Source organism: Elephas maximus, chromosome 13, assembly GCF_024166365.1.
Source record: "Elephas maximus indicus isolate mEleMax1 chromosome 13, mEleMax1 primary haplotype, whole genome shotgun sequence".
Lineage (NCBI taxonomy): Eukaryota > Metazoa > Chordata > Mammalia > Proboscidea > Elephantidae > Elephas > Elephas maximus.
Genome location: NC_064831.1, coordinates 69,687,422 through 69,831,600, shown reverse-complemented (window position 1 = coordinate 69,831,600; position 144,179 = coordinate 69,687,422). Strand labels below are relative to the sequence as shown.

The following is a 144,179-nucleotide window of genomic DNA, read 5'->3' as shown; positions in this document are numbered from 1 at the left end:
TGCTAATTCACTGTTTGAAGCTTCCAATGTGCCCTGCGGAAGCCGTCATTATTACCCAATCACCGCGATGCTTCGAATCACGTGGTTTTGTTTATACGCGCTACAAGCCCGCCCTGTTGTTTTCCTTGCTGCGGGTGTTTTTATAGTCACTGATTTTGTCACATTTTCTGGTGTTTTGGCTACAATATTGCTGTAGTTAGTATTTGTGAAACTATATCAGTAACTTTTTAAGAGTGAACTAGTCATTAAAGGAAAAGAGGAGTGAATTACGATTTACCGGTAACATTAGTACGAGAAAGATTACTAAGAATTCCCTATGGTCTGGTATGGAAATAGGTCCATGGGGGGAGGTATTACGGATCGAATTATGTCCCCCCGAAATGTGCATCAACTTGGTTAGGCCATGATTGCCAGTATTGTGTGGTTGTCCATTTTGTGATCTGATGTGATGATCCTATTTGTTGTTAATCTTAGCCTCTATGATGTTAATGAAGCAGGATTAGACACGGTTATGTTAATGGGACAGGACTCAATCTACAGGATTAGGCTATATCTTGAGTCAACCTCTTTTGAGATATAAAATAGAAGAGAAGGACCTCATCATCACCAAGCAAGAAGAGCCAGGGGCAGAGAACATCCTTTGGACTCGAGGTCCATGCGCTGAGAAGCTCCTAGATCAGGAGACGATTGATAAAAAGGCCCTTCCCCCAGAGCTGGCAGGGAAAGAAAGCCTTCCTCAGGAGCTGGTGCCCTGAATTCAGACTTCTCGCCTCCTAGACTGTGAGAGAATACACTTCTGTTTGTTAAAGCCATCTTCTTGTGGAATTTCTGTTTTAGCAGCGCTAGATAACTAACACAGGGGGTAACACCATGAGTTACTACACAGGGCAGCACCAACCCTAGTGATGCCATTGTTAGCCCCTCCAATGATTCTGTGATCCGTTTTTAGTACTGAATAAATACCTCTTTGTTTAAACTCACTGGGGTGGCTTCTGTGTTCTGCAGCCAAGCACTTGACCAATATCCATGCCTGGTAGGAATGTATCTGCCTGCATCTGGGTTGTTCCTGGAACTCCCAGGCCTTCATAGAAGTGAGCTCTGAGCACTAGGTTGTGCTGCTGCTCTAGCTGAGTGAGTGTTCTCACTCGGAAAGAGAAACCAGGCCCTCTGGAAGTTAGGCAGCTTCTGGTTGAGCAGGTAGCTACTGTTCCTAAATATCTGTGGTGCTCCTGGAAAGAAAGAAGAGAGCTGTACCTTGAGCACCTCTTTCAATCACTGTGACCAGGGGGCTGCATTCTATATAGCAGCAGTCCTTCAGTCCCACGGTTGGGTATGGAGAAAGAGAGAGAGACAGTGTGTGTGTGTGCTAATACTAAAGGACAAATTCTTTGGGTCCTTAAACTAAACACTGGTCCCCTGGGTCATGTAAAGTAACTACTGGACCTTGTTGAGAAACCCAGAGTTGAGGATAACTCTTGGTTTCTGTCTCTGAAACGGCCTGTGTTGCAGCACCACCTGAAATTTGACCTGCAGCAGTCTCCTGGCCTGGAGAAGAAGGGATGTGGAAAATATGGCTCTTAGCCCAGACAGCCCTGAGTTTCTACTGTGTAACCAACTCTACACTTACCACAGAAGCAGGCCTTGGCTTCTGGCCCATCTTCTCTTCCCAGGGATCTAAGATGCTGGCAGAGGTGTAAAAGTCTTTGTTAGTAGGTTTCTCCCAGCCTTGGGATCCATGCCACAAGAGGTCTTGGACCAGAGACCTGTAGCCTCAGCTTACTTTTGCTTCACCTGATCCCAGAAGAACCGAAGGTTCTAGAGGGGAGAAGGAATTGCAGGCTAACAAGATATGAATGTCTGACTTTTATTTATTTTTTTATCTTTGATGCTCCTTGAGAGTCATTTGACCCCTTTTCGGGGATAGGGCAACTTTTCTAGGACTGAATAAAACACTTCCCCTCCAAGGAAGAAATACAAATCAGGTGATCGTGTGTTTTGTTTTTAATTGGCCCTTTTCCTTCCCCCCACCATCCTACTCCCTGTCACCTCAAGAATGAGAAACTAATGTTTCTGTTCCTAGAGAATTGGGTTGAATTTTCTTTTAAGTCAATTTTATTAAGGTAAAGTTTGCGTACACACACACACACACACTTAAAATGCATCCATTTTAAATATACAGTTTGATGAGGTTATTTTCATTTCACTGAGTTTTTTTAAGTGTAAATACCCACGTAACTACCAGCACAATCAAGGTATGGAGTATTTCCATCACCTCAGAAAGCTATCGTGTCCTCCTTTGCAGTCAATTCCTGTCTTCCCCCAGCCCCAGGCAACCGCTGGCTTGCTTTCTCTGCCATTACAAGATTAGTTTTACCCATTCAAAAATTTCATATAAACAGAATCATACAGTATGTCCTTTTTTGTGTCTGGCTTCTTTTGCTTAGCATAATGGTTTAAAATTTTATGTGCTGTGTGTGTTGGTAGTCCCTTCCTTTTCATTGCTGATTAAGATTCCATTGTATGGGTATACCATTTTTGTTTACCCATTCCCTTGTTGATGGACATTTGGGTTATTTCTAGTTTGGGGCTCTTATGAGCAAAGCTGCTATGAATATTTGCGTATGCTTCTTTGTGCGGGCATATTTTTATTTCTTTTAGATAAACTACACAATGGTAGAATTGCAAGGTTGTATGATAAGTTTGGACCCCTGGTGGCATAGTGCTTGAGAGCTTGCCTGCTAACCAAAAAGTCAGCAGTTTGAATCCACCAGCCATTCCTTGGGAACCCTACAGGGCAGTGCTACTCTATCCTATAGGGTCACAATGAGTTGGAATTGAATTGACGGTAACGGGTTTGGATTTTCTTGTTATGATAAGTTTAAAAGGAGCCCTGGTAGTGCAGTGGTTAAGTGTTCGGCTACTAACCAAAAGGTTGGCAGTTCGAGCCCACCTGTTATTCCCCAGGAGAAAGATGTGGCAGTCTGCTACAGTGAAGATTACAGCCTTGGAAACCCTAAGGGGCAGTTCTACTCTGTCCTATAGGGTTGCTATGAGTCAGAATCGACTTGACAGTGGGTTTGGTTTTTGTTATTTTTATAATTTTTATTGTGCTTTAAGTGAAAGTTTACAAATCAAGTTTGTCTCTCACATAAAAACTTATATACACCTTGTTACATACTCCCAATTACTCTGCCCCTAATGCGAGCCCGCTCTCTCCCTCCACTCTCTATTTTCGTGTCCATTTCCCCAGCTTCTAACCCCCTCTACCCTCTCATCTACTCTCCAGGCAGGAGATGCCTACATAGTCTCAAGTGTCCACCTGATCCAAGAAGCTCACTCCTCACCAGCATCCCTCTCCAACCCATTGTTCAGTCCAATCCCTGTCTGAAGATTTGGCTTTGGGAATGGTTCCTGTCCTGGGCCAGCAGAAGGTCTGGGGGCCATGACCTTTGGGGTCTCTCTAGTCTCAGTCAGGCCATTAAGTCTGGTCTTTTTATGAGCATATGGGGTCTGTATCCCACTGTTCTCCTGCTCCCTCAGGGGCTCTCTGTTGTGTTCCCTGTTAGGGCAGTCATTGGTTGTGGCCAGGCACCATCTAGTTCTTCTGGTCTCAGGATGATGTAGTCCCTGGTTCATATGGCCCTTTCTGTCTCTTGGGCCCGTAATTACCTTGTGTCCTTGGTGTTCTTCATTCTCCTTTGATCCAGGTGGGCTGAGACCAATTGGTGCATCTTAGATGGCTGCTTGCTAGTGTTTGAGACCCCAGATGCCACTCTTCAAAGTGGGATGCAGAATGTTTTCATAATAGATTTTATTATGCCAATTGACTTAGATATCCCCTGAAATCATGGTCCCCAGAGTTTGGTTTTTATGATAAGTTTATGCTTAACTTGATAAGAAATGGCCAACTATTTTCCAAAGTGATCTTACTATTTTATACCCCCACCAGCAGTGTATGGAAGTTCTAGTTCTTCGACGTCCTCTTCACACTTGATATTGTCAGTCTTTTTTATTTCAGCCATTCTAGGGAGTATGTAGTAGTATGTCAATCTGGTTTCAATTTGCATTTCCATGGTGACTAAAGACGTAAAACTTCTGTTCATACGCTTATTAGACATTTATATACTGGTACCTATTGTAAAATGGCTAGACAAACCTTTTTGACCATTTAAAAAAATTGGATTATTTGTCTTGTTATTGTATTGTCAGAGTTCTTTATATATTCTGAATATAAGTCCTCTGTCAGATACATGTATTGCATTTTTTTTTTTTTTTTTTGCCTTCCCGTCTGTGGCTTGTCTTTTCATTTTCTAACGATGTCCTTTGAAAAGGAGATTTTAATTTTGATGAAATTCAATTTATCAATTTTTTTCTTTTGTGGTTTGTTTGATGGGCTATTTTGTGTGTGTGTGTGTGTGTGTGTGTGTGTGTGTGTGTGTGTGTATGAAGTGATCAGGCTCTTCCTAATAGGAACTCCAGGGCGATGGTAAGATAAAATGAGAGAAAAGGACATTTGGCCTGGATAGGAACTTGGAAGGAGCCCTGGTAGTGAAATGGTTAAAGATTCAGCTGCAAACCAAAAGATTGGTGGCTTGAACCCATCAGCAGTTCTGCAGTAGAAAACTCCTAGCTATCTCTTTCTATAAAGATTATAGCCTGGGAAACCCTAAGGGGCAGTTCTATTATGTCAGATAGGGTCCCTATGAGTTGAAATGGACTCAATGGCACACAACAACAACAGGAACTTAGAGGAGCCTAGGAAGGAAGGAAAAATCGAGAAGGAGGTTTCAAATGCCAGGAACTTTAACCAGGAAAGTGGAAAAGTGGAAACAATAATATTAGTAAAAAAACAGAAACTAAAAAGAAACAAACAAAAAACACAGTTGCCATTGAGTTGATTCCAATTCATGGTGACCCCACGTGTGTCAGAGCAGAACTGTGCTCCACAGGGTTTCCAAGGGCTGATTTTTCAGACGTGGATCACCAAGCCTTTCTTCCAAGAAGCCTCTGGGTGGGCTCAAGCCTTCAACTTTTCAGGTACCAGCCTAGCAGTATTGCGTGCTTACTATATGTCAGGCTCTGTTGTAGAATCTCCACTTACACAATTTTCACAACAACCTTGTGGAACAGGTGCTATTGTTTAGCCCTGCTTTAATGATGAGGAAACCCTGGTGGGTAGTGGTTAAGAGCTACAGCTGTTAACCAAAAGGTCAGCAATTCGAATCTACCAGGTGCTCCTTGGAAACCCTATGGGGCAGTTCTACGCTGTTCTACAGGGCCGCTATGAGTTGGAATCAACTCAACGGGCAACAGGTTTGATTTTTGGTTTTTTACTGGTAAGGAGACTGAGTCACAGGGAGATTAAATAACTTGCCTAAAGTCATATAACTAGTAAGTGGAAGAGCCAGGATTTGAACCCATGAAGTATACCTCATGGCTTTTAACCACTACACCATGCCTAAGTAGGGCTCCTGGCTGGTAAGTACCTGGTGAATAGGCTTAAAAAAACCAGCCTCAGGAGCTCTGCTTGAGAAGTCAAGAATCATGATCCACTGGTGCCCTCACCAGAGGACCACCCAGGCTACATATTAATGAGTTACTCAGTTGTCACCTAAGGGGGAACTAACGTGAATTTCTGGTACCACCAGATTCAAACCAATATTTCGTGGCACACGGAAATACACAGCTCATGCCCAAAACAGGCTAGGGTGTTGGAAGACAGCTAGACCTGCTACTTGACCACTGCCCCTGCCCCCTACTCCCCGCCCCCGCGAGTGTTCTCATGGGGTTTTACCTTTAACTTCCCACTTTCTGAAGTTTATTTCCATCCCTGCCTGGGACTTCCCGCAGTCCTGGACACTGATCTCTGTATCTGCTGTCTCCTAGCTTTACCTCTAGCCTGTCTGTATCATTTTGGTCCTTTGCCCCTGTTTGTTCCCCAGCTCTGCGGGACTTATTCCAGAAGCTCACAACCCACTGCTCAACCTCACAGGCTGAGGGCTGGGAGAAGCCAGGGAATACGGGGCTGGTTCTGGGCTTCCATTCCATTTTTGCAGTTCGGGTTGCCAGCTACTCTTCACAAAGATGTGAAAAATTATACACAGTGAGCAGACTTCAAAAAAAGCATTCGAAGAGACAAAACTTTTTTTATTTCACTTTTTTAAGTCATGAGAAAAACCTATACATTTGAGATCATTATTCCTTCAGAGAATCAGGATAGTGCCTGGCTTCTTTGGAATAGAAAGAATAGCTGTGTATAAACATTTACAGATAAATAGTTGACAAAAAACAGAGGAGAGACTAGAGAATGGGAACAGAAAAATTATTAAGTATAATTAAAATACTTCTCTCTTGAAAAGTCTGAGGTAAACAAGACTTCAGGAGGTTCAGAGCCAGCAGATAATTGGATATAATGTAGCTTGAGGGCTCAAAGGAGAGAGATGAGTTATTGGTAATTATAAATGACTGAGTTTCAGCTTGGCCACTTACATCTTGTTCTCTTCAAAGTCATGCAAAATGTATCAGTGCATCAAATTAGGAAGGCTCAGCTTTTGACCTATAGTTACAATCACCTCAGTTTTCTTGTGACTGAATATGGAACAATTAATTCCAACTAGAAGGAGCAGGTCAAAAAGGTCAAGAACCTGCAATTAGATGTGTCCATTGGGTGCCTGGCTGTGGAAACCAGGGAGGGTGTTGCTAAGCAGTGGGCACGGTTCTAGGTGAATGATTGACACCTGGGAACAATGGTAGAGCATGATTGGGGGGGGACACATCCCCCTACAATAACATGCCTCTCTCCCAACATTTTGACTTCATTTACTGATGTCATGCCAATATCCTGACTTTGCAGAGCTGGGAAGGAATGTATTGGCAAAAAAAAAAAAAAAAAATTGGACAAAATATGATGGTATGTGCAGCTGGTGAAACAAATCAGAATTTTATAGTAAAATTCTGTTTTCGCTTTCATTCTATCAGGTCAAAGACTAAAAGCAAAGACAAACTCAGTCCTCCCTGGTGAGAGGCACACAGGAATGGGAAGGCAGGAGCTGGCAGTATCCGGAGACCAGGAAGGATTCACAGGCTCTAGAAGGGCTGGGGGCCAGGCAGGTTAGCAGGACAGAGACCCAGGCAAAGAGTTTAGGTCCCTATGACACAGGGACTCTAGGATAGAGAATCAGCAGCCAGACTGCCTTGGAGCTGAAGCCCCTTCCTTAATGATCCCAGGGCTCCCTAAGTCTCCCCTGTCTTAGAACCTGGCAAAGGGAATAACATGCAGATGGGAGTCAGGGGGCCACAGCAGTGGGGGACAGGGAGTCAGAAGCCTGGCAGGTGCTGACATGATCAAGGACGAGTGGTCAGCTGACTTCCTACTCACTGGTGTGCACTCTTCTTCATTAGCTCACTTTCCAACTCATTTGAAGGGTGTTTGCTTATATTTGGTGCTCTTACTCACCTAATGATGGTGAGAAGAGGGTTTCCAAGAAATTCCGCTAATCCAAGAACTTTGTGCGGAGGAGTTGAGATGAAAGGGCGTGGCTGGGGAGAGGGCTTGAGGAAACCTATCTGGACTATAGCAGGCCTCTGTAATGTAAGGCTCCTCTATTATTCCTTTGACACCATAATCCACAAGGGTTGTCTATGGAAAATCTCTGGGAACAGTTTGAGCTTTTTGTATTTAGTAGCAGCTGGGACCCAACCTACCTGTGAGATCACCTCATCCAACTAATTACCATAATTGCTGAATCCATTTGCTGACCTTGGTCTAGCCTCAGTAATGGTGATGAATGGAGGCATGGAGCCAGTCAGTCAGCAGTATTTAAGGAACATTTACCAGGCATAGGAGTACCTGGGTGGTACAAATAGTTAATTTGGCTGCTAACCAAAATGTTGGAGGTTTGAGTCCATTCAGAGGTGCCTTGGAAGAAAAGCATGGCAATCTATTTCCAAACATCCCAGCCATTGGAAACCTTATGGAGTACAGTTCTACTCTGACACACATGGGGTTGTCATGAGTTGGAACTGAATTGACAGCAACTGGTAATTTGTATCAGGCATAGAGTGCTATCTAGGTTGCTGTGGGCAGGGCTGGATTATCCAATAAGCAAGGTATGCATAGACCCAACTGTGCCTTCCCACCAATCTGCAGTTCACAATTTCACCTGTCCCCCACTATGTCAAAGATGTAGTGAAACCCATGTGAACTTGCTCACCACAGATTAGCACATAAATAAAATTAACCCTGTGCGTACCTTGCTCCGTGCAAGCTGGTGCATACTGTGCTTGCCGGGTCATCTGTCCCTGGCTGTGGGGGATGGCAAAGAAGCCAAAGATTTGGTAGCGGATTTTCTTTCAGAGCCTTCTAATCTGAGTTGGAAAGGAAGCATCACACAGACTGGGGGAGTCTGCTGTTGGGAAAATGCCTGGTGTGTACTATCATTTAGTTCCACCTCTGGAATAAAGTGGCACACCCTTACAATAGTTATTAAAAAAAAAAAAAAAAAAAGCCCTAAAAAATACAGGAAAAAAATAATAAAAGGAGAGGCTCCCCCATCGACGAGGTGGAACTTTATGCAAAACATCAAAGAACTTCCTTCCACTAGCAGACACAGTGCCCTCTTGGCTGGGCACCCAGGTGTGGGGTACAACTTTCACAGTCATATGTGGTGGTTCTATTTATAGTGCTGCATAATCTGGCCCCAAATTATCATTCTGGCCTCCTCTCCCACTTCTCTCTTCTTTGTTGTGGGGCCAGGAGACAACCCTCCATGCCTCCACCATGCCATTAACTCAGCGTTCTAGGTCCGTAAAACCCCTGCTTCTCTTCTCTACCTGGTGAAGTTAGTTCCATGTATTCTTTTTTGTTCAGTAATTTTTAAGCCTCTTTTTTTTTTTCTTCTTAATATTGTGAAATATAACACTGACTCAGAAAAGTGTGTACAACATAAATTCACAGCTCCATGAATTCTTATAAAGCAACAATCCAGGTAACCCAACACTCAGGTCAAGAAGTAGAACTCTCCTAGCACCCAACACTGGCCTCTTCCCCTTCCACTCCTCCCGCCCCTCCTCAGGCCTTTTCTAGTTACAATCCTCTCTCTCCACCATTCTGACTTCTATGGGAACCACTTCCCTGCTTGTCTTTTTCTTTTTACCATATAGTAATGCAACCCTAAACTTTATGGTTTAGTTTTTAAACCATATGTAAATGGAATCATGTAGTACGTAGTCTTGTTTCTAACTCCTTTGGCTCGCTTTATATTTTTGAGATTTATCAGGTGGTTGTGTGTTGCTGTGGTTAGGTTACTTACAATGTTGTATAGGTTTCCATTGTATAAATACACCACAAATTAACCATTCTACCGTGGATGGGCATTTGGATTCTTTCTAGTTATTTTGATTATGAATAATGCTGCTCTGAACATTCTTTTGCGTATGTCCTGCTCTATGTGTACATGTATTTCCGCTGGCTACCAACCTAGGAGTGGGATTTCTGGGTCTTAGAACATGTATGTTGTCAACTTTAATACATACCGCAAACCAATTATTGTACCAGAAGGTTTCTATTTCCAGTCAATTACAACCCCCTCCCTAAGACAACCAGTATTCTAACTTTTATTTATATGTTTTTCCTCCTATTATTAGACATTTCAGGTGTTTCAGTCTTTGGCTATTATGAATAAGTTGCTATGAGGACTCTTACAATGTCTTTTGGTGGATACAGCACAGATTTCTCTTGGTCATGTATCTATGAATGGGGTTGCCCAGGTCATGGTGTTGACATATGTGTAAAACATTCTAAACCTACTACTACCTTCAAGTCGGTTTTGACTCATAGCAGCCCCTATAAGACAAAGTAGAACTGCCCCCATAGGGTTTCCAAGGCTGTAATTTTTACGAAAGCCTTCTGCAACATCTTTCTCCAGCAGAGTGGCTGGTGGGTTGACCTGTGTATAGATACTGCCAAATCTTTTCCAAAGTGATTATACCAATTTACACTCCCAAAAGCAATGCAAGAGAGTTCCAGTTGCTCCAAATCCTCATCAACAATTAGTAGTGTTAAACTGTAAATTTTAGCTGTTCTATTGGATGTGTATCATTTTGTAGTTGAATTCACATCCCTAATGAGTAATGATGTGGTGTACCTTTTTATGTGTTTATTATATCTTTTTTAAAATGAAGTTCCTGATCAAGTCTTTTGCCTATTTAAAAAAAAAAAGTGGTTTGAATTTTTTATTAATCTGTGGAAGTTCTTTACATATCATAGTTATGAGTCCTTCGTGGAATACATGTTTTACAAATACCTTTTCCCAGTCCATGGCTTGCCTTATTACTCTTAAATAAGGTCTTTTAACAGGGGGTCCCTGGGTGGCACAAATGGTTAAGCACTCCAGTACTGAAAGATTGGCAGTTCAAAAACCACCCAGAGTCTTCCAACTCATGTTATATAGCTCTCCATTTATTTAAGTTTTCCTTAATTCCTCTGAATAATATTTAGTTTTCTACAGAAAGATTTTCTACAAAAAGGTTTTCTACATCTTTTCTTAGACTATTGCTATATACTTGATATTTTTGATGCTATCGTAATGGTATTTTTTTTTTAAACCCTCTTACTATGGAAAATATTCAAATGTATACAAAATAAACAGAAAAGTTTAATGAACCCTATATACCTATCATCCAGCTTTAACAACACCCAACATTCTGCCATTCTTGTTTCATCTAAACCTTCCCCCCCACTTCCATTCAATTATTATTTGCTTACATTTCTTTTTTCTTGAGTAAAATTTAGATACACTGAAATGCACAAATCTTGACTACACAAATTTTACAAATGAATCTCCTTGTTTAAAGGAAAGCCATGTAAGATATAGAACATCCCTATCATCTTAGAAAGTTCCCTCATGCCTCCCTTTCAATCTCTCCTGACCCCAAAGTAACCACTGTTCTCATTTCCTTTTCACCTTAGTTTTCCTATTCTAGTTGTCGTTAGGTGCTGTTGAGTTGGTTCCCACTCATAGCGACCCTATGCACAACAGAACGAAACACCACCAGGTCCTGCGCCAACCTTACAATCATTGTTATGCTATTCTAGAGCTATGTTATGTTATCCTATTCTAGATATCCATATAAATGGAATCATACTGCATGCATTCTTTTGTGTCCAGGTTCTTTCTCTTAGCAAATGCCTGTTAGATTCATCCACGTTGTTGCATGTTTGAGTAATTCATTCCTTTTTTATTGCTGAGTAGTATTATATCGTATGGATATACCACATTTTTGTTTATACATTCTTCTGTTGATGGATATTTGGGTCATTTCCAGATTTTGTCTATAATGAAATAAAATTGCTGTAAACATTTGTGTACAAGTCTTTTTGTGTGTATGTATATATATATGTTTTCATTTTTCCTCTGTAAATGCCTAGAGGTGGAATTGTTGGATCAAAAAGGAGAGTATATTTTTCCCTAGGATTTTATTATGAAAAAATTCTAACATGCACAAAATCAAACACATTTTATAGTGAATGAAAACTTGTATACCTAGTAACCAGATTCTACCATTAACATTTTACTCTACTGGTTTCATCAGGTATTTATCCATTTTTTCATCGCTCTATCCATTGATTGGAAACACTGGCGGCATAGGGGTGAAGTGCTACAGCTGCTAACCAAAAGGTCAGCAGTTCGAATCTACCAGGTGCTCCTTGGAAACTCTATGGGGGCAGTTCTACTCTGTCCTATAGGGTCTCTATGAGTCATAATCGACTCTGTGGCAGTAGGTTTGGTTTTTGGTACGCATTGACTGGAGCTCTGGTGGCACAGTGGGTAAGATCTATGGCTCCTAACCAAAAGGTCAGCAGCTCGAATCCACCAGCCTCTCCTTGGAAACTCTATGGGGCAGTTCTACTCTGCCCTATAGGATTGCTATGAGTTGGGATCCACTCAACAGGTCAGGTCAATCCATTGATTAAGGAGCTCTGGTGGCACACAAAGGAGCCCTGGTGGTGTAGCGGTTAAGCGCTTGGCTGCTAACCGAAAAGTTGGAGGTTTGAACCTACCAGCTGCTCCATGGGAGAAGGATGTGGCAGTCTGCTTCCGTAAATATTTACAGCTTTGGAAACCCTATGGGGCAGTTCTACTCTGCCCTATAGAGTCACTATGAGTCAGAAATGATTCAATGGCAATGGTTGGTAGCTTGAACCCACCCAGCATCTCATCAGGAGAAAAGACCTGGCGATCTGCCCCCATAAAGATTACAGCCTAGGAAACCCTATGGGGAAGTTCTACTCTGTCATATTGGGCCACTATGAGTCAAAAATTGACTGGACCGTACCTAATAACAACAAACAATATCTGTTGATTAATCCATTTTATTTTGGTGAAGTGTAAATTTCAGACATTTGTACACTCCTTTAGAGTTCTTTTTAGAGTTCAGCATGCATATTAGGAACTAAATTTATTTCCTTATAGTTTTTTCTTTTGATAAAAATTTACAGTCAATTAAATGCACAAGTCTTAAATGTACATTTGCTCAATTTTGACTAGTGCATATGTAAACTCAAACTTGCATCAAGATATAAAATATTGCTATCATCCCAGAATATTCTTTTATATCCTTCACAGTCAATTCCCACTTTCTCCCCTGAGAGATAAAATAACTCTTTGAATTTTTTTTTCCCAACCAGAGATTAGTTTTACCTTTTCTAGAATGTCATATAAATGGAATTAAACAGTATTTACTTTTTTGGTAAGGCGTCTTTCACTCAGCACAATGTTTTTGGCATCCATCCATCTTGCTTTCTGCATCAGTAGTTTATTCTTTTTATTACTGAGTAGTATTACTTTTTTTTTTATTACATTGTATGTGTATATTCCAGTTTGTTTACCTGGCATCCTACTGATGACATCTGAGTTGAAAAGGGTGCTAACAAAAATTTTCACAAGATTTTGTATAAACATATATTTTTCATTTTTCTTGGGTAAATACCTAGCAATGGAATTGTGAGTCATATGGTAAAGTGTACTTTTAACTTTAGAAGAAAATGCCAAACTGTTTTCCAGAGTGGCTGGATCACTTTACGTTCCTACCAGCAAAGGATGAAAATTCCAGTTGCTCCACGTCCCCATCAATATTTGGTAAATGTTATTTTCTTAAACAAATAAAAAAGGAATGAACTACTCAAACATGCAACAACATGGATGAATCTAACAGGCATTTGCTTATTGCTGGATATGAAAATACAGCAGTTTTTTGTACATTGACCTAGTATTCTTACAGTGACCTCATTATATTTGCTTATTAATCCCGATAAATTACCTATTGATTCTTGTGCATTTCGATGTACATATTATCATTCTTGAATGATGACAGCTTTTTTTGTTTCCAATAGTTGTGTCATTTATTTATTTTTTCTTAACTTATTACACTGGCTAGGCTTTATATCAGCCAGTTCCTTTCAGGGAAAGGAATTTTTGCCAGGTGGTTTAAATGAGGAGACTTTAATGAAGGGACTGCTTTCAGAGATATAAAGCTAAAAACCAGCTGAGTTGAGTCTGACTCACGGCGATCTCATGTGTGTCAGAGCGGAAATGTGCTTCATAGGGTTTTTAATGGCTGATTTTTCAGAAGTAGACAGCCAAGTCTTTCTTCCAGTGGGCCACTAGGTGGACTTGAACCACCAACCTTTTGGTTAGCAGCCTAGCACTTAACAATTTACACCACCCAGGGGCTCCTACAGAGATATGGATGGCATTAAAGGAACAAATAAGTGATGGTAGAGCCATCAGTGACTAGAAACAGCAGGAAGCTTTTACCGTGTTCGGGCTGAAGAGCACCCAGTGAGAGCTGGGGTTAGGGAGCAGGAGTCACCCTTTGACAGTGGTAGTCCTGGACGATGGTTGCTACAGCCCGAAAAGCAGGGCTGGGGTAGGGAGGCAACAGCCCAGCCTATCTCTCCTACCTCTGATCTCCACTGGTTGAACCCAACTGGAAGCCAGTTGGCAAGAGAGCACCAGCAATGCAGTTCACCAGGGTCAGCTCCTGGTGTCCCGAGCAGGGCAAAGAAGGGCAGAGGATGAAGCTGGGGTGTGTGCTGAATGGAAAATAGCCAGCAGACCCCTGATACAATGCTGAGTAGAAGTAACGACGACAGGCACTCTCATTTTTCAAAGGGAAAGCTTTCAACATTTCATCATTAAAGTACGATGTCTGCTGCAGCTTTTTTCTGTAGATACCCTTTATTAAATTAAGGAAGTTCTTTTCCATTATTAATTTAAATTTTTCATCCAAGATGGGTATTGCATTTTATCTAATGTTCTGTACTTACTGACCAAAAAAACCCCAAGCCCATGGGTATGGAGTCATTTCCTACTCATAGCGACCCTATAGGACAGAGTAGAACTGCTCCATAGGGTCTCCTAGGCTGTAATCTTTATGAAAGCAAATTTGCCAAATCATTCTCCTGCAGAGTGGCTGGTGGGTTCAAACTGCTGACTTTCTGGTTAGCAGCCAAGAGCTTAACCATTATGCCACCAGGGGCCCATACATTTATTGAGATGATCCTACAATTTTCCTTATTATGTTAACGTGGCAAATTATACTGAATGATTTTAAAACATCAAACCAACTCTGAATTTCTGGAATAAACCTAACTTCATCACGGTGTGTACATCAAAATTACTCACGGCTTCTCAGTTGTCCCTTCCAGAAGTCAGTAAATGCCTCCATGGGAGAAATGGCTCAAACAATAGACTCAACTTTCTGCATTTTCTTCCTCTCTTGTATTTCGGCCCAGTAATATTTACAGCCTCATTACCTCTCTACTGTCCTCAAGCAGGTGTTCTAGTTGTCCTCAACACGAGGGCTGTTCTAAATCACTTAGTCCACCATCACTGAAAGTAGAAACTCGACTCCTACATATTCTTCAAAGTCCAGCTCAAATGCCACCTCCTCTTTGAAATCCTTCCCTACCTCACAGTCTGTATAATTATCCCTTTCCATACCTGCCTCCTTAGCTCGATTTTAAGATTCTTGATGGGAGAGGCACATCGTGGCTATCTTTGTGGTTATAGAGTCTGTCATTATATGGTATGGGGTCAATGAATGTCTGGCAAACCTAATGACTAAATCCTTTAAGAGAAACATAAAATCACAGAACTGGAAAAGCTCTTGAAGTCACTATGTCTTGTAGTGAGCTTTGTTGTTGTTGTTGTTTTGTTTTTTAAAAGCAATAGAACTCTTCTTTCAAATGAAATCTTATGCAGAACACACTGTACAAAATTCAGAAAAGTGGAGGTTCTCTAATGGAGTTGTGGGTGTTGGGGAAAATAGAGCCCCAGTCCTTCAGTCCTCCATCTATCCCTCATGGGAGTCCCTGAGGCACTTCTCTAGAAACCTAACCCAAAACCAAATCCATTGCTGTCGAGTCGATTCTGACTCATAGCAACCCTATAGGACAGAGTAGAACTGCCCCCATAGGGTTTCCAAGGCTGTAATCCTTATGCAAGCAGACTGCCATATCTTTCTCCTGAGGAGCAGCTGGTGGGTTTGAACCACTGACCTTTTGGTTAGTAATCAAGTGCTTAACCACTGTGCCACCAGGGGAGTGGTATAGAAAACTAGTGCCCTGCAAATCAGTTTCAGTTCTTCTTTTGCTTGGCACCCAAGATGTCTTCATACCCTGGGAAAAGTCACCACAGTGGGAGATTAGGAGTTGTGGAACCGGAGATGGGAAAGAAAGACCACCAGCACAGTGCTTCATATCTTGGCTCATTCACAGGCAGGTCATTTTTAGGTAAGAGTACACATGAAACTGAGGATCTAGAAACTGGTTTCCTTAGAACACTGTGCCTGGCTACTCTTTGGAAAGTACTCCTCAGAAGTACACATTCCACATGTGCCTGACTTTTATTCCTATCTCTTTGGCCCTCTTTTTGGGTATCATACAGGAGCTCTACTTCTAGAAGCTCACTAGCAATGTCAGGGTTTCCCCTGGGTACTGCCCTTTGCTTTTTTTTTTTTAATTAACTTTTATTGAGCTTCAAGTGAACGTTTACAAATCAAGTCAGACTGTCACATATAAGTTTATATACATCTTACTCTGTACACCCACTTGCTGTCCCCCTAATGAGTCAGCCCTTCCAGTCTCTCCTTTCGTGACATTTTTGCCAGCTTCCAACTCTCTCTATCCTCCCATCCCCCCTCCAGACAGGAGATGCCAACACAGTCTCAAGTGTCCGCCTGATATAATTAGCTCACTCTTCATCAGCATCTCTCTCCTATCCACTGTCCAGTCCCTTTCATGTCTGATAAGTTGTCTTCAGGAATGGTTCCTGTCCTGTGCCAACAGAAGGTTTGGGGACCATGACCACCGGGATTCCTCTAGTCTCAACCCGACCATTAAGTATGGTCTTTTTATGAGAATTTGGGGTCTGCATCCCACTGATCTCCTGCTCCCTCAGGGGTTCTCTGTCATGCTCCCTGTCAGGGCAGTCATCGATTGTGGCCGGGCACCAACTAGTTTTTCTGGTCTCAGGATGATGTAGGTCTCTGGTTCATGTGGCCCTTTCTGTTTCTTGGGCTCATAGTTGTCGTGTGACCTTGGTGTTCTTCATTCTCCTTTGCTCCAGGTGGGTTGAGACCAATTGATGCATCTTAGATGGCCGCCTGTTAGCATTTAAGACCCCAGACGCCACATTTCAAAGTGGGATGCAGAATGTTTTCATAATAGAATTATTTTGCCAATTGACTTAGAAGTCCCCTTAAACCATGGTCCCCAAACCCCCGCCCTTGCTCCGCTGACCTTTGAAGCATTCATTTTATCCCGGAAACTTCTTTGCTTTTGGTCCAGTCCAATTGAGCTGACCTTCCATGTATTGAGTGTTGTCCTTCTCTTCACCTAAAGCAGTTCTTATCTACTAATTCATCAGTAAAAAACCCTCTCCCTCCCTCCCTCCCTCCCTCCCCCCTCATAACCACAAAAGTATGTGTTCTTCTCAGTTTATACTATTTCTCAAGATCTTATAATAGTGGTCTTATACAATATTTGTCCTTTTGCCTCTGACTAATTTCGCTCAGCATAATGCCTTCCAGGTTCCTCCATGTTATGAAATGTTTCACAGATTCGTCACTGTTCTTTATCGACGCGTAGTATTCCATTGTGTGAATATACCACAATTTATTTACCCATTCATCCGTTGATGGACACCTTGGTTGCTTCCAGCTTTTTGCTATTGTAAGCAGAGCTGCAATAAACATGGGTGTGCATATATCTGTTTGTGTGAAGGCTCTTGTTTCTCTAGGGTATATTCCGAGGAGTGGGATTTCTGGGTTGTATGGTAGTTCTATTTCTAACTGTTTAAGATAACGCCAGATAGATTTCCAAAGTGGTTGTACCATTTTACATTCCCACCAGCAGTGTATAAGAGTTCCAATCTCTCCGCAGCCTCTCCAACATTTATTATTTTGTGTTTTTTGGATTAATGCCAGCCATGTTGGAGTGAGATGGAATCTCATCGTGGTTTTAATTTGCATTTCTCTAATGGCTAATGATCGAGAGCATTTTCTCATGTATCTGTTACCTGCCTGAATATCTTCTTTGGTGAAGTGTGTGTTCATATCCTTTGCCCACTTCTTGATTGGGTTGTTTGTCTTTTTATGGTTGAGTTTTGACAGAATCATATAGATTTTAGAGATCAGGCGCTGGTTGGAAATGTCATAGCTGAAAATTCTTTCCTAGTCTGTAGGTGGTCTTTTTACTCTTCTGGTGAAGTCTTTAGATGAGCATAGGTGTTTGATTTTTAGGAGCTCCCAGTTATCTGGTTTCTCTTCGTCGTTTTTGGTAATGTTTTGTATTCTGTTTATGCCTTGTATTAGGGCTCCTAAGGTTGTCCCTATTTTTTCTTCCATGATCTTTATTGTTTTAGTCTTTATGTTTAGGTCTTTGATCCACTTGGAGTTAGTTTTTGTGCATGGTGTGAGGTATGGGTCCTGTTTCATTTTTTTGCAAATGGATATCCAGTTATGCCAGCACCATTTGTTAAAAAGACTATCTTTTCCCCAATTAACTGACACTGGGCCTTTGTCAAATATCAGCTGCTCATATGTGGATGGATTTATATCTGGGTTCTCAATTCTGTTCCTGCCCTTTGCTTTTTTGTAGCCCATGTTACCCCACCTACTTGGGTAATCTCAACCTCTTCCAAGACTTCAGAACTATAAATACATAATGACTCCTAACCTCTACCTGAAACACCCCTCTTAAGCTCCAGACCCACTGTAGCCTCCTGTGAACGTTCCGTAGGTACCCCAAACTCAGCCTGTCCTAAGCTGATCTCATCTTCTCCACCAAACATGCCCTTCCTAGATTTCTTAACCTTAGTGAGGGTATCCCTTACTTGACTCTTCCTATTTCCTTATTCTCGTATCATTGGTCACTTGGTCATTGGTTTTGATTTCCTAGTGACGCTCAGATGCATCTTTTCCTCTCCATTCTCATTATCTCCACTTTAATTTGGGACCCGAGCATGTCTCCCCTAGTTACAAAAGCGTTACAAAATTTCAAAAGCATCCTAACCAGGCTCCATCATTTCTGGCTCTCTTCCACCCAGACTCTCCTCTGTTTTTGGGACGTTTCTTATAAAATGCAAATCTGACTCGGTGCCCATTACCTACAGGATAAGGTCTACTCTCCCTAGTATGGCTCAAAGACCCTTTATGGCCTAGACTTTCTTCCTCTGGTTGTTGATTGGAGTCTGGAAATATTAAATCCTTTGCAGTTCTCCCACCTTCTGTTCTCTTTCCACCCCTCTCCCTCTGCCTCTATCATCCATCCACATCTCCTTCTCGGCCTGGCAGACTCCCATGCATGCTAAAGCTTCCGCTCCACTGTAATCTCATCTGGGAAGCCTTCCAACTCACCCCGTGTTCCCCTTTATCAGAGCACTTGGCACGTGGGATTCTGATCCTCAGTGCCTCTGGTTGTCTCCCTCACTAGGTTCTGAGTGACTAAAGAGCCACATCTTTCCTCCCAAATCCCCAGTGCATAGCAAAGAGCTGTCATAGACAAGGTCCTCCTTAAAATACGAAGGAAGTGTGTGGCAGGCACAGCAGACCCAGCCACCCAGATTTGCAGGTGTTTCCCCATAAGGAGTTGCTATTGCCACTTACCAGAGACTTCTGGTTTTCTCATTCCAGGCTGAGCCTTTGGTAATGGTGGCTATAGCCATTTCCAGCCCCATATTAAGCACAGAAAGAGACAAGGGAGCTCAGACTCTGCAGGGGTTCAGTTTCTCTGCTGCAGTCCCATGTGAAAACACGAGATGGCGCCCTGCGGAGGCCTATTGGTAGCCTCTTTTTCCTGCCCAGGCCACCAACAGCCAAACCAAACCCTCCCCTCCCCCCGGTTGCCGTGGAGTGGATTCCGACTCACAGCTCCCGTATAGGACAGAGTAGGACTGCTCCATAGGGTTTCCAAAGAGTGGCTGGTGGATTCAAACTGCCAACCATTTTGATTAGCAGCCAAGGTCTTAACTGCTCCACCAGGGCTGCCCACCAACAGCAGGGGCCACCAAAATCCAGAGTCACTGACAGGATTGATATTCAATTTGTTTGTTATAATGAATAGAACTAACGAATGTTTGCATTTACTCATTGACATCCGTAGGTGAATTTAAGAAAAAATTTTAAGCAACGTTTTTATCTTTATGTTATAGAATCACACAGCCCTGGTTTTTAATTTGGACTCTCCTACTTATTAGCTGTTACTTGTTGAGTTCTGGGCCTTGGATTTCTCTTCTGTGAAACAGAATTAGTAATACCTCTTACGAAGTTTAAATGAAATAAAATTTAGTAGGTTCTCGGCAGAATGCCTGGCACATACTAGATGTTCAATAATTTTTTTTTTCCTTTTAAAAGTCATTATATCACCTTATGTACCTCCTAGACCCTCTGTTTTGTTTTAAAACAGCTTCTATATGTCTAATTGCTCCTTATTCTTGCCTAGAACTCCTTGAGGGCAGGACTTGTCTGAATTTTCCCCATCTTCAGCACCCAGCTCAGAGCTAAGTCCATAGCAAACATTCAATAAATATTCAGTAAAAGGATGATAGTTTTTTAATAGCATTCCTCCCTTCTCCTCCCTTAATATCCTTTTCCTGGGCAAGATAAAATGCTGAGCTATTCAGGTCTAAGTTCTTGGCTATTTTTGCTTAAAACACACAATGAGAGAAATACAGCAAAACCTGAACTGGTACGTTTGCTGCAAGTGACCCCAAAGCCCGTCTGCGTCCGCGCAACACCTACATCTCAAGGGTGCGAAAAGAGCCAGGCAGCCTGTCCGGAGTCGGGGGGTTAGAAAGGCGATCCTTCTGGGGCAGACTTGTCTTACCCTTCAGGCAGACATTTGATCACCTTTGTGGGCAAGAGACCTGGGCTTGGCTGGCCAGGAGGGTGAAGAGCAGAAAGGGTGAGTGGGCTGGCATCACCTCCTTTCAGTTTGGGCTCCCCTCTGTTATCCTGCCAGCCCCTCTATTCCTGTGGGAGGAGGCCCAGGTATCTCCCCTGAGAACATTCTCCCTGGCCTGGGGTGAGCTGTACCTTCATGTGGAGGTGCCAGCCCATCCAGATTTGAAATGGGGAGCAGCCTCAAGTTCCCTCTGGTTGAGGGAAGAACTGACTGAGCACATGACTCTGTGCTACAAACAGTTCACCAGTGAGTGGCAATCGAGATGTGAAGAGCTGCTTTGTGTAGAGGCGCTGAGGTCTTCAGACCTCTGCTTGGAGCCCTGGCACTTCCTCAATATGCCCAAAGTGCTACAGAACACAGTCCACATAATGAAACAAGGAGAAATATCCTCTGACAATTAATTCGTCTGTACCTGGAACAGCAGAGTCCCTGGGTGGTACAAATTGTTAAGCACCCGTCTGTTAACCGGAAGGTTGATTGTTCAAACCAACTCAAAGGCACCTTGCCAGGAAAGGCCTGACGACTGCTTCTGAAAGTTCACAGACATGAAAACTCTATGGAGTGCAGTTCTACTTTGACACAAGTGGGGTCGCCATGAGTCAGAATTGAGTCAATGGCAACTGGTACCTGGAGTAGGTACCTAATGGGGGCTCAGCGGTAGAGCAGCCCCAGGGGGAGGCCTTCTTACAACCCCCAGCTTGGCCAATATTTTCTGTCTTCCCCTGTCTGACTTTTGTTTCTTTCTTCCTTTCTTGTTTTTACGTATGTGATAGTTCAAATGACTGAGAAATGGGAAGTGGGAGTAGGAGATTCTGGAAACCACCCCCATACTTTTCTGATGCTGAAGTTTTATGGCTGCTGACAACCGTTGCTGGGGATAGGGGTGGAATTACCAAAAGTGATAAAGGGAGGGAGTTTCCTTTGGAAGGCACCTTTCATTACACAGGAGGGATAACCCCCACCCCTAGGGTATAAGAAAATAAAGGTCTTAAAGACACTCAAATTCAATGGCACTTCTACTCTTTAAAAACTTCTTTACTGTGGAAAATTTTAAACATACGCGAAAGAGTATTAATGGGGACCCCCATAGGTTTTCACACAGCTGCAAAAATTTCCAACATTTTCACATCCTACTTCATCTCTCCCCCAACTTTTTACTTTACTTTTGCTAAAGCAGAAGCAACTCTTATTTTAGGAGTCTACAAAGCACTTTAAAAAATCTAAGATGGAGCTGGCAGAGAATTTGGAAATGTGCTGGTCTAACTTTTCTAGAGAGAAACTGAGGCCCGGAGAAGAAGCTGGGCATAGGAAGTCTGAGGCTGAGCCTGGACTAGAAACCAGGCCTTTGGACTTCCCGAGCCTAGGGCCCTTCCTGCTCCAGGTAAGGAGCAGCCACTGCATGTTGCAGCAAAATCTACTGTGAAGGAGGGAAAGTGTTAGGAGAACGCTGAAAGACTCATAAATCATGAGAGGATAATGAAGCAGTTTACACTGTACAGAGCTTTAGAGTTTGTAAAACATCATCGTTTTGATTAGTACATTTGATCCCGCAACATCTATGAATGATACGTGCCATAGAAGGGGAAAAAGAGATTCAGGAAGGTAAAAGGATTTAAGTCGGTGCAGGGCCAGGCTAGCACCCAGGTCTCAGAACCCCTGTCCCAGCCCAGGGCCTTTCCCTCTGCTAGGCTGCATCCCTGCAGGAAGGTGGGGTGCTTCAGAGCTCTGCCCCATGCTCTCTGGGACCTGGTGGACTTGGGAACTCAGGTATCCCTTGCACTTTTGCCCTGAGAGGTAAAATCAAAGTGGGTGTGAAGGGAGGAAATCTGGCCTCTTTATGAGATCCAGACATTGCTGAGATGCATTGTGGGTTCTGGTTTAAGACAGGCAGCAGGGAATTCCTGAAACTCAGGGATACTTTCCGTAGTACTAGTGGCTGAAGGTGATAGAGGCAGAGGGAGGGCATGGAGTATTCCAGCAGCCTTTGGGGATGGAGGGCTATGGCATGACCTGGAGCGAATTTTTCCCTCACGGCCCAGACGGGCAGCATTGTGGGGCAGGGCAGAGATAGCACCTTAGCGTTTCAGGCAGTGTGAGGGCAGCTTCTGAGGGCTGTGGCGAACAAGTCAACTTTGCCCACGCTGTCCTGCAGAGTACTATATTCACATGTGCTCTAAGTCCCAAATACCGAACTTTCAAAGGGTCTTGGGACATACAGAAGTTATGGTCAGCAGAGGAGAGGCTGCTGCTTCCCTCCAGTGCCCTTAGGTAGTGGAGTGTTGGGGCAGTGGAGGAGGCCTCTCTGACTGAGGGTTTACTGTGGGCCAAAGTCCTGTGCTAAGTATGGATAGAGATAGATAAGAAGGTTCCCCAATGGTGCAAATGGTTTGTGCTCAACTGCTAACCTAAAGATTGGTAGTTCAAACCTACCTGGTGGTACCATGGAAGAAAGGCCTGGCAATTTGCTCCCATAAGGACTGTGGCCAAGAAAATCTATGGAGGAGTTCTATTCTGTAACACATGGGGTCACCATGAGTCAGAATTGAATGGGCAGCAACAGGTTTGGCTCCTGGTTTTTATATTTTATAGATACAGATAGATAGACAGACAGACAGACTATATATATTTTGCTGAGTGGTGCAAGTGGTTAACATTCTTGGCTGCTAACCAAAAGGTTGGAGGTTCCAGTCCACCCTGAGATGCCTCAGAAGAAAGGCCTGGTGATCTGCTTCCAAAAAATCAGCAATCGAAAACCCTGTGAGCACAGTTGTACTCTGACACACATGAGGTTGCCATGAGTCAGAATTGACTTGACAGCAACTGGTCTATGTATATGTGTACATACACACATAAAAAAAATTTTTTTTTTTATATATATATATATGTGTATATATATATGTTGTTTTTGTCGTTAGATGCAGTTGAGTCGGCTCCAACTCATAGTGACCCTCTGTACTACAGAACAAAATGCTGCCTGGTCTGGCGCCATACTCACAATAGTTGTCTTGCTTGAACCAATTATTGCAGCCACTGTGTCAATCCATTTTGCTGAGGGTCTTCCTCTTTTTCACTGACCTTGTACTTTACCAAGTGTGATGTCCTTCTCCAGGGACTGATCCCTCCTAATAACAGGTCCAAACTATGTAAGACATAGACTCCTCATCCTCACTTCTAAGGAGCATTCCGGTTGTACTTCTTCCGAGACAGATTTGTTCTTTCTTCTGGCAGTCCATGGTATATTCAATATTCTTCGCCAACACCACAATTCGAAGGCGTCAGCTCTTCTTCGGTCTTCCGTATTCATTGTCCAGCTTTCGCGTGCATCTGAGGCGATTGAAAACACCATGGCTTGGGTCAGGCAAACCTTAGTCCTCAAGGTGACATCTTTGCTTTTCAACACTTTAAAGAGGTCTTTCGCAGCAGATTTGCCCAATGCAATATGTCTTTTGGTTTCTTGACTGCTGCTTCCATGGGTGTTGATTGTGAATCCAAATAAAATGAAACCCTTGACAAACTCAATCTTTTCTCCATTTATCGTGATGTTGCTTATTGGTCCCGTTGTGAGGGTTTTTGTTTTCTTTATGTTGAGGTGTAATCCATACTGAAGTGTGTGGTCTTTGATCTTCATCAGTAAAGTGCTTCAAGTCCTCTTCACTTTCAACAAGCAAGGTTGCGTCATCTCCATAATGCAGGTTGTTAATGAGTTTTCCTCCAATCCTGATGCCCTGCTCTTCTTCATATAGTTCAGCTTCTCAGATTATTTGCTCAGCATACAGATTGAATAGGTAGGGTGAAAGGGTACAACCCTGATGCACACTTTTCCTGATTTTAAAACACGCAGTATCCCCCTGTTCTGTTCGAACAACTGCCTCTTGATCTAAGTAAAGATTCCTCAGGAGCACAATTAAGTGTTCTGGAATTCCCATTCTTTGCAATGTTATCCATAATTTGTTATGATCTACACAGTCGAATGCCTTTGCATAGTCAATAAAACACAGTTAAACATCTTTCTGGTGTTCTCTGCTTTCAGCCAGGATCCATCTGACATCAGCAATGATATCCCTGGTTCCACGTCCTCTTCTGAATCAGGCCTGAATTTTTGGTAGTTCCTTGTTGAATACTGCCGCAGCCACTTTTGAATGATCTTCAGCAAAATTTTACTTGTGTGTGACACTAATGATATTGTTTGATAATTTCTGCATGCAGTTGGATCACCTTTCTTGGGAATAGGCATAAATATGGATCACTTCAAGCCAGTTGGGCAGGAAGCTGTCTTCCAAATCTCCTGGCATAGAAGAGTGAGCGCTTCCAGCACTGCATTGGTTTGTTAGTTGAAACATCGCAACTGATATTCCATCAATTCCTGGAGCCTTGTTTATTGACAATGCCTTCAGTGCAGCTTGGACTTCTTCCTTTGGTACCATCGATTCCTGATCATATGCTACCTCCTGAAATGGCTGAACGTCAATCAACTTTTTTTGGTATAATAACTGTGAATTCTTTCAATCTTCTTTTGATGCTTCCTGCATTGTTTAAAATTTCCCCATGGAATCCTACACTATTGCAACCTGAGGCTTGAATTTTTTCTTCAGTTCTTTCAGCTTGAGAAATGCCAAGCATGTTCATCCCTTTCGGTTTTCTATCTCCAGCTCTTTGTACGTGTTCATTATAATACTTTACTTTGCCTTCTCAAGCCACCCTTTGAAATCTTCTTTCAGTTCTTTTACTTCACTGTTTCTTCTTTTTGCTTTAGCACATGACATTTGAGAGCAAGTTTCAGAGTCTCTTCTGACATCTATTTTGGTCTTTTCTTTCTTTCTTGTCTTTTTAATGACCTCTTGCTTTCTTCACGGATGATGCCTTTGATGTCATTCCACAACTCACTTGGTGTTCGGTCATCAGTATTCAATGCACCAAATTCGGGGAATTCTCTGCTGCCTGTCCTGAACCAGAACCCGCGATGCGTCTCAGCAATGTCTGGATCTCATAAAGAGCCCAGATGTTCTCCCCTTACAAAGCCACTTTGGTTTTACCTTTCAGGGCATCTGTGGAAAGAGAGGATGGAAAAGCTCAATATCATCAGTCAGAACAAAACCAGGGGCTGACTGTGGAACAGACTGTCAACTGCTCATATGCAAGTTCAAGTTGAAACTGAAGAAAATTAGAACAAGTCGACAAGAGCCAAAGTACAACCTTGAGTATATCCCACCTGAATTTAGAGACCATCTTAAGAATAGATGTAGTCGATTTGATTCCTGTGTATTCCATCTGCCGAGGTCCACGTGTATAGTTGCCGTTTATGCTGGTGAAAAAAGGTATTTGCAATGAAGAAGTCGTTGGTCTTGCAAAGTTCTATCATGTGATCTTGGCATTGTTTCTATCACCAAGGTCACATTTTCCAACTACCGATCCTTCTGTTTCCAACTTTCTCATTCCAATCACTAGTAGTTATCAATGCATCCTGATTGCGTGTTCGATCGATTTCAGACTATAGAAGCTGGTGAAAATCTTCAGTTTCTTCATCCATGGCCTTAGTGGTTGGTGCATAAAATTGAATAATAGTCGCATTAACTGGTCGTCCTTGTAAGTGTATGGATATTACCCTATCACTGACAGCACTGTACTTAAGGTTAGATTTTGAAATATTCTTTTTGATGATAAATGCCACATCAGCAAATGAAGATCCTGAAAGCTTGACTCCATCCATATCATTAAGGTGGACTCTATTTTGAGGAGGCAGCTCTTCCCCATTCGTATTTTGAGTGTCTTCCAACCTAGGGGGCTCATCTTCTGGCACTATATTAGACAATGTTCCTCTGCTATTCATAAGGTTTTCACTCACTAATTCTTTTCAGAAGTAGACTGCTGAGTCCTTCTTCCTAGTCTGTCTTATTCTGGAAGCTCCGTTGAAACCTGTTCAGCATCATAGTAACACACAAGCCTCCACTGACAGAAGGCTGAGAATGAGGTTCATTGACTAGAGAGAGTATATATTAAACTGTGACAGTACATACAATATACATTTGTGTGTGAAGTGCCAGTTTGTTTGCTTTTTTATATGAACCACTGAATAAGTAGGCTTTAAAGTCTGTTTTAAAGTAACAAGGCTGATCTCTTCAAAATTCTACATGGATCAATCTGCCTAGTAGTAACCAAATATTTAATCCTTCTGACTCCAACTACTAACTGTGAGTTTCCCCTCTTACATGCAAGACTGCTGACAGGATAGCTGCAGAAAAGTCATGAACAGCTAACCTGCTTGCAAAAGCCAAATACTGCCAGCACTTCCCAGGTTTTCACAAAAATTTCACTTTTGCCTTAGGTATACCATTAGCAATATTATACGGGATTTATTTTAAGGTAGTTGCAAAGATGCCGATAATGGGCATTTTTCCTATTTACAGTCAGTTCTTGGAATAGCTTTAGTACATTGAAAGTAGCTGGTTTTTGCGTGTGTGTGAGAGGAGGGAACTCAGCAAAACAAAAGCACGTCTTCAGGTCATTCACAAGGTAAAAGAATTATCTGTTGGACTTGACATCATTCCCATACTCTCTTACTTTCCTACTTCCTTTTCAAAAAAGTTAGTCTTCCCTTCCAAAGAAATATTCTTCATAAAGTCAAATGGATTTCCTACCATGAAAATCTTGCTGAAACCTAGTTGCAATACAAGTCTGTGTGCCAAAAATTTCAGGTGTTGTTGTTGTTAGTTGTCGTGGTGGAGCTGATTCGACTCGTGGTGATCCCACGTGCACAGAGTAGAACAGCTCCATAGAGTTTTCAAGGCAGTGACCTTTCGGAAACAGATCGCTGAGGTGCCTCTGGGTAGGTTTGAGCCGCTAATTTTCAGGCTAGAAGTTGAGAGCTTAACTGTTTACACCACCCAAGGATGATATAAATTCAGTGTAATGCCTCGTTAACAAGCGATTCATTCCAATAAACCTGAAAACAAGGCCTCAGGTTTTCCTGTCCTAATAACACTGATAATTATTTCTTTTATTTTTTACTCTGAAAGTCCATATAACACATGTTTAAATATTAGACAGGCAAAGTTAGTGCAAACCTCCTCTCTGCTAGCAAGTTAATTGGAAAATGGGATTCCAGGCCTTAATCCTTGTTTCTTGAGGCAAAGTATCTTTACAAAATCATCAGAAAAGAAGGTGTTCTCCACTGCCTCAAGGCTATAACCTGTTTTCCAAGAGTAGCTTCTTTGTTCCCAGTCAGGCCTCATCAGCCTTCTTCTTTACATCAGGCATCATTTCAAGGGCATCAGAAAGAAAGCTCTCTTTGGAATCGTTAATGTAAGTGTCAATAAAGAGTCAACATTTCAGAATGCAAGCTTTTCCTGTCACCTTGAAGTGACAAGAAACATCATGCTTCTGCAATCTGTACTTTTTGATTAAATCACCCGCCAAGTTTTCATGACCAGCCCATCACTTAGAGCAAAGAAAGCCAGACCCTATGATTTAAAACAAACGAACAAAACTCTTTCCTCAGGCTTCAGGGCTTCCAGTGCAGAATGTCCTTGGAGAGACCTACCTCCTCGACTGTCCTATAAGCTTTCTTCTTGCACATCTGCCAAATATCATGGTATTATAGGAAAGATGGCACACAGGCATGATTTTCTTTCAGTCATGGTTCATCCTCCACACGGTGGCAGGTACTTTTGTTTTAATGGGCTCAGAAAACTCCTGGAAGATCTTCTTATTGCTCTTACTGGTGAGGAACTGGCAACGTGTTCTCCTTATCTGCCAAGCTGAGCCTCTTCAATGGGGAAAGGGGACCAACTATTGCTGGTGGTCAGGTGACGGTATCTAGAGAGTGATGCCAGGAGGCATGGAGGAGGGGATGTGTGTACAAAGTGAATGGAAAGAATGGGTTGTTCTGGGAAGAGTAAACTCTAAGGCAAGAATAGAAGCAGAAAATCAGTTGGGAGGCCATTGCATTTTCCAGGCAAGAGATGATGGTGGTTTAAACTAGATTGGTAGCAACAGAATTAGTTGGATTTGGGATATATTTTAAAGATAGAGCTGTTAGAATACACTGATAGATTGCATATGGAGTGTGAGATAAAAAGAGAAGTCAAGAATGGCTCCAAGGGTTTTGGGCTAGGTGGATGGTGATGCCGTTCGCTGAGATGAGGAACACTGTGGCAGAAATAGGATAGGGGGCAGGTGAGAAATCAAAAGTTTAGTTTTGACGTATTAAGTTTGAGATATCAATTAGATGTTTAAGTGGAGAGGTTAGGTAGACATTCAGGTATACAAGTCTAGAGGTCAGAGGGAAGGCACGCTGGACATATAAATTCTAAAAGGCCTAGAATTCTGAATAAGACCACAACAATCCACACCTGCCATACCTATATTGGTCTGAGCCAAGAGAGAATCCAAAAGTTTCTTCCCTGCTCTTTTCCTCCACACATTGCCATTGGCCATAGTTAAGAAGGCCATGCCTGCACAAGAACAATTTGCTGGAATGGTGGGGAAAAGAGCTAAATGGAGTGGGCTCAAGAGAAAATGGGATGAGAGGAAACGGAGAAAGAAAGTACAGATAACTCTTTTAAGGAGCATTGCTATAAAGGGCAGTAGAAAAATATGATGGCAGCTGTAGGGAAAAGGGATTCAAGACGGTTTTTTTTTTTTTTCATTTAAGATGAGTAGAATTTCAAAATGTTTATCTTGCTAATGGGAATGATCCAGCAGTGAAGGAAAAATAGTTGATCTAGGAGATTGTGCAGATAATTGCAGGGCAAGTCCTGGATGAGAAGGGTTGGGATCCAATGCCTTCATTGTGGGGAGGAGAGAGAGTTGCTACCCAGACCATATTGAATTAAGCCCCCTGGAAAGTGCAGTTCTATTAACCAGAAGAAGAGAGAAGGGGTGCTGGGAAGGGAGAAACCCCTGATGCTTACTACACCTCTAACTTATTACAGAAACTGCTCTATTCTACTACGAACAGTGTTTTTCTCCTCAGGAATGTTTTATTCTTACTTTTAAGAATTTTCTCAGTGGAGTCTAAGCTTGTTCTTCTCCATGTAGACTATATTAGGGAAATGTATTTATTTGAAGTCCTTTAGTCACAACTTTAACTCTGACAATAAGAAGAATTTATTGGAAGGACTTTAAGATGTTACAGGTACCTAAACTATAAAAAAATGGGAAGGAACAATCAGAACTGGAGACTTGAAGGCTAGGATGAGTTCCCTGTCCCCGTCTGTCATCTCCTCTCATTCCTGCAAAAGGGCTTTATTCACTTTACCAACTTCCTTCACATAGTGAGAAACAGTCATTAAAGCTACTGGGTCATACAGCCCATAACTTGTGTACTAGAGAGGGCTGTTATCCTTGCTTTGTTATAAAATAAACAAAAAACTTGCAGAAGGGCCCTGACTGCCTCTGATAGGGTCACATACCTACCCCTGAGTTGATCAACTGGCCAGGGGTTACAGTGTTTTGTAAAAAGCTGGCACTTCCACTTTGAACCATGTGATTGGAGTTGGTGAGTGGAAAAGTTTCTCAGAAAAAAGGAAGTGCTATTTCTAAAAGAAGGGAAGGGTGCAGGGCAGATAAAACAGTAGATTTCCTATAATAACCAGGTCAGGAAAGATCCATGTTTTTCTTTACCAAGGGAGGGACTGCCTTGGTATGTGGTGTAATAGTTTGGATTATTCAGCAGTTGTTCACTTCCCTTCTCCTCTCACTAGAGGGTTGGTCACACAACTTGCTTTGTCCAAGGGGGGTGTTAAGAGATGTGACTCAAGCGGAGGCTTGAAATGAGCTTTGAGGTTGGGTTTGCCCTCTTGTGCTTCTGTCATTTCCATGAGAAAAATACACCCCAGGAAGCCCTCTAGTCTCAGAAGAATGAGAGACATGTGGAGCAGAGCCAAATGAGCTGACCCACTGCAGTGCGATGAATTGCTTTTGTAGGACTTTCTAGCCATGGTCTTGTAACTCCCACCAAATGATTCAGTGGGACCATGGTAATAAGGTATATGGAATCCTAACGAGGGCATTGAGCCATCCCAGAGGCGGGAAGGGAAGGATCTCATCACCACCAATGAAGAAAAGCAAGGAGTGAAGCGTTGTCCTCTGGATCCCTGCGCTCAGAAGCTCCTGGAACTGAGAGAGGGGGAGAGAGAGAGAGAGGGAGAAAGGGAGGGAGAGAGAGAGAGAGAGAAAGAGGGTGGGAGGGAGGGAGAGAGAGAGGGAGGGAGAAAGAGAGGGAGGGAGGGAGGGAGGGAGGGAGAGAGAGCGACAGCACAGGGCAGGGGTGGAGGGGCCAGAGAGATGTGTAGGTGCAAGCACGAGCACGGCCGAGAAGAGGCTGTCCTGATGGAAGAAGTGTATCCAGCGCATTCCGCAATCTGAATTGTAACCTGTTACTTCACCTGTAAACCTTGTAATCGTGAGTATTGTCTGCGAGTTCCGTGTGGCCCTTGAGACAAATTATGGAACCCGGTAGAGAGTGCCACAGGAGGGATGGTTTGTGTCAGAATTGGTAAAGATGGTGGAGAGAGGAGGCATGTCTGACCTCCACCTCATAGGAATCAGCCTTGGGCTGTTGATCTTGAATCTCCTTCCCCCTCGTGAAGCTAGAGGAGGTCAGATGCCGCCTCCACGCCATTTTTACAACCACAGACCAGGAGCTTGAGGCAGAGTTGCCCCAGTTGGATGTGCAAGCTTGTAGGCATGATACTGAATGATTTTTGTGATATGGTACTGAGTTTGGGGGAAGCACTGTTGTAGTAATAGTCAATGGATACAGCTAGTAATAGAAATCGTAGTCCTCATTGTCAGTCTGAAGGCTTCAAGTCAGAGTTTGGAAAAATCAGGCAATTCCTTGCATTCTGCGCTTTACACTGACTTCTCCTGAGAAGGCCTCACCTTTACAAACTCTTTAAGGCTTGAATAATGGCAATGCTTGTAGGATAAAGGTCATCTTTCTACTCTCTCCTCAATGCTACTTCTGAGCCCTTGAGCCACTCCTATTTTCCACCAAATCCGGTCAAGTCTGTCCTGTAAGGGTCTCTATAGGCTTTCTGCTCCTCTTTAATTATTGCTGTTATCCTGGCTCAGGTCTTACCTCTCACCTAAATTACCTCAAGAGATTCCTAGTACTCAGAACATATAAAGAACTCTTCAGCTCAATAATAAGACAGACGACTCATTTTTTTTTTTTAATGGGCATAAGATTTAAATATACACTTCACAAAAAGAAGATTTGCAAATGTACAATAAGCACAGAAAACATTCAACATTATTAGCCATCATGAAGATGCAAATTAGAACCACAGGAAGAAAAAAAAAAAAGAAACTCATTGCCTTGAGTGATTGTGACTCATAGCGACCCTATAGGACAGAGTAGAACTGCCCCATGGGGTCTCCAAGGTGGAATTTGAACTGCTGACCTTTATGGTTAGCAGCCGTAACTCTTAACCACTGCTCTACCAGGGCTCCACAATGAAATACCACTAAACACCTACTATAATGGCTAAAATTAAAAGATTTGATAATACCAAATGTCAGCAAGGATGTGAAGCAGAACTCTTATATGTTGTGATGAGAGTGCCAAATACAGTAACTTTGTACAGTAACTTTGGAAAAAAGTTTGGCAGTTTCTAATAACGTTAAGCTCACCCTTACAAAAACCAAACTAAGACAAAATAAGCCACTTACCACATGATCCAGCAATTCCACCCCTAGATATTTACCCAAGAGAAATGGAAATATATATCCATGCAAATATTTGGACAGCAACTTTGAAAAACCGTTTGGCAGTTTCTTGTAAAGTTAAACACACACTAAACCACAAAACCCAGCAATCTCAGTCCTAGGTATTTACCTAGAAGAACTGAATACTTATGTTTATAAAAAAAAAAAAAAACTGTATGCAAATGTTTATAGCAGCTTTATTCATCATGCCAAAAACTGTAAACAATCCAAATGTCCATCAACAGAAGAATGGATAAACGAATTATGGTATGTCCATGCAATGGAATATTACTCAGCAATAAAAAGGAATGAACCACTGGTATACTCAACAACGTAGCGTAATCTCAAAATCATTGTGCTAAGTAAAAGAAGCTAGATACAAGAGGGCACATACTAGTTGCTTTCATTTTAATGGAACCCTAGGGTAAAAAAATCTAACCTATTGTGATGACAAGCAGATCAATGGCCCATAGCGAGAGGGTAGTATGTGATGGACTGCAAAGGGACATGAGGAAACGTCTGGGGGTGGTGGAAATGTTTTATATTTTGATAGGGATGCTTACATGGGTGTTTGTATTTGTCAAAACTCCCCAAAGTGTACATTTAAATTAGGTGGATTTTATATTTGTAAATTACACCTCAATAAAGTTGATTTATTAGAAAAGGCTCTGTTATTCCTGACTCCAGTCTCCCTAAGAGTCAATCCATTAGATGTTGTACTGTCCAAATAAAAAACAAACAAAAATTCCAAAATACCAGCTGCCATCAAATCAGTTCCGACTGATGCGCGACCCTGTGTGTGTCAAAGTAGAACGGCATTCCATCAGGTATTTAATGGCTGGTTTTTCAGAAGCAGATTGCCAGGTCTTTCTTCCAAGGTACCTCTGGGTGGGTTTGAACTGCCAGTCTTTTACTTAGTTGCTGAGCCCTTAACCATCTGCACCACCCAGGAACTTCTTACTGTCTGAATAACCTTCCTAAAATGCAGATCTGACCATGTTACTCTCCTGCTTAGAACTCTTCACCCAAACCAAAACCAAGGTCGAGTTGATTCTGACTCACAGTGACCCTATACCCACTGCCGTCGAGTCGATGCGGACTCATAGTGACTCTACAGGAAAGAGTAGAACTGCCCCATAGGGTCTCCAAGGAGCGCCAGGTGGATTTGAACTGCTGACCTTCTGGTTAGCAGCCGTAGCTCTTAGCCACTACACCACCAGGGTTTCCAGAGTAAAACTGCCCCATAGGGTTTCCAAGGAGCGCTGGTGGATTCAAACTGCTGACCTTTTGGTCTTAGAACCCCTCACAGGCTCCTCATATTTTACGGAGTCCATTCTGAACTCCTAGCTCAGTACACCAGACTGCTACAACCTGAAGTCAGCCACCCTCTCCCAACTCATCCACAGCCCTTGATTCTACACCTGAGCCTCATCAGGAACATGCTTCTTGATTCACCCCTGTGTACACTGACCAGTGCTATGCTTTTTGCCTGGTGATATCCTATTGGTCTCATAAGAGACCGATGTCATCTCAAATGTCACCCTCCTCTGGGGAGGCCGCCTTTCTCCTCCAGGCTGGCTTGGCCACACCCTTCTTGGAACCTTCATGTCATTTTTTGTTGTGGCACTTAACATTCTGAAGTTGAACCCCATACCACTGTGAGCACTGTCTTAACAAAACAGAACCCTCATATATATATCCCTGAAGCCCAGCACAGGGCCTGACAAGTGGTAGGAGCTCAGTAAAGATTACAGAACAATCGTCTGAGTGAGTGGGTGCATGAGTGAGTGAATTCGGCTCTCTATACTTTGCTCATCAGTGTATTTTGAGGCCTTGGCTCTCACTAAGAATTGCCCTCGAGGGGCCCGGTTTCACTTACCATCACCAAGGTCTTCTGTTTCCTTGGTATGTGTTGAATCTTTGCCATTCTTTTTAGGGCAGTGGAAAGTCCAAGGCTGTCTACCCAAACCACTTAAATGTCCTATCCAAATAACCTTTCCTCTGGTACTCCCCCCGAAATGTCATTTGGGGAAAGGAAATAAAATTTTGCTTTTGCTTTGCTGAACTTACCAGAGACACTGAGAAAGTTTCAGCTATTTCAGCATTAGTGTGAATATGAAGCAGGCCATTTGTAAAGTACTCAACATTATGGGCAATTCTAAGAATAGAATCCAGTCAACATCTATCAGTGGCTTTCATGTGCCAGATACTGTGCTGGGTCTTCTGAAGGAATCAAAGACAAGTAAGACAATCCTTGTCCTAGGGGAGCTGCCAGTCTAGAGACTAGCGAAGGGTACAAGGAGCACACCAATAACTGCTGCATAGGATACACCAGAGATCTTCTATTACATAAGCAAAAATTTCCATGGGAACTTTTTCCTGGCTAGTTTGAGTTAGGGAAGGCTTCATTTGACAGGGCTTTGAAGATGGGGGAGGAGTTAGAGATGCAGGAATGAAAGAGAAAAGGCATTCCGGTTAGAGGTGACAGGAAGTACAATGTTCCGGAGCCAGGAAAGCACCAGGAAACGTCAGGGCAGGGCAGGCAGCGCAAGGGTCTAGAGTGGGGAGCTTAGATTGAGTAGGCAGGCTGAGAGCATGAAGGGCCTTTTAGGAGTTTGGGCTCCTCTATGGTCGACCTTACGGGATCCTGAGCTGGTTAGTGGGATGATCAAAAACCAAAACCAAACCAGTTGCCCCTGAGTCGATTTCAACTTGTGGTGACCCCATGTGTATTAGAGTAGTGCTGTGCTCTGTAGGGTTTTCAACGGCTGATTTTTCAGAGGTGGATTGACAGGACTTTCTTCCAAGGCAACTCTGGGGGGGGGGACTCAAACCTCCAACTCTTCGGTTAGCAGCTGAGTGTGTTAATAGTTTGTACCACCCAGGGACTCTGTGGGATGACCAATGGGTATTCAAAGGGTATTCAAGTAAGATTCAGAGAGAGTAAAAGGGGCTGGGTTGAGCACATATCTGCACATCCAGGAGAAGATGAAGAAAGACAAATTATTGATGTTTATGTATTATACTCAGATATTTTAATTCATGTGGGATCATCCATATTTTAACCTTCTTCCTGGCTTCCTTTCCCTTGGCTTTCTTCCTGCCCTCCTCTATCTTCTTCTTCATTTTATTTGTAGCCCCTACAACCTTAGTTAAAACATTCCACCCAACTAGCCAGGTTTATTGCCACATCTCTCCTCTCTCTGCCTCTCACACTCCTTCGTTCTCAACTAGTGGCTCTCTCCAGTCGATCTTCAGCCTCACTCTCAAATATGACAGAAAACTTAGAGAAAATCCTACTAGCTTGTTTTGATCATAAGATCTCCCAGAAATCAGTCTTCTCAGGTAGAAACCAAAATCCCACCAGGAGCCTCATTACACTGGGCCTCTGGTTTTCTTGATGGGGAATGAACTTGCCACCACAGTGTTTTCCGATTGTCAAGGCTTGGCCCCATGGGAACAAGAGAGATAACAGGGGGAAGGACATGCAGGTGGTTTCTTGTGGTTATTTCCCCCGTCTCCTTTGTGTTACTATTGATGACCATTACTGTCTACAGAGGCCTTTGAATAGGAAAGTAATCATGACACGCTTTGAGAAGACGAAAACCAAGTGTGGGAATTCCCCTGAGTCACCACCTCTAAAGCAGCCAAAAGCCCAGCATTGCCCTTTCAGGTTCCGCCTTTGGGGAAAAAGGAAGTTGGCCTTAGTTGCCTCCCCTCAGGTCACGCAGCCAGGACCCAGGTCCTGGGGCTTGGATTCCCCTGGCTACTCAACAGCCATGATGGCTTCAGAGTTCTTCCCTTCTATCTCCCATCAAAAGTTATACCTTCTGTCAGCCATTGTTCTCTGCTCACTGATCAGAGCAGGAAGCGGACTAATAACATAATGGGATCCCTGCAATCAGGAGGGAGAGAAAATGAGACCTCCTCCTAGGCAAACTTGCCTCGACCTACTTAGAAGACTTCTGTCTTGAGAGGGCTGTAATCCAGAGGATTCTTAGCCCCATAGCAACCTGGTGGGAGCAGGGCTGGATAGGCAGCCTTTGGTGTATCCCCTGGATCGCCCAAAGGTTAGAGTTGCCTCCCTGCTTTACCAATCCCCAAAATTGTATGAGGTGAAATCGATTAAATTGTACACAATTGTGTCTGTAAGTGTCCTTGTATGTGAGCTGCACATTGTGGCAATTTTAAAACATGGCTACAAATTCTGTGATACTCTTCCTTATGGAGAGAGGCGTTCTATGCTCCCTCCCCCTGAATTTGGTGGGCTTGGAGGTCCAGTAATTAAGAGCCCAGTTGCTATCCAAAAGGTCACCAGTTCAAACCCACCAGCCACTCCTTGGAAACTCTATGGGGCAGTTCTACTCTGTCCTACAGAGTTACTATGAGTCGGAATTGACTCGATGGCAACGGGTTAGGGTTTGGTTTTGGTGGTTACTTCTGCCAATACAGTAGGGTGGAAATGATGCTCTGTGACTTCTGAGACTGGATCATAACTGACCATTCAGCTTCTACATTTTGTACTGAAACATTTGCTCTTGGAGGCGTGAGCCACCATAGGAGAAGTTCGACCACCCTAGAGTCTGCCCTGCTGGAAGACCACAAGGAAAGGGTCTGAGATACATGAAGAGAGAAGCATAGCCAATCCCCAGTTTTGCTAGCCACAGCTTTTTGACCCATTCCTGTTAAACCCCAAACATTATGGAGCAGAGATGGGTTTTCCCTACTGAAGCCTTCCCAAATTTCAGGTTCATGAGCAAAATATGTTATTATTGTTTTGAGCCACTAAGTTTTTGGGGGTAGCCTGTTATATAGCAAGAGATAACTGGAACGTACATGTATAAATGTGACAATTATTGTAAGCACAATGAATATACATGAGATTGTACTTCACGTATACATATATGATAATTGCAGTAATGCAGCCCGAAAAGCACTTTACAAATAAAAGAAGTTGCTAATTAATTATTAGAATAATTTGTACTCCTCTTAGGGTTATTCTCATGACAAACAAAGTAGTTCCCTTGGTCCTAGCCAGGACTCCATACTTCTTCAGTAGAAAGGTCTAGACCAAATGAGCATAGGAAAACCTTGGCCAGGCCACAGGGGCATGTGATAATCAACACACTCCTTCCCCTCTTCTTCCCCCTCCGCCACTAGCCCAACATAGATCAGTGTCACACATGTGGATTTCCCAGAACCTCACAATTGTTCTGTGGCCTGAAAACCTGGCTCTGTGGCCTTAGCATGGTCCCATGAACGGCCCCCATATTTGAAGTTACTACAGCAACCAGGCCTCCTGTAATTACTCCCTTCTCCACTTTCTTTGACTGCCTATTATATGGCATAGTTGAAATCTTTGAGGGCAAGTATTTTTATCTCCAGCACCTAACACAGTGCCTGGTACATAGTAGCAGCTTAGTGTATGCTCTTGAAATATTTGAATATATATATGGTTTCCAGACTCCACCCCTTCTGGTTCACTCTTACAGTGTACTCAGGTGGATTTATAATTTTATACAAAATCCCAGATGTGGAAAGAGTACCTCGGAGGATAGGGAACCATGAGTTGGTCCTTATGGGCCTGTATACTAGACCCCTGTGAATGCAGACTCAGGTTGTAACAGCATTGAAAAAGGACGCCTCCCTATGTGTTCATACTTAGTTCATGACTAATAACTTGCCTCTGACCCATACTTCCCTCCACCCACTCCACCCAACTCTACCCCAGCCTTTTTGCACTTCACATACAAAGAAATATATCTTCTTCTTCTTTTTTTTTTGGTGGGGCGGTAAAGAACTTTTTGTCCTTCTCTCTCCCACAATATTTAAGAAGTTTCAAGGCAACACATTTTTGGATCCAGAAGGTCAGGAATATAAAGCTCTAAATGTAGTTGGCCCCAGTTGTGGTATAAGTACACTTCATTTGTTCAACAAAGATTGACTACCACCCTTTCCTGGGTCTGGTTTCGGCCCTGGGGAGACAGGAAGAAAAGATAGACCCTGTCTTCAGAATGCTGAACTGCAACTCTGAAGCCACACGCAGGATTGTAGTGTGGTGGGAGAACTCACTCTTCCCATTCTTTTGCTGGTTCTTACAATGTGCAAAGATGATTTGAGGAGAGAAAGCAGCCTGCTCTTGGCTTTGTGCCTCTGTGCTTCTGTGGGCCTATGGGCATAGTCTAAGAAGGCACAGGCTAACTTTCCAAGGGGAAGTCCTGGAGAAGTGGCTTCGCCAACTATCCATATGCTCCTCTGTTTTACACAGGTCTCATGTCAATATGGTACTCCAAGAAGAAAATGCCAAGAGGGTATTAGATGCCCGAGGGATTCATTGGGGTAGATGTCTGTAAGGGAAAAAGGGAAGGGAGCTGGAGGAAGCTGGGAGAGCTGTCAGACAACAGACCTTCACAGGCCTGATTTCCATGAAGAAGAGAGGGTAGGAAGAGTCTTAGACTGTAGTGCAGTCTAAGAAAGTTCATCAAAGCTGATGGGGGAGTCATTGAGCCAAAGCCACTCATCAAAGGAGGGTGACTTACAGGAATGGGCCATCTTAGTATTCTTGTTAGGCTCAGTTGGTGGCTGAGAACAGCCTGTGGGAAGCATGGCCTCAGTGCAAACTCCTGGTAGATTCAGAGCATAGCAGTGGGGCCTTAGTCAATTACACTTCTGCAGTAGGAGGTCTGAGAGGCACATTTTCATGGCCACCACAAGTCCCTATTAACCAGGACTTTAAGCAGCACCTTTTCCTTCCTCCTTCAACCCTATAGTGATAGTTCAAAAATACAAGTTATATATAACTTTTTTTTCTGTTTCAGCTGTTCATAGACACTGATGCAAAGAGTCAAATTCACTGCATGCATACATGGAAAAAAAAAGTGAATTCAATTTCTCCAGAGACCGTGAATTGTCTCCTCTTCATCCCACCCACTACTCTTGCCTACTAGCAATATTGGTTCATCAGTCAATGGAAAGAGGCAGCTAGTAGACAGGGACATAGTTCTTCACCTTTCCCAAGTATTTGGTAACTACCTTAATTGCCATGTACTCTGATGAGGAGACTTGAAATCTTCTTCCAAATCCACAATGCTCCTTTGATCCAGGAATTTCACCAATATCATTAATATCACACACAAGTAAAATTTTGCTGAAGATAATTCAAAGGCAATTGTAGTACATTGACAGGGAACTGGTAGAAATTAAGAAGAGCACGTGGAACAATGGATATTATTGCTGGTGTCAGATGGATCTTGGCCAAAAGCAGAGAATACCAGAAAGATGTTTACCTGCGTTTTATTGCCTATGCAAAGGCATTCAACTTTGTGGATCATAAGAAATTATGGATAATATTGTGAAGAATGGGAATTCCAGAACACTTAATTGTGCTCATGAGGAACCTGTACATAGACTAAGAAGCAGTCATTTGAACAGAACAAGGGGATACTGCCTGCTTTAAAATCAGGAAAGGTGTGTATCAGTGTTGTATCCTTTCACCATACTTATTCAGTCAATATGCTGAACACAGTCTAAGGAGCTGGACCATATGAAGAAGAATGTGGCATCAGGACTGGAGGAAGGTTCATTGACAACCTGTGATACGCAGATGACACAGCTTTGTTTGTTGAAAGCGAAGAGGACTTGAAGCACTTACACTTCAACATAAAGAAAACAAAAACCGTCATGACTGCACCAAAAAGCAACATCACAATAAATGGAGAAAACATTGAAGTTGTCAAGAATTTCATTTTACTTGGATCCACAATCAATACCCACGGAAGCAGCAGTCAAGAAATCAAAGGACATATTGGATTGGGCAAATCTGCTGCAGAAGACCTCTTTAAAATGTTGAAGAGCAAAGATGTCACTTTGAGGACTAAGGTGCATCTGACCCAAGCCATGCTGTTTTGAGTCACCTCATACGCATGGGAAAGCTGGTCAATGAATAAGGAAGACCAAAGAAGAACTGGTGCCTTTGAATTATGGTGTTGGTGAAGAATATTGAATAACCACGGGCTGCCAGAAGAATGAACAAATCTGTCTTGGAAGAAGTACAGTCAGAATACTCCTTAGAAGCTAGGATGGCAAGACTTCATCTCACATACTTTGGATATGTTATCAGGCGGGACCAGTCCCTGGAGAAGGACATCATGCTTGGAGGAGGGTCATAGAAAGAGTAGGAAGACCCTCAACCAAATGGATTGGCACAGTGGGTGCAACGATGAGCTCAAGCATAGCAATGACTGTGAGGATGGTGCAGGACTAGGTAGCGCTTGGTTCTGCTGTGCATAGAGTTGCTATGAGTTGGAACAGACTCCATGTCAACTAACAATGACCACAACAACAACAATTTCACCATCTCAGCCAACTGTTTCACAGAATTGCTACCAACGCTGAAAGATTGCGTTTTACTTTAAATTGTGCATCTATGAAGTTATGTTATTAGTGGATAAAGAGATGACTCAGAAGCCAAATTTCTCATCAATTTGTAAAAGAACAATGGGTAACTAGTGTTGATTAAGTGCCTATTTCGTGCCAGGCATGGTGGTGAGTACTTTGCATAGATCATTTCTTTTAACTTCATATCAACCCTCATTTTTTGCCTCATTTTATGCATTAAGCACAAACCCATTTTACAAATTAAGCACAGTGAGCAAGGGGAGAGGGATTTGCCTAGGGCTGAGTCCAGGTCTTCGGACTCCAAGTCTGGTGTTCCTTCTGGCCCCATGTTTTCTGACCCATACATTGACTTAAGAACATTAACTAAGGGTTCTGGCTTGAAGCAGAACTTTGTTTTCTATCTACCAAAAGTTCTGGAGTAAATGAGAGGTATTATGGATTGAATTGTGTCCCCCCAAAAATATGTGTTGTAAATCCTAACCTCTATGCCCATGGTTATAATCCCATTTGGGAATGGGTTGTCTTTGTTATGTTAATGAGACAGAATTAGTGTAGGTTTTTTTTTTTTTTTTTTAATATCTTGAGTCAGTCTCTTTTGAGATGTAAAAGAGATTAAACAAGTAAGAGAGCAGAGGAAAGATGGGATAAGATAGAGGCCAAGATGCATGGAAATTTCCAAGGAACCAGGAAGCAGAAGCTGAAGGGACAAGGACCTTCCTCCAGAGCCAAGAGAGAGAAAGACTTCCTCTAGATCCGGCACTCTGAATTCTAACTTCTAGCTTCCTCAACTGTGAGGAAATAAATTTCTGTTTGTTAAGGCCACTGCGATATTTCATAGCAGTACTAGCTATCTAAGAGGTGAAAACCGAAGGGAATATTTCTTTTCCTCTCCCCATATCACTCTGACTGAAGTACCAAAGCACCAAGGCTGATAGTGCCAGAGCAATTCTGAGAGGTCCTTGTTCCCTGTTCCTGGGTGGTTCTCTGGTCTCCATTCCAAATGGCCGTAGGCAGTTTTCATTGATATTTTTTAGCCACTGGGCAGCATTTAAGATTTTACTGTTGAATAAACTACTTAGAGAATGAGGAAGTGGCATCTCTCTTTGAAACTTTTTGCCTTTTAAACTTTCTCTTTCACATATAGCCTACGCAAGTGAAGTCATTAAGAGGAAGGATACTGTAAAGTGAGACAAACAGAAATTCCACCAGCCTCCAGATATCGTTATGTGTCATAACTCTGCCAAGGTCTGTGAGCTTTAGCTTTAGATTGGCTCAGCAGCTTCCAGGGGAACCAGCTCAAGGCTTTGCTCTGCACCAGGCTGAAGATGACTGACTGTGAGTTTGGATACATTTACAAGCTGGTCCAGGACTATCTGAAGTACGTCCTGCAGATACCACAACCTGCAGCTGGTTCAAGCAAAACGTCCAGAGTGTTACAAAATGTGGCTTTCTCAGTTCAAAAAGAAGTTGAAAAGAATTTGAAACCCTGCTTGGACAATTTTGTTGTCATCTCCATCGATACCGCCCAAACAATATTCAAGCAAGTGATGGAAAAGGAATTTGAAGATGGCATCATTAACTGGGGAAGAATTGTGACCATATTTGCATTTGGAGGTATTCTCATCAAGAAACTTCTAAGGGAGCGAATTGCCCCAGATGTGGATACTTACAAGAAGATTTCTTCTTTCGTTGCTGAGTTCATAGTGGATAACACAGCAGAGTGGATAAGGCAAAACGGAGGCTGGGTATGTGTGATGAAAATATTTTTCATTATTCTTTACTGTGAAATAGGAATTGACAGATTCCTTACTAATTAAAAAAAAAAATCTACCTAAGGATTCTATTTTCCTTGGGTGGTGGTTTATTTTAAATTTCTTTTTTTAGTTTTTAAAATAAAAATGACTTTCTGGTTCATTTTCATTTCGATGAATCCTAGAAGATTATAGCTGAAAAACCCTTGTGTTTTCAGTTTTCATTCCTAACAGTGACAGTACAGAATAGCACAGTGCAGTCCCAGTAATGAGGTTGGGGGCTAATAAAGCACCTTTCTAATGCATCTTCTGAACAGCAAAGGTATTCTAATCTAGGACTTAGCTTTTACTAAGTTTGTCATGGGAGTCCCTGGGTGGTGCAAACAGTCAAAGTGCTTGGGTGCTAACTGAAAGTTTAGATGTTCGAGTCTACCCACAGGCACCTCAGAAGAGAGGCCTGGTGGTCTACTTCCAAAAAAATCAGTCATGGAAAACCCTCTAGGGCACAGTTCTACTCTGACACATGTGTGCTTGTCATGAGTTGGGGGTGACTCAGTGGAGACTTTTTTTTAAAGGTTGTCATGACAGCATAGGATTAAAACAAAACTGTTACATTTATTTTTTGTTGCAAAATACCGGTGGAAATTTTTGCAAATTCGTTACTTACAAATGGATTTTTTCTTTTTTTCTGTTTTTTAATACAGCAAATTCTGGGCTGTTAAAGTTTATTGACAAAAATAACGCACAGTACCCTGCTGTGACTTAGTAGCCAAAACAATCTTTATTCGAGGATTTTCAAATAAAGAATTTCAAATAAAAATTTACTTTATTATCTGCTAATATTACTGAGTGCCTCAAAAAGCCAAGACCATATGGGGCCCTATATTGGAACTCGTGTTGATAAGTTGGTAAGAATGCACCTTCAGGTGTAGCTTTCCTTTATGTTCCAATACACTTAATACTTAATTTTTTAAAAATAATTTTTAATTAGGTAAGTTATGCATGAATATATTTGCTTTAGAAAAAAAGCTAAAACTTCACAGACAAGCACTTATACCCTCTCTTCAACCTCCAATACTGCAAAACATGCCTCTTGAATATATATATATATATATTTTTTGCCTGTAAAACAAGCCTATTGAATATATCCACAACAAATAGTCCTTTTTTGTAAACATTTTTGTATGTATAAATAAAGAGTACCCAAAAAAACCAAACCCAGCACCGTCGAGTCTATTCCGACTCATAGCGACCCTATTAACCTGGTACTTATTCTGAAACTCACTTTTTCTACTCGAGCATATTTAAAACAGTGTTTTTAAAAATGCTATATGTATTCTGTTGCATGTAAATGCCATTGACTGGCCATTTCTACATAATGGCAATTTAATTTCCAGTTTGCTATCACAAACAACACTTCACTGAATAACTTTATATATGTCTTCCCTGTACACATGTGTTTCTCTAGGGTGGATAGTGGGATAGAGAATTGCTGGGACATGGTGTATGTACATTTTATTAGTTTCCCTAGATCCTTGCTCTCCAACAGGTCCCTGGGTGCAGCAGTTTGTGCTTGACTACTAACCTAAAGGTTGGCAGTTTGAACCCACCCAGCTGCACCACAGAAGAAAGGCCTGGTGATCTGCTTCTGAAAAGATTACAGTGAAGAAAACCCTATGGAGCAGTTCTACTCTGTAACACATGGGGTCACCATGAGTAAGGACAGCCTGGACGGCAGTGTTTTTTTTTTTTCTCTCCAAAGTGGCTCTACCGAGTTACACTCCCATCAGCAGCTTATCACGTACCCAACGCTTCCCGTCACCACAACGAATGCTGTTGTTTGGTGCTGTTGAGTAGGCCTCTGACTCACGGCAACCTCATGCACAATGAACAAATGCACCATCCCGACGGGTTGTGGATCCGACTGTTGTGATCCAAAGGCTTTCCGATGGCCGATTTTTGGAAGTAGATTGCCAGGACTTTCCTCCTAGTCTGACTTAGTCTGGAAGCTCTGCTGAAATGTGTACGGCATTATAGCAATACGCAATGACAGTCAGGTGGTGGCTATGCGTAAGGTACATTGGCTGGGAATCCAATACAGTCTCTTGTTTGGAAGGTGATAATTCTACTACTGATCCACCACTGCTCTCCGCCAATGTTAACCAAATTCACTGCCGTCAAGTTGATTCCAACTCATAGAGACCCTACAGGACAGAGCAGAACTGCCCCACAGGGTTTCCAAGGAGTGCCTGGTGGATTCAAACTGTGGCAGCAATCTGTCAAAACTTTCCCATACTGTGGGGTTAAAGAAATGTATTTAGTCTATCTTGCTGTTTTAACTTGTGTTTCCTGGATTACTAATGAAATTAAGCAACTGTTTTTTTTTTTTTTTTGGCTCATACAGAAACTAAGTCTATTTTTTCTTCTTTAAAAAAAAAAAAAAAACACCTCATTGTGGAGAAGCCCCTCCCCCTTCCCCTAAGGGCCGGAGGCTGTGAAACCAAAGGAGGTTGTGAAAGATAGCTGGAAAATCAAGTACAAGGGGGTGGGGACAGAGACTATCTTGTCACCCTTAACACTGCCCAACCAAGTGGGGTGGAAGGGAAGGGGGAGTGAAGAGCTGCATTTCCATGACAACCACTTGCCTACCCCTTATGTTGGTGGAAAGAAGGGAGAAGGCCCTTAAGTCTTCCTGGAGGCTTTCCCCTCTCAAGACTTCAAGTAGTGGTTAACAGTCAGGCCTAGCTGTGGGGGAAGAGAGGCCATGGCAGGAAGCCTAGGTGGAGGGGCATCCCACTCATGCCTTGGCCTTGCGGCCTCTGTGACTAATGCTAGAGCCAGCCAGGTCCCACCAAGCTAGCGGGGGCCAGGCTTGCAGCGTGGAGTCCCTTCCTCTTCCTCCTCCTCACCTGAGGCTTCAGCCTCAGGCTCTTCTACAGAACCCTCAGGCCCCAGGGTGCTTGGGGGCTGAGGACGGCCTTGCTTTGCCTGCCCAGGACCCCAACCAATTGGAGCCCCTGCACGTTTGCGAGGCACTTCTCAGTTTCTAGTTGTGGGGCTAGAGACTCTGGATGCAGGCAGGTCGAGTGCAGTTTTGGGGTGAACGAGGTCGCGGGAGGAGTCAATTCCAACCCACCTGGCTCATTCTCCACTAAATCCAGGTCATCTTGAATTACAGCCACCACCATGGACCCTTCACTCTTAACGTCCCCGCAGTCCCTCTGCTTCAAGTCACAGACAAGCCAGGAGGGTGAGGGGGCAGCCTCTATCTTTATCAGAAAAACTGCCTTCACTGTCCACCTGGCCCTGCGGTTGCTTCTGCCTCCCCAGTCCACAGCTCTCAAGGACAGAAGAGCTATCATGGTCCAAGACAGGGAGCTGACTAGGCCAAGGTGATGGTGGATTCTTGGGTGGTCGGCCCCGCTTGCACTTGGATGGGGACATTGAAATGGTGATCGTGGTGACAGTGTTGGCGACAGAAGCAGGACAGGCTAGGAGTAGTGGGAAGTATGGCAAAGGTGGTGGTAGTGGGAGTGGCTGTGTCCAACTCTCTAAGTTGCCATCCCCTGGAGAAGAAATGGTCCCAGGGATGGGCAAATCTCTGCCTTAGGAGGCCAGCCACGCCTTCTTTTCTCTACAGGTGACAAGATGATGGGCTCGGGTTTGTGAATTGACTGGGGTCCAAGAGGGTGGGGCCCAGGAATAAGCTGGGGTCCTACAGCAGATTCTGCAGTAATGAGGGTCTCTGCCCCAGGGACTGGGGCAGCCTGTCAGTTTTTCCCTTAGAGGTGGATGAGGGTGAGATTAAGCATCTTTTCATGTGCTTACTGCTCATTTTTATTTCTTGTTTAGAGAATTGCTTGTTTATATCTTTTGGCCGTTTCCTATTATTTTGTCTTTTTCATATTGATTTGTAGAATTTCTTTGCATATTCTGGCTACCAATTATTTTTATATATGTTGCAGATACCTTCTAGTTTGTCTTTTAAAACTACAGATGTCTTTGGTTATTATAAAAGTTGTGAAGTTTGATATAATCAAAGTTATTAATCTTTTACTTGAAGTCTTCTACATTTTTTGTCTTATTTAAGGTCTTTCTGCACAATAATGGGCCTGAAGCAACCACTGTCCTTTCTCAATCATCCTATTCCTCCTGGGACTCAGCCTGGCTTGGGGCTGGGTAGAGCATGTGAGATGCTTGGTCATGCCTTCTTCTAGCTGGCTGTGGAAAGCTATACTAAAGGACTGATGGAGGAGCTCAGGCTGTTGAACAAAGGTCAGCAGTTCGAATCTACGAGCTGCTCCTTGGAAACTCTATGGGGTAGTTCTATTCCATCCTGTAGGGTCACTGTGAGTCGAAATTGACTCCACGGCAATGGGTTTGGGTTTTTATATAGGTTTCAGCTGGAGGCAAAAGTTCTCTAGTATGGAGGCTCATAGGTGAGCCTGTAGAGAAATACTAGTTTGCAAGCTCTGTGTAGGCAAGGACTGTATTCTGAGTGCCTACCATGGTACTTGGAACAAATACCCACTGCTGTCGAGTCGATTCCGACTCATAGCGACCCTATAGGACAAAGAACAAATAGGCAGTTAATAAATGTTACTTAAAAATTCACGTTCTTAACAATAAATCTTGTGAGCTCCTGGAACTCATCACCAGTGGAGGGTGTGAAATCGTCTCTGAGAAATTCTTGATGTGTATTCTTCTTTCAGGGGGTGGTACAGGTGTATGGTGTGAGTATGGCAGGATGAACCGATCCTGAGTACGGATGTAATTAGACGCGTGCGCACACACACGAATGCACATAAACACTCTCACTGTCACTCTGTCTTCACAAAGCAGGATTTTCTTCCCTTTATGCAGATTATAAGCTCTTCGCCTTTACACCTGAATATCTTAGTTTGTAGACATGATAGAAACACCCTTTAAGATGTCATTTCAAAGCAACCTGATATTCCTTTTCTGGCTTGCATGTGACATTGATTCTGTTAATTATGGGCAGTGTTTTTTGAGTCAGTATATACTGGCATATTCGGAGCCCTGGTGGCACAGTGGTCAAGAGCTTGGCTGCTAACCAAAAGGTCAGCAGTTTGAATCCACTGGTTGCTCCTTGGAAACCCTGTGGGGCAGTTCTACCCTGTCCTATAGGGTTGCTATAAGTTGAAATCAAATCGATGGCGATGGGCTATACTGGCACGGCAAATTGACATCTTCTTTTCACAGCGATGTTGATGAATCTGCTCACATCAATGAATGTACGCTAGGATGATTCACTGTAGGGGGAAATGGCACAGTCTCATGCCTATGCTAGCAGAGTCAGATGTTTCACACAGAGGAAAAGAGTAGAAAAGGCATTCACAACTTTACCAAGATACAAGAACAACCTTCTTGCTTTCTACCCTTTTGGATAAAACTCAAAAACCACTGATCATAAAGTACACAATCTACTATCCTGTCTATAACCCATTAATCTGTTGCCATTGAGTTGATTCTGACTGATAGTGACCCTACAGGACCCAGTAGAACTGCCCCATAAGATTTCCAAGGCATTTAATCTTAACAGAAGCAGACTGCCTCATCTTTCTCCCTCGGGGAGGCTGGTGGGTTCAAACCACTAACCTTTCAGGTTAGTGCACCACCAGGGCTCCATATCCTGTCTATGTTGTTAGGTGCTGTCAAGTCTGTTCCGACTCATGGTTACCCTACATACAACAGAATGAAACATTACTCAGTCCTGTGCCATCTTCACAATCATTGCTATGCTTGAGCCCATCATTGCAGCCACGGTGTCAGTTCATTTCATTGAAGGTCTTCCTCTCTTTCTCTGACACTTTATTTTACCAAACGTGATGTCCTTCTCCAGGGACTGGTCCCTCCCGATAACACGTCCAGAGTACGTGAGATGAAGTCTTGCCATCCTTGCTTCTAAGGAGCATTCTGGCTGTACTTCTTCTGAGACAGATTTGTTCATTCTTCTGGCAGCCCATGGTATATTCAGTATTCTTTGCCAGCACCATAATTGAAAGGTATCAATTCTTCTTTGGTCTTCCTTATTCATTGTACAACTTTCACATGCATATAAGGCGACTAAAAATACCATGGCTCGGGTCAGGTGCACCTTAGTCTTCTAGGTGATGTCTTTGCTCTTCAACACTTTAAAGAGGTCCTTTGCAGCAGATTTACCCGATGCAACGCGTCTTTTGATTTCTTGACTGCTGCTTCTGTGGGCATTGATTGTGGATCCAAGTAAAATGAAATCCCTGACAACTTCAATCTTTTCTCCATTTATCATGATGTTGCTTATTGTCTATAATCATCCATATTTGTTTGACATGGGCTCCAAATTATAAATGCATGGCTATAATGAAAGATGAGAAGACCATTTGGCCTACAACCAGAGAATACAATAATTTAATTACATTTTAAAAGTGGTTCAAAAATGTGGTATGTAAGGAACAGCATAGATGTTAAGAATATGATCTCTGAGTCAGACAGATCTGGGTTCATTTTCTGGCTCCAGTGCTTACTACATGTGTGACATGAACAAGTTGTTTGACTTTCCTAAGCCTTGTTTCTTCACCTGCAAAACAGGAGAATAATCTACCTATCTCCTTGGACCAGCATAAGGATTAAATCAGTATATATATTATATAGTATAGTATACTATAACATAACATAAAATATAAAATATAATATATAATGGGGATTCATACGCTCATTCTTTATTTTCTTTCTCATGTCATCAGCTTGAGTCATTTTTCTTTCCTTCACTCTCTCTCTCGTTTGCTGCTTCTCATCTCTTTTTCTTCCTCTTTCCCAGTGACTATTACTTTGTCCTGTCACCTCTGCCAGTCTGAAGTGCTGAAAATGGATGAGCTCTCACAAGATCTGAGAAGCTGTGCTACTTTTCAGCTGTCTTCAGCATTCATTAAGGATGATTCTTAAACTCATTAGAATGTGCTTAAGACAAAACTCAAGTCTTACCCCTTGGGATCACCCTTCCTTTTGAGCTAGGTGGCTTTCCTACTTTCTCCCCCTTTGATAAAATATTCTCCAATGCCTGTGCTAGTGAAGTGCAATGAACACTCGACACTCAGCTCCACAGTGGAGCAATCATGTCTATTTAATGTACCATTGTATACCCCATATGCAGTACAGGGCCTATTGCATAGAAGGCACTCAACAAATATTTGTTGAGGAAATAACTGAGTGAGCTAACATTGAGTAACATTGAAATTGGAGGTTTATCCATTCATCTGCTGATGGGCACTTAGGTTGCTTCCATATTTTTGCTATTGTGAATAATGCTGCTATAAACATGGGTGTGCACATATGTGTTCGTATCACGGCTCTTATTTCTCTGTGATATATACCTAGTAGTGGGATTGCTGGATCATGAGGTATCTCTATTTCTAACTTTTTAAGGGAGCACCATGCCACTTTCTACAGTGGTTGTACCATTTTGCAATCCCACCAGCAGTGTGTGATAGTTCCAGTCTCCCCACACCCTGCAAGCATTTGTTGTTTTCTGTTTTTGATCACTGCCATTTTTGCTGGGGTGAGATGATATCTCATTGTTGTTTTGATTTGCATCTCTCTAATAGCTAATGATTGTGAATATCCCTTCATACATTTGTTGGCCGTCTGAATGTTGTCTTTGGTGAAGTGACTGTTCGTGTCCTTTGCCCAATTTTTAAAACTGGGTTGTTTGTATTTTTGTTGTTGAGGTGTTGAAGTTTTCTATACATTTTAGAGATTAGTCCCTTGTCAGATATGTCATTGCAAAAAATTTTTTCCCAGTTTATACTGTCTCTTTTTACCCTTTTGGAGAAGTATTTTGAGGTGCATAAGTGTTTACTTTTTAGGAGTCCCCCATTGTTTAGTTTATCTTCTGGTGCTTGTCCATTTTTAGTTATGTTTGATAGTCTATTTATGCCATAATTTAGGGCCTTTAGGCTTGCCCCCATTTTTTCCCATGATCTTTATAGTTTTAGGTTTTCCATTGAAGTCTTTGATCCACCTTGAGTTAGTTTTTGTATATGGTGTGAGGTATGGATCCTGTTTCATTTTTTTGGCAAATGGGTATCCAGTTGTGCCAGCACCATTTGTTAAAGAGACCATCTCCTCCCCATTTAATGGATTTTGGCCCTTTGTCAAAGATCAGCTGTCCATAGGTGGATGGATTTACTTCTGGGTTCTCAATTCTGTTCTGTTTGTCTATGTGTCTATTGTTGGTCCAGTACCAGGCTGTTTTGACTACCATGGCTGTATAGTAGGTTCTGAGATTGGGAAGTGTGAGGCTTCTTCCTTTATTCTTCTTCTTCGGTAGTGCTTTGCTTATTGGGGGTCTCTTTCATTTCCATATAAAATTGGTGATTAGTTTTTCCATTTCTTTAAAAAATGTTGAAGGAATCTGGATTGGGATGCATCTATAGATTGCTTTGGGTGGCATTGACATTTTCACAATGCTAAGTCTTCCTATCCATGAGCATGGTATGTTCTTCCATTTATGTAGGTCTCTTTTGGTTTCTTGCAGTAGTGTTTTGTAGTTTTCTTTGTGTAAGTCTTTTACTTCCCTGGTTAGGTTTATTCCTAAGTATTTAATCTTTTTGGTCTATTGTAAATGGTATTGTTTTCCTGATTTCCTTTTCAGAGTTCTTTATGTAAGGGGAGAGGAATCTAACTGATTTTTGTATGTTGATCTTGTATCCTGCCACTTTGCTGAATCCTTCTATTAGTTCCAGTGACTTTCTTGTAGAATCTCTGGGATTTTCTATGTATAGGATCATATCTTCTGCAAATAGGGATAGTTTTACTTCTTCCTTACCAATTTGGGCACTTTTATTTTTCTTTATTCCCTTATTGCTCTGGCTAGGACTTCCAGTACAATATTGAATAGGAGTGGTGATAAAGGGCATCCTTGTCTGGTTTGTGTTCTCAGAGGGAATGCTTTCAGTTTCTCTACATTAAGAATAATAGTATATATTTACTTTCATATAATAGTTTTAAGAAACAAATAGCATCATTAAAGGGAATGTTTTTTAAAAAGAAGAAAAATTACTCCACCACCTTAACATACCCACATATCCACATATGCACATTATATGAAATTACAGTTAAGGTGTGCATGGAAGTTTTTTTTTTAACATAACATTGTATTATAAATATTTGCAACACTGCCTCACATATTCTATGTTAACATTTCTAATGGCTACAGAATATTCCACCAATTCGATGCATCATAGTTTGATTAACCAATTTGAAATTGCTAGATATTCAGGTTGTTTTCCATTTTCTTCTCTTAGAAAAAATGCTTCAATATTGAACAAGGATATGGATTTTCCTCATGTTTGAGAAAACTGTCTCCTGATAAATTTTTAACAATGGAATTACTTTTCATAAGATATGAGTATAATTATGCTATTCATACATATTGGAATACATAGCACTTCCCCAAAACATTGTGTTAATGTAACAAGGTCAAAACAGCCTTACACTGGGATTGGGTGGTACTATTAAAAATAATGAAAAGAGACTTAAAATTATAAGGTGAGTTTAATAGGTTTCAAAAACAATAAAATTGTATCAAAATGTGAATTTCTTTGACCGCTAGTAATGTTGAATTTTTTTCCCCATATACTTGTTAATGATTCATAGCTCTGTCTCCAGTAGAGTTTGCTTTTTCAACTATTGAGGGCTTGATGACTTTTTCTTGTATATGAATGAACTGTTTCATGGTAAATGTAAATATTTTCCTAGTCTGTTCTTTCAATATTTACTTATTTTTTCTTTTTATTGTGATTTAGGCCAAAGTTTACAGAGCAAATTAGTTTCTCGTTCAACAATTTATACACAAATTGTTTTGTGACATTGGTTGCAATCCCTGCAGTGTGTCAACACTCTCCCCTTCTCCAACTCGGGTTACCCATTTCATTCATCCCATTTTCTTGTCTCTTGCTGCCTTCTCATCTTTGCTTTTGCACAGTTAATTTTAGTTTTTTACAGTTTTTAATCTTCATACAATTGAATTTTTCAATTTTTTCCTTCGTTTGCTCTCTTTACTTTAGAAATTGAATGTCCATAAAAACATGACATGTTAACTGCTCAGTCATAATTGACCATTATCATTTTCAAAATAATAAAAAATCATCTTAGAGTATCTGAGTATACTTGCCAAATATGGAATTTATGAAAATGAACAATGAAGTGGATGAGAATTTAGAACTTACGGGAAATGTGTGAGTGTGTAAGGGCAAGAGGGGAAAAGGATGAAGAAAAGGGAACGATTTCTTCTTTCTGTTAGGGCATGACAGCATATGTCTCCCACCACAGAGAAAGAGCATGACCTATGCTTAACACATAGGCAGCAGCTGGCTTTCTTGAACAATCTTTCAAACAGAAAGTGCCCCTGACTGGTGTTAATTTTCTTTGCCAGTGATGTTCATGGAGATGACTCCAAGTCACTAAAGAGCTTCCAAGCCACTTCCACACATCAGAGATATGCTCTATTTACTTTTTGGTATTAGGCATACTAGGTTAGGCCTTGAAGACATCTTTGTAACCCCCAAATTTGGAACTCTCTAGATGTAAGGCAAATGTTTGCTGGATGAACATTTAAAAAAATAATTTTCATTATTTTCTAATCCTTTTGGCAGTTGTTTGGAAATTTGTAGTTGAAGTAATGGAGTGGAAAGGACAGTGGAAAGGTCCAGGCACTAAGAAGTTGGGTAACCTTAGCAACTTATTCTTTCTTTCTGGGCCTCACTTTCCTCACTGGTAAAAATAAGAGAGAGCGTTAGACTGGTTGATTTCACAGCTACTTTTTAGTGAAGATACTCTATAATTATAAATAGCAAATTAATTAAATAGAGTGTCCACTTTACTGGGGTAGCCTTTTTTAAAATAAAACTACATCTCATCAAAAATAAAATGAACTGTAATAGAAGCAATTAATAACCTTTTCATAGGCTCTAAGGCACTGACTTAATCTGGATTTACTGTGACTTCTCATAAGTTTCAGTACAAAGCAGTTTACAAACATTAACTTATATTTCAATGCTAGACAGCTGAGAACTAAAGAGAAAGAAAAAAAATGAGACTATCCTTCAGAACTGTGTTATCCAATACAGTAGCCACGAGTCTGCGGCTATTTAGCAGTTGACGTGTGGCTAGTCTGAATTGAGATATGCTCTCAGTACAAAGTACACATTGGATTTTGAAGATTTGGTATGATAAAAAGTAATGTAAATATCTCACTAATAATTTTTATATCGATTACCTGTTGAAATGATATTTTGATAAATTAAAATATTTAAAGAATAATTTTGCCTATTTCTTTTTACTTTTTAAAATGTGACTACTAAAAAATTAAAATTACATATGTAGCTTATATTACATTTCTATTGTACAGTGCTGCCCTAGAAGGATCTAGAAGGGAGATACAATCTACTGCCTTCAAGTTGATTCCAACTCATAGCAACCCTACAGGACAGAGTAGAACTGCCCCATAGGGTTTCCAAGGCTGTAAATGTTTATTGAAGCAGACTGCCACATCTTTCTCCCACAGAGCTACTGGTTTTGAACCACTGACCTGTCAGTTAGCATTCAAGCACTTTAACCAATGCACCATAATAATGATGAACAGAATAAAATTAGTGAAAGTACAGAGAAGATACTCTTTGCATTATTAAAATGAAAGTTTTTTTTTTTTGCTTTTTAGTCCAGCAAACTTAGTTTTCACTGATGTTAAATTTATTCTCTTACAGGAAAATGGCTTTGTGAAGAAGTTTGAACCTAGGTCTGGCTGGCTGACTTTTCTGGAAGTTACAGGAAAGATTTGTGAAATGTTATTTCTCCTGAAGCAATACTATTGACTGAAAAGCACACTCCATGTTGTGAAACCTGCCTAATTTTCCTGACTCTTGCAAGAACTATTGCCAACACTTATAAATAAACAACTTGATGATGTAACTTGACTTCCCAGAGTTATGGAGATTTTGTATAATTTTCAATTTTAACAATAAACTATGTGTTTGTCTCTCTATATAATTTGTGTCCTACTTTTTTGGCTCTGCCTGGAAGTCCAACAAAAGGGTAAAGCAAAATACAGGAGTTAGGTATTGAATTAAGGGGATAATGACCAATCTTTAGGTCCGCAAATTTGGTTCCAATATGGGAACACTGTATCTTGTTCTTGACCTCTCACCCTTCCTTTTCTTCCCACAATGTAACTCCGTGGGGCTGGGATTAAAGTTGTTGATGGATCTAATAAAAAAAAAAAACAGAGCCCCTCCCTCTCAGTCATGCATATTATCACAGCAGATTTGTTAATTAATGCTTTACCTCTGAGGTATGTGTATTAACGACAGGAATTAGGACACTTGGACAAGTCAGTAGGGAAATATTTTTGGTACAGTTAGCTTTGGCATACTTCTCAAATCCCATCTGAGAGACAACTACGTATGCCACCTGGGGTTTGCGTCTATTAAGGGCAGGGTAGGATTCAACATTTTCTTTTACCTCTTGCTGCCATGTATCCCCCTTCTCCCCCCACACCCTAAGTTTTAATTCATTTTTGCTTTAATCAGAGCTAAGTGGTGAGAATGAATAGTCATGAATGGACATAACAGGAAGCACGTATACAGGTATTGCTACCTGGAATACATTTATACAAGAAACCTCAAAGCAAGGCATTTGCTCTAGAATGACCTCTTAACAAAGTGACATTGAGAAATCAGTGACTATTTTTGGTTTGGTCTATGACCTGGACTTTCAAACTGTAGTTTGCTATGTGTTCTGTTTATTACTTAGAAAAAAAAAAGGCTTTTATGAACCTCAACTTTTACCTCATGCCATATACAAACATTAACTTGAAACACATCTAAATGTAAATGAAAACTGTAAAACTTCTGGAAGAAAGCATGAGAGAAAATCTTCACAATTTTGGGGTAGGCAAAGATTTCTTAGATAGAACACAAAAAGTTCGAATCACACACGTGCACATACACACAAATGATAATTTGAACCTTATCAAAATTTTAAAATTCCAGTCTCAAAAAGACACTGTAAAGAATTCGAAAGGGGCCATATAAATTATACCTCAATAAAACTGTTAAAAAAAAAAAAAGGCAAGCCACAGAAAGGGAGAGAATATATACCACACTTATGTCTGACAAAAGACTTGTATCCACAGTATATACAGTGCTCTTACAAGCCAATAGCAAGATGACCATCAACCTAATTTTAAAAGATCTGAACAGACACTTCACAAAAGAAGTTATACAAATGGCCAACACCCATGGAAAAGATGCTAGCACCATTGGACATCAGGGAGATGCACATTAAAACCACAATGAAAGGCCATTAAACACCCTCCAGAAAGGCTAGAATGAAAAAGATCGACAATAGCAAGCCTTGAAGGAGATGTGGAGCAACTGAAATTCTCATACACTTCTGGTGATAATGTAAAGTTGTCCAACCACTCCGGAAAACAGTCTGACAATTTCTTATAAACATAAACTTACCATAAATTTATTGCTGTTGAGTCAGTTTTGACTCACAGAGACCCTATAGGACAGAGTAGAGCTGCCCCACAGGGTTTCCAAGGCTGTACTCTTTATAGAAGCAGATTGCCACATCTTTCTCCGTTGGAGTGGCTAGTAGGTTCCAACTGCTGACCTGTCAGTTAGCAGGTGAGTGCTTTAACCACTAGACTACCAGGGACCCTTATACTTACCATAAACCCATTGCCACTGAGTCATTTCTGACTCATAGAGACCCTATAGGACAGGGTAGAACTGCCTCATGGGTTTTCCAGGGAGCCACCGGTGGATTCAAACTGCTGACCTTTTTGTTAGCAACCTGCGCTCTTAATCACTGTGCCACCAGGGCTCCTAGTGCTCCACAAAAAAACAAAAAAACAAACCTGTTGCCATCGGGTGGTTTCTAACTCATAGCAACCCTATAGGACAGAGTAGAACTGCCCCATAGGGTTTCCAAGGAGCAGCTGCTAGATTCGAACTGTCAACCTTTTGGTTAGCAGCCACGCTCTTAACCACTGTGCCGCCAGGGCTCCAGGTGCTCCATAACCCAATGAAAAAAGGCCAAACTCAATGCCATTGAGTCAATTCCAACTCATAGCCACCCTATAGGACAGAGTAGAACAGCCCCATAGAGTTTCGGAGGAGCACCTGGTGGATTCGAACTGCCAACCTTTGGTGCTGCATTTTTTTTTTTTTTTTCTATTGGTGCTGCATAGGACCCATCAATTTCACTTAGGTATGTACCCAAAAGTAATGAAAACGTATGTCCACACTATTCATAGAGCTGTACTTACAATAGGCCCCCCCAAAAAAGGAAACAACTCAAATGTTCAAACAGGTGAATGGATAAACAAATTGTGGTATATCCAGATAATGGAATATTACTCAGCAATAAAAAAGAATAGACTACAGATGCATGCAACAGAGTGGATGAATCTCAAAAGCACTACGGTGAGTAAAATAAGCCAGTCACAAAAGAGCATTATAGTGTATTACTCCATTGACATGAAACTCTAGAAAAGACAAATCTAATACATAGTGACAGAAAACAGATAAGTAGTTGCCTGGGGCTGAAGTGAGCAGATTATCTGGAAAGGGATATTTTAGAGTGATGAAAATGTTCAATATCTAGACTGTGGCCATGGTTATGTGGGTATACAAATTTGCAAAACTCAATGAAATGTACACTTAAAATGGGTGCATTTTATCATAGATAATTTTTTTTAATGCATATCTCAATGGAATTGATTTAGCAAAAGTTTTTGTTTTGTGAAAAATGATAAACACTTTATAAACAATAGGATGTACATTGTGTTGTTTTTTTTAGGTGCTGTGGAGAACTGCCCCATAGGGTTTTCTAGGTTGGAATCGACTCAGGGAATAGCCTCATGGATTTTGGTTTAATCTTTATGGGAGCAGATTTCCAGGTCTTTCTCCCATGGAGCTGCTGGGTGGGTTTGAACCTTCAGGTTAGCAGCTGAGTGCTTAACCACTGTGCAACCAGGGCTCCTTAGGAGATAAATACAAAACAAAAAGAGAGAAATGAATCTTATCTTAAATACAAAGCGAAATGACAAAATCATGAAGTACTATTTATTACTTTCTTTCCGTTGTTATTTAAAAGGACTTCATTGTTGTAAACCGGGGCAGTTCTGCTCTGTCCTATAGGGTCCCTATGAGTTGGAATCGACTCGATGGCAGTGGAGTGAGTTTTTCACTGTTGTAAAACTAAAGTTTTTGGCACTATACATGGCTTTCCCTGCATGCTTGGGCCCTTCATTTGCCCCACTTCATTTCAGTTGTGTCTGCCTCGGTGGTCTGTCTCTTCTGCAGCCTCCTTAACCCTTTTTCAGTACTTCCCAGACACTTGCACATGTTGGTCCTTCTGCCTGGAACACTTCCTTATCTCCTCACCTGCTTAATGCTTACTTATCCTTCAGATTTCAGCTTAAAGGTCACTTCTTCAGGGATTCCCTCCCTAATTACATTCCCCTCTTAGTTTCTGAAAACACCATTGTCTCAATTACAGTTCTATACGTGTATTATTTTTAAATCACTGTCTGTTTCCCCGAAAGTAAATCCTACGAAGGCAGGAACCTTGGCTGTTTTTGCTCACCATTTTATCTCAGAGCCTAATTCAGAACCTGGTAAATAATAAGAGCTCAATAAATATTTGTTTAAAAAAATAAATGGATAAGCATTAGCTGAGTTCTTGGAATAGGTAACAAATGAGCTGAGATGAGATTGAACATCATGTTCTTAGTAATAGCATGAAAGAGAGTAACGACTGCCAATTATTGGTTGTTTTTCTCGTGCTAGGTGCTTTGGATGTGTGATCTCCTTTCATCTTCACGGAAGCCCCTGAAGGTAGATGTATCCCCATTTTACTGTCGAAGGTACAGGCTTACAACCAGTAAGAAAATTGCCCCAGGTCATTGAGTTGGGTGGGTGGGTTAGAGGCAGCATTTGGACTCATTTTGGACTCTGAGGTCCCTGCTCATACTCAGCACTTTTCTCCTGACCTTGTGGTGCCTCCCAGGCCCTCCACTTCCTTCCTCATCCCTTTCACAAACTGAAACTGCATGTGAAGGCCAGCTGGGTGAAACTTGTCTCCCCACTGATGATCAAGGCCATCAGCTGGCCAGGGGGGTGTCCTCATACTCTCTCATCTTTACCCTTCACCCTTTTATGTGTGCGCTTCCTGTAGTATCACCCCCATCTCAAACTGGTGATCGTGATTTAGAATATGGAAGCTGTTTGCAAAGGGTTCAAAGTTGCTGACAGGGAACTGTTGCTTTGTGCAATCCCATAGAAAACGAAAATAAAACAAACCTATTTATAATTGGTAACTTCTGTGGTTATTTCTGCTTGAAGATGCTATTAGGAACATATCATATAGATGAGGCATGGTTAAATCATTTTTCCATGGTGTTGGTGGGTTTTCTCTTTATTCATCTTCCTTGTGACCAAAGGCAGCATTTTCAAGACACCTGACTGGGCCTTGGGCTATGATTTATTGCCTTAACAGAGTAAATCTAACTGGCTCCCAGGAGAAGCAAGCCCATAACCGATGTTGCCCTAAACTGTTTTAAAGTTGAAGGCAGTTGACACTGCTACTTGACCAATAGAAGATGTATGTATAGGAACAGTTAAGCATTATAAACACTTGCGACACAACTGTTTTGACACAATTTAATTCCCATTGACCTTGCTTCCTATTTCACTGAGAATAGACAGAGTTAGAACTTCCACATCGTCTCCACCCTTGTATCTACCTACCTATTCTGCATCTGTGCTGGTATATTTTCCTTCTCTTCTATTACTGTGAATAATTGTTCTAAGGCCAACCTTACACTTGCACATTAGATCTCATTCCTCATCACCTAGGCAGGAATGTCTCTCAGACTCACTCTTCTGTATCACAGTCTTCCTCTCTCTACTGCATAGGTCCTATTACCACACAGACATGCTGTAATTTCTTCTATTGTAAAAACAAAACAAAACACACAATCTTGGCACTACCTGTTTTTCTGCTCCTCTTCAGAAACTCCTCAAGAGAGCCATCTATGCTTGCTGTGTCAGATTCCTCTGCTCTCACTGTCTCTTGAATCCTACCAATCAGGCTTTCCTTCCACCATTAAGTTCAAGGGTTAATTTCTGTTTTCAACTTTCTTGACATAGTGACATTTGACGTGGTGAATGACTCTCTATTTATTGATACGTATTTTCATTCGACTTCTGAGATACCACCCTCTCTTGGTTCTCCTTCTATCTCACTGGCCATTCTTTCACTGTCTCCTTTGATGAATCTTGCTCATCTCCCTAACTCTACCTCCCCAACTCTAAATACTGGAGCACCAAAGGGCTGGCCCTTGACTTTCTTCTGTTCTTTACCTACACACACATTCTAGATTTCTCATCCAGTCTCAGGATTTTAAGGATCAATCATATGCTGGTGACTCCCAAATTCATATTTCCAGCCCAGACTTCTCCCCTGAACTCCAGAATGACATATCCAACTGCTGACCTCAAATCTCTCTTCTTGGATATTTAACAAGCTTATCAAACTTGTCGTTGTTAGGTGCTGTCCAGTGGATTCTAACCCATAGTGACCCTGTGTACAACAGAATGAAACACTGCCCAGTTCTGTGCCATCCTCACAATCACTGCTGTGTTTGTTGAGCTCATTATTGCAGCCACTGTGTCAATCCATCTTACTGAGGGTTTTTTTCCTTTTTGTTGACTCTCTACTAAGCATGACTTACTTTTCCAGGGACTGGTCCCTACTGACAACATGTCCAAAGTATGTGAGATGAAGTCTCACCATTCTTGCTTCTAAGGAGCATTCTGGCTGTGACAGATTTGTTCACTCCTCTGGCAGTCCACAGTATACTCAAGATTCTTTGCCAACACCATAGTTCAAAGGCATCAGTTCTTCAGTCTACCTTATTCATTGTCCACCTTTTGCATGCACGTGAGGCTGTTGAAAATACCATGGCTTGAGTCAGGCACACCTTAGTCCTCCTAGTGACATCTTTGTTTTTTAACACTTTCAAGAGGTCTTTTGCAGCAGATTTGCCCAATACAATATGTTGTTTGATTTCCTGAAATCAATCTTATTATACCCAGATCTGAAATCTGATCCTCAATACTCCCAAAACCTATAAACCCTATATCTTTTGCCCTCTTAGTTAATGGGATCTCCATCTTTCCACTCAGCCAAAAATCCTTAGAGTCTTTGACTCTTTTCATTACCCTACATTCAGGAAATACTATTTGGTTTTATCATCAATATACGTTCAATATTCAACTACTTCTCACCATCTTCACTACTACTACCCTGATGCAAGCCACCTAAAATCTCCTGTCTAGATTTTGTAATATCATCTAGAGTTAATTCCTTCCGCAGAAAAATAGGGTAGTGCTGAGAGATTCTGCCCTTGCCTCTCTACAGTTTATTCCCAACATGCGGCCAGAAGGATCCTTTACGATGTGAAACAATGTATGTTACCTCTCCAATCAAAACTCTCCAGAGGTTTCCGCTTGACTCAGAGTAATAGCCTAAGTCCCCACAATGATCTACAAGGCTTTCCACGATCTACCTTCCTTGTGAACAACTTGACCTTCCCTCTCCTTTGCTCAAGTAGCCTCACCGTTGTTCCTTGAACATGCCAAGTGCACCCTGTATCACAAGTCTAAAGCCTCTTATGTTCCTCTGAGTCTCCTTTTCAGCATCCCAATTTCTACCCTGAATAATATATGACTCCCTAAGATAAGAAATTTTGAGAAACAGGGATGTCAATGACTCTACCATAAGACCTCCACCCCTAAGCCCACAGAGCTCACTGGGAATTTAGAACCTTAATGAGTTTTGCACTTAGTGTCATAGATACATACAAGAGCTGGTGCTCTGAAAAGTATAATCCTTGATGGAAATGCAGAGTATGATTGCTGAAATGTTGTTATTCTCAGGGGTTTAGAATCAACGAGGATGACTCTTTCTCCCAAGAAAACCAAAGCCTTACCCAACTGGACAAGACTCTTCTATTGTTAAACCATTCTGCCCAGGGCACAGAACCATTCAGGGTAGCCATAGGTACCCAGGAGAACAATACCTCCAAAGTTCAGTAGAAGCCTTTAACCTAGAGCGTCATCCTCCCATAGCTCTGGGGTTGTCTCCTCTAGTGATTCCTCTCACTGCTCCGCTTTCCTACTTACTATGTCTTTTTGTCTTGACCCTTGCTGATTTTCAACCAGCTCCTCAAAGCAGAAACTTGGTTTCTGGAGGTCATCTTTGAATCTACCTCTCCTTCATTCTCCTTATTCAATCAAAAATTGACCAAGTCCTGGCAATTTTACTTCTTTTTCTTTTTTTTAATTTTTATTGTGCTTTAAGTCAGTCTGTCACACAAAAACTTATATACACCTTGCTACATACTCCCAATAATTTTCCTTCTTAAATATCTCTTTGTCCACCCACTTTTCTCCTCCTTAATTCCTATTCTAGTCCAAGCTACCACTACTTCCTGCCTGGACCACAGCTAGAGCCTTCTTACTGGTGTACTCACATCCATTTCTGGCCTCCTCCAGTATATTCAGTATGGTCCACATATCAATCTTAAAATGTAAATCTGAAGAGAACCCCTGATGGAACAGGAGTACAGTGGGATGCAGGCCTCAAATTCTTGTAAAAAGACCAGACTTAATGGTCTCACTGAGACTGGAGGGACCTCAGAAGTCATGGTCCCCAGACCTTCTGTTAGCCCAAGACTGGAACCATTCCTGAAGCCAACTCTTCAGACAGGGATTGGACTGGACTATAAGACAGAAAATGATACTGGTGAGGAGTGAGCTTCTTGGCTCAAGTAGACACATGAGGCTATGTGGGCAGTTCCTGTCTGGAGGTGAGATAAGAAGGCAGAGGGGGATAGGAGCTGGTTGAATGGACACAGGAAATACAGGGTGGAGAGGAGGAGTGTGCTGTCTCATAGGGGGAATGCAGCTAGGCGTACATAGCAAGGTGTATATAAGTTTTTGTATGAGAGACCGACCTGATTTGTAAACCTTCACTTAAAGTACAATTGAAAAAAATATATAAATCTCATGTCACCCCTCTGTTTAAAACCATTCAGTGGTGTTTCATTACTCTTAGGAGAAAAACTCAAATTCTTCTACAATACCCTGTGTAACCTCCCCTCACTACTTGAGCGTGGGCTTGGCTTGGTGACTTACTTCCAAAGAATAAAGTATAGAAAAGAGAAAAAAAGTAACCTCATAGTGGAGAAACCTGTAAACACTACTTTGGACAGCTGATTACGGTTAACAGCAATAGTGGTAAATCAGGTTGATAGCATACACCCCTGATATCACGTGATGAGAAGGGCACTTCACCCCTTGGTATTCTTCCCCAAAACTCATAACCCCAGGAAAACATCAGACAAATGCAAACTGAGGGACAGTCTACAAAATGCCTCACAAAAACCCAAACCAAATCCATTGCTGTGAAGTCAATTCCGACTCATAGCGACCCTATAGGACAGAGTAGAACTGCCTCATAGGGTTGCCAAGGAGTGGCTGGTGGATTCGAACTGCTGATCTTTTTGTTAGCAGCCAAGCTCTTAACCACTGCACCACCAAGGCTGTCAAAGTCATGGAAAACAAGAAAAGACTGAGAAACTGTCACAGAATGGAGGAGACTAAGGAGACATGACAACTAAATGCAATGTGTTATCCTTGAACAGATCCTAGAACAGAGGAAGGACATCAGTGGAAAAATAGGGAAACTCAAAGTCTGAAGTTTAGTTAACAGTAATATACCAGTGTTGGTTTCTTAGTTTTAACAAGTAGGCTATGGTAATGTAAGATGTTAACATTAGGGGGAATTGGGTGAGGGGTATATGGAACCAATTGTACTATCTTGCAATTTTTATGTAAATTTAGAATTATTCCAAAACACAAGTTTACTAAAACAAAACAGACAAACAAAAACAACCCATTATCATCTGGATTCTATTTCTTTAGTCTCACATCATTATGCTTCTTTCTCCTGGCTCTGTACTGATTAGCCATTCTGGTCATCTTTCAACTCCTCTAAAATATCCTGCTACTTTTAGGGCCTTTGACTGTTGTTTCTTACTGGGAAACTCTCCACTCTTCCCTACCTCCCTGCTCTCATTTACCCTCTCACCCAGTTAATGCTTATTCAACCTTTAGATTTCAGCTGAAAAGTCATTTCCACAGGATGGGGGTGGTGGTGGGGAGGAAATGGGTGTTACCAGGCAACCTCCTGATCTGTCTAAACAGATAGAATGCTCTGTGCAGGCTGGCTATATTGTGGTTTGCATGATAGTTCTATTTCTCCCTGCAAATTAGCAGTTGTTATGTGTCAATCTATTGTGCTGCTGTTGTTGTTAGGTGCTGTCGAGTCAGTTCCAACTCAAGAAGACTCAGTGTACAACAGAACTAAACACTGCTGGGTCCTGAGCCACCACAATCATTGCTATGCTTGACCCCATCGTTGCAACCACTGTGTTAATAATCCATCTTGTTGAGGGTATTCCTCTTTGCCGCTGATCCTCTACTTTACCAAGCATGATATCCTTCTCCAGGAATTGATCTCTCCTGATAACATGCCCAAAGTATGTGAGACATAGTCTCGCCATCCTTGCTTCTAAGGAGCATTCTGGTTGTACTTCTTTCAGGATAGATTTGTTCATTCTTTTGGCAGTCCATGGTATATTCAATGTCCTTCGCCAACACCACAATTCAAAGGCGTCTATTCTTCTTCAGTCTTCCTTATTCACCCTCCAGCTTTCACATGCATATGAGGCAACTGAAAACATTATGGCTTCGGTCAGGTGAACCTTATTCTTCAAGGTGACATCTTTGCTTTTCAACACTTTAAAGAGGTCTGTTGCAGCATATTTGTCCAATGCAATGCGTCTTTTTTTTTTTTTTTTTTATAATAACTTTTATTAAGCTTCAAGTGAACGTTTACAAATCCAATCAGTCTGTCACATATAAGTTTACATACATCTCACTCCCTACTCCCACTTACTCTCCCCGTCTTGAGTCAGCCCTTTCAGTCTCTCCTTTCTTGACAATTTTGCCGGCTTCCCTCTCTCTCTATCCTCCCATCCCCCCTCCAGACAAGAGTTGCCAACACAATCTCAAGTGTACACCTGATATAATTAGCTCACTCTTCATCAGCGTCTCTCTCCCACCCGCTGACCAGTCCCTTTCATGTCTGATGAGTTGTCTTCGGGGATGGTTCCTGTCCTGTGTCAACAGAAGGTCTGGAGAGCATGACCGACGGGATTCCTCCAGTCTCAGTCAGACCATTAAGTTTGGTCTTCTTATGAGAATTTGGGGTCTGCATCCCACTGCTCTCCTGCTCCCTCAGGGGTCCTCTGCTGAGCTCCCTGTCAGGGCAGTCATCGATTGTGGCCGGGCACCAACTAGTTCTTCTGGTCTCAGGATGATGTAGGTCTCTGGTTCATGTGGCCCTTTCTGTCTCTTGGGCTCTTAGTTGTCATGTGGGCTTGGTGTTCTTCATTTTCCTTTGCTCCAGGTGGGTTGAGACCAATTGCTGCATCTTAGATGGCTGCTTGTTAGCATTTAAGACCCCAGACACCACATTTCAAAGTGGGATGCAGAATGATTTCATAATAGAATTATTTTGCCAATTGACTTAGAAGTCCCCGCAAACCATGTTCCCCAGACCCCCGCGCTTGCTCCGCTGAGCTTTGAAGCATTCATTTTATCCCGGAAACTTCTTTGCTTTTGGTCCAGTCCAATTGAGCTGACCTTCCATGTATTGAGTGTTGTCTTTCCCTTCACCTAAAGCAGTTCTTATCTACTGATTAATCAATAAAAAAACCCTCTCCCACCCTCCCTCCCTCCCCCCCTCGTAACCACAAAAGTATGTGTTCTTCTCAGGTTTACTATTTCTCAAGATCTTATAATAGTGGTCTTATACAGTATTTGTCCTTTTGCCTCTGACTCATTTCGCTCAGCATAATGCCTTCCAGGTTCCTCCATGTTATGAAATGTTTCAGAGATTTGTCACTGTTCTTTATCGATGCGTAGTATTCCATTGTGTGAATATACCACAATTTATTTACCCATTCATCCGTTGATGGACACCTTGGTTGCTTCCAACTTTTTGCTATTGTAAACAGAGCTGCAATAAACATGGGTGTGCATATATCTGTTTGTATGAAGGCTCTTGTATCTCTAGGGTATATTCCGAGGAGTGGGATTTCTGGGTTGTATGGTAGTTCTATTTCTAACTGTTTAAGATAACGCCAGATAGATTTCCAAAGTGGTTGTACCATTTTACATTCCCACCAGCAGTGTATGAGAGTTCCAATCTCTCCGCAGCCTCTCCAACATTTATTATTTTGTGTTTTTTGGATTAATGCCAGCCTTGCTGGTGTGAGATGGAATCTCATCGTAGTTTTAATTTGCATTTCTCTAATGGCTAATGATCGAGAGCATTTTCTCATGTATCTGTTGGCTGCCTGAATATCTTCTTTAGAGAAATGTGTGTTCATATCCTTTGCCCACTTCTTGATTGGGTTGTTTGTCTTTTTGTGGTTGAGTTTTGACAGAATCATGTAGATTTTAGAGATCAGGCGCTGGTCGGAGATGTCATAGCTGAAAATTCTTTCCCAATCTGTAGGTGGTCTTTTTACTCTTTTGGTGAAGTCTTTAGATGAGCATAGGTGTTTGATTTTTAGGAGCTCCCAGTTATCGGGTTTCTCTTCATCATTTTTGGTAATGTTTTGTATTCTGTTTATACCTTGTATTAGGGCTCCTAGGGTTGTCCCAATTTTTTCTTCCATGATCTTTATCATTTTAGTCTTTATGTTTAGGTCTTTGATCCACTTGGAGTTAGTTTTTGTACATGGTGTGAGGTATGGGTCCTGTTTCATTTTTTTGCAAATGGATATCCAGTTATGCCAGCACCATTTGTTAAAAAGGCTGTCTTTTCCCCAGTTAATTGACACTGGTCCTTTGTCAAATATCAGCTGCTCATACGTGGATGGATCTATGTCTGGGTTCTCAATTCTGTTCCATTGGTCTATGTGTCTGTTGTTGTACCAATACCAGGCTGTTTTGACTACTGTGGCTGTATAATAGGTTCTGAAGTCAGGTAAGGTGAGGCCTCCCACTTTCTTCTTCTTTTTCAGTAGTGCTTTGCTTATCCGGGGCTTCTTTCCCTTCCATATGAAATTGGTGATTTGTTTCTCTATCCCCTTAAAATATGACATTGGAATTTGGATCGGAAGTGCGTTAAATGTATAGATGGCTTTTGGTAGAATAGACATTTTTACTATGTTAAGTCTTCCTATCCATGAGCAAGGTATGTTTTTCCACTTAAGTATGTCCTTTTGAATTTCTTGTAGTAGAGCTTTGTAGTTTTCTTTGTATAGGTCTTTTACATCCTTGGTAAGATTTATTCCTAAGTATCTTATCTTCTTGGGGGCTACCGTGAATGGTATTGATTTGGTTATTTCCTCTTCGGTGTTCTTTTTGTTGATGTAGAGGAATCCAAGTGATTTTTGTATGTTTATTTTATAACCTGAGACTCTGCCAAACTCTTCTATTAGTTTCAGTAGTTTTCTGGAGGATTCCTTAGGGTTTTCTGTGTATATAATCATGTCATCTGCAAATAGTGATAACTTTACTTCTTCCTTGCCAATCCGGATACCTTTTATTTCTTTGTCTAGCCTGATTGCCCTGGCTAAGACTTCCAACACGATGTTGAATAAGAGCGGTGATAAAGGGCATCCTTGTCTGGTTCCCGTTCTCAAGGGAAATGCTTTCAGGTTCTCTCCATTTAGAGTGATATTGGCTGTTGGCTTTGCATAGATGCCCTTTATTATGTTGAGGAATTTTCCTTCAATTCCTATTTTGGTAAGAGTTTTTATCATAAATGGGTGTTGGACTTTGTCAAATGCCTTTTCTGCATCAATTGATAAGATCATGTGGTTTTTGTCTTTTGTTTTATTTATGTGATGGATTACATTAATGGTTTTTCTGATATTAAACCAGCCTTGCATACCTGGTATAAATCCCACTTGATCAGGGTGAATTATTTTTTTGATGTGTTGTTGGATTCTATTGGCTAGAATTTTGTTGAGGATTTTTGCATCAATGTTCATGAGGGATATAGGTCTATAATTTTCTTTTTTTGTAATGTCTTTACCTGGTTTTGGTATCAGGGAGATGGTGGCTTCATAGAATGAGTTGGGTAGTATTCCGTCATTTTCTATGCTTTGGAATACCTTTAGTAGTAGTGGTGTTAACTCTTCTCTGAAAATTTGGTAGAACTCTGCAGTGAAGCCGTCCGGGCCAGGACTTTTTTTTGTTGGGAGTTTTTTGATTACCGTTTCAATCTCTTTTTTTGTTATGGGTCTATTTAGTTGTTCTGCTTCTGAATGTGTTAGTTTAGGTAGGTAGTGTTTTTCAAGGAATTCATCCATTTCTTCTAGGTTTTCAAATTTGTTAGAGTACAATTTTTCATAATAATCTGAAATGATTCTTTTAATTTCATTTGGTTCTGTTGTGATGTGGTCCTTCTCATTTCTTATTCGGGTTATTTGTTTCCTTTCCTGTATTTCTTTAGTCAGTCTAGCCAATGGTTTATCAATTTTGTTAATTTTTTCAAAGAACCAGCTTTTGGCTTTGTTAATTCTTTCAATTGTTTTTCTGTTCTCTAATTCATTTAGTTCAGCTCTAATTTTTATTATTTGTTTTCTTCTGGTGCCTGATGGATTCTTTTGTTGCTCACTTTCTATTTGTTCAAGTTGTAGGGACAGTTCTCTGATTTTGGCTCTTTCTTCTTTTTGTATGTGTGCATTTATTGATATAAATTGACCTCTGAGCACTGCTTTTGCTGTGTCCCAGAGGTTTTGATAGGAAGTATTTTCATTCTCGTTGCTTTCTATGAATTTCCTTATTCCCTCCTTGATGTCTTCTATAACCCAGTCTTTTTTCAGGAGGGTATTGTTCATTTTCCAAGTATTTGATTTCTTTTCCCTCGTTCTTCTGTTATTGATCTCTAGTTTTATTGCCTTGTGGTCTGAGAAGATGCTTTGTAATATTTCGATGTTTTGGACTCTGCAAAGGTTTGTTTTATGACCTAATATGTGGTCTATTCTAGAGAATGTTCCATGTGCGCTAGAAAAAAAAGTATATTTTGCAGCAGTTGGGTGGAGAGTTCTGTATAAGTCAATGAGGTCAAGTTGGTTGATTGTTGTAATTAGATCTTCCGTGTCTCTGTTGAGCTTCTTACTGGATGTCCTGTCCTTCTCCGAAAGGGGTGTGTTGAAGTCTCCTACTATAATTGTGGAGGTATCTATCTCGCTTTTCAGTTCTGTTAAAATTTGATTTATATATCTTGCAGCCCTGTCATTGGGTGCGTAAATATTTAATATGGTTATGTCTTCCTGATCAATTGTCCCTTTTATCATTATATAGTGTCCTTCTTTATCCTTTGTGGTGGATTTAAGTCTAAAGTCTATTTTGTCAGAAATTAATATTGCTACTCCTCTTCTTTTTTGCTTATTGTTTGCTTGATATACTTTTTTCCATCCTTTGAGTTTTAGTTTGTTTGTGTCTCTAAGTCTAAGGTGTGTCTCTTGTAGGCAGCATATAGATGGATCGTGTTTCTTTATCCAGTCTGTGACTCTCTGTCTCTTTATTGGTGCATTTAGTCCATTTACATTCAGGGTAATTATAGATAAATAAGTTTTTAGTGCTGTCATTTTGATGCCTTTTTATGTGTGTTGTTGACAATTTCATTTTTCCACATACTTTTTTGTGCTGAGGCGTTTTTCTTAGTAAATTGTGAGATCCTCACTTTCATAGTGTTTGACTTTATGTTAGTTGAGTCGTTACGTTTTTCTTGGTTTTTGTCTTGAGTTATAGAGTTGTTATACCTTTTTGTGGTTACCTCATTATATACCCCTATTTTTCTAAGTAAAAACCTAACTTGTATTGTTCTATATCGCCTTGTATCACTCTCCATATGGCAGTTCAATGCCTCCTGTATTTAGTCCCTCTTTTTGATTATTGTGATCTTTTACCTATTGACTTCCATGATTCCCTGTTATGTGTATTTTTTTTTTAATTAATCTTAATTTGTTTGTTTTTGTGATTTCCCTATTTGAGTTGATATCAGGACGTTCTGTTTTGTGACCTTGTGTTGTGCTGATATCTGATATTATTGGTTCTCTGACCAAACAATATCCTTTAGTATTTCTTGTAGCTTTGGTTTGGTTTTTGCAAATTCTCTAAACTTGTGTTTGTCTGTAAATATCTTAATTTCGCCTTCATATTTCAGAGAGAGTTTTGCTGGGTATATGATCCTTGGTTGGCAGTTTTTCTCCTTCAGTGTTCTGTATATGTCGTCCCATTCCCTTCTTGCCTGCATGGTTTCTGCTGAGCAGTCAGAACATATTCTTATTGATTCTCCCTTGAAGGAAACCTTTCTTTTCTCCCTGGGTGGTTTTAAAATTTTCTGTTTATCTTTGGTTTTGGTGAGTTTGATGATAATATGTCTTGGTGTTTTTCTTTTTGGATCAATCTTAAATGGGGTTCGATGAGCATCTTGGATAGATATCCTTTCGTCTTTCATGATGTCAGGGAAGTTTTCTGTCAGAAGTTCTTCAACTATTTTCTCTGTGTTTTCTGTCCCCCCTCCCTGTTCTGGGACTCCAATCACCCGCAGGTTATCCTTCTTGATAGAGTCCCACATAATTCTTAGGGTTTCTTCATTTTTTTTAATTCTTTTATCTGATTTTTTTTCAGCTATGTTGGTGTTGATTCCCTGGTCCTCCAGATGTCCCAGTCTGCATTCTAATTGCTCGAGTCTGCTCCTCTGACTTCCTAGTGTGTTGTCTAATTCTGTTATTTTATTGTTAATCTTTTGGATTTCTACATGTTGTCTCTCTATGGATTCTTGCAACTTATTAATTTTTCCAGTATGTTCTTGAATAATCTTTTTGAGTTCTTCAACAGTTTTATCAGTGTGTTCCTTGGCTTTTTCTGCAGATATCCTAATTTCATTTGTGATATCATTAAGCATTCTGTAAATTAGTTTTTTATATTCTGTATCTGATAATTCCAAAATTGTATCTTCATTTGGGAAAGATTTTGATTCTTTTGTTTGGGGAGTTGGAGAAGCTGTCACGGTCTGCTTCTTTAAGTGGTTTGATATGGATTGTTGTCTCCGAGCCATCACTGGGAAACTAGTTTTTCCAGAAAATCCGCTAAAAAAAAACTGCAGTCAGATCCCTATCAGAGTTCTCCCTCTGGCTCAGGCTATTCAGATGTTAATGAAGCCGCCTGGGGAGGGTGGGGGAGGGAACAGAGAGATAGGAGAGTAGCACCTCAGAATATAGCCAGAGTTGCTTGTCTTGCTTGGAATGACTATTATATCTGAGATTCCCGCGGGCGCGTCGCCTATGTGTGCTGTCTGTGTGGAGATTGCCCCCGGGGGGTCTGGCCCGCTGGAGTCACGGTCAGATCCTCCGCTTCCAGCCCCACGCCCAGCGTCAAGGCTCCCCTACTGGGACGGTGCACTCTCGACTCCAAAATCAGTCGCTGCCTCCCGGGGACTTCTCGTCCCTCCAGCCGCGTGGCCGTGCCGCCCCCGTGAACCAGGTGGGCCCCCTCCCGGGGTTAGTTCAGATTGGTGGAGTAGCTCCCCGTGCTTGTGCCGCGACCGAGTGTCCCGGCTGGAACGCTGTTCTCCCCGCTCCAATACCAGTCGCTGCCTCCCGGGGACTTCTCCTACCGGCTGCGTCCCACGCCGCCCGCGCGACCCGGATGGTCACCTTCCCGGGGTTAGTTCAGGGGGTGGAGCAACTCTCCGTGTTTATGGCGTACCTGCGTGCAGTCCAAATCCCTGTGGGACGGTTCCCCGGCTCGGATGCTGCTCTTTCTGCTCCAAGATCAGTCACTGCCTCCCGGGGACTTCTCCTAACGGCTGCGTCCCACGCCGCCCGTGGAACCGGCTAGTCCCCCTCCCGGGGTTAGTTCAGGGGGGTGGAGCAGGTCTCTGTGCTTGTGCCGTACCTGACTGGTATGCTGGCTCCAGGCTCTGGAAACAATCGCTGCTTCCCCGTATTAGTTCGTTCTCCGTCTCTAAATCTGTGTTTGTTGTTCAGGGTTCGTAGATTGTTATGTATGTGATCGATTCACTTGTTTTTCCGTGTCTTTGTTGTAAGAGGGATCCGAGGTAGCGTCTGCCTAGTCCGCCATCTTGGCTCCGCCTCCGCAATGCGTCTTTTGATTGCTTGACTGCTGCTTCCATGGGTGTTGACTGGGGATCCAAGCAAAATGAAATCCTTGACAATTTCAATCTTTTCTCCATTTATGATGATGTTGCTTATTGGTCCAGTTGTGAGGACTTTCGTTTTATGTTCAAGTGTAATCCATATTGAAGGCTGTAGTCTTTGATCTTCATCAGTAAGTCCTTCAAGTCCTTTTCACTTTTAGCAAGCAAGGTTTTGTCATCTGCATAACGCAGGTTGTTAGACTCTTCTTCTAATCCTGATGTCCCATTCTTCTTCATAGTGTCCAGCTTCTTGGATTACTTGCTCAGCATACAGACTGAATAGGTATGGTGAAAGGATACAACTCTGACATAAGCCTTTCCTGACTTTAAACACCTCAGTATCTCCTTGTTCTGTTCGAATGACTGCCTCTTGATCTGTGTACAGGTTCCTCATAAGCACAACTAAGTGTTCTGGAATTCCCACTCTCCTTAATGCTATCCATAATTTGTTATGATCCACAAAGTCGAATGCCTTTTTGCATAGTCAATAAAACACAGGTAAACATCTTTCTGGTATTCTCTGCTTTCAGCCAGCATCCATCTGACATCAGCTATGATATCCCTGGTTCTGTGTCCTATTCTGAGCCTGGCTTGAATTTCTGGAAGTTCCCTGTAAAATAAACTGCTGCAGCAGCTTTTGAATGATCTTCAGCAAAATTTTACTTGCGTGTGATATTAATGATATTGTTTGATAATTTCCACATTCGGTTGGATCACCTTTCTTGGAAATAGGCATAAATATGGATCTCTTCCAGTGGGTTGGCCAGGTAGCTATCTTCCCAATTTCTTGGCATAGACGAGTGAGAACTTGCAGTGCTGCACTCGTCTGTTGAAACACCTCAACTGGTATTACATCAATTCCTGGAGGCTTGTTTTCGCCAATGCGTTCAGTGTAGCTTGGACCTCTTCCTTCGGTACCATCAGTTCCTGATCATATGCTACCTCCTGAAATGGTTGAACATCAACTAATTCTTTTTGGTATAGTGACTTTGTGTATTCCTTCCATCTTCTTTTGTTGCTTCCTGCATCATTTAATATTTCACCCATGGAATCTTTGAATATTGCAATTCAAGCGTTGAATTTTTTCTTCAGGTCTTTCAGCTTGAGAAATGGCTGAGCATATTTCCGTTTTGGTTTTCTATCTCCAGGTTTTTGCACGTGTCATCACACTTTACTTTGTCTTCTCGAGCCGCCCTTTGAAATCTTCTGTTCAGCTCTTTTACTTCATCATTTCTTCCTTTTGCTTTAGCTACTTGAAGTTCAAGAACAAGTTTCAGAGTTTCTTCTGACCCATTTTGCTTTTTTCTTTCTTTCCTATCTTTTTAATGACCTCTTCCTTTCTTCATGTATGATGTCTTTGATGTCATCTCACGACTTATCTGGTCTTTGGTCATTGGTGTTCAATGCATCAAATTCATTCTTGAGATGTTCTCTAAATTGAGGTGAGATATAGTTTTTTTTTTTTATAGTCAAGTTCATACTTTGGCTCTCGTGGACTTGTTTTAATTTTCAATTTCAACCAGAACTTGCATATGAGCAATTGATGGTCTATATTTATATTAAATATACGTATATTAAATATGCAAACCCTGACTGTGTAGTGGTTAAGAGCTACGGCTGCTAACCAAAGGTCAGCAGTTAGAATCTGCCAGGTGCTCCTTGGAAATTCTATGCGGCAGTTCTACTCTGTCCTATAGGATCGCTATAATTCGGAATCGACTCAACAGCAATGGTTTTTTTTTTTTTTTAATTTATTCCCCTTTCCTTATTTGTAACTTGTTTCTCCAAAAGAGAGAAACCTGGCTCTCATTATCCACAATATACTTATTTGTTCAATTCTAATATATACAGTTTCACAATTGCTAATCTATACTTCTATTAAAAACAAATTTGCTAATTATCTGTATAAAGTTCTTTTTTTTTTTTTAGCCTTATGAGATATAGTCAAAGTATGATTTTCCAATGTTACTCGTTAGTTCTTTTCTCCCCCACCCAGTTATTGCTGTTAGGTGCCTTCGAGTCAGTTCCAACTCAGTGACTGTGATGGTTAAGGTTGTGTTTCATTTTGGCTGGGCCATCATTCTCAGTGGTTTGGCAGTTGTATGAGGCTGTGATCACCTCTATGATGAGATCTGCTGTGAGTAGCCAGTCAGTTGAAAGGGAGTTTCCCTGGGCGTGTGACCTGTATCAAATATAAGTGGACATTCTGGCAAGGCTCATCAGCTTTTGCTTGCTCAGGATTTTGCAGCTGGCTCCTGTTTGTCTGACCTCCGGTTCTTGGGACTTGAGCTAGCAACCTACCTGCGGTCTTGCCTGCCGATCTTGAGATTCATTGATCTTCACAGCCTGTGAGCAAGAGCCCTTCTCCATGACCTGATGATCTTGGGTTCACCAGCCCCCAAGGCTACGTGAGTCAGGAGATGCCTCTATCTTGACCCATGGACTTGGTATGTTTTAGCCTCTACAATCATGAGAGCCATTTCCTTGATATAAATCTCTCTCTACATGTTTTGGAAACCCTGGCGGCGTAGTGGTTAAGTGCTACAGCTGCTAACCAAATGGTCAGTAGTTCGAATCCGCCAGGTGCTCCTTGGAAACTCTATGGGGCAGTTCTACTCTGTTCTATAGGGTCGCTGTGAGTCAGAATCGACTCAACGGCACTGGGTTTGGTTTTGGTTTGGTATACATGTTTATACACTTTACTGGTTTGGCTTCTCTAGAGAACTCAGCCTAAGACGATGACCCTACGTATAACAGAATGAAACACTGCCCGGTCCTGCGCCATCCTCATAATCGTTGTTATGCTTGAGCCCACTGTTGCATCATTCAGGGTCTTCCTCTTTTTCACTGTCTACTTTATCAAGCATGATGTCTTTCTCCATGGACTGCTCCCTCCTGATAACAGGTCCATAGAATGTGAGATGAAGTCTCATCATCCTTTCTTCTAAGGAGCATTCTGACTGTACTTTTTCTAAGACAGAATTGTTTGGTCTTCCATCACTCCATGGTATATTCCATATTTTTGGCCAACACCATAATTCAAAGGTGTCAATTGTTCTTTGGTCTTCCTTATTCACTGTCCAGCTTTCATGTGCAATGGTTGTTATTCAGTTATAATACAGTTAGGTTCATTTGTTCCTGTTTGTGTTCTATTTTGGTTTCCCCTACACCTTGGTTAATTTTATGTATGTGCGTATGTGAAACATTACCATGGTTTTAAGAGCCAGAGCTGCATAAAAAGGGATAATCAGAGAGACGTCACTCTCATTCCTGCTACCCCATTCCTATTCTCTCATTCTTTCCACCTTGTTCCCATCATTCCTAGTAGGTATCCCAACTTACTTTATGCTTCCTGTATTTTTTTTTTTTTTTGAACAAATGAGCAGACACATGTGTATTATCTTTTACTCCCTTTTTTCTTTAGGCGCCCTGGTGGTGCAGTAAAGAGCTTGGCTGTTAAGCAAAAGGTCGGCAGTCTGAATCCACCAAATGCTCCTTGGAAACCCTATGGGGCAGTTCTAATCTGTCCTATAGGGCCGCTATGAGTCAAAATCAACTCAACTGTGAATATGCATGTACAAGTTGTACAAGTTTTTGTGTGAACACATTTTCAAGTTTTTTGGATATATCTTGGAATGGAATTGCCTGGGTCATACAGTAGCTCAGTTTATCTTTTTGAGGAACTATGAAACTGTTTTCCACAGCAGCCATACCATTTTACAACCACCAGCAATATATGGTTCCAATTTCTCCACATCCTGACACTTAATGTTTCCCACTTTTTTGATTATAGACATTCTAGAGAGCGTTACGTGGTACCTCTGTGGTTTTAATTTGCATTTCCCTAATGGTTAAGTGCTACGGCTGCTAACCAAGAGGTCAGCAGTTCGAATCTGCCAGGCACTCCTTGGAAACTCTATGGGGCAGTTCTACTCTGTCCTATAGGGTCGCTATGAGTCGGAATCAACTTGATGGCAGTGGGTCTGGTTTTTTTTTTTTTTAATGGCTAACAATGCTGAGCTTCTCACGTGTGTATTGGACATCCGTATATTTTATGCAAGTCTTTACCCAATTTTAAATTAGATTATTTCTATTTTTATTGTTGAATTGTAAGAGTTATATATATATATATATATATTCTGGATGCAAGTCCCTTATTAAACATCTGATTTGCAAATATTTTCTCTCATTTTGTAGGTCGTCTTTTCATTTTCTTGATTGTGTTCTTCGAAGCACATATCTTTTTCATATTGATAAAGTTCAATTTATGAATTTTGTTACTTGTGCTTTTGGTGTCATGTCTAAGAAACCACTGCATAATTCAGAGTTACAAAGATTTATGTTTATGTTTTCTTCTAGAAGTTTTATAGTTTTAACTCTTTACTTTGAGTTAAATTTTGAATATGCAATGAGGTAGAGTTCCAACTTCAATCTTTTGCATGTGACTATCTAGTTGTCCAGCACCATTTGTTGAAGACTATTCTTTCCCCATTATCTTGACACACTTGATTTCCTGGATTCTCAGTTCTATTTCATGAATCTATGCATCTAATCTTATGCCAGTACCACGCTGTATTGATTAATGTGGTTTTGAAATAAGTTTTGAAATTGTGAAACATGAGTTCTCCAACTTTGTTCTTCTTTTTCAAGACTGACTTGGCTATTCTAAGTTCCCTGTATTTCCACATAAATTTTTGCTTCAGCTTATCAATTTCCGCAGAATAGCCAGTTGAAATTTTGATAGTGATTGCATCAAGTTGGAGATCAATTTGGGGAGTACTGCCATCTGTCTAAGGATGAGTTCTCTAGGGGAGCAAAACCAGTGAAGCATATATGTATATACATAAAAGAGAGAGAGAGAGAGATTTACCTCAAGGAAATGGATGGCAGTTGTGGAGGCTGGCAAGTCCCAGATCTGTGGGTCGGGTGTCAGGTTGGAGGCTTCTACTGACTCATGTGGTTGCCCGAGCTGGAGAATCCCAAGATCTGCAGGTCAGGCAGAAGGCTGTTGGTTCATGTCTCAAGAATCAGAGGTCAGAGGATGAGGAGTCAGGTGCAGGATACAGAGCAGGCAAGCTTTGCTAGAACATCGGTATATATTGGACGTAGGCCACACCCCCAAGGAGACTCCCTTTTCAACTGATTTGCTGCTCATATCAGATGGAGGATGATTACATCATTACATAACTTTCAAACCACTGAGAATCATGGCCCAGCCAAGCTGACACAAACTTTAACCATCACACGTTAACAATATTAAGTCTTCTTCCAATTTATAAACATGGGATGTCTTTCCATTTACGTAGGATTTCTTCCAACAATGTTTTGTATTTTTTAGTTTAAGTTTCACACTTTTTTTTGTGGATTTCTTAGTATTTTCTATATAAAAGCTCATGCTATCTGAGAATTCACTTCTTTCCATTTTGGGTGCCTTTTTTTTTTTTTTCCTAAAGCCCTGTACCTCAATTTTTAAGTATTCTGTATATATGGCACAGCGGTTAAGAGCTCAGCTGCTAATCAAAACGTAAGCAGTTTGAATCCACTAGCTACTCCTTGGAAACCCTATGGGGCAGATCTACTCTGTCCTATAGGATCATTACAAGTCATAATCGACTCTGCGGCAATGGGTTTTGTTTTGTTTTGTTTATATATTAATAGGTAAGCTGTTTATGGTATATGTTGCAAGTTTGTCAGTTGTCTTTTTACTTTGTGTATATATTTATGCCATAAAAATAAAAAAAGTACACAGTCAACTTTATCAATCTTTTCTTTTAATACCTCTGGATTTTGATTCGTACACTCTACATTGAGGTCAACGAGGAATTGTCCTGTTTTCTTCTAGCACTTGCATAGTCTCATTTTTTTTTACACTTAGATCCCAATCCATCTGGAATTTTTTCTTGTGCACTGAGCGAGGTATAGATCTATTTTATCTTTTAAAAAATGGCTCCCCATTTGTTGCAGCACCATTTATTAAAAAGCACTTCTTTGCCAGATGATTTGAGACGCTATTTTTTATCATATACTAAATTTCCATATAACTTTATTTCTGGACTTTGTACTCCACTGGTCTATTTGTGTATTCAAGTGCTAGTACCCCATTGTTTTTATCATAGGGTTTTTATAAAATGTTTCAATATTTGGAAGGGCTGGTCTCCCCTTGTGGTTTTTCTTTTTCAGTGTTTTCCTAGCTATTCTTAAATGTTTTTTTCCACATACACTTTAGTGCAGTTATTTATTAACATAAAACTTGATAAATTTTCACGTAAACTTGCCAAATTTTCTTATTAACTTCCAGCTTGAAATTATTTTAAAGTATAATTTCTTTATTCATCAAATAATTAACTCAGTTTTTCACTGGCTTAAAAAAAAAAAAAACTGGGTGGCAATGTATGACGGGTAAATCTGATATACAGGAGCCCCTGAGCTACCATATTCTCTCCTCCCAATCCAGGTCAAATGCTCAAGAGAAAGGAACACTTGGTGTCTCCATTTTCTCATCCCTTGTTTCTAAAGGAATAACCAAAAAAAAAAAAAAAAAACCCAAACCCGTTGCCGTCGTGTGGATTCCGACTCACAACGACCATATAAGACAGAGCAGAACTGCCCCATAGAGTTTCCAAAGAGAGCCTGGCGGATTCAAACCGCTGGCCTTTTGGTTAGCAGCCACAGCATTTAACCACAACGCCAGTTATTCTATAGTGACAATATTGTTGGACTCTGAGCCTATTTTTTTTTTTTCTGAGCCTATAATGAACATGGCAACTTATTGAGTCTTCCATTCTTCAGAGGTGAACAGAAGATGTGTTCTGATCTAGTAAGGGAAGCTTCCTCCCACCAACTGGAAAAAAGGGCTTGGGGAAAAAGGGAGTAATTCTCTATGTAATTAGCAGGAGCTAAATTCTTCAACTGCCTTCTTCCGTCTGCCTATCATGTTTCTTTAGTTCTGTTCTCTCTGCCTGCCTTTCCCTTATTTTCAAGCCCCAAAGAGGCTCAGCACTGCACGACACAGGCATTGAAGGAAATCAGTGAACGCTGTCTGTTGCCTTTATAATACATTTTCTACTGGTATTACTACCTCTATGGTCTAGATGAGGAAACTGAGGCTCAGGGACGGTAAGCGTGTTGTCCGAGGTGACAGAGCTAGCACGTAAAGCAGTAGGGCACCCAAGCACACACTGCTTTCGCTTCTAGTTGCTTGGGAAGGGGCGGGATTAGACCGCTAAGGCCGCACGAAGGTTGAGTCCGTAGGGCAGGGGGCGTGGTGGGGCGTGGCGCGCCACGGGCCCAGCGATCCGAAAGCTGTGGGCGCACCTTGCGGAGCCGAGACTCTCCCACAGGTCGGCGGACCCAGCTGGGAGCGGACACGGGCGGGGGCTGAGCCCGAGGGCGCTGAGGGGAGGGCCCGGACCCAACCTCGGCGTGAAATGGCGGCGGCGGCGGCAGCTGTGAGAGGTGCCAAGCAGAGCTTGCGGGCCGAGCTGAAGCAGCGTCTGCAGGCGATGAGCGCCGAAGAGCGGCTACGCCAGTCCCGTCTGCTGACCCAGAAGGTGCGAGACCGCGCGGAGCCGGAACCAGAGCGGACCGACCCGCAGAACGCCCAGGCGGCACCAAGCTCTTGGATGTGCGCAGGCGCCGGCTTCCAGCGCGCGCACGTCCCTCCCAGCGCGCGCACGTTTCCCCGGCTCGCGCACGGCCCCGCCCTCCTTCGCGCCTACGTGTCTTCCTTGCTCGCGCACGTACCCCTGGCGCGCGCCCGTTTCTCCGGCTCAGGCTCGGCCCAACGCAGTTGTCGCTACGCTCCGACTCATAATGGCGGGGAGAGAGGGAGGTGCTGAGTATGGTGGTGCTAGTGGTTGATGGACATCTCCTTGGGAGGGGGGTGTGGTTGGGCAGACGGCACCTGTGGTGCTTCAGAAGTCCTTCGTTCAGTAATAGAGGGTGCTGAGGTGAGGCAAACAGGAGAGCAGGATGAGGGCAGAGGGTCCTGTGGAGGTGAGGGGTGGATCGCCTAAGCGCTGAGGTTTCTTAAGTGAGTCTTCAGGTGAGTTAGGAGTGCAGCCATATCAGTAAACTGACCAGAAAGATGCAGTCACTTCAGAGCGGTGAACACCAAGAAAGATGGAGAGATTTGCAAAGGACTGAAGACAGATATTGACTGCATTTCGCTGAGCACATGTAGGGCTGGGGCTGTCTGTGTCTCAGCTGCAGTGCCTAGCATTTTCCTGTCACATAGTAGTTGACTATTAAATGGTTATTTTCATGAGGAGAAGAAAGGACTGATTTTCTTAGGTAGGCTGCCCGAGAAGGTAGGTATCAAAAGAGAGAAATTAGGGACATGAGCAAGATTGCCTTGTCTGTTGGTTAGATGTCAGTTTTGTTTCTAGGCCTTTCGCTGCCTGACTTGCTGTGTATTTTGTGTGATGTCAGTTTCCTTATCAGTAAAACGGAAGTCACATTCTGTTGTAAAGGCATCTACTGAAGATGTCTGAGAGATTAATTTCTGTTGGACACTAGAACACCAAAAAAAAAAAAAAAAAAAAATCACTATCCCATGAATTTTTTTTCTTTGGAGCTACTGAGATCTGGATTTAATTCACTACTTACTAGTTTTGTGTGGCCTTGGCCAAGTCTCCTAATTACATATTAGTAATTCTGTTGGAAATCAGACTAGGAATCTATCTTCCCCATCATCCTGTCTCTGACAGAGATAACAATGGCAAGGGAGTTCCTTTCCTTGGTGACCGTTGAAATTACATACATCATAAGAATTACTTTATTATCCTCGTTACTCTATCATTAGTTTCTCAGCTTAAGTTTCCCATGGAATAAGGAGACACAGCAAATACACCCCCTCCCTCTACTTCATATATGTAGGTGTGCATGAATGAATTTATGCAAATGTTACTTTATTCATTCAGAATGAATTATTTTAGCTGTCATGATGAAAGTATTTCTGGGTGCTTTAGTGTATATGGAGAAATACACAATCGTGTCCTTTTTAGGTGCTTAAAATTTAGTTCATGTATTTTGAACACCTACTGTAATCTATACTTTGTTATATACTGGGGTTATAGGACTGAAAAGATGTGTGGTGGTTGTTGCCCTAAAAGGAGCAGAGAATCTAGAAGAAGAAAAGATGTGTATGTAGAATTGCAGAGCAGCCCTGTATGATAAAGGTAAATACCAGTGCTGTGAGAACATAGCCTGGGGGAGAGGAAATGTGAGAACTTTTTATAGGGAAAAGTTAGAGATGAATTTTGCAGGACAAGATGTGATGGGAAAGATGAGGAAAAACAAGTGCAGGACTCATTTAACATGGACTTAGGAACTACAATGGCTACACTGGCAATCTGCTACTGTAAAGATTACAACCAAGAAAACCCTGTGGAGCAGCTCTACTCTAATACATGAGTTTGCCAGGAGCCGGAATTGACTCAATGCCGGTGGAGTTTTATTATTTTATTTGTTTTTTGGGAGCTACCCAGACTTGGATTTATTCTGACTTCACTGTTTATTAGTTTTGTGTGGCTTTGGGTAAGTCTCCTAATCTATCTCAATCTCTGATTTATTTATGAAATGAAATATTACCAGCCTCATGTAGACCTGTTGTGAGAGTTAAAGGGTATGTAAAGGAACGTATTCAGTGCTGTACATATTTTTGATACATTCTTTAACCCATTGCCCTCGAGTCCATTTTGACATATAGCGACCCTGTAGGACAGAGTAGAACTTCCCCAAAGGATGTCCAAGGAGCGCCTGGTAGATTTGAACTGCCCACCTTTTTTGGTTAGCTCTTAAACTCTGTGCCACCAGGCCTCCAATATATTCTTTAGGAAGAGTATATTGGCAGTATTTTGGAAGATGGGCTGGGGAGAGGAGAAAGACAAAAAGATGTGGAGACCAGTAAGAGGCTGTTGTGATAATTCAAGTGGGAGGTAATCAAGATGCGAAATAGGAAAAAGCAGGTAAACGGGAAACTCTCAGTGAGAATCAGCAGGACTTGGCAAGTGATTGAATAGAGGTCAGAGAAGACTGGAAGGGGAAGAGTCCCCTGTGATTCCACAATTCAGAGGTAGGGAAGATGGTGTTACATTACTAGGTGCAAGGATTGTTGGAGTTGGGTAGATTTTGGAGGGGAATGGAGAAAATAAAGATGAATTCAGTTTGGTTTCTTTGTCTTTAGCAGATTAGAATTCATAAACTCTAGTTGGGAATAGTACCTACATAGAGGCAGAACTCTGATAGCAAGAGAGTGACAATTTAGAGCTGTATCAGAGGAGGAGAGAGAAAAATTAAGCAGATCCATTATCATTGGAATTAAATACATTTTATCCCATACAAACATACATACGCATACAAGAAGTAAGTTTTGCAACATAGTGTTTATTCTCACTATGTGCAAGAAACTTCTGTATTTTCTGTTTTATTCTATTTCATAACCACTGTTGATTTCATGACCAACCAATAGATCATGACCTGAATATCAACAAAAAGCAAAGGTGAAAGAAATGTATTGTGACTACAACAGTGTTTTGCCATAGTGAATGTTCAGCAAAGGTATTAAGTGATGCCCTTTTCCCTCTAATTAAGCAAAAACCATATTTATTCATATTGGCGGGGAAACCCTGGTGGTGTAGTGGTTAAGTGCTACGGCTGCTAACCAAAAGGTCGACAGTTCGAATCTACCAGGTGCTCCGTGGAAACTCTACGGGGCGGTTCTGCTCTGTCCTGTAGGGTCTCCATGAGTCAGAATTGACTTGATGGCAGTGGGTGGGTGGGTGGTGATTCATATTGGCACCTTTTTTATAATTTATGAATTTGTCAGAAAAGTAATAAATGAGTAGTAAAGAAATTCAAGCTTTTGCCATATCTTGATGCTTGGACTAAATAAGATGAGGAAATTGGTGCCCTTTTATTTCTTTTTTTTTCCACTCCATCTTGAAATCTCTGACACCTGTATTATTACATTATCAAGTTTTATGATATTCTGTAACTATAATGAGTCTACTGAGCATTTTGTGTGGCTGATTTATAAATTTGAAATGTCAGTAAACAACATATAAAGTATTTTGAATGCCTAAATATTACTGTAGAATCAAGTTTTATGATTGAATCTGTAAGAAAAGGATATATAATTCTCTGTCACTAGATATGCGTAGCTTGGAGAGGAATGTGTAAGCATTAATACCAAATATTTTCTTTTTTATTCAGAATCTACTGATTGCCCAAAATGGTGCCATGTTTTAGCTTATACCTATTTGGACCATACTTATCTAATGTAACTCTTTGTTTTCCTAAGAGTTTCTAATTGCTTTTTTTTTTTTTTTTTTTTGACAGAACAAGAATATGCTTTTATGATATCAATAGATTCTTAGTCATTTTTATCTGTTAGAATGAATCTTGAAAGCACTCCAACCCCCTGCTCCTGGTTGGTCTGGTTGCCTTCTGCTTCTTTGCACAGCCATTGCCCTGAAGTTCCTTTCTACTCTACTTCTGGGTAAGGGCTCTTTCTTGACGTCAGTACCTTCCTCTTTTTTGGATTCTTTTCTTCCTTTTATTTCCGCCCCCCCAGAAAATGTGTATGTGAGGTAAACTTTTTTTTTTTTTTAAATAATTTTTATTGTGCTTTAAGTGGAAGTTTACAAATCAAGTCAGTCTGTCACATATAAGCTTATATACACCTTACTCCATACTCCCACTTACTCTCTGAGGTAAACTTCTGAATACTTTAAAAAGTATTTTTAAAATACCTTTTTAAACATGTTAGAAAGTGTCTATATTTTACCTACCTTCATATTTGTTTGCTAGTTTGGATCCCAAATTTCAAATTATTTTTCCTCGTTCTTTTTGGTACCGTTGGCCTCCACTCAGACTGAACACCAGTGTCTTTGTTTGTCTAATGTATCTTTGATTATGTCTTCTCCTTTGGGATTTTCTGGAATTCCTGTTAATGAAATAGTAAAAAATCCTAGACTGATTTTTCTATTTGTTGACATTTTTTTCCCCATTTCTTTCTTTTTCCTATTCTAAGCCTGTCTCTTGAATTGTTCTAATTTTGGCAATTAAAAAAAATTTTTTTCAGGTTTTGAAACTTTATTTACATATTAAAATTTGCATTCCAGTTATTAAAATTATTAAAATCATTTGAACAACAAAAAAATGACACTGTAATTAAACTGTAGTGTATACCCGCAGGACGCCTTGGACTAGCTTTGCTTTTACTCTCTCTATATTATTCACTGTTATCCCACCCAGCTCCTCCCTTCGCCAACAACCAAGTTCTTTTCCTTCCCATCCAGCCAGACAGGCTAATGGGAGGGGCAGGTGCAGCCTTCGTTGTCAGTAATTCTTGCTTCTTTGATGTGAAAAGGGGTAACACAGTCATTTAAACTTGACCCAGCTTTTTTCTTTGCATCTTACAAAGTTAAACAGCTAAAAGAAGGAAAATAAGAAGGCAATGCTTGTGGAATGTACAGTGCATATCGGTGGTGTGGCCTCATTAAGATTTGCCTGCTTGGCTCTCCTCTTCGTTTCTTTTGAAGGCAGTGGATTTTTCTCTTGCGTTTCTGTGTTCTTCAGTTTCGACTTACCAAATTTCTCAATTTCAGCCACACCAGGTTTGTCAGACATGGTTGTGGAGGAAGCCAGCAAAGCTCGAGCAAAGGGAGTCAGTCCATATGCGCAGTGGCCGCTGAGATGGCAATTTTAATTTCCAGTTATTACCAAATGTTCTGCAGTTCGAATCCACCAGCCAGTCCTTGGAAGCCCCGTGGGGCAGTCCACCCTGTCCTGTAGGGTTGCTGTCAGTTGGAACTGACTCGATGACAGTGGGTTTGGTATTTGGTCTATTCTGTGATTGCTTCTTTTTCATCACAGCCTGTTACTGTTTTATAGTTGTGGTTATCTTGAATTTCTCTGAGAAAACTAGAATTTTAAGAAACATTCTCTGTTCTCTGCATTTATCTCATATTCCTTCTGGGTCATTTTTGTTTATTTTTTATCTTCTATTTTGTTTTTTTAACTCTGTGGGGCAGTTTTACTCTGTCCTGTCGGGTTGCTGTGAGTCAGAATCTACTCGGTAGCAATGGGTTTTTGGTTTTATTTTGTACTTCCAAAGTTTTTGGTGATTCTTTATTATCTGTATGTATGAAAGTGTGATAAGTAGTGGGATTTCCTTTGCCTTTTGTAGTCGCTTTGGGATTCCATGGGAAGAATGGATTCTGCCTCCACTACATCTGTATTCTTTGAGTGTGGTGATCTGCTTCTGTCTTGTCTTAAATACTGTTGCGTCAGCTCTGTGTCTCACAGAAATTAGTCAGATCTCTATTCTCTTGTTCTCAGTGCTGTAATGGATTTTCTTTTTTGTGCTTCTTTACTGTCATATAAATGAGATTTAAGGAAAGATTTAATTCAGTCTAACACTGAATTTTAACTGATGTTTGTAACTCCTTAGTCAGCTCTTATTTTCCTTATTCAGCTTTCAAGAGAACAAGGAAGATATTTAAGTTTCGCTACTTCGGGTGTCAAAACCTCAGGTCTGCCCAAGGTCTGGGTTTCATTTTCATTTGCTTTACCTATTTCAGGGTTCAAAACAACTTTGTAACTTACTGCCCTGTCTACATAATTTCTGTGTGCCTTTTTATTAGGAATAACTTGACTGTATCTTTCTGCCAGTAACATTTCGAAGATGCTTTTGCAGTACTTTTTCTTCTTAGCTCTGAGAACAGGAAAGAATAGAGGAGGAAGGGGAAAACAAAGGTCTCGGTAAGCTCCTGAGATTGGTACTGTTCTATGCAGGCAAAGCTCATAACCTGCCACCTGCATGTAGAGAGTCTTTACCTCTTAAGACCTCCCATTGTCCATCTTTGTGAAAATATTAATATCATTTGAGTAGAAGAGGATTAGAAAACAAGATGAGGGTAGGTAGAACAAAGAGAATTATAAGGCATGTCCTTTATCTCCAAGGAACTTACAGTCTGATTAGAAATACTACATTTTAAGGCACATGAAACAATAATTAGTTAAATGTCAAGTGGTGTATTAACTGTAAATGGAATAAGAATTCTGCAAAAGTCAGGAAATGTAGGGCTTGAGTTAGGTTTTAAATGGGCTGAATTTAGGAGGAGAGAAACCTGACAAAGCAGTAAAGAAGATGGTGGGAGCCACGGTTGAGAATCAGAATAAAGCGGAGAAACTAGGAGAACCACATGGGATGACCGAAGTCTATTTAAGTGGATAGATGGGGATCAAGCCTGGAATTCCTAAGATGGACAGCAGGTCCCCACAGTGACTTTTTAATGGATATTTTACACCTCCTAGATAGACTGGGTATGGAGAGAGATGTAAAGGGATCAGAGACGTAGGTGTTAGATTCAGAGCTACAGGGAGTCTGCATTTTCTGACCCACTACACCACTCTGCCTTTTTGGGATGGGAGGATAAAAAGTTGGAGACGGCTGGGCAAGAAGCGAAAAACTGTTAAGGGGATCACTATTTTTTAAAAGTGTAACCTTGGAAAAATATGATTGCCATCATTTCCCATTCAGGTGATTGCCCACAGTCAGTATCAAAAGTCCAGAAGAATTTCCATCTTTCTGAGCATGCAAGATGAAATTGAGACAGAGGAGATCATCAAGGACATTTTCCAACAAGGCAAAACCTGCTTCATCCCACAGTACCAGTTCCAGAGCAACCACATGGAAATGGTGAAATTAGCATCACCTGAGGAAATTTCTTTGCTTCCCAAAACGTCCTGGAATATTCACCAGCCTGCTGAGGGCGAGGTTCGGGAGGAGGCCTTGTCAACTGGTAAGTATTATGGTGTTAGAACTGACATATTAGAACATTGTCAGACTGTGTTGTTAGACCTCTGATCCACCTTTACTTTTGGGTCAGTGGGAGTTGCTTTTCCTATAGAGACGAATTTGTGTTCCACTTATATTCCAGGACACTCACATTACCTCAATGTAATGCCTTCTGTAAACTATGAGGCATAAACTATAGTAATAGTAAGGCACCAAGATATTTTTGCCTTAGCCTAGGCTCTTACCCTAACCCTGTGGGTTGAATTCTGCATTTTTCCCTGGGTAATCTTACTGTTTCTCATGGTTCCAGTTATAGTCTGAATGCTAATGAGCTCCACATTTATATTTCTAGCTCAGATCTGTCAACTACCTTCCTGACATTTCTACTTGGATATCACAGGGGCATCTCAAAAACAGCATGATCCTAACCAAATCGTATTCTCCTCAGTCCTTACTCCCATGTGTTCATCTCAATGTATGGCAGCACTAGCCACCCAGGTGACCATGCCAGAAATCTCGGGGTCATCCTTGACTCCTCTGTTGCCAAGTCCTGATGATTTCACCTACTGAATATTTATTGGATCTGCACATCTGTTGCTGCTACTGGAGTCTAAATTACTATGGTCTCTTGCATAGGTTACTCTAAAAGCCTCCTAACTCTTCTTCTCGCCCATATCTTGCATACCTTCTCCTCCCTCTCAATCCATTATCTACCTAGCAATTGAAACAATATTTCTAAAACACAGATCTGACCACTACTCTCACCTTTTTAAAGTCCTTCAGTGATTTCCTGCTGTCCTTAGGTTGAAATACTCCTTAACAAGGCTCTTCCTGTTCTGGGCCCTGCTTCTCTTCCAGTTTCGCATATTCCTACTCCCCCACTTCATAGTCTGATTTCCAGCCCCTCTGATTGTCAGTTTCCCAACCCCACTTTGCATTCTCTAATGCTGGCCCTTTATCCATGCTATTCCCTGGCCAAACACTGCTTGAGAGATTTTATCATTATCAAGCTATCAAAGAGCTGAAAATAAAACAAGCTTAGGGTACCATCTGATAAAACATTACCTCAAACCTGTCTTACAGGTGTACATTTTTGACAAAAACTTAAATGGTTGCGAAGAAATTCCTTCTCCCAGCACAGTTGTATGCAGTTTTCTTTTTATGTTCTGTCTCCTTCTAATATAACATCATAACCTGTAAAACCAGTAAGATCAGGCAGTGGGGACAGGGTCAAAGGCTCATTGTAGTAGGGGGATTCTACTTTGCTACTTTAACTTTTCTCCATATTATCCACTCCTGAGCTTTATTAGCCATCTGGACACCAAAAGCACATTGGATCCACCTCCCCGATGTCCTGCATCAGTAGACCAGACGAATCCCAGAATTGTAAAACACCATTGTATCTTCAAGGGAAAATACTGTGAGCATTTAAAGACAATGAGACAGTAATGGAGTGCAGCGTATCCTGGGGTAGCCCAGCCTTACTCATAAGGGAAGACAGTACGTTGTGGGCTCTGACATTGCTCACCCTAATGCAGCTACTTCTCCAGACTAGAAGGCTTAAGGGTGAAGGCCAGGCTACTTTCCCAATTCTGATAAACTCTGTCTTGACAGCGCCTCCAGTGCTTTTGTCATCTCCATAACGTCCCTGCTCATTGAAGTTCTGCTTAATTGTTTCCGGTAACCAGCTCCTCCAGAGGCAGCCCATCCCTTTGTAGAACATCTCTCTAACCCTTCTAGAACATCGACCTTAGGTTGAGCTAAAATATGTCACCTTATACCTTTATCTATTTGTTCCACCTAAGTGCAACAAGGGGAAGAGTAACAAAGAAGTACAATCTATCCTCTAAGTTGCACTTCCTGGTTAGGATAAACTCAGTCCGAATAAATGAGCTAAATCATTTATATGCGGTTTTTAGCACATCACTTACAACCTAGGAGTGATTCAGTAAATGATAACATTATGAACTTCAAGCATGGAAGGCAGAATTAATCAGTATATGATAAACTGATGATTAGCTGAGCATTTAAAATTTTGATAATTTCCAACATTTTCTGAGCATCTACTTTATGCCAGACACTGTTAGGTCTAGAAAGATATGGTCTTAGATCTCAAGGGGCTCACAGTCTAAATGGGGAGGCAGAAAATGTATGTAAGTATTCCAACCTGCAATATATGTCAAATGTAAGTGTCAAATGAAAAGATACAGAATATGAAGAATATAGGAGTTGAGGACTTGGGCCTGAAGTGAAAAACGTCCACCCCAACATTGTTTCTTTTTATTTCTCCTCCATAGCATTTATCCAAGCTGATTTGTGACACTAGTGGCTTTTCCTCCACGTGTTTTTCTTTGAAGATATTTGCTATCTGGGTTGCAGAGGGAAAGGGGATTATGTCTGTAGTTTCTTGTGGTTGCCGTCTGGGGGGCTGATGCTCTCCGTTGGGGTTTGTAGCAGTGTTCGAGTAGGCGGTCTTTGCTGTTTGTTATCTCCCAGCATCACACTCTGCACCGAGGATTTTTACCTGCATCAGCAGCTTGAAATGTGGCAACTTCAGTGCCGAAGCATAGATCTAGCTTCACAGCGTTTGGCACAAGCTGATCAGAGCTCAGATTGGCCTTGGCATAGCTATGCACCCTATTTATCTTTCTAATTTGCTTATACTCTTGCAGCTTAGAAGACAGTGAGCTTTGGTGTCCTCAGTTGCAATTATAAGTTCCTAAGCAGAAATTTTCACATAGGATATTCTTGTATCATGTATAAGGCAAAATAAACAGATTGTTAGAAGAAATAGAGGGGCCACCTGTTCACTGGACCTACCCTCAAAGTGAGGGCTATTTAGGCAATTAGATTAGCCAGGAATCTTCCCATTGCGAGTACATACTAATCTGATTCAATTTGGCTTAAGCAAAAATGGGATTTGATTGGCCCAATGATTGAAAAATCCATAGAAAGGCTAGCTTTGAGTATGGCTAGATCAATGCCATTAGGACCCAGTCTCTTTCAGCCTTTTGACTCTGCCTTCTTCTGGGTTAGCTTTATCCATTGGTGCCACATGGTGGCTCTTGGCACCTCTGGGCCTCACAGCATCCTTACTGCTAGCAGTTTGAACAGAAAAGAGCAAGTAATTCTGTTTTCTAACAGTCCCTGTGAAATCCTAGACCTGTGTAATTCTCATTGACCTACATTGGGCCAAATGGCCATCCTGTATCAATCATTGGCCAGGGAGAAAAGATAAGCTGACTGGCTTAGGCTGGAGCATATGTCCACTGCAGTTCTACCCATATCAGTGAACTGAGAAGGGGGTAGGAAAAGCAGGTGTTTCCAGAAGAAGGAAGAATGGATACTGGACAGTTCATCAAAATTCAAATTCACCTACGTTGTCAGTCATTTCTGAAATTCTGTAGAATATAATAAGCTCTTTGCCGTCATAACTTTGTCAGTGCAGATTTTTAAAATTTTTGAATCTCTGGAGACTTTGGGAATTCATATCTATGTATAGATACCTGAAAGATAATTTAAATAATGATCACAATGAAGACTTTCTAGTCTTCAGCCAAAACTTTTTAGTAATTGAATGAAGCAGTGTCAAGGACAGAGTCTTTGAACACAACGTGGACAACAATCTTATAGGTTGTTCATGATCAGTACTTTTCAGGGGGTTAGGTTGGGTTCATTGAAAGTAATTTGAATTAAATTGACCTCATTGCTTTCTTTAATAGGGTTGCATAGCATTTGAAAGAATACAATAAAGATAGATATAAATTTCATCAAGGCATTTGACAGAATCATGATACCCTTGGAGATGATGTTATTATGTGCCATCTAGTAGATTCTGAGTCATAGCGACCCTATAGGACAGAGTGGGACTACCCCATAGGCTGAAGTCTTTATGGAAGCAAATTGCCAGGTCTTTTTTCCCCCCACAGGGCGGCTGGTGGGTTTGAACCACTGACCTTTCAGTTACGTGAGCAGAAATGTGAAACACACAAAGAGAATGACAAAAATGAATTTAGCCAAAGGCTTAACAGTTGTGCCACCAGGGCTCCTTTACTCTTGAGGATAGTTAAAGAAATTTGGATTAGGTCATAATTCTTTATTCAGAAAATACTTACCAAGCAGCTATTTTGTGTGAGGTGTGATGAGGATATAGTGGTGAACAAGATTGATCTGGTCCTCACCTTTGTGGAGTTAATTAGCATGCTGCCCTCACCGAGGCAGGTTTGTGTGGGCATGTCACAGGGCTCTCTTGTTTGTGCTGTCCTGTTCAGCTTTTTGTTGCCACTTAGATGTTCCACTGTTCCCTTAATGTCAATGTATCTAAATTCATTCTTATTCTCCTTGTGTTTTCCACATTTCTGTTAAAATACGGTAATTCTAGTAGCCAGTTTGAACAGAGTTATCCTTGTCTCTTTCTCACCCATCCAGTTATCAAGTATGATCACAGTTTTCTTTGTAATGTTTTTATCACGCATCTCTTTCTAATTTCAGTTTTGGGGAATCCTGTGTCTGTGATTTTAATTTTTCATATGTTTTCCATTGGAATAAACTTTAAGTTGGTTTCCTGGCCAGATTAAGTTTCCTAAAATACCTTTTTGCACAGGTTAACTACCCTGTTCAGACCTTTCACTGTATACTGGATAAGTTTTTATAGCTGAACAGACCCTGGTTCCTGCTAGCTATTTGTTGCCAAAAAGGGATGTTGGATAAAATCCAAAGGTTCAGACCACTCTCAGGACCTTACTTGTCTTTCTGCCTTAACTGTTGCTCCTTTCCCAGACAATCAAGTTGTCAAGCAATGAAGAACATGGACTTTGGGAATCAGATAACTCTGCATTTAAATTTTAGTTCTGCCACTTACTCGCTGTGAATGTGGGAAGGTCGCCTAACTCCTTTCAGTTTCCACTTTATGGCCCATAACTGGATATAACGAAACCTGCATCATAGATCTGTTACGAAGCTTAGCTGTGGTAGTGTCTGTAAAGAGCTTAACACATACTAAGGGCTTAGGAAAGGTGGCCTCTCACTGCCGTTGTGGCTGCTGTTGTATTTGCTGCTGTTGAATTATCATCCAAGAACACACTTTGTGCGTTACTGTGAAAGTGACTCTGCTTCTTCTGTTTTTCCAGGCTCACATGTCTCGTGTGCTCTTTCAGGTCAGTACCTTCTAGTCTAGTGCTGAAGATCATTGGCTTAGGAGTCAGCCTGAGTTCACATCTTGGCTTTATCACTTGATTACATTACCTAACATCACAAAGTGCAGATGTCCGTGTCTGAGAATTGGGGATAATAATAGTACCCACGCTCTGTATTGTTGAGAGACTGAAGTAAAATTCTGTATGCAGAGTACCTAGCACAGTCCTTCATGTGGTTGGAGGTCAATAAATTATTATTAGTCAGTGTAATTATCTTCTCCAAACCTTCTCTGACTGTCCTCAGTATACTGGTTCCTTCTCTAATTCTCATTCACCTGGTGCTTAGCATATGTTCCCGTGGTTTATTATTTTTCCTTGCGAGTGTATTTCTTTTCTTTCCTCATAGGCTTAGACTCTTTAAGAGCAGAGACCTTCTCCTAAATCATTGGTATTTTTGGTGCCTAGCACCATGTGTTCTACATACAGATTTTCAGTAAAAAGTTCTTGAGGTGAAGCCAAAGTTTATTATGAATTCATAGAATGTTTATATAAATTAATAGATTTTTGAAACTTTATAGGAAAGCTGCATTTTAAAAATCATTATAAACATGTATATCCACCACCACCAGCACCACCACTACCAACTGCTGTTGAGTCCGTTCCGACTCATGACGACCCCATGAGTTCCAGAGTAGAACTGCATAGGGTTTTCATGGCTGTGACCTTTTCGTAATAGATTTGCCAGACCATTCTTTCTGACACACCTCTGGGTGGGTTCGAACTGCCAACTTTTTAGTTAGTAGCTGAGTGCTTAACCATTTGTACCACCCAGGGATTCTAGCCTGTGCACAGGGGCATTTAAAAAAGTATAACAGGAATAGTTGTTTTATTAGATGCTGTGACATTTTTGGGAAATTCTGGTGGCATAGTGGTTAAGTGCTACAGCTGCTAACCAAGGGGTCAGCAGTTCATATCCACCAGGTGCTCCTTGGAAACTCTATGGGGCAGTTCTACTCTGTCCTATAGGATTGCTATGAGTCGGAATCAACTCCATGGCAATGGGTTATGGGTTAGGTGACATTTTCATTAGTTAATTGTGAGTAAAGGGTTAACATCAGTCTTGGGCTAAGCTAGAACTGCGTGAGGGAATTACCTTGCAATCTGACTTCTCACTGCACTGATATTTGGGAAGAGATAGACTTAAAATAAATGTAGAATGTTGTGTCTTCCTTCTCTGCTGGGTAGTAATGTATTGGGAGCTATGAGTTGGCATGTACATCTTTGGCTTAGGGGACTAGATCTAAAAGATTAGTGGGAAACTGAGGCTGTAGCTTCTGTGTGTCAGGGTGACTTACATCTATTTTGCCTCTTGTCAGTACCTTGTGTGGGTGGGGTGGGGGGACAGAAGAAGCTGCAGGCCAGAGTAGCTGCTGGGCCTGGGATGAGACCAAGATGCTGTACCTTCTGCATCTCTTGCTCTCTGTCTGTCTGTAAAGCTAAGTAAATGTGGTGACAAGAGACTGAAAGCCTTTTTTGTCTCCAGAATCTGAGCGCCAAGTCAAATGTTTTAACAACTGCTGGATTGGTACAGAATTTTCAGTCTCGTTTATGGGTATTACTTCATAATGTTCTTTGGAGACTCTTAACACCCCTGCTACCACAAATGACTGTCACAGTGTCCAAGAATATTATTTTTGTTTAATTTTAAGATCCTACATGTTTTGATGTTTTGATAGGATTTACAGCAACAGCCCCTGCTGTTCCTGGAAGTAGCGTTTCCAAACCTTTAACACGTCTCTTTTTCTGAACAGATATCCCCCTCATTAATTTTGTTTGAATTTTCAAAATAAATAATCATGACTTAAAATAAATCAGAGCAGTTGTAATTGGGGCGCATGCTTTTGCACATTACCCATGCCCCAAGCAGTTGAGAACATTGCCTTTAGAGTTTGGCACTGTGGGAGGTGCAGCAAACCCTTCGGGTCCTCACTTCATCTTCTTCGTTTTCAGACAGGATAACTGAAGCACAGGGAGGTCAAGTGACTTCCCCAAGGACACACAGGCAGATAATGATAATGCGACAGTCACCAAGTTCTCTGGGTTTCCACTCCAGTGCCCTTTGAAGTACCATTTCTTTTCTTAATGCCTCTTTCATGAAGATTGCTTTATCACCTGGATTTTCTGCCTTTCTCTCTCCTGACTGCGCACTACATCAGAACCGTAATTCATGGACCAGGTACTCTTGGTAATTGTATTTATGGGAACATTGTCCTATTTTCCCGAGGAAGAACCTTCACCGAGTCACATGCATCTGAAAGCACACTGGTCATGAAGTTAAGCTTTTTCGGAGTCGTTTTGTATTCAACTAAATACACAGGAAGAACAGCCAAGGCTCTTATTTATAACGGGGCCTTTGATTTGAATGGTAAGTACACCCATGATAGGCTTCCTCGGAGCTGTGCCAGAGTTGTCTGTTTTATCTTTTGCGATAGCAACTTCAGAATATATTCTCATTTCAGAGAGTGGTAATTTACTTTTTGTTAACTCCTAGCCCATTATGATTAAAAGATACTTCTTTAGGGGTTACAGCCTGTTATTCTTGCCAAGATAGGTTAGCCTGCTAAATGTTTTATCCAGGCATAATAACTCATTGAGTGTACTATGGAGCACTTAAAAGGACTAGCCCAGGTGACTTAAAACTCTCTACCTATAGAACTTCAGGTATTTTAACTGCTTTTCCAATTCAGTTTTCATCCTGTTACCTTTAACTGAGGCGTTAAATTGTCTATTAGGTTTATGTATGTTTCTGTATATGTTCAATTCAAAGAAGAGGCAGAATTTTTAAGAGAAGTTTGAATTAGAGGAAAAAAAAATTTTTTTTCTCCCATTTAAGTCCTTTTATTCTTAGATCTCAAGCCAGGTTGGTGAAAACCTGTGTATAAATGCCAGTGTGGCTTTTCTTCCCTTACTCCTCTTCTCTTCGTCAGCAAGTTCTCTCTCTCTCCCTCCAGTGAGAGATAATGGAACAGTCCTGTGGAGCCCTGGTGGCGCAGTAGTTGAGAGCATGGCTACTAACCAAAAGGTTGGCAGTTGAAATCCACTAGCCACTCCTTGGAAACCTTACGGGGGAGTTCTACTCTGTCCTATAAGGTGGCTCTGAGTTGGAATCGACTCGATGGCAATGGGTATGGCAAGCCTAGGGAGCTTCTAACCCCCAGATCGAATGTAGCCTTCATCTCCTCATCTCGTCTGTGGGCGAGAGCCATGAGGATCTATTTCTTTGAATGCCTTTAGCAGTAAAAACATCCCTTTACAATTTTCTCATGATAGCATTTTAAAGACCACAAGACTGGGATGTTACTTTATGAAAACAGATTTTTGATTGTTCTTTTTTGTAAAATGAACCATAAATGTGGTTTTTACCAGAAAAGTGAGTTAGATAATTTATCCATTTGAAAATGAGGACAAGCGATGATTTCAAGAAACCTGTGCCAGCAAATGAAATGTTGCCTTTGCCTGTAATGGCTTTGGCAAATGTTGGGGTTGAATTCTGCCCGAGGTTACTGTGGTGACCTTCTAACTGGCCACCCTCCTTCCAGTGCTCATCTTCTCAGTCTTTCACATGGCTGCCAAGGTGACTTTAAAACTCAGCTAGATCGTATTACTCCGCCACTTGAAAACTGTGTTTTTATTGCTTAGAAAATAAGTCCAGATTCTGTAGCAAGACTCAGAAAAGGGGAAAAGAGGTGTTATTTCCTCTTTCAATTTTGGAAGGTTTCTTTGCCTTTGCTTTTCTAGTTCTTAATCTTAATTATCGTTTAAGGCTCAGCTTAAATGTTGCCTTCTCCAGAAGCCCTCTTAGGTTCCTTAGTCAGATTAAATCACTCTTTCCTTTGCGTTTGTGCCTCTGTTGTGACGTTGCAATATGCTTTGTATCGCAGACTTTGCTTAATTACATCCCATTTATGTAGTTAAAGTTTGTTTTTTTTTTTTAATTTTAATACTTTCAGGGATTGGGAACCCACCCACCACTTAGTAGGCCAGCTCATTCCATTTTTAGACCACTTTATAAAAGATTAGAAAGTTGCTATTTATATTAAAAAATATATTCTTTATATTCTATGTAATGTGTTCTTTGTATAGGTATTATAGTATGTAAAGGTTAGAAAGCTATTCTTTCTATCATGTGGCTTTTACCTGGTGGTCCTTCTCCTGCCCTTTAGAGAAACATACAATCTTTAAGAATTTCGTTTGCTGTGTTTGGGGTGGCAGTTGCAGCTAAGCCGCAGAGTTCAGACATTATTGTTGTTTACAGCTAAGAGCGATGTAATAAACCACATTGAAGCTACAAGGAAAACATAGTAAAACTTAAGATTACAACACAGTGCCCTGGTGAGGCATCACTGTTTTCTTCACCAGATTAAATTTCCCTTTTTTTTTTTTTTAATAGGTCTAATTTTTGTATGTTGAATGAATGACTGATTCTAATGGCAAAGAGATGCAAACATAATAGTGCATAATTCATCAGTGTTTTTTCTTCTTATGCTAATCAGTGCCCACAAAGCCAGGTGTGCATTGCCCGATTATCTGTAAAGAAACAAGTAGAACAAGCCAGTATTACTAATGGGCAAAGGAGACAGCCAGCTCTGGGATGGAAATTGAACAATGTCATTCTGTTCATATCATTACTTTTGTATAAGACAATGAAATCCATTGTAAAAAATGCCAGTATTCTTTGGGTGTGAGGAGCCCTCGTGGCACAGTGGTTAAGCGCTGGGCTCCGAGTCCAAAGGTCGGCGGTTCAAACCTACCAGCCACTCTGCAGGAGAAAGATGTGGCAGTCTGTTTCTGTAAAGATTTAGAGCCTTGGAAACCCGATGGGACAGTTCTGCTCTGTCCTACAGGGTCGCTATGAGTCGAAATCAGCTTGATGGTAGTGGGTTTTTTTTTTGAGGGGGGGCGTTCTTTGGGTGTAGGGACACAAGAAGTCAGAATAACTTATTAAGAAGTCCTGGGATGAATTAGTTTATCAGATTGTCTAGACCAGTTATTTTCAAACTTTAAGACATGCCTTATTAGTATAGATTTTTAATTCAATTTAGTAGCATTCAGTGAGAGAGACAAGTAGAAAATCAAGAAATTTTAATTTCATTTGGGGTGTGTGTGTGTAATGGGTCATGATGTAACATGTTTTTCTTACTGTAAGTTCCAAAAAGGTCAAAAGCCACTAGTTTAGGCTTCTGCTTATCATACTGGCAGATGAGTCCTCTAGGGGCCCCTGGTAGAGTGTCAGTGTGCACATGAAGCAGTAGGACAAACATGGCACATTTTCTTCAAGTGTTTGGCAAAAATGAAACCAGAGAAACAAACACAAAAATAAACAACCTCACATTATGTTTATACCAAAATAAGCACAAATGTAATATAGAATAGACTATAAATAACATTCATGAATTTTAAAGATAAAATGCAAAATATTAAAACAGAAACGACTTTAACTTGTGGAGGGCCACTTTGGGCAGGCCTGCAGAATGACCTTAGAGAGATGGAGACCTTTTCTGAAGTTACGTTGGTGGAAGAGTTTGGGAAGTACTGGTCAAAAGTATAGCATGTATGACAGGAATTTTTTTGTGATTGAACTAATATTTTTTAGTGTACCATTTTAATTGCTCTATTGATTTTTCAGTTATGTTTTCTATTTTCTTAGTGGTTGCTATAGGGATTCCAAAAGTACCCATGGCTGTCAAGTGAATTCCAGCTCATCGCAACCCTATAAGACAGAGTAGAACTGACCCATGGGTTTCCAAGGCTGTAAATCTTTGCAGAAGCATACTGCCATATCTTTCTCCCATGGAGCAGCTGCTGGGTTTGAATCGTCAACCTTTCGGCTGGCAGCCGAGAGCTTAACCACTGTGCTACCAGGGTCCCTGGTGTAGGGATTACATCATTGATTTAGCACAGTCTACTTCAAATTAATGGTTGCTATGAGTCGGAATTGACCTGATGGCAACAGGTTTGGTATTTTTTTTTTTTATAACAACTCTGCTCCTGTATAACTATATTCTCCCTTCCCCCATTGTACTATTGTTGTCGTGTATATTATATCTATATATAGTGAAACCTGTGAGAGCTGGAACTCAACGGGCCTGCCTTGTTTTTCCTAGTCCTGAAAGTTTTCTTCCTTTGACAGTACAGTCTTAGCACTTTTCTATCGTTTGTTTTAGTGGAAAACATTTGAGTTTTCCTTCTCTGATAGGTTTCCACCTTATACAGGTTTTGGCTTTCGTAGGTTTTACTGTACTATAAATCCAAATTAAGTATTATAATTATTGCTTTAATTGATCTTATGTTTTGAAAAGAAATTAAAGAAAAGAAAAAAATACAATCTTTTATATTTACTTTCGTATTTATCATTCCCAATGCAGTTTATTCCTTACTGTGAATTGTAGTTACCATCCTTGAATATGTTATTTCTCTGTCTTCTGGCCTCCATGATTTCTGATGAGGATTCAGCTGTTAGTTTTATGAGGATTCCTTGTACATGATGAGTTACTTTTCTCTTGTTGCTTTTAAGAGTCTCTCCTTGTCTTTGGACAGTGTTACTGCCATGTGTCCAAGTGTGGATCTTTCTGAGTTTATCTTATTTGGTGATCGTTGAGCTCCTTGGAAGTGCATTTTAATTTTTTAATAAAATTTGAAAAGTTTTTCATTATTATTTCTTCAAATATTCTTTCTGGGACTCCCAGCATGTGTATGTTGATACACTTGATGGCATCCTACAGGTCTCTGATACTCTGTTCCTTTTCCTGTAGTCTTTTTTCTTTCTCTCAGGCTGGATAATCTCCATTTACCTATCTTCAAATTCACTGAGTTTTTTCTTCTGCCAGTTCATATCTGCTATTAGTGAATCTTTCATTTAAGTTGTACTTTTCAACTCCAGAACGTCTATTTGGTTTTTTAAAAAAATAATTTATCTTTATTGATATTCTCTATCTGGTGAAACATCATTCTCATCTTTTAATTATCTAGACATAGTTTCTTTAGTTCTTTGACCATATTGATAATATCTGACTTAAAATCTTTGAGAAAATCCAATATCTGGAATTCCTTAGGGATAGGGATTCCTTGAGCATAAAAGTGCTCTTTTTGGTTTTTATTTTTCTTATAATTAGCTTTAGGAATATTTTTCTTATCTGATACTATCTATATTAATATATTAACCTTTATCATTCAGCAAAACTACTAATGAATGATTATCACAAAAGAAGTCATGAAAGAGTGAATAATGTGGACATTATACACTAAAAGGATTTAACATTTTTACTGCTGTGACTTTTAAGAGGTTTTTCTTTGAAGGCAAAGTATTTGTTTTCATAGCTAAAGTACTAATCCTGTTGTGGTGTTTTAGTTGATGTTCTGCTCTTCTAGAAAAATTACAGTGGTGTTATAGTCCTAAGATTTACTAATAGGCAAGTAATTTAGGCTGCCGGCTCCTAGCTGTAAGAGTTTATTCAAACATTGGTGAGTTTGTTCAGTTTACTTACATTCTTGTTAATTTCCAGCTGAGGTCAGCTACACTAAGGGGTTGGGCAGTTTGAGGGTTAGGGCTAAAGAGCATGAAGCCTGTCAGTTTTGATAATGATGATGGTGGAAGAAATAAGAGCAGGCCTGGGTCGGACTAGGAGACACTTAGACATTGAACACTGTGGGTAAGGGCCGGGGGAGATGAGAACACTGTGTGTAAAGGGATTTGGAAGGATGTCAGAGATGAACTCCAGCCCTTCTTCCTCCTCTTCCTTTTCCCCATGACCTTGTCCGTTCCCTTTCCCCTTTTTCCTCCCTCTTTTCCTTCTCTCCTTCACCTCCTCTTCCTTTTTCTTTCCCTTCTCTTCCTTATCGTCCCCTACCTAATATTTTTCTAATGTTATTAAGTGATTTCTGTTTTTATCTTTGTTGATTATTTCCTTCCTGCTCTTCTTTGTTTTGTTGTTCTTTTTTTTTTTTTTCGGATGCCTTATTTATTTTCAATCTTTCCTGTTTACTAGTAAATGCATTTTAAGTTACTATTTTTTTTCTCTGAATATAGCTTTGATTACATCCTCTGGATTTTGACATGTAAGATTCTTAGTCATACTGTCTTCTATTTTATAATAACAGTTTAGGATTCTTCTTTGATTAAAGACATATGTAGCATAGTTTTTAAAATTTTTAAAATGTTTTGAGCACTTGCCAATTTTATTACACTAACAAACAACCAACAAACACTAGAGTAAGCAAATATGGACATATGTAAGTTATTTTTGGAATTTATTAAAATTTTCTTTGTAAGTTAATCTTGGCAACTGTAGGTTCAGTAAGGAATTATATTGAACTATAAGAAACAGAAATCCTGTGAAACAGGGCTGTAAACAAGGAAAGTTGTTATTTATATATTTTCATACAACAAGAATTTCAATGCCAGGTATATCCGTCAGAATATTCCAGAGGAACAAAACCAATAGAACACACACAAACACACATTTACCTACATACATTTAAAGGAATTAATTCCTGTAGTTGTAGAGGCTGGCCAGTCTAGAATTTGGAGGGCAGTTCAGCAGGCTAGAAACTTAGGGACCGAATTGGTCTTACAGTCTTATGTCTGAAAATCTGCAGGGCAGGCTGGCAGGCTAGAAATTAAGGCAGAATTTCTGTGTTACGCTCTTTAGAAAAAATTCTCTTTTCCCTAGAAAACCTCAGTTTTTGCTCTTAAGGCCTTTAACTGTTGGATGAGACCCACCCATGTTATTGAGAGTAATCACCTTTACTTATAGTCAACTGATTATAAATGTTAGTCACATCTACAAAATACCTTCAGTGGCAATGTCTAATGTTTGACCAAATAACTGGGCACCATAGCCTAGCCAAATTAACCATCACCATAGGTGATTATTGTCATTGGCCCCTTAACTCAAGGCTTTCAGGAGTGTGGTACCTGCAGTTTTCTTGGCCTTTCTTTCATGGTTGTAAAATGGCTGCTCTAGATCCAGCCATCACATCTATACTGGGCAAGAAGAAAGAGAAAGAGGGCTAAAGCCATGGTTGAATGTCAGCTGTAGATTTCCAGGAAACCCTTCCATCTCATTGTCTAGAACTGTGGCCATCCCTGTCCATTAAGGAGATGAGGAATATAGGGATTTTTTTTAACCTGGTTACATTGTTTCTTTAAAAAAAAAAATCATAGTTTTGTTAATAAGGACGAGCAGGTAGGGTGGTTATTGGGTCAGGAACTAACCTTTCCCGCCAGTCAGCGTTCTACTTACTTGAAAAGAATCTGCATTCATCGTTCAGGTGACGAAATGAGGTCTGTAGCTATACAGGCAGTCTCTGGGTTGTGAACTCCCGACTTACAGACAGCTCTACTTGCCTTTAATGTTACGTAACTTTGCCCTCACTTTGAACCGATCGAGCCAACCTCTACGTGCAGCAAATGCTTCGTCACAGTCACCCTCACTTGCTGCATGTGCGGCTTTGGAATCATTGAAAAAGGCTTTGAACCTTTTCTTGCACTAAAAAAGAGCCGTTGCTATTGAGTCCATTCCGACTCATAGCGACCCTATAGGACAGGGTAGAACTGCCCCATACAGTTTCCAAGGAGCGCCTGGTGGATTCAAACCGCTGACTTTTTGGTTAGCAGCCGTAGCTCTTAACTGTTCTGCTGCCAGGGTTTCCTTCTCGCACTAAAGTGAGGCTAGGTAAGAGCTCGGTGCGCCTGTTTTGACTTAACTACAAATTCTACTTAAACACCTAAAGACACAGCAAGGAACGGAGCTCATTTGTAACCCAGGGGACTGCCTGTGCATCCAGACCTATTATATTACCAAATGAGCCCAGGTGGCACAGTGGTTAAAGCGCTCAGCTGCTAACCGAAAGGTTGGCAGCTGGAACCCACCAGCCAGTCTGTGGGGGAAAGTTGTGACAGTCTGCTTCCGTGAAGATTTACAGCCTTGGAAATTCTGTGGGGCAGCTCCACCCTGTCCTGTAGGGCAGCTTTGAGTCAGAATCAACTCGACAGCAGTGGGTTTGGTTTGGAATGACATTACCAAGCTTATAAATCATGTCTTCTAAACTGACTCCTTTATATCCTTAATTGTGTTTATATACTTTAAATGCAAAAGTTTGGGAGAGTCTTATTATAATCTTCCACTATAATTAAGGTTTTGCTCATTTATCTTTAATATGTTTTCTATTGTATGTTTCCCAGCACAGAAAACTTTTTGACTTTTACATGTAATTGTAAATTTTTTAATGGAAATAAACCAACATTCTTTTTCCATTTAAAACCCTTGATCTTGAATTCTACCCTATTATCAATTTTGTCAAGTCCCAGACAGTAGGTTTTTAGATAGGGTTTGTGGGCCGTAGGGTCCCTGTCTCAACAACTCAACTGTGCTGGTGTAATGTGAAAGCCACACTAGCTAGTACTTAAACAGATGAGTATGACTGTGTTCCAATCAAACATTTTTTTTTTTTTACAAAAAAGGCAGCAGACCAGATTTGGCCCTGGGGTTGTAGTTTGCTGATCCCTGTTCTAGACAGTGGGCTCTATTTTCTTGTGGCATTTAGCATTGTAGATGAGAAGTCTTGTGTCATAGCAGTTTTTTCCTTTGTAAGAAATTTGCTTTTTTGCTGCGTGACTTCTTTTAGGAATTTTATTTTTAAGCTTTGACATTTACAAATTCCTTATTCATTAATTTCAGGAGTTCAGTGGTACTTAGTGGTCTCTTTCATCCTAAAGTTTCATGTCCTTCAGCTCCAAGGAACATCTTTGACAATTTCTTTGATCATTGCTTCTTTGCTCTGTTTTCTGCTTTTGGAATTACGTAATATTCGATTTACATTGGTAACGCTGCATCTGTAATACATTTCTCTCATCATTTTATCCCCATCCTTTTCACTCTTGAAATCATTTTGAGTTCTGAAAGAATTTCCCTATCTTGTCTGCTATTTCATTGATTTGGTTTTGTCTTCCATCTATTCTGTTATCCCTTGCCATCATTAAAAATTTTAAATTTAACAATCATTAAAAAAAAAAAAAACTCTTAGTAGTTGTTATAGACCTCAGATTATTCCCTTTTTATGACTGTGTCCTCCAGCTTCGTGGGTTCATTGTATTCTCAAATCTCTTTTGTTGAAGGCTTCTCCTGGAATATGTCTACCTTAAAGGGAAGTATTTGTGCTGATTCTTCAGATTGGTGCTTCCCCCCACCCTTACTTGGAAGCATGTAATTTAATTTTAAAAGTAGTAATTAAATACCACCACAAAATAAGAATGCTTGGCAGAATTGTTTTCTCTTTCAGTAAGTACAACTAAAAATACTTTGTTTGCTAAGAGCCTACTTTCCTTTTTTTATAGATTTGTATGAAATATTAGTGGCATAAATATATATCTACCTGTATTACTTGTGAACTGATGTAGGCACAGTACTTTAACGTTCACATCATATGTACTACCAAATATATTACCAACGTTCACCATTCTTTCATTTTTCATGAAAAGAGCTACATTTTTTATATACCTCGAATTATTTTTTAGACCTAAATACCTCTCCTTTCCTTAAATCCTTAAAAGTGTAGTCATCGTATTTCACTTTGAACCTAAGAAGATTATTTCTGCTCTACACAGAAACCCAATACAGAGCGCCTCAGTGGTGACTCATTTTTCAGAAAATTGTATCTGAAGTTTCAAAAAATTGTCTGTTGTATATTGAACACTGTACGGAAATAGGGAAGAGAAAGTTAATATAAGGTAAAACCTATTACATATTTTGTCTTCCTCTCTAACCTCTTTTATTGGTTGGAGATTTCTATTTAAATTTAGTCTGTTTGAAACAAGCTAGGTATTGGATCCTCATGTAGCACCTTGGGTATTGCTTACTGTTACCTGATATTCTGTTGCAAACTGCAAAGTATTCAGAGAATATCCAGACCTCACTTAAATCATAAATCACAAATGCCACAGTGGTCCATACCAACCACGGGTTGTGTGTACACACAGATACAGACAGACACACACACGCACCCAGTGTGCATTCTTCTGTGATCCCAGGAATTTGTAGATTTCTATGTTAACTGGGATACCCTTCCAAGCTGAAGATTTTGAAAATGACATGACTTTAAATCTTTAGTGCTAGCTTTTTTTTTTTTTTAAGTTTGTTATTGTTGAGAATGTACACAGCAGAACATACACCAATTCAGTAGTTTCTAGATGTACAATTCATTGACGTTAATTACATTCTTTAAACTGTGGAACCACTCTCACCCTCCTTTTCTGAGTTGTTCCTCCCCTATTAACATAAACTCACTGGCCCCTAAAGTTCCTATCTAATCTTTTGAGTTGCTGTTGTCAATTTAATCCCATTTAGATAGTTCTTGAAAAAGCATAATGCTCAAGGAAGACATCTTTCACTAGTTAAGCTAAACTGGTTTTAAGAAGACTTCAGAGGATGGTTTTTTAATAATTAAAAAAAAATTGTGGTAAATTATATATAGCATAAAATTTGTCATTTTACCATTTTTATGTGTAATTAATTCAGTGCCATTAATTACATTCACGATGTTGTACAACCGTCACCAAAATCTATTTCCAAAACGTTCTCATCACCCCAAACAAAAACTCAGTACCCCCTTTATGGCTGAATAATAATCTGTTGTATAAGTCGAAATCGACTTGGCGGCAACGGGTTTGGTTTTTCGGTTTTGGATACATATACATTTTGTTTATCCTTTCATCTGTTGATGGCCACTTGGGTTATTTCCACCTCCTGGCCGTTGTGAATAATGCTGCAGTGAACATTGGTGTACAGGTATTGTCTGAGTCCCTGCTTTTCATACTTTTGGGTATATACCCAGGAGTAGAATTACTGGGTCACATGGTAATTTTATGTTTAACTTTTTGAGGAACCAGCGAACTATGTTTCCACAGTGGCTGTACCATTTTACTTTCCCACAGGCAAGGCACGCGGGTTCTAATTTCTCCATCTCTCTCCACATGCTCACCAATGTTTGTTATTTTCCACTTTTTAAAAAATAATAGCCACCCAAGTGAATGTGAAGTGGTACCTCATTTGGTTTTGATTTGATCTCCCTAATGGTGTGATGTTGAGCGTCGTCTCATGTGCTTGTTGACTATCCATATATCTTTTTAGAAATTTCTATTCAAGTCCTTTGTCCACTTTTTGAATGGATTGTTTGTCTTTTTGTTACTGAGCTGTAGGAGGAGTTCTTTATATATTCTGGATATTAAACCCTTATCAGACGTGGTTCCCAAATACTTTTCCCCATTCTGTGGATTGTTTTTTTACTTTCTTGATAATGTCCTTTGACACACAAAATATTTTAACATTGCTGGTGCTTTTGATGTTATATCTAAGAATCTATTACCAAATATAAGGTCCTGAAATTTACCCCTATGTTTTTTTCTAAGGGTTTTATGGTTTTAGTTCTTATATAAAAAAATTTTTGTTTGCAAATACAATTATATATATATATACATACATACATATGTGTGTGTATGTATATATGTATATATATATGTATATATATATATAAAATGGAGGAAGTGGCCCTTGAAGGCAAATAATCAGGCCTCTGGCTTAATAAACATTAGTTAGGAGATCTGTATTTGGAGATCGCTGGTAATGGTATCAGTAATGGTGACAGTTTCCCCAGGGCTGGAACTCACTGGAGCCTGGGGGTCTAGTACAGTGCTGGGCACTCAGTAGAAACTCAAGAAATGGGGGCTGCTCCAAAAAGACAGAAAAATTCTCCTGTCTTTCCTAGCAAGTCAAAAAATGTTATGTGGCTGAAAGTTTCCTCAAATCCCAGTGACATCTCTATGAGGGTACTGGGTATGCGGACCACATCGCGTGACACTGTCAGAGAGGGTGACACCAAAATGACTGTCTGTAAAATTTTGTGTAGTGTTTCAGCAGATATTTATTATACTTCATAAAAATATCCCTGTAGTTGTAACAACAAAAACATTTTTTGTAAGCCCAGCTTACATGTGTCAATATACCTACAAGGCTAAAACTCTATGCTAATTTACTTTTTGAACCTAATGTATCAGGGGATATTTTTGGTTTAAGGTTTAAAGATTATCTCAGGGCGGTAGTTTCAGGAGTTCATTCAACCTTCGTGGCTTCAGGAAATCTGGAGTCCCTGAGAATTTGAAATTTTGTTACGCGTTTTCCCCCCTGTGATCAGGATTCTTCTATGCAACCTTTGATCAAGATATTCAGTAATGGTAGCTGGTCACCATCCAGTTCTTCTTGTCTCATGGCAAAGGAGGCAGTTGTTGATGGAGGCAATTGGCCACATATTTCATATCCTCCTCCTATTCCTGACTCTCCTTCTTCCTCTGTTTTTCCAGGTGAATAGAAACTAATTATGCTTTGAATGGCCTCTTGCAGGCTTTTAAGACCCTAGGCAGCACACATTGAACTAGGAGGTAGAACAGAACCACTAAACATGTTATCTGGCCAGTTAACAGGGATGTCCCATGAAACCATGATCCTAACCCTCCTTTGGTTGTACCTAAGCAGTGACTTTTTTTTTTGTTGTTTTTGTTGTTGTAAATATTATCTACCACACAACTTTTGCTATTTTAACTTTTTACAAGTGCACAACTTATTGACAGTAATTACAGTAACTGGCTGTGCAACCCTGCCCTTAATCAACCTGATATTTCCATCACTGTTAGCTCCCCTTCCCTCTCCCTCCCACTCCTGGTAATCACTAATAAACTTTGTTCTTTATACATTTGCCTTTTTTTGTCTTTTTATATATGTGTGGTCATACAGTGGATCCTTGGTGGTGCGAGCTATGGCTGCTAACCAAAAAGTTGGCAGTTCGAATCCACCATCTGCTCCTTGGAAACCCTGTGGGGCAGTCCTACTCTGTCCTGTAGGATCACTATGAGTCAGAACCGATTCAATGGCAATGGGTTAGGTTTTGGTTGAGTCATATAACATTTGTCCTTTTGTGATTGACTTAGTTCATTCGGTATAATGTCTTCCAGCTCCATCCATATTGTAGCATGTATCAAGATATCATTTCTCCTCCTGGGAGAGTAGTATTCCATTGTATGTATGTACCACATTTTATTTATCCATTCATCTGTTGATGGGCATTGATGTTCTTTCCACCTACTATTGTGAATAGTACTGTAATGAACATCGGTACACAAGTCTCTCAGTTTCTGCTTTGAAGTCTTTTGGGTATATACCTAGAAGTGGGATTGCTGGGTCAAATGGTAGTTCTATTTTTAGTTTTTTAGGAAGTGCTATACTGTTTTCCATACGGCTATACCCTTTTGCATTCCCACCAGCAGTGGGTAAAAGTTTCAGTTTCCCTACATCCTTGCCAACATTTGTTGTTTTCTTTTTTTTTTAATCTTTGCCTTCCAGTGGGAGTGAAATGGTATCTCATTGTGGTTTTGATCTGCATCTCTCTGGTGGCTGATGATGCTGAGCATCTGTTCATGTGTTTAGTGCTCATTTGACTATCGTCTTGGGTGAAATGTCTATTCATGTCCTTTGCCCATTTTATAATTGGGTTATTTGTCTTTTTGTCGTTAAGTTGTCAAAGTTTTATATATATGTATTTTATTTTTTGTTATTAGATTCTTTTTTGCTATATGGTTTACAAAGGAAATTAGTTTCTCATTAAACAGTTTATACACATACTGTTTAGGGACATTGGTTGCCAACCCTGCGATGTGTCAGCACGCTCCCTTTCTCAACCTTGGGTTCCCCATTTCCATTTTTCCAGCTTTCCTGTCCCTTCCTGCCTTCTTATCCTTGCCTCTGGGCCAGTGTGCCCATTTAATCTCATATACATGGTTGAACTACGTGTGTTATTGTTTGTTTTGTAGGCCTGTCTAATCTTTGGATGAAGGGTGAACCTCAGGAGTGACTTCAGTACTGAGTTAAAAGGGTGTCCAGGGGCCATACTCTTGGGGTTTCTCCAGTTTCTTTCAGACCAGTAAGTCTGGTCTTTTTTTGTGCGTTAGAATTTTGTTCTACATTTTTCTCAAGCCTTGTCTGGGACCCTTTGTTGTGATCCCTGTCAGAGCAGTCAGTGGTGGTAGCTAGGCACCATCTAGTTGTGCTGGGCTCATTCCGGTGGAAGCTGTGGTGATTGTGGTCCATCAGACCTTCGGACTGATCTTTCCCTTGTATCTTTGGTTTTCTTCATTCTCCGTTGCTCCAGGCAAGATGCGACTAGTAGATGTATCACAAGCTTTTAAGACCCCAGTCACTACTCACCAAATTGGTAAAGTCTTTTGATGAACAAAAGTTTTTGATTTTTATGAGATCCCATTTATTTATTTTGTCTTTTGCTGTTTCTGCTGTTGTTATTATATTAGATAATCTGTTTTTCAACGCTAGGCCTGACAGTGTTGCCCCTGCTTGTTCTAAGACTTATGATTTTAGCTTGTACATTTTGGTACTTCATCCATTTTGAATTTGTTCTTTTGTGGGGTGTGAGGTATAGGTCCTGTTTCATTTTTCTGCGTGTGGAAATCCAATTTTCCTAGCACCATTTATTGAAGAGATTGTTCTTTCTGCTTCAAATGAACTTAGCACCGTTTTAAAAAATCAGTTGACCGTAGATGTGTGAGTTTGTTTCTGGACTCTCAGTTCTGTTCCATTGGTCTGTGTGTGTATTATTATACCAGTACCAGGCTGTTATGATTACTGTAGCTGTATAGTATGTTTTAAAATCAGGAGATGTGAATCCTCCTACTTTGTTCTTCTTTTTCAACTATGTGTCAGCTATGTTGGGGCCTCTTGCCATTCCATGTAAAGTTGAGGAATGGTTTTTTCTATTTCTTTTAAGGAAGGCTGTTGGAATTTTGGTCAGGATTGCGTTGAATCTCTAGATCACTTTGGGTAGTATTGTCCTCTTAACAATATTAGTGTTCCAGTCCATAAATGGGAACACCTTCCCATTTATTTAAGTTTTCTTTAATCTCTTTCAGGAATGTTTTTTAGTTTTCGTTGTATACGCACTTCATGTCCCTGGTTAGATTTATTCTTAGGTATTTTGTTCTCTTAGATGGTATTATGAATGGAATTGTTTCCCTAATTTCCCTTTCAGATTTTTCATTGCTGGTGTATAGAAACCCAACTGATTTTTATTGTTGTTGACCTTATGCTTTAGTGCTGATTCTTAATTTTTGTGTTTAGAAACTTATAATTTTTAAATTGGATAAGTTACAAGTTTCATAGTTCTAGAAACTTTCACAAGAAAAATTTCTTAGAATTTTAATTAGAGATTTATGTCCTGCATATACTAGTTCTTAGCAATTCACTAATGATTAAGGTGTCTTAATAAATGTGGTCTGAAAGTTATTTTGGTTTTTATGACTATTAATATATTTTCTTCTATTTATTTCACTTTTCATTAATCTACATTTAAAAATATTTGGTGGTTTATAACATGCTATAAGGGAAGAAAGGTTTAGCTGGATTACAAGAAAAATACCCATTTAAAAATAATATGCCCGTTGATATAAGGACTGAAATTGATGTTATATATTTGTCATCTCTGACATATTTGTTTTTTTCTGACATACGGAAATATAAAATGCTATACAGGAAACTCCAGTGTCCCTTCGTTTCTTTACTATGCAGTCTTATTTCTTTGGAAAGAGCATATTGATTTTATTCCCTTGAAAGTCTGGCTTTCTGCAGTCACTTCGACATTTAATTGATGATGGGAAGCAACCAAAGATTGTACTCCATTTGTGTAATTTGCTAACTTTCAAGTTTCTATTTAGTTAGGGAAGATAATGATGGTAGCAATATACTTGAACTTCTTTTACTAGGAGTATTAAAGTTTCCTTTTTGTGTTGTTAGGTGTGGTCAAGTCGATTTTGACTCAAGCCTGCATGATCGTAGAACTGCCTCATAAGGGTTTCTAGGCTGTAATCTTTATAGGAACAGATTGCCAGGACTTTCTTCTGTGGGTCTGCTGGGTAGGTTCAAGCTGCCACCCTTTCAGTTAGCAGCCAAGCGCTTAACTGGTATGCCACCAAGTATATTTCAGAAGAGAAGTGAGTTAGTCTAATGGAGCCTGAATAGTGGGGGGAACTGTAGGAAGTAAATAGATGCTATATATGGCTTTGTAAGTTTGTCTTCTTGACACTAAAAGAGTATGTTTTTATCACTAGCAGTTCCAGAGGAAAACCAAAAGGTTGGCAGTTCAGATCCACCAGGTGCTCCTTGGAAACTCTATGGAGCAGTTCTACTTTGTTCTGTAGGGTCGCTATGAGTCAGAATTGACTTGACAGCAACGGGTTTGGTTTTTTTTGGTTTTGGCTCCTGTTGGGGGAGGACTTGATCACGCTTCCATAGTGATTTTCTTCTGACTGTTCCTACGGCAGTTTTTTCTTTAGCATGTGATTCATTATTGCCTAGATGGCCCTTCCCTTTTTCCTAATGGCATCTTGCAGAAATTCCTCTAAGTTTCTGACACAGATGGCATCCTTCCCTGGTTTCTAATACTAGTAGGTATTTTTCCCAAGTTTGTTTTTCTTTGTTCATTTCCCTGGGAAAGTAGTAGAAAGTCAAATATGTGTGCTGAGGTCCTTATCTTGAACTTCAAGGCTTATTTCTTAATAACAGTTTTACAAGTTCATGTACGTTTTTACTTTGTCTCCTTGTAATGGAAATTATGTATCTTTTCAAAATCAAGGTTTTCTTTGTGAACAGCTGAAGCTATTATTATTGATAGACAACATTTTGGATTTATCTGCAGAAGATTGCTGCAGTATTTTCAGTATTTATGAATCCCTGCCCCCCAAAGAAATATAAAACAAATCACAATATTTGGAAATATGCCTGAACTGAACTATGAACATTTTTTATTGTGCCTTTGTTTTTATTGCTCTTAAGAAACTGTAAATGCCAGCCCTAAAAATACCCTCTTGCCCATAAGCTTAAGGCTAAAAAGAAATAAAAATTAGGCAAATAAAATAAAGAAATGAGCCCAGTGATCAATTATATATACTCTGCGATTTTATTTTCCTTTCCAAATTGTTTTATTTGCAACAAATATTTCCTGAGCCTGACTATGTACCAGACACTGTGCCAAGCATGGAAATACTAAGAAGCATAAACCTGCACCCTGCTTTTAAGAGGCAAGTTTCTTAAACCCAAGTGGAAAAGGTTCTGTAGTGTGTGCACAGGGCTGTGCGAGCTCAGATTCTGGAGGTTTAATCCTAGTAGACAGAGAAGGCAGGAATGGTTTCCCAAGGAACTTTATATACAGAGGAAGTGGTAGGTTAAATTATTAGGAATCACCATTTGTTGTGTGTCTGCTAAGTACTAAGCAGTATACTAAGTGATTTTATATATGGAACCTTACTATTTGTGTTGACAATAATATTATTATCCTAGTTTTACAGATGAAGAGAGCGAGTCTCGGAGACAGCACTGTTGCAGTTAAAGAGGCAGAGCTAGGAGTTTATGCCAGGTCCCTTTTACCCAAAGGTGTACTCTCTGTGATACTACCCAGTGCCCACCCACGCCTGCAAGCCCCATGCTGCCATTACATGCTGTGGATGTGGGTAAGAGGAGGGCTTGCTTAGCATACTAGTTAGAATTAGATTTGGCTGCATATGGCAGAAAACCCAAAGTAACAGTGGGCTACTTGAAAAGAAGTCTGGGAGTGAGTTTTAATAGTGTGTGGCTGTCACAGAGGCTCCACAGTCATCCGGACAAATCTTACTGAATCTGCCGTTATGGCCCAGAATGGCATCTCAAGCTTCACCTACCAACTCCTCATTCCAGCAGCAGGAGGAGAGAAGGGTTGATGGGAAAAAAAAAGAGCACCTCTTCCTTTTTAAGTTTCATTTGCCAGAACTTAGGCACAAGGCCATATATGGCTGCCGAAGAAGCTAAGAAGTGTAGTCATGTAATGGGATTCATGGCCTCCTGAATGAAGTCTTGGTTCTGTTATGAAGGAGGAAGGGGAAAATGGATGTTTGGATGGGCAACTGGAAGTTTCTGCCACACTGAGCACAAGACAGGTTGTGATGTGGTGGTGGTCATGGGCTAACTTGAACCTGGAGGAGACTGTCGGGGCCCACATTATGAAGGGTAATGTATGTCATGTGTAGGGGGTTGAACTTTATTTTGCAGGTTCTGGGGAGTTATTGAAAGACTTTAATGATGGGAGTGACATGACTAGTTTTGTGTATTGGAAAGATTATTTGGCCATCAGTAAGGAGGACCAGCTGGAGGAGATGAAGGCCAAAGAAACTAGGAAGGAGTAGGTTATCAGTTGAGAATCTGATGGGATAGAGTAGATGAGAAATGACGACGACTGTGATGAAGGATTGTAGCTCTAGGAATAGAGAGGAGGGAATGAGGTCTGATGAGTACAGAATGTAGAGTTTACAGGCATTGGTGATGGACCATTTGAGGCTGTTGAGAGGAAGTCTGACTTTGCCATCTGGGTGTGGTGCTATGAATTGATACAGGGAATGCAGTGGGGAGAGCAGGCTTCGTGGGGGGTGGAGGATTGAGGGTAAGAGGTGGGGGCAGATAATGAATCCAGTTTGAGGTGGCTCTAGGGTCTTAAGGGGAGATACTGGCAGGTAGTTAGTTAGCTGTATAGATCTGTAGGTCAGCAAATAGAAGATACTGCTTCAGGAGTCATCAGTGTATGGTTGTGGGGTAAACTCTCAGATCACGAACAGGGAGCGTGGTAGTAAGAAGATGAGGCATTGAGAAATAGGAACTAGACCAATGTTAATTTCTGTTCTAGATGAGGCTTTCTAGGTCAAATGTTTTTAAAAATTATTTCCTAGACTAGTTTCTAAAAATAGAGAGTAATTATAAACATGAATGTGGAAAGGATTAGCTAAAAGGAGAAAACAATAATGGACGTTAATAATTTGCTAGATTCACAAGACTACAGATATACCTTTGCTTTTGGTGTAGGAAGGGCAGGATAAAAATGATAAAGGGATGCTAGACTAAGGAATGGTGTCTTTGACAAAACTGTTTCATTAGGGCTGATATGATCGATGAGAGTAGGAAATTAGAAATACAGGAATTGACCTGCAACTCACCCATCAGCTTTTCCAGTCTCTCCTTCTAAGAGTTATTAACTTTGTATTTTCAGTTACATGTTCAGTTAGTGATAAACTATAGATAAAAGCAGATTTTACTAGCTGCCCCAGGTAAGATTTGCCTTTCTCATGTACCCTTTGAAGGTTTAACAAATAAAATGGAAAATGCTAAGGGAAAGCATGATTTCATTTATATCGTGTGTGTTTTGGTGGTAGGAAAGAGGTGTATCCATGCACAGGCTACCAAATCCTTAAGAGAAGGATACAGTCCTTGAATGTCAAAACTGGAGTATAAGGAGATTGATGCACAGCTGGCCATCTTGATCAATCCAATTTAACTGTACTTCATCTGTGTTGACTCTTAAAAAAACAAAGAAACAAAAAAACCCAGACCAGTAGAGCAGCAATTCATTCATTCATTCATGAAAGTAATTACATGCCCGTGGTAAATAATTTAAATGGTTTAGAAAGGCATAAAATAAAAAATTGAAGTCTCTTTTCCTTCTCTCAAGGCTATTTCCCAAATGTGACCGCTGTTAGTATATTGTATGTCCTTCTAGATCTGTGAGTTTGTGATCTTTTCAAGAATTTACACAGATAGGGTAATACTCCACATTCTGTTCTGTATCGTGTATTTTCACTTGTTAATAAACCGTAGAATTCTTCTCACTGTAGTACCTGTAGATCCACCATATTGTTTTTAATGGTTGCATAGTATTTTATGTTCTCCAGTTTATTTAACCAGCCCTCTGTTGGTGGGCATTTAGGTTGCTTCTACTTTTTAAATAATACAAGCAATGACATAAATAATATCCTGATAGATATATTATTGCGTACTTATGAAAGTAAGTCCATAGGATCAATTCCTGGAGGTGGAATGACTGTGGATTTTACATTTTTATAGATGTTTCCATATTGCTTTCCAAAAAAGGCTATGTCAGTTTATATACCCGCCACCAACATATGAGTGTTTACCTTTTCCTGAATGAATGAATGAAATGAAAACACACTAACTGACCAACTACCATGTGCCAGGCCCCCTGGAAATGAAAAGATGCACAAGGACCGTACTCCCAGGTCACAAGGAGCTCACAGTTGTGGAAGCCAAATGTATGGGTAAGGGAGGCTGAAGAGTGTTAAGATGAGGGTACTGGTCTCCCACAGAGCAGGCTGTTACTTGTTCTACTGCTTACTAGCCAAGTGGACATGAGTAAACCCCTTAATTTCTCCAACCCTCTGTTCCTTTGTTTGAAAATGAGGATAATAATATTTGCTTCACTGGGTTGTTATAAAGATTAAATTAAAAAAATTTATATAAAGTGTTCATACAGTGTCTGTTGTTGTTATTGTTAGGTGCTGTTGAGTCAATTTCGACTCATAGCAACTCCATTTGACAGAGTAGAGTTGCCCCATAGAGTCTTGGCTGTAATCTTTGCAGAAACAGATCACCAGGTCTTTCTCCCTCTGAGCTGTTGGGTGGGTTTGGTCCGCTGAGCACTTAACTGTTTGTGTCACTAGGGCTCCTTAATACAGTGCTTACCACCTAGTAAGTGTTGATGATGATGATGGTAACGATGATGATTGCCCTTACACATGAACTCATGATTTCAGTCCTGGTGATAAGGATTATAGTGGTATGCCCAGAGTGTTTTGGGGCCCCGGATGGAGGGATCTCTTTACCTGGAAGTGTCTGGGAAGATTTCAGAAGGATGATTGTATCTGAGCCGAGAGTTGTGAAGTTTGATTAGTAGTTTGCCATGAGATTGTACCAGGAGGAAATAAACCCCTTTTAATAAGTTTCTAAAGAAAAATAGTGCACTGTAATAGGAAAACCACTAGTCTGTTGAAAAGGTTGTGATGTGTTGGTGGTCATGGGCTGACTTGAGCCTGGAGGAGACTGTCGGGACCCACGTTGTGAAGGGTAATGTATGTCATGGTTAACATTCTAAGAAGAAATTCACTTGGCGTATCTTACGACTCCTGTCGTTTGAACTTGCAACTTTAGGAGTAACTTAGCTTTGTCTTATCAATGCTTCTGGTCTTGTTTTGAAGAACTACTCAAAAGGATAATTCCTCAACTTCATCTTAATTTCTTCTTTGCTTCTTTTTTAAATTACAGTGGTAGTACATGTTCATTATAGAAAATGTTAAAATATGTAATAAACTTTTATATGTTTTCTTTAACCATTTCTATTTCTTCTTTTATAAAGTGCCTGTTCTTTGCCCATTTCTTTTGAGGAATTTGTCTTTTTTTTTTTTTTTTAATGCATGGTTTTCTTTCTGGGTGGTAACAATTCTTTATATATTAAAATATTAATCATTAGTCTGTCATATATGCTGCAAATATTTTTAATATCTTGTTATTTTCTTAGTTTTGTGTATTTTTCTTAGTGGTGGATCCAGATGTTTTAAAGTTTTATTGATGAACTCTATCTTTTCCTTTAGGATTTCTGCCTTCGGTTTCATTTTTTAGTCTTGGGATTATTTAAACTTCTATTTTATCCTAATATTTCATGTTTTATTTTGTATATTAAAATCTTGAATCGTTTTTGAATTTATGTTGATGTATTAGGAGGAAATCTTGCTTTTTATAAGTGACAACTAGGTGTTCCTATACCATTTAGTGAATAAGCTGCCCTTTCCCTGCTTGTTTGAAATGTTGCCATTGTCATGTGCTAAGTTCTTGCACAGTAAAACCCACAAAAATCAGAACCTGTGTAAGGTAGAAACCTGTCAGAGAAGGAAAACACAAATATTTTCCAGTAATAGCGATAGCAAAGTGGTAAGACTGCACCCTGTCAAAGGCGGAAAACTTGTGAGACCCAGAAAAACAAGGCAGTTCCGTTGAGTTCTGATTCTCACGGATTTCACTGTGTATGTTTGAGTGTGTTTCTGGATGTTTTTGTTTATCCGCTGCTTTGTTTGCCTATTCTGGCATAAGTGCCATGGTATTTGGTTAATACAGCTGTATAATAGCTGCTTAGTGAGCTTTAATACCTGGTAGAATGAGTCCTGGCCCATTGTTCTTATTTTGAAAAACTTAACTGCTGTTCTTAAACATTCATTTCTTTGAGATCACCTTTAAAATCCTTTCTTAGTCCATCCCCCATTCACATTGAGGTCTTGATTGGAATTGTGCTAAAATTATAGATTAATTTGAGGGCAGCCGATTCCTGCATAATATTCGGTCTTCTCCTCCAGGAATGTGGTATGCCTCCTCATTTATTCAAGGAATTTTCTGTGTAATTTGTAAATATTCTTGCTTTTAATCCTGTTTGTGCACAATTTCTTTTAAGTGTATTCCTAATCAATTTGTTTGTTGTTGTTATTTTGAATGGATTTATTTTTTCACACTCTGTTTTCCAGCTGGCTATTTTTGTTGTATAGGAAAGTTGTAGACTTGGGAAGCATAGGCTCAAATTTCTAAAGTCTTTGAAGTAGCTTTAAAGCTATTCCTTCAAAATTTTCTTAAATTCAGCAAAATTTAACCTTGTCAGAAATACACATCCTCAATAACTAGTTTTTTAAAAACGGCATTTAAAAAAAAATTGCTTAGATGGGGTGAATAGTTTTCCCAATTTCCAGCAGATGTCAGTGTTTTACAAATTTATTAGTCTAAGGTGATGGTTTTGTTTTGGCAGTCTCTTGCTTTTATATGTCTATTTGTCATTTAATCAGCATACTGGGAATTATTTGGACTGGAACGGACTTTGGGGATCATCTAAGACAATCTTTTCATTCTGCAGATGAGGGAACAGGCCTAGACAGGAAATGACTTGTCCAAGGTCGCACCAGTCACTAAACCTAGGTTTCTTGAATCTCAGCCCATTGTTTTTATTTCTAAAACACTGTCTCTAAAAGACATAGTCACCAAAATCATGGAAAAGGAAAAAAAAAATCTATAATCCAGTGTTTCAGTAGAAGTTATATTTGGAAGCAAGGGAAGCAAATGCTGTTCAGTTTGTTTGGGTAGGTATACACAGTGAAACCTGTGAGAGCCAGAACTCTGTGCACTGCCTTATCTTTCCAGGTCCTGTAAGTTTTCCGACTTTGACAGGGTGCGTCTTACCACTTTTTTTTATTGGTACTTGTTTTTGTTGGGTGCTGTTGAGTTAGTTCTGACTCATAGCGACCCTATAGGACAGAGTAGAACTGCCCCATAGGGTTTCCAAGGAGCGGCTGTTGGACTTGAACTGCTGACCTTTTGGTTAACAGCCAAGATCTTCACCACTGCACCACCAGGGCTCCTTATTACTATTTGTGGAAATACTTGAGTTTTCCTTCTCTGACAGATTTCTGCTTTATGCAGGTTTCAGCGTTCGCAGACTTTGCTGTCTTTAAAAAATCTTCATGAGTAAAATGCTAGATTCTTGGATTATAATCTTAATTGGGTGTGTCTGACTGAAAAAGAGCTGGTTATCTGAACACAGATTTACTGGACGTGAAAATGACCTTTAATATACAGTACCCCCTTCTTCATACTGACTGGTTGTAACTTTAGTACTTGTATATGGCCAGTAGAATAACTCTCACTTGCTCTTTCCACAAGCCAATTAGTTGTGTTTGATAGAAATAATATAAATCATTCAATTCTACCTATGTCAAAAAATACAAAAAGGAGTCTACAGTCTTTTCTAATAAGTACGTGGAATAATAGAAAAAATAATTTTTTTTAGTTCTACATATCGTCAATAGAAAAATCAGGGCAAAGAAGTCAGGGAAACACTTGGGCAGCTTTAGACAAAATTATGAAGTGGCAAAATACCAGTTTTAGGGACCATCACTCCTTTTAATCATCTGACTCCACTCTCTCCAAATCTGTAGAAAAGGTTATGGGTCACTTAATCTTTAGTGTGGAAGCAGGAACCTTCCAGGGTGCATGTGCTGAGCACCTCTTTGTCACCATTGCTTCCTAGATTTTGGAGTAGCAAAAGGTCCTGTGGATTGCTGTGAAGCTGAAAGAAGTAATGGTGGGTTGAGCCTTAAAGGAAGGGTAGGATTTACATAACTAAGACATAAAAGGTGGGACATGTGTGTGGAAGGCTGACAAGTGAGTTTGCTAGGGCAAGCAATGAATAGATTGTTTAGAGTTTAAAGCCAAGCAAGGCAGGTAAGGTTAAGGGTAGGCTGGGACTGGACTGGCTTTAGACTTTTTGAGTCGGAGATCAAAGCATCATTTTTAATACACCTTTTCCTCACTTACCAACTCTCTCGTTATCTGACATTTCGCATTTACACTATTTTGCACGTTAACAACATGAGCCTGGCAGTAAAGAACGCCAAGGTGCGAGGTGAGAGTAACGCTGGCTGTGATGCTTGAGGTTATTGTTAACTTGGCTGGGCTCTGATTCCCAGTGGTTTGGTGTTATATAATGATGTAATTTGACAGTTATGCAATGATGCAGTCATCTTCCATTTTGTGATTTGATGTGGTCATCATCCATTTTTGCATAATGCCGATTTTGCGTAACAACCTGGTTTTTAGAACTTCACCATGTCCATAACTGTAGAGAGGGTGTAATAAGTTGCAAAAATTGTATGGAGAGGTCCTGTGTACCCTTCACCCTGCTTCCCTCAGTAGTTGTATCTTATGTAACTCTAGTACAATAGCAAAACCAGGAAATTGACATTATCAAATCTATAGGCCTTATTTAGACTTTACCAGTCTTTATATGTGCTCATTTGTGAGTGTGTGTGTATACATTTCTAGGTAATTTTATCACCGGTATGGATTTGTGTAACCACTACTACAGTCAAGATCCAGAGCAGTTCCATGGCTACAAAGGAACTTCTTCATGCTATCCCTCCTAAAGATTTGGAAAAGCTTTAAAGGAAATCGAGTTTTCTAGTTGATTAAGTAGGGATGTAACCCTTGTATCCACAGGGTTCACTGACTTGTTTGCAGTTCAGAGACTTGGCCAGTAAGGGCCCCATTAGGGGTCGTCCTTACATATTGTTGGTATAGTGTTTGGAAATGGGGGGTAGTTTGTAACAAACTATATAAGGAACAAAACTGCTTAATTAAGGACTATTTTTTATGTAGAGTTTTGAAAAGATGTCAGGAAACACCTATTTACTTTTCTGGAATCTCAAAGGTACTATCACTCTTTTTATGATTTCCCACATGCCAGTGGAGTTCTGATATTCCTGGAGACTCAGCTCAGCTCCCTAAAGTCACTGGTCTTTCCCTCATTTTCATCTCAAAGGCTGATCAAGGGTCCCTGGCTCAAGTTCCAGAATTATGTGGATTGCTTACCCTGGCAGTGGAGTATCCTTCCTAAATATCTGGCCTAAATATGTCCTTCCAGCCCTGGTAGCGTAACGGTTACACACTACAGCTGCTAACCAAAGGGCTGGCAGTTCGAATCCACCAGGCACTCCTTGGAAACTCTATAGGGCAGTTTTGCTGTGTCCTATAGGGTCACTATGAGCTGGAATCGACTCAACGGCACTGGGTTTGGTTTGGTTTTTTTTTAGCCATCTTGCTTTCATTACATTCATGTGGTCCTTCCAAAGAGAGCCAGTCATTGACCCTGAGCACACTGCATACGTTCTCACATCTGTACCTTAGCTTATTTTATTTAAGTATTTATTTTTAAATTTTTATTGTGCTTTAAGTGAAAGTTTGCAAATCAAGTCAGTCTCTCATACAAAAATTTATATACACCTTGCTATATACTCCTGATTGCTCTCCCCCTAATGAGACAGCACACTCCTTCCCTCCAGTCTCTCTTTTTGTGTCCATTCAGCCAGCTTCTGACCCCCTCTGCCCTCTCATCTCCCCTCCAGACAGGAGGTGCAAACATAGCCTCATGTGTCCACTTGATCCAAGAAGCTCATTCTTCACCAGTATCATTTTCTATCCCATTGTCCAGTTCATCCCTGTCTGGAGAGTTGGCTTTGGGAATGATTCATCTCTTGGGCTAACAGAAGGTCTGGAGACCATGACCACTGAGGTCCTTCTACTCTCAGTCAGACCATTAAGTCTGGTCTTTTTATGAGAATTTGGTATCTGCATCCCACTGCTCTCCTGCTGCCTCAGGGTTTCCCTGTTGTATTCCCTGTCAGGGCAGTCATCGATTATAGCCAGGCACCAACTAGTTCTTCTGGTCTCAGACTGATGTAGTCTCTGATTTGTGTGTCCCTTTCTATCACTTGGGCTCATAATTACCTTGTGTCTTTGGAGTTCTTCATTCTCCTTTGATCCAGGTGGGTTGAGACCAATTGATGCATCTTAGATGGCCGCTTGCTAGTGTTTAAGACCCCAGATGCCACTCTCCAAAGTGGGATGGAGAATGTTGTCTTAATAGTTTTTTTTTTTAATAATTTTTATTGTGCTTTAAGTGAAAGTTTACAAATCAAGTCAGTCCCTTACACGAAAACCCATATTCACCTTGCTACACACTCCCAATTACTCTCCCCCTAATGAGACAGCCTGCTCTCTCCCTCCACTCTTTCTTTTTGTGTCCTTTTAGCCAGCTTCTAACCCCCTCCTCCCTCTCATCTCCCCTCCAGGCAGGAGGTGCCAACATAGTCTGAAGTGTCCACCTGATCCAAGAAGCTCACTCCTCACCGGCATCCCTCTTCAACCCATTGTCCAGTCCAATTCATGTCTGAAGAGTTGGCTTCAGGAATGGTTCCTGTCCTGGGCCAACAGCAGGTCTAGGGGTCATGACTACCGGGGTCCTTCTAGTCTCAGTCAGACCATTAAGTCTGGTCTTATGAGAATTTGGGGTCTGCATCCCACTGCTCTCCAGCTCCCTCAGGGATTCTCTGTTGTGTTCCCTGTCAGGGCAGTCATTGGCTGTAGCCGGGCACCATCTAGTTCTTCTGGTCTCAGGATGATGTAGTCGCTGGTTTATGTGGCCCCTTCTGTCTCTTGGGCTCATAATCACCTTGTGTCCTTGGTGTTCTTCATTCTCCTTTGATCCAGGTGGGTTGAGACCAGTTGATGCATCTGAGATGGCTGCTTGCTAGCATTTAAGACCCCAGACGCCAGTCTTCAAAGTGGGATGCAGAATGTTTTCTTAATAGATTTTATTATGCCAATTGACTTAGATGTCCCCTGAAACCATGGTCCCCAAACTGCTGTCCCAGCTATGCTGGCCTTTGAAGCTTTCACTTCATTTAGGTAACTTCTTTGCTTTTGGTTTAGTGCAGTTGTGCTGACCTCCCCTGTATTGTGTGTTGTCTTTCCCTTCACCTAAAATAGTTCTTATCTACTGTCTAATTAGCGAAAACCCCTCTTCCTCCCTCCCCCCTTCCCCCTCTTGTAACCATCAAAGAATATTTTCTTTTCTGTTTAAACTGTTTCTTGAGTTCTTATAATAGTGGTCTTACACAATATTTGTCCTTTTGCAACTGACTAATTTCACTTACTATAATGCCTTCCACTTTCCTCCATGTTATGAAATGATTCACGGTTTCATCATCGTTCTTCATCGATGCATTGTATTCCACTGTGTGAATGTACCATAATTTATTTACCCGTTCATCCATTGATGGGCACCTTGGTTGCTTCCATCTTTTTGCCGTCGTAAACAGTGCTGCAGTGAACATGGGTGTGCATATATCTGTTAGTGTAAAGGCTCTTATTTCTCTAGGATATATTCCAAGGAGTGAGATTGCTGGATCGTATGGTAGTTCTATTTCTAGCTTTTTAAAGAAGCGCCAAATCGATTTCCAAAGTGGTTGTACCATTTTACATTCCCACCAGCAGTGTATAAGTGTTCCAGTCTCTCTACAACCTCTCTAACATTTATTATTTTGTGTTTTTTGGATTAATGGCAGTCTTGTTGGAGTGAGATGAAATCTCATTGTAGTTTTGATTTGCACTTCTCTAATGGCTAATGATCGAGAGCATTTCCTTGTGTATCTGTTAGCTACCTGAATGTCTTCTTTAGTGAAGTGTCTATTCATATCTTTTGCCCATTTTTTAATTGGGTTATTTGTCTTTTGGTAGTTGAGTTTTTGCAGTATCATGTAGATTTTAGAGATCAGGCACTGACCAGAAATGTCATAGCCAAAAACTTTTTCCCAGTCTGTAGGTAACCTTTTTACTCTTTTGGTGAAGTCTTTGGATGAACATAGATGTTTGATTTTTAGGAGCTCCCAGTTATCTAGTTTTTCTTCTGCATTGTTAGTAATGTTTTCTATACTGTTTGTGCCATGTATTAGGGCTCCTAATGTTGTCCCTATTTTTACTTCCAAGATTTTTATCATTTTAGATTTTATATTTAGGTCTTTGATCCATTTTGAGTTCGTTTTTGTGCATAGTTTGAGGTATGGGTCTTGTTTCATTTTTTGCAGATGGATATCCATTTCTGCCAGCACCATTTGTTAAAAAGACTGTTTTTTCCCCTTATAACTGTTTTGGGGCCTTTGTCAAATATCAGCTGTTCACATGTGGATGGATTTATGTCTGGATTCTCAATTCTGTTCCATTGGTCTATGTATCTATCTGTGTATCAAAACAACGTACTGTTTTGACTACAGTGGTGGTATAATAGGTTCTAAAATCAGGTAGAGTGAGGCCTCCCACTTTGTTCTTCTGTTTCAGTAATGCTTTACTTATCTGGGCCATCTTTCCCTTCCTTATGAAGTTGGTGATTTGTTTCTCCATCTCATTAAAAAATGTTGGAATTCGGATCAGAATTGCATTGTATCTGTAGATCGGTTTTGGTAGAAAAGACATTTTTACAATGTTAAGTCTTCCTGTCCATGAGCAAGGTACGTTTTTCCACTTATGTAGGTCTCTTTTGGTTTCTTGCAGTAGTGTCTTGTATAGGTCTTTTACATCTCTGATAAGAGTTATTCGTAAGCATTTTACCTTCTTGGGGGCTACTGTAAATGGTGTTGATTTGGTGATTTCCTCTTCGATGTTCTTTTTGTTGGCGTAGAGGAATCCAACTGATTTTTGTATCTTTATCTGATATCCTGACACTGCTGAACTCTTCTATTAATTTCAGTAGTTTTCTTGAGGATTCTTTAGGGTTTTCTGTGTAGAAGAAAATGTCATCTGCAGATAGAGATACTTTTATTTCTTCCTTGCCAGTCTGGAGGCCCTTTATTTCTTTATCTAGCCGAATTGCTCTGGCTAGGACCACCAGCACAGTGTTGAATAAGAGTAGTGATAAAGGACATCCTTGTCTGGTTCCCGATCTCAAGGGGAGTGCTTTCAGACACTCTCCATTTAGGATGATGTTGGCTGTTGGCTTGTATAAATGCCCTTTATTATGTTGAGGAATTTTCCTTCTATCCTATTTTGCTGAGAGTTTTTATCGTGAATGGGTGTTGAACTTTGTCAAGTGCCTTTTCTGCATCAGTTGATAAAATCATGTGATTCTTTTGTTTTATTTATGTGGTGGATTACATTGTTTTTCTAATGTTGAACCATCCCTGCATACCTAGTATGAATCCCACTTGGTCATGGTGAATTATTTTTTTGATATGTTGTTGAATTCTATTAGCTAGAATTGTGTTGAGGATTTTTACATCTGAATTCATGAGGGATACAGGTCAGTAATTTTCTTTTTTTGTGGAGTCTTTGCCTAGTTTTGGCGTCAGGGATATGCTGGCTTCATAGAATGAGTTTGGGAGTATTCTGTTCTTTTATATGCTTTTAAATACCTTTAGTATTTAGTATTTAGCAGTGGTGTTAATTCTTCTCTGGAAGTTTGGTAGAACTCTGCAATGAAGCTGTCTGGGCCAGGGTTTTTTTTGGTTGGGAGTTTATTGATTATCATTTCAGTCTCTTTTGTTATGGGTTTATTTAGCTGTTCTTTCTCTGTTTGTGTTAGTTTAGGTAGCCTGTGTGTCTCTAGAAGTTCATCTATTTCTTCTAGGTTTTCAGATTTGTTAGAGTATAGCTTTTCTTAGTAACCTTATATGATTTTTTTAATTTCAGTTGGGTCTGTTGCCCATCTCATTTCTTATTCAGGTTATTTGCTTCCTGTCTTGTTTTTCTTTTGTCAGTTTGGCCAATGGTTTATCAATTTTGTTAATTTTTTCAAAGAGCCAGCTTTTGGTCTTGTTAATTATTTCAATTGTTTTTCTGTTTTCTATTTCATTTAATTCTGCTCTAATTTTTATTATTTGCTTTCTTCTGGTACCTGAGGGTTTCTTTTGTTGCTCTCTTTCTGTTTGTTCACGTTCAAGGGATAATTCTTTGATTTTGGCCCTTTGTTCTTTTTGTATGTGTGCATTTATTGATAAAAATTGACCTCTGAGCACTGCTTTTGCTGTGTCCCAAAGGTTCGGATAGGAAGTGTTTTCATTCTCATTGGATTCTCTGAATTTCTTTATTCCATCCTTAGTATCTTCTATAACCCAGTCTTTTTTGAGCAGGGTATTGTTCAGTTTCCAAGTGTTTGATTTCTTTTCCCTGCTTTTCCTGTTATTGATTTCCACTTTTATGGCCTTATGGTCAGAGAAGATGCTTTGTAATATTTCAGTGTTTTGGATTCTGCTAAGGCTTGGTTTATGACCTAATATGTGGTCTATTCTGGAGAATGTTCTATGTGCACTAGTAAAGAAAGTATACTTGGTTGCTATTTGGTGGAGAGTTCTGTATATGTCTATAAGGTCAAGTTGGTTGATTGTGGCATTTAGATCTTCCATGTCTTTATTGAGCTTCTTTGTGGATGTCCTGTCCTTCACCGAAAATGCTGTGTTGAAGTCTTTACTATAATTGTGGTGCTGTCTATCTCACTTGTCAATGGTATTAGAGTTTGTTTTATGTATTTTGCAGCCCTGTCATTGGGTGCATAAATATTTAATATGGCTATATCCTCCTGGTATATTGTCCCTTTAATCATTATATAGTGTCCTTCCTTACCCTTTGTGGTGGATTTAACTTCAAAGTCTATTTTGTCAGAAAGTAATATTGCCACTCCTGCTGTTTTGATTGTTGTTTGCTTAATATACTTTTTTCCATCCTTTGAGTTTTAGTTTATTTGTATCTACAAGTCTAAGGTGTGTCTCTTGTAGACAACATATAGATGGATCATGTTTTTTTTATCCATTCTGCAACTGTTTGTCTCTTTATTGGTGCATTTAGTCCATTTACGTTCAGCGTAATTATGGATAAGTATGAATTTAGTGCAGCTCATTTTATTTTTATGCCTGATACTCCTTCCCTGCCAGTCCAGCCTGATTCTTCCAGATCCTGTTCATCCTGTCATTGTCCATAAAGTAGACCACATCTTCAGTGAGCTCTTCCCGAACTTATCCCCCTCTTAAGGAAATTGAGCCTCCTTCCTTTTCACAGTTCTTACTAGGACATTTCCATGACTCCACCCCTTATTACAGTTACATAATTGTCTATTTATACACAACTTATTTGTTGCATTTTTATCTGACTAGATTGTTATATCCTTGAGGGTAGGAATAGTTTCTTATCTCTGTATCCTCTGTAGTTCTGAGGATCAAACCCAAAACCAAATCCATTGCTGTCGAATCGATTCCAACTTATAGTGACCCTATGGAAACCCTGGTGGCATAGTGGTTAAGTGTTACGACTGCTAACCTAAAGGTCAGCCATTCAGATCCACCAGGCGCTCCTTGGAAACTTTATGGGGCAGTTCTACTCTGTCCTGTAGGGTCGCTATGAGTTGGAATCGACTTGACAGCAACGGGTTTGGTTCTGGGTTTATTGGACAGAGTGGAACTGCCTCATAGAGTTTTCAAGGGTGTAAATCTTTATGGAAGCAGACTGCTTCATTTTTCTGCCAAGGAGCACAGCTGGTAGGTTCGATCTGGTGACCTTTTGCTTAGCAGCCGAGCACTTAACCACTTCGCCACCAGGCCTCCCTAGTTCCATATAGTAAGTCATTAGTAATAACTGTTTACTGAATTGATTACATTGAATTTTTGTTGAGGTGCAAATGTTTAGAAATTGTTTTCCGCTTCCTTTTTCCTCTCAAACTGCTCTAGCAGTTTCTAGGGAACATTAAGGGTTTCAAGAGCAAGTGTTTCACCACCAGAAGAAGACTTACTGAAGCAGATAACAAGGGTAGTTGGAGTGAAAAAAGCACTTGGAACTCATTGGAAAAAGACATTATATAAAAACCAGGTACTAGTATTTCAAAGTAATAGGTTACTTTATCTTAGGCTTGCAGTAATAGAATTTGTTCTAGATGGCATGAGGCTCCTATTAGCCGAGCTGTGAGTCCTCCTAGGTGTGGAAGAAGAGAGCAAGCAGAAGAAATATAATGTACCATGTAATTTTATTTTAGTTAAATGTACTGAACCAGAAAGGTTGCAGGACTTTCAAGTGCTTGTTTAACATCTTGATAAAAGAAATGATGGAAGCCAGGGAGAAGTTTCATTTTGCTAAGCTCTTAAGGATTAGGTATCATGCAGCGCTATGATTATTTAGAATAATGACTTTGAGAGCTCATCTTCTAAAAAGTGAGAAAAATAGCAGTAGCTCCAAAAGCACTCTTGTGTTTTAGTATCTGAAGAAATTGTTCCTCATTGCTCTCCGGAGTAAACCGGGCTTTTTGTTTATTTCCTCTTCTGTTTCTTGAGCACAACTTGACCTGAACCTGTGCTGTAGGATGGGCGGCCCTCCAGACTCTGCCCAACACAGATCAGCAAGAAATCGGCCTTAAAATTGTCAGAATCACTATGTTTTGATTCTAAAGAGATCTGAGCAATTGAAGAGTTCCAACCAGCACTGTATATCAAAAAAACAAAACAAAACAAAAACCTGTTGCCTTGAGTCAGTTCCGACTCATAGCAACCCTATAGGACAGAGTAGAACTGCCCCATAGGGTTTCCAAAGCTGTAATCGTTACAGAAGCAGACTGCCACATCCTTCTTTTGCAGAACGGCTGTTGGGTTCAAACAGCCATCTTTTTGGTTAGCAGCTGAGTGCTTAGCCACTGTGCCATCAGGGCTCCCATCCATTGTATCTTTGTTGTTGTTAGGTGCTGTCACGTTGGTTCCCACTCATAGCGACCCTGTGTAGAACAGAACGAAACGCTGCCCAGTCTTGTGCCATCGTCACAATCTTTGCTATGTTTCAGCCTATTGTTGCCGCCACTGTGTCAACCCATCTCATCAAGGATCTTCCTCTTTTTCGCTGACCCTCTACCTTACCAAGTGTGATGTATAGATGAGGAAAATCCATCAATCAGGTTGTCTAAAGTTAGTTAAGAATCATAGGAAACTCTGCAATTCCTTTTCAGTTTTATTGTCCTTTTAAAGGTCCATTTGATTGTTATTAATAATAGTGAAAGTATTGTAAACTCAGAGCCAAACTAAATGCAGCATTTAGAAAATGCTGTTTGAATAAACCTGCTATTGCGGATTGCTTATCCTATTTTCTGCAAAGGATTTTTGTATATCTGAAATAAAGACACTTAAATTATTTTTTTCCAATAAGATTTTTTTTTGCTAAATATCTGCTAAGATAGGGTAAGTTGAAGTATAGATTTTTTTTTTTTTTTTTTTCCTTGAAACCTTATGGTAGATGCTCTAAAGCAGGGACTGGCAAATTTTTTCTGTAAAGGGCCAGGTAGTAAATACTTGGGACTTTGCAGACCATACAGTTTCTGCTGCAACTATGCAACTCCGCTGTTGTAGTGCAAAAGCAGAAAATGGTTGTGTTTTGAAACTTCATTTACAAAAGCAGGCGATGGGGCAGATTTGACCTATTGGCCATAGTTTGGCGACCCCTGCAGTAAAGTACGACGGGCTAAAACACAGCAACGAGTGTGAGGATGGTGCAGGACCAGGCAGCATTTCGTTCTGTTGTACATAAGGTCTTTATGAGTCAGAACCGACTCGATGGCATCTAACAACTGTAGCAATAACAGCAGTAAAGTATTGGGCCCTTGCCCATTTTTTGTCCGCAGGACCTAGCTTGCTATCTTTCATATAGAAGGCAGTATAATTGTTTATGGTAGTAGTTGTGGTGGTGATAATGATGATGATAATTAAGAAGATACAAATCAAATTTTGTTAAAAGAAATGATCATTTCCTGCTGATGTATAATTTTAGAGTTATTTTCTAGACAACATTCTAGCCTTAAGATATAATAAACACACTTAAGAGAACAGCTAACGTGTTTGAACTACATCTTCAAAAGAAGAATGGAATTTTTCTCAGTATTTGTAAAAACATTTCTTTTTCTAAAGGAAATAGCTTTGTTCTAATTATAAAGTTAAGACATACACAGGGACTACAGAGAAGTGTGAAGAAGAAATTAAAAATATGTCCAAATCTCGAAACCTAGAGGTAACCACAGATAATAACTACATATAAAACTTCTCTTGGCTTTCCAGATCCTCTGTCTGCCTTTTCCACTTGCTTGGTATTCAGGAAGGTCGACTTGTGTAGACTACATCAACAGGAATCCTTGCCATTTGGTTTCTGGTTAGATTCAGCCAATGGGAGGTACCAATAGAAAACGAAAGGGTGGAGGATAGTGAAGTGGGGGTGTTTATTCCCTATCTCCCTCACCCCCCGCTTCATCATCTGCCAATGGCCACACTCCTGTCAAGCAGCCACTCTAATCAAAGCTCTTTTGGTGCCTGTAACCAGATACCGCTCCCTCTTTCACCTTCAGGCCTAGGGTCAAGACTTCCCATGAGTTACTACCCCTGGGTATTGCACCATCTCTATTGCTTTCTCTAGGCCTTGCCTATCCTTTAAATAGTCCATTTATCAAATTTATATACCCAGTTTGAGTGTTCCATCTGTTTCTCACCATGAACCTGGCCTGACTGATACAAATGTATCAAGTTTGACTGATTCCACCATTAAAGCAGATAAGTAGAACTTCTCTTGTCTGCTTTACTTCTCCAGGTAAGAAACAAACACTTCACAGCAGTTATTGAAAGACTATGGGATTAGGGCTCATCTTCAGGCAGTATATCGACAGTGCTCCACTGCTATTCATAAAGTTCTCACTGGCTAATTCTTTTCAGAAGTAGACCAGCAGGTCCTTCTTCCTAGTCTGTCTTAGTCTGTCAGCTCAGCTGAAACCTGTCTGTCTGCCATGGGTGACCCTGCTGGTATTTGAATACTGGTGGCATAGCTTCCAGCATCACAGCAACACGCAAGCCACCACAGTATGACAAACTGAGAGACACATGGGGGAAACCAAACCTGTTGCCATTGAGTTGATTCTGACTCATAATGACCCTATAGGCCAGGGTAGTGTGAGAAGAGGAGCCTCTCAGGTTGGAAGGCACTCAAAATACAACAGAGGAAAAGATGCCTCCTCAAAGTAGAGTCAACCTTAATGACCTATGGATGGAATCAAGCTTTCGGGACCTTCATTTGCTGATGTGGCACTACTCAAAATGAGAAGAAAACAGCTGCAAACACCCATTAATAATCGGAACCTGGAATGTAGGAAGTATGAATCTAGGAAAATTGAAAATCATCAAAAGTGAAATGGAACGCATAAACATCGATATCCTAGGCATCAGTGAGCTGAAATGGACTGGTATTGGTCATTTTGAATTAGACAGTCATATGGTCTACTGTGCCAGGAATGACAACTTGAAGAGGAATGGTGTTGCATTCATTGTCAAAAAGAACATTTCAAGATCTACCCTGAAGCACAACGCTGTTAGTGAAAGAATTAATATCCGTATGCCTACAAGGAAGACCAGGTTAATATGACTGTTATTCAAATTTACGCACCAACCACTAAGGCCAAAAATGAAGAAATTGGAGATTTTGACCAACTTCTGCAGTCTGAAACTGATTTATCATGTAATCAGAATGCGTTGATAACTACTAGAGATAGGAATGTGAAAGTTGGAAAAAAAGAAGAAGGATCAGTAGTTGGAAAATATGGCCTTGGTGGTAGAAACAGTGCTGGAGATTACATAGAATTTTGCAAGACCAACAACTCCTTTATTACAAATACCTTTTTCAACAACAAATGGCATGTATACACATGGACCTGGCCAGGTGGAATACACAGGAATCAAATCCACTACACCTGTGGAAAGAGATGATGGAAAAGCTCAGTATCATCAGTCAGAACAAAGCCAGGGGCCGACTGTGGTACAGACCATCAATTGCTCATAAGCAAGTTCAAGTTGAAGCTGAAGAAAATTAGAACAAGTCCACAAGAGCCAAAGTACGACCTTGTGTATATCCCACCTGAATTTAGAGACCATCTTAAGAATAGATTTGACGCACTGAACACTAATGACCAAAGACCAGACAAGTTGTGGAATGACATCAAGGACATCATACATGAAGAAAGTAAAAGGTCGTTAAAAAGCCAGCAAAGAAACAAAAAGACCAAAATGGATGTCAGAAGAGAGTCTGAAAGTTGCTCTTGAATGTTGGGTAGCTAAAGCAAATAGAAGGAACGATGAAGTGAAAGAGCTGAAAAAATTTCAAAGGGTGGCTTGAGAAGACAGAAAAAACTATTATAATGAAATGTGCAAAGACCTTGAGTTAGAAAACCAAAAGGGAAGAACATGCTTGGCGTCTCTCAAGCTGAGAGAACTGAAGAAAGAATTCAAGCCTCAAGTTAACAACGATGAAGGATTCCATGGGCAAAATACTGAATGACGCAGGAAGCATTAAAAGATGAAGGAATACACAGAGTCACTGTACCAAAAAGAATAGGCCGACGTTCAGCCATTTCAGGAGGTGGCATATGATCAAGAACTGATGGTATTAAAGGAAGAAGTCCAAGCTTCACAGAAGGCATTGGTGAAAAACAAGGCTCCAGGAATTAACGGGATACCAATTGAGATGTTTCAACAAACGGAAGCGTTCACTCTTCTATGCCAAGAAATTGAAAGACAGATACCTGGCCAACTGATTGGAAAAGATCTATATTTATGCTTATTCCAAAGAAAGGTGATTCAACCAAGTGCAGAAATTATTGAACAATATCATTAATATCACACGCAAGCAAAATTCTGCTGAAGATATTCCAAATTGGTTGCAGCAGTACATCCACAGGGAACTGCCAGAAATTCAAGCTGGATTCAGAAGAGGACATGGAACGATAGATATCATTTTTGATGTCAGACAGGTCCTGGCTGAAAGCAGAGAATACCAGAAAGATGTTCACCTGTATTTTACTGACTGTGCAAAGGCATTCGACTGTGTGGATCATAAGAAATTATGGATAACATGGGGAAGAATGGGAATTCCAGAACACTTTATTGTGCTCATGAGGAGCCTTTACATAGATCAACAGGCAGCCCATCGAACAGAACGAGGGGATACTACGTGGCTTAAAGTCAGGAAAGGTGTGTGTCAGTGTTGTATCCTTTCACCATACTTATTCAATCTGTATGCTGAGCAAATAGTCTGAGAAGCTGGACTATGTGAAGAAGAATGCACCATCAAGATCGAAAGAAGACTCACTAACAACCTGAGTTATATAGATGACACAACCTTGGTTGCTGAAAGTGAAGAGGACTTGAAGCACTTACCGATGAAGGTCAGTGACCACAGCCTTCAGTATGGATTGCACCTCAACGTAAAGAAAACAGAAGTCCTCGCAACTGTACCAGTAAACAACATCAGGATAAACGGAGAAAAGATTGAAGTCATAGAGGATTTCATTTTACTTGGATCCACAATCAACAACCACAGAAGCAGAAGAAATCGAAAGATGCATTGCATTGGGCAAATCTGCTGCAAAAGACCTATTTAAAGTTTTAAAAAGCAAAGGTGTCACTTCAAGGACTAAGGTGTGCCTGACCCAAGCCATTGTGTTTTCATTGCCATTCGAAAGCTGGATAATGAATAAGGAAGATCGAAGAAAAATTGACCCCTTTGAGTTTTGGTATTGGCGAACAATGTTGAATACACCATGGACTGCTGGAAGAACAAACAAATCTGCCTTTGAAGAAGTACAGCTAGAATGCTCCTTAGAAGCGAGGATGATGAGACTTTGTCTCACATACTTTGGACATGTTATCAGGAGTGACCAGTCCTTGAAGAAGGACATCATGCTTGGTAAAGTGAAGGAAAGGAATACCCTCAACAAGATGGATTGACTCAGTGGCTGCAACAGTGGGCTCAAGCATAACAACGATTGTGACGTTGGTACAGGACTAGCAGTGTTTCCTTCTGTTTTATACAGGGCCGCCATGAGTGGGAACTGACTGGACAGCACCTAACAACAACAACATGGGGGTAGGAACTAGAAAGCCTGAGTTCAAATTCCAGCTCTGACATTTAATAGCTGTATGACCTTGGGTGTATTACATCATCTCAGTGAGACTTGGTGTCTCCATTTGAAAAAAGAGGTAATAATGTCTACCACGGATTGTTGGGGACATAAAATGAGGTAGTGTTTGAAAGTGCATATTACATTGTCTGGCATATATATGGCTTTTAAGTGCTGAAAAGTATTGTAAAAGAGCAACTTATTTTTCTTGGTTTGTAATCTTTTTTTTTAATCAGATACTCATCTAAAAGATCCTGCAATTGAATTCTTTGTAAAGGAAAAGACCGTTAGTAACAGGTGGATCCTCTCCTATGATACCTATTGCAGAGACTGTATATTTCAGAGAGCCATCACCGCCCCCCCCAGCAGTCGATTTTTCTCGCCGGCAGATTTCTAGCTGACAGCAGGTGGCAGTAGAGAGTTATGCCCACCCTTATAGGTAAAAACCAAAACCAAACCCACTGAGGTCAAATGGATCCTGACTCAGAGGTATTTTGGGCTAATAGGAAGTCTACATGTTGGAGTGTTAGTGTTAATGACTATTTTGATTGCTCAAAAAGAAAAAACTTCAGAATCAACAGACGGAAGGTGGATACTTACCCTGCAAAGTAGTGGTTAAGAGCTATGGCTGCTAACCAAAAGGTCGGCAGTTTGAATCCACCAGGTGCTCCTTGGAAACCGTACAGGGAAGCTGTACTCTGTAATATAGGGTTGCTATGAGTCAGAATCGACTCATTGGCAACGGGTTTGGTTTTTTGGGTAATATTTATTGAACACATGCTACAGAGTTTTTACGTACCTCATTTTATGTATTTGTTTGTATGTGCTGACTTTTTGCCTGTCTGTGTACTTATTTGTCTAGCTGTTAGTTGTTGTTGAGTTGGCTCTAACTCAGTGAAGTAGATAGTAGTATTATTACCATTTTAAGGAGAAGAAACTGAATTTTATGGAGAGGTGAAGTGACTTGATTAATATCTCTTAGCTAATAAGTGGTAGTTATGAGATTCAAACCCAGTGGTCTCCCCAGAGGCCTGGATACTCAGCAGCTGTGCTGTGCTGCCTCCAAGACTTGTTTCCTTGAAATGCTAGAAGGTTGACCTTTGAAAAATGTTTGATTATGTAAGTACATGGCAAAAAATTCAAACCATACAGTGGGGTAGAGTTAAAGTACAGGCACGCGTCTCATCTGGGTCCTCCTGTTCCCTAATTCCCTTCTCCAGAGGCAACCACTGTTACCTGTTTCTTTCGTAACCTTCTCAGATACCCTTACAGAGGTGTAGCAGTGCTTGTGAGCAGACTCGTGACTGGCCTTTATAATCCATCTTAGCTCACTTTCTGCCTGTTGTCCTCCGTGTTTTCTTAGGCTCTCTGAGTACAGGAGGAGGAGGGTGCTGTTGGTGAGATCCTTAGCTGCTCACTCACCAAATACTATTCAGATTTTTTATTTCTTTGCTTTCAGCTTGACCTAGTGGGTTCTAAATTCCTGTCATCTCCTACTTTTTTCATTTAACACATAGTCAGTGTTCTCAGGGTTGAATAAAAGCCTCAAACTCATAATGCGCTTAGGTGTTAAATGTAAGGCAATGGAAGTTGTCATATATTCTAAATACCTCACTGTTGATTAGCAGAATGACCTGTCATAGCTGGGGATACTGGCAGAAAAGATACCTTACATGGGGTTGAGTACTTGTCCTCAGTGCTCTTGCGACAGTTGCAGTCCCTGTATTTTGACACAAATGTTAGTACCTGTCTTGAAATAAAGGATTTTGTAATAACAGTGCAGAAATGATCAACCAGGTGATAATTGTGTCTTTAATAGATGATTCTTACTGCAGTGTGTTTGATTCTACATGGAGATTCCTAAATGGCTGAATTATATTGTGATTAAACGTAGCAGAAAGAGTGAGCGGTCATTTCCAGTGCAATTAAAAAAACGAGCAATTAAAATTAAGTGGTTTAGGTGAATATTGCTAAATGCGTTATGGATTTGCAGGAAAATATATTTTTAAAAAACCCAACTTTTATATGACTCAGAATCTGAGTATGTATATTTTTTATGCAATCATGTAAATGAATTTGTTTATTATCCTGAACATGCCTAAGGTTTTTCTATGAAGAGTGATACAAGGGGGTCATGCTTCAATCAGTTCTTTTTGAAGCCAACTGTAATGAGTTCAAAGCATATGGTATTGATTTTTGAGAGTTCTGCCACAAGAGCTATCATAAATTATTGGCTCTATATTTTATTTTAGGATATCAGCTTCATGTTTTAGAAGCATGTTTGATGGAAGTGCCTGTGTCTCTATAATCAGCCACATGGCCTAAGGAGTAGGCATGCAGCAATTGATTAAGTTGACATTTGATATTAATAGCTTAGAGACTCTTTACATCATAATATTCTTATCCATTTTAGATTTTAAATGAAGACAATTTTGACTGGTGTTTCATAGTTAATGAGTGGTAGTGCTGGGATTCAGAGCCAGGCAGCCTGTCTAGAAGCCTACACACTTAACCACTGCACTCTACTACTTCCAAGGTATTTGTCTTTGACATGCTTTCTCCATCCCTTTGCCTAACGCCACTTGTACCTTTTGGCAACAGGGGATATGTGTATCATTGAGTCATTATCCACCTGGAACAGCAAGTCCTCAGCTTTCTCTTTGATGAGCTGTATGACCTTAGCTATTTGACTTCTCTGAGCATCAGTTTCTTCATCTGTGAAATGGGAATAATAATCACCACCTTCCTGCCTCACTAGGTAGATGCATTGATTAGCTGATTCTAGTCATCCTTCTATCCCTCAGGTGTAGCATAGTACCTGACATTGTAGGCCCTTAATATGTGTTTGTTTCTGTGCTCTTCTTCTCTTCTAGAAGCAGGATTTTGATTAAGAGTTAGATATCTCTTGGGGTGGTCTGAACAGGTAACTACTTGAATATATTCAGGAAATTAAGATAAATATGGTCAAGGGACTACTTATTATATCCTGTACTTTCATAGTAAATAAAACTGAGCTCAGTATCTGCCTGGGAAAACACAAAAGATTTGTTGCTAGAGGTAGGGAAAAGAATCCCTCTACTTAATGGACCTTGGGAATTCTCTCAGTGTAGGATAAGAGCTAGTCACACCAAATGGCAGGGAGGACTCGATGGACGTTTAACTGAGATTTGTTATGTTATGATTGGACAAGTTAATAAGAAGAGTGGAAGGACCTTACGGGCATGGAGAACAGCAGAGCAGGAGCAAAGGCTTGCAGGCAGGAAGTTGCGGGTGGGATATGGGACAATATAAGCTGTCTGTTTAACTGGGATTGCCTGCCAGAGTGCAGTGGGAGATGATGTTGGAGAGTAATTGGGATGAGGTCATAGAGGGTTCTGCATGCCCGGTTAAGGAGTTTGGATGTTATCTTTAGGAGGCTGTGATTGACTGAAAGTTTTTGAGCAAAGGGAAGTGAGGATGAGCACTGTCATGGACAAGGAGAGACTGGAGTGGGATAAACAGTTGGATTTTGAGGAGAAATGGCACATGTAGAATAACAGGTGAAGAGAGCTGTGGTAATAGTGCAGAGAGGTAATTGGAGAAGGAGGTACTGAGTTTACATGATTACAGTTCTTGAAGGGGATTATGAGAGACATGGCCATAAAATGTAAGCTGGAAAGAAGGAGATAGAAATGGAAGTACAAGAACAGCACATGTTGAAAGGAGAGTTAGAAAGCTTGTATAACCTTGGGCTCCGAGGCTCAGTATTCCCAACCCTTTCATCAGTATTAGGGCAAGGATAAGCTGGTTATATTCAGAAAAGCTCAGAGTCAGTAGTTTGAGGTCAGGGCATCCTAAGAGGTGTCAGGGACCCAACTGCTGCCTCACCTGCCACAGTTCAGAATGATACTCTGTGAAAGTGAACTGAGTCCTCAGTGCCTAGCACAGTACTTCAGTCTGAGGACTAAAGAAAGGCATTTATAGACTCCTCTTCCAGCGTTTTCTTTCAAGGCCTAGTTCAGATACTTTTTTTTTTTGTCAGTGAAAATTCTGCAGCTCATTTTGTCCCCATGTCCCCACTTTAACCGTTTTTACTCCACTGATTCCCTAGTCATCAAGATGAATATTTTTCTGCCCTTCCCTCTCTTGTCCTTCTGCTGCCACTTTTGATACTATTTCCACTCCCCTCTTCTTGAAATTCTCTTTCCTTATATTTTATCTGGCCACTTGTTTTTTAAATAAAGTTTTATTGGAACACAGCCACACCTATCCATTGTCTGTCTGCTTTCATACTACATGACAGAGTTGAGGAGTTGTGACAGAGACTGCATGGCCTACAAAGCCTAAATACTTATCTGGCCCTGTACGGGAAGGGTTTGCCAACTCCTGTTCTATGATACCACTCTTCCCTGATTTTCTCGTTCCCTTCTGCTGAACCCTGAAGCTGAGAGAACATGTAAGAGTCAGTTCTAAGGTAAGGTTGTAAAAGCTGTGGCTAAAAAATCCCCTGAAGTACTGAAGGAACTGAACTCCTTTCCCTTCCAGCTGTTTTAGGAAACAGTATCTGACAATTCTTATATTTTTTTGAAAAGGCTGTCCTAATGTAATTATATATATGGGCACCATGCTGAGGAGTTGTAAGCATTACGTAATTTTTAGTTCATTTTACAGATGAGAAAATTGAAAAACAGAGGGTAGTAGCTTGACCAAGGTCACACAGCCAAGAAATAGCCCATGGCCTGTGCCCCAACTGCCACACCAGATTGCCTCCAGAGGGCGCTGCTGCTTCAGAGCCCACACTAAATGGAAAGGCAAAGATGTTTGTGAGTAAATACAGTCCTGGAGGGTGGGTGAGTTTCCAAAGATTAGCTTTGCAGTGGAGTACAAAACCCCATTATAGGGCGAGCAGAGCCTGGAGAGAAACACTCAACAAATCGTGACTTTGCAGAACAATCCTGTGACTTCTAGAGAGTGCTTTCTGAACACCGTGTAGCAACCCTGATGCAGCTGGGACTTTGGACTCTGCTAGTCACATTCTCTGCTAGCAGGGGCCTGTGAAGCGAGTACCCACAGAATTCAGCAAAATAAGGACGGGTTGGCTCTTGTTCCTTGTACTAATGTCAGTGTCCTCTGTTAATGAGCCTTTGGTATTTCAGAAAAAGAATCATCCTAGAGGCATATAAAGCACATGTGCGTGGACCAAAGGTTTTTCTCCTGTTTCCGCTTCTGAACGTTGACCTTGCAGTGTGCTAGTGTGGCTCTGACATCCACCCGTGTAATGGGACATTATGTTTGAAAGGACTGGCCCAGAGTGGGCCAGCGTATGCAAGGGGAGCTCATCAAGCCTTCACATGACTTTCAGGCTCCATTGATCCTGCGTCTTTGGGGAGGAACAGCATCCTGCAGAGTGTTGTGAAATTTGCCCAGGTGTCGGTGGGAATGCCTGTGGCGATGGTGGTAGGGCACAGGAAGAAACTCCAGGGTGACAACAAACAAATGAAGTCCAGCAAGGAATACTTTACATGTTTTAGGAGAACACTTGAATTCCCCAAATAGCAGAAGCAGGAGCAGACCAGGAAGGAGATCCTAAGGACCTGAAGCAGTGGCAGCAGGTAGCCTTGTGGTTGGAGGGAGCAGTGGTATGGATTCTGTGGGCAAGGAGGTCCTACGCCAGCATCCCAGATAGGATGTCAGGACCTGCAGCTGTGAAGGGTTGTTTCAGAGCCTTCTGCCACCTGAGAACCCCAGAGCCATTCTCTTTCTTAATAGTTGTAGAACTCACTTTGAACCAGCAGCCCTACAAGGTAATACTTTTACCATTTTCTTGTCCCGTAATGTTGCCTCCATGATGCCAGCCTATATTCCGTGGAGTTTTTAAAGTAAAGGGATGTCATGCCCAGATTGATCCATTCTGCAGATAATATACTAGCCTTTCAGGGTTTCTTCGGCCAGCAATTCTGTTAGAATTCAAGCGTGAAAGGATGATTTGGAAAAAATTATAGCCCTCAAGGAAATTTGCTGCCTGGTGGGCCAAAGACGTACAATCGTCTGTGGTACAAGGCAGACTACAGTGAGAGCCATAATCAGAGTACAGGGAGTAACAAGAACAGAGGGAGTGAGATTAATTCTAACTCAAGGAATCTGAGAACTAAACGTCCTTCTTGCCTTCTGTTTCCTTTCTGTATTCTCTTCTTCCAACTTTCTAAATGTGGATGCTGCAAAATTCTACCGTCTCCTTCTTGTGTATTGACTCTGATGGAAATCCCATTTATTCTCCTGGTTTCCCTTTTGCTGTCTTTGCCTTTGTCTCCCAATCTCCATGTCCTGACTAACCCCACAGTCATGTCTTCTGCTCCTCCTTGGCCTGATCCCTCTGCCCTAGCAAGTAAGCTCCTCCCCATTCTTTTCTCCTCTCTCTGCTCCTGCCACCTTTCCCTAGATTTCTGAAACAGCTTCAGACCCAACTCTGACACATTCTTAAAAACCCAGATCAAGTCAGAGCTCCTTATGGATCTTTTCCTGACCACCCAGCTAGGATTGCTCTCCCCCTGCTGAAGTCTCCAGTACTCGTCTCTATTGCTTTTCTGGCAGTTGGCAGAGAAGGCTGCCTTGGATTGGAATGGATATTACACGTGTGCATATTTTTTACATTTATTGAACTGCCGTCTCCTAAAGGGTAGGGACTGTGTCCTCCCCCTCACCCCCCAGGACTTCACAGAGCACCACAGCACACTGTAAAGAGGCAGTAAGCACAGGAAAAGGTGTGCGAGTGTGTTCTAGGTATAGAAGAGAAGTTGAGTTTCAAGCCCGAGAGTGTCCTTGCAAGAGGACATGGAGGCAGCAAAGTCCAAGTGCACAGGCCAGTGTCAGTGCCGAGAGAGACAAATAAGCTGGACAGGGACAATGAGTCAAGACAAATGCCAGCGACCAGGGCCTTTTAGCAAGTTGGGATCGGAAACCACAAGCGGGTTTCCACGAGAAGGTCATGACTGTAACCTGAGACATGCTCTACTGGATTTTGGCAAGCAGGGGTTGACAGGTGTGTGCTGGGAGCCAGACAGAAGCTGTGTTCACCTCACAGTTCTGCAGGTAGTCAGAACAGCTGTTGATAGCAGGGGCCAGCTTCGCTGGCAATCTGAAGGACTCTACCCCGAGCACCTTATTCCAGAGAATCTGTGGCTTCCAACTCCGGTTTGTCCCTGCCAGCGATGCTGTATGAGTGGTTAGCCCATGACTAAGCTGAAGTCACAGGATAACTTTCAGGAGGTCAAGGAGGCCCAGTACAGGAAGGCCATAGGGCTGACCATGGTTGGGGGGTGTAATGTGGCTCTTCTGTTAGTACTGGTGCATTGTGCTCCTTGCCAACGGCTGGAGGATGGTTCCCTGGGCCTCATGAAATTTGTGGAGCTTTTCCACCTAGTGACCTTTATCGCCCTCTTCATGGGAACTCATGCAGACCTTTCACTGTGGCAGGTTTTTATCGATTCTAAGACTCTGCCTTCCACCCTGAGCCCCAGCAGCCTGCTCTCTCCTGATGAGTGGCCAGTTCTGGTACCAGTGTTACCCATGAGGGCTCCAGCTAGAGGACTGGCTCTGGGACCCCATCTTGTACCTCTGAAATGTCCCTGAGTAGGTCAAAGCCTGCTGTATTGTGAATCGGGGGAAGCCTGAGAACCTGGCCCTGCCTCTGCAGCAGGAGGGGAATTGAAGAGGGGTAGTGACGTCTGAACTGCTTTGTACTCTCAACGCTGAGCCCCTTCCTGCTCACTGACTTTGAGAACAGCTCCTTCCTTTCCAGCCCCTCCCTGGCCCTCTCCCACTCCTCCAGCTGTCATTATTCCGGGGCATTACTTCCTATACCCCAAATTGGCAGGTGTTTAGAATCACCTGGATGCTTTAAAAAATAAAAAAGTTCTTAGTCCCTACTTACGGAAATTCTCTTTAACTAGGTATAGATGGGGCCTGGGAATCTGGCATTTTTGTACATCTGTACGTTAAAAAAAAAAGAATGTTAGAAGGATGGATAATGGAATTCCTAAGTTACTGAGTAATTTTTATTTTCTTCTTTCTCTAATTGTGCTTTTTGGATTTTCTACAGTGATCATATATTGCTTTAGAAATCAAAGAAGGAATACCAGTTGCTGTCAAGGTGACCCTATGTGTGTCAGAGTAGAACTGGGCTCCATAGGGTTTTCAGTGGCTGATTTTTTGGAAATAGATCACCAGGCCTTTCTTCCGAGGCATCTCTGGGTGGACTCAAACCTCCAACCTTTAGGTTAGCAAGCGAGCGTGTTAACTGTTTACATCACCCAGAGAAAGAATGGATATCATTAAAAAAACAAAAACCAGATCATGAAGTTATCAGTCACGTTCAGAAAACATTAAACACACACACATACACACAAAACCAACCCCCTTGCGACTGAGTTGATTCCAAATCATGACAACGCTGTTAACTCTCTTAAATTTGTTGCTCTTTTTCGCAGGGGGACTTGATCTCATCTTCATGCCAGGTCTTGGGTTTGACAAACATGGCAACCGCTTGGGGAGGGGGAAGGGCTACTATGACAGCTACCTGAAGCGCTGTCTACAGCAGCAGGAAGTGAAGCCCTACACCATGGCCTTGGCTTTCAAAGAACAGATTTGCCACCAAGTCCCAGTGGATGAACATGACATGAAGGTAGACGAAGTTCTGTATGAAGACCCATCAACATCTTAAGTCCAGATGACGACAGCCAAATAAACGATGTTTTGTACCAGAAAAAACCAAAATACATGTATTTTCCTTTGTCAAAAAACAATTGAAATTGCACACCAGTATGGGTACGGACTGCATTTTTTTTTTTATTAACTTTTATTGAGCTTCAAGGGAACATTTACAAATCAAGTCAATCTGTCACATACAAGTTTACATACATCTTACTCTGTACTCCCACTTGCTCTCCCCCTAATGAGTCTGCCCTTCCAGTCTCTCCTTTCGTGACAATTTTGCCAGCTTCCCACTCTCTCTATCCTCCCATCACCCCTCCAGACAGGAGATGCCAACACAGTCTCAAGTGTCCACCTGATAAAATTAGCTCACTCTTCATCAGCATCTCTCTCCCACCCGCTGTCCAGTCCCTTTCATGTCTGATGAGTTGTCTTCGAGGATGGTTCCTGTCCTGTGCCAACAGAAGGTCTGGGGACCGTGGCCGCTGGGATTCCTCTAGTCTCAGTCAGACCATTAAGTATGGTCTTTTTATGAGAACGGACTGCATTTTTTTAAGTGTAATTGTAAATATCTAACATAAAACCTTAACATAAAACCATCTTTAAAAGCCGATAGACGTGAATGGTAGAATATTAATTAAAAGGAGGATATTACTATATGATTGTCAACTTCCTGGCGTTAACATGACAAGTGTTTATCTTTCTGCTTTGCAGTTTAAGTTAAATATTTATGAGGACCTGTGCGGTGACTCAGAGTGTGAGTGGACGTTAAGTCCCTTGAGAGCAGGCACTGAGTTTTATTATGTCCTGCTGTGGGCCTGGCCAGCCTCTGGCAGGCATACGGAGACTCAGCCATATTGACTGATTTGTTGATGTTTGCTTTGGGTACAGAGTTCCCCCAAATTTTACATATCATGTCCCCGTAACTTTGTTTATTCACTTTGAAATTTTATGTTTGACCCTTTGTAGCTTTTGATGGTTAGTCGACTGAAACCTTTTTATGATTTAACTACTTTAATTCAGTTGATCGGTTCCCAACTCTGCCATTCTGTATGTAGCCACTTCAGAGTTTAAGGCCTGGTATGAATTGGAAAATTAGTTTATTTGTGGTTTCTCCTTTGGAAATGAAATTTGCTGTGGGTTGAAAGTTGGCAGATGGCATCATAGCTAGGGAGTGGTGATTTTGTTGGGGGAGGATTTGGTTATAACCAGAAACCCAGGAGTCTTGTAGATGCTGCTCTGTCACTCATGCCCCATGGCCAGCTTGTCACAAAGTCCGGTTGATTTTGTTTCTGAAATGCCTATCTCATCTGTTCTGTCCTTCCCATCGTCCTGTCACTCCTTTTGTTCAGGCTTGGCAGTCCTGAGCTGAACTGGATAAGGGCCTCATATCTGGCTTTCTTGCCTTTAGTTTTGCTCCCTCCAAATTATTTCTCAAACCCAAAAAACCAAACCCGTGGCTGTCGAGTTGATTCTCACCCATAGCAACACTATAGGACAGAGTAGAACTGCCCCATAGGCTTTCCATGGGTTTGAACTGCTGACCTTTTGGTTAGCAGCTGAGCTCTTAACCACTCTGCCACCGGGGCTCCAAATTATTTCTCAAATCACAAAGTGATCTGATAAAGGACAGATCTAATCATGAAACACTCATGATTGGAATCTTCTGGAGTTTACTGGGTAAGGGCCAAATGCCTTCCCTGTGTACAAGCTCTTTAACATTCACACCTGTTTTTTCCTCGCCTCCTTCTCCCCATTCCTGTATTCTCCTCACACACCATTTCTGCAAGGGTGCATGTAGTTCTGAGCTTTCAGGCTGCTTCTGCCCTGTGCACTCTGTAAGCATGCTTTGTCCTCTGTTTGCAATGCTCTTTCCTCATTTGTTCATCTGAAAAACTCCTGTGTATCCTTTGAGACTCAGCTCCAGTGTCACCTCTTCTGCAGTCTTCCCTTACTTTCCCCAGGCAGAGTTGTCCTGGGAATTGTCACTCTTACCGTATTGCCACGGACATCAGTTATTAGTTGCCATACCTGTCCCCTTCACCAGATTGTGAGCTACGAAGAGCAGGGATGACCTTTATTTAAACTTTTAATACTTAGCAGATACTTAGACATATAGTGGGTGTTCAGCAAATTTTTTTCAATGAATTAATTGAATACTCTCACATGTGTTTGTTTTAAAACACAGATCCACATTATTCTTTGAGTAATAGCATTTAGTTTGACGTTTTATGTACAGAAGTGAAAACACTTTAAGAATGTCAGCTTTTGACTAAAATTGGACTTGCGCAGTATAATATGTACAGTGAGAAATGGGAGGGAAACAGACTTTCTACAAACTATACAATTACATTATGGTACTGGTCAAAATTCTTGTTAAGTGTTACTTCAGTGATAAAGTGATATTAATATACCCGACATGACTATTGGTCTGAAATAGTTAAAACAATAAAATTCCTGAGCTACTGCAGGTCTGAAAACTTTAGCATTGCTGCCAGCAAGTATGCCAGTGCACAGACTTGAAATGAGGTTTTAAGCTGTTCTACCAAGGGAGAACATTTGAAAACCACTCCCTCTGCCCCTAAAGTGCAGCTAGAATGCAAGGTTGACTGGCCAGAAAACCCAGGGTGCTGAGATTCAGGAGAGTCAGAGGGCTTCAGGGTCTCGCACCTGAGAAGAGAACCATTCCCTAGTAACCAATAACAGGTGGTACTCATTGCACAGAAGGCGATAAACCCATTGCCATTGAGTCAGTTCCAACTCATAGCAACTCTACAGGACAGAGTAGAACTGCTCCATAGGGTTTCCAAGGCTGTAATCTTTACGGGGGCAGACTGCCACGGAGCGGCTGGTGGGTTCGAACTCCTGACCTTTTGGTTAGCAGCTGAGCATGTAACCACTGTACAACTTTCCTGATGATGCAGGTGATGAGGATTCTGTAACTGATCAGGGAGTAAGCAGGGTCCAAGAACAATGTCCTTGATCCCAGGAAGTGAACACTCTGATGTAGGCAAATATAAAGCAAGAATAACATGGGTTTCAGGTAAGGGGACAATTCCAGGTAGAAAGGAAGTAACAACTAGATCTGAACAATTCTTGATTAAGGAATTTTACGAATTCTTAATGTTGGAGAGGAACTCTGGTGGTGCAGTGGTTAAGAGCTACGGCAAGCTATGGCTGCTAACCAAAAGGTTGGCAGTTTGAATCCACCAGTGGCTCCTTGGAAAGCCTATGGGACAGTTCTGTTCTGTCCTGTAGGATCGCTATGAGTTGGAAGGGACTTGATGGCAATGGGTCAACGCTGGGGAATTGGAAGTATATCAGAGCCCCAATATATGTCTTTTATGTTTGCTGTATATTCTATAGAACTATATTAACTATAAAGTATGCAAAGGTCTAGTCCGTCTAACATATTGATAAGAACAGTACATATTTAGTGACAGAGATCTACTAAGAGATTGATAAACATGTTTAGGCATGGGTGGCTCAGTGCAAAAGCTCTGTTCCTGGTCCTAGTTCTTTTTATTTTTTTCTTGCAA

The 144,179-nt window shown here is 40.8% G+C and overlaps 3 protein-coding genes and 1 long non-coding RNA gene across 17 annotated transcripts; 2 read left to right on the top strand and 2 right to left on the bottom strand.

The window, feature by feature from the left end:
• The first annotated feature begins 41,746 nt into the window (after window positions 1–41,746).
• BCL2A1 (BCL2 related protein A1) lies at window positions 41,747–54,299 on the top strand. The gene is made up of 2 exons (XM_049852538.1): window positions 41,747–42,318; window positions 54,090–54,299. Exons 1-2 carry the CDS (start codon window positions 41,899–41,901, stop codon window positions 54,195–54,197), a joined length of 528 nt encoding a protein of 175 aa, XP_049708495.1. The 5' UTR covers window positions 41,747–41,898; the 3' UTR covers window positions 54,198–54,299.
• A 2,818-nt stretch (window positions 54,300–57,117) lies between these two features.
• LOC126057131 (uncharacterized) lies at window positions 57,118–79,104 on the bottom strand. The gene is made up of 3 exons (XR_007512432.1): window positions 79,030–79,104; window positions 76,586–76,701; window positions 57,118–57,374 (listed from the first exon to the last, which is right to left on the bottom strand). It is a non-coding gene; the product is annotated as an uncharacterized LOC126057131 (long non-coding RNA).
• On the top strand, window positions 72,671–140,748 carry MTHFS (methenyltetrahydrofolate synthetase). 14 transcript variants are annotated; one of them, XR_007512431.1, is made up of 6 exons: window positions 79,554–79,664; window positions 85,196–85,264; window positions 86,264–86,525; window positions 93,941–94,081; window positions 125,717–125,855; window positions 140,418–140,500. XR_007512431.1 is itself a non-coding variant. In XM_049852524.1 (5 exons), the coding sequence occupies exons 3-5, from the start codon at window positions 86,318–86,320 to the stop codon at window positions 140,648–140,650; spliced, it is 582 nt and encodes a 193-aa protein (XP_049708481.1). In that variant the 5' UTR covers window positions 79,039–79,055; window positions 83,056–83,215; window positions 86,264–86,317; the 3' UTR covers window positions 140,651–140,748. The 14 variants fall into 14 exon arrangements, 13 of the variants coding, with proteins under 13 accessions (XP_049708486.1, XP_049708476.1, XP_049708478.1 ...); XM_049852524.1 differs by lacking the exons at window positions 79,554–79,664; window positions 85,196–85,264; window positions 125,717–125,855 and adding exons at window positions 79,039–79,055; window positions 83,056–83,215 and having other exon boundaries at window positions 140,418–140,748; XM_049852523.1 differs by lacking the exons at window positions 79,554–79,664; window positions 85,196–85,264; window positions 125,717–125,855 and adding exons at window positions 79,204–79,265; window positions 83,056–83,215 and having other exon boundaries at window positions 140,418–140,748.
• LOC126057272 (thymosin beta-4-like) lies at window positions 84,151–84,348 on the bottom strand. The gene has a single exon (XM_049852797.1). It carries the CDS (start codon window positions 84,346–84,348, stop codon window positions 84,151–84,153), a length of 198 nt encoding a protein of 65 aa, XP_049708754.1.
• Window positions 140,749–144,179: the final 3,431 nt, after the last annotated feature.

Coding starts and splice junctions, on each gene's coding strand:
- BCL2A1 (XM_049852538.1), top strand. CDS start 41,899: ATGACTGACTGTGAGTTTGGATACATTTACAAGCTGGTCCAGGACTAT. Junction 42,319..54,089: donor TAAGGCAAAACGGAGGCTGG/GTATGTGTGATG, acceptor ATTCTCTTACAG/GAAAATGGCTTTGTGAAGAA.
- MTHFS (XM_049852515.1), top strand. CDS start 79,575: ATGGACATCTCCTTGGGAGGGGGGTGTGGTTGGGCAGACGGCACCTGT. Junction 79,665..85,195: donor CAGTAATAGAGGGTGCTGAG/GTGAGGCAAACA, acceptor TTCCTTATTCAG/CTTTCAAGAGAACAAGGAAG. Junction 86,526..93,940: donor GGAGGAGGCCTTGTCAACTG/GTAAGTATTATG, acceptor TATTTTCCCGAG/GAAGAACCTTCACCGAGTCA.
- LOC126057272 (XM_049852797.1), bottom strand. CDS start 84,348: ATGTCTGACAAACCTGGTGTGGCTGAAATTGAGAAATTTGGTAAGTCG.